This window comes from Oncorhynchus keta, chromosome 35 (genome assembly GCF_023373465.1).
Source record: "Oncorhynchus keta strain PuntledgeMale-10-30-2019 chromosome 35, Oket_V2, whole genome shotgun sequence".
Classification (NCBI taxonomy): Eukaryota; Metazoa; Chordata; class Actinopteri; order Salmoniformes; family Salmonidae; genus Oncorhynchus; species Oncorhynchus keta.
In genome coordinates, this window is record NC_068455.1 from 69,311,981 (window position 1) to 69,454,485 (window position 142,505).

The following is a 142,505-nucleotide window of genomic DNA, read 5'->3' on the forward strand; positions in this document are numbered from 1 at the left end:
CAGAATCTCAGTTATTTGAACAATATTTTTCCCATATTTGAGCCGAATTTGTAGAATGCTTGTGCGCTTCTTTCAGCACCTCCATGTCTTTAACTTCTTAAGTCCTCTAGCTCCGCTTTACAGGGAGAATCAGGACCGCCTGTCAACCATATCAATAGTTATTATTCCCAAACCTCTCCAATCGGTGTCTACTGTGTTTACATTTCTTCACTCCTGTCTCTAATAAAACCTTCTATTAACTGTTTATGATGAGTATTTTGTTGAATGTGGCTATGCAAAATCACTTGATGTTTTTGGAACTAGTGAATCTAACGCGCCAATGTAAACTCTGATTTTTTTAACATAAATATTAACTTTATCAAACAAAACATGCATGTATTGTGTAACATGAAGTCCTATGAGTGTCATCTGGTGAATATAATTCAAGGTTAGTGATTCATTTTTATCTTTATTCCTGTTTTTTGTGAAGGCTATATTTTGATGGAAAATGGCTGTGCTTATTGTGGTTTGGTGGAGACCTAACAATCATTTGTAGTGCTTTTGCTGAAAAGCCTATTTGAAGTCAGACACTTTGATGGGATTAACAACAAAAATAGATTTAAAATGATATAAGACGTATGTTTTAGGAATTGAATTATGAGATTTCTGTGGTTTGAATTTTGGCGCCCTCTATTTTCACTGGTAGTTGTCATATCGATCCTGGTATCGGGATTGCAGCCATAACAGGTTAATCATGTAACTGTAATTAACTAGGAAGTCGGGGCACCAAGGAAAATATTTAGATTACAAAGTTAGAATTTCCCAATATACCCTTTCAGATATTTTCATATCTGATCAATAGTCTTCTGATTAATTAATTATTTACTTTACCTCACATTAGTCTCATTCCAAACGTCGTAAATTGTTGGTTATCTGCACGAACCCAATCTTCACTATGAGTCATCCATACATCAATTGTCTTAAATAATTTATATTTACTAAGTAATTCACAGAAATGCATAAACAAACAAAGTAAATATGGTTACAAGAAATGATAGGAGAATGTGCCCTAGTGGGCTAAACCGGCATGGTGGCTTGTTAGACAAAAGGGAAGTGGGGGTCGACTAAGAAGTCACTACAGAGTTAATAATTATAACAGTTGAAATGCTAATCCTTTACACATGAACGCTCACTCATTCGGAAACAATTGCAATCAATATATATATATTTACGCTCAGTGTGTCATCTTGATTGCTGTTGAAAAGTTTGTTTCTTTTGTAGAATTGTCTGTCTCTCTCTCTCTCTGTCGTGGTTATAGTGGATAGTTCAGAGCGACATTCATTCATGTTGTTGTAGAATGGATGTTTTCAGCGGTTGTCGTTCTTCGCGTTCAATGATACCGAATTCCTAGCTGCAGACTAGTAATTAATATTAAAGACTTGTTCTTATTCTGTCGGTATCGATAGTCTAAGAGTTTAACCACGTATGGTTAAAAGATTCAGTAATGGTCTGCAACCTTTGTCCTCCCGTGATTGAGAAAAACATGGTCTACTGAGAATTTCGCAAAGTTGGGTTTTATTCGGAATTGCAGAAAAGGGGCTGTCTCGGGATGCCTGACCCTAACTGGGCTCATGGGTGGTCCTCTGATTTCGTTCAACTCAAAGGGAATTGGAGTTTCCTTCATTAAACAGTCCAAAATCACATTACACAATTTTACAAACAGTATCATCCTCACTCATTCATCTTATACAACAATTAGATATAAACCTCATATGAGGCTATTATATAAACAGCGTTAAGGTAATGTGGCCGCACCATCTCCCATGAGCTTCCCCAAGTTGTAACAAACGGACCAGTTCGTAGCTGGATTCTTCACCGATCTTTTATACCTTCTCCGGAACATAAATGTTGTTCGGACCTCAAGTTCTGTGAGGTGGAAGACATTCCTTTGTTCTCTATAAAACTTCACTATCTCTATACTGTGTGGCCATGAGGCAGGGTCTTCCCTAGGAATTTACGACCTCACTCTGACCACAGCAGTCTGGTTGTAGAAGCAGAGAGCGGGGGATGGTGCTCGCTGTACCCAAAGAGGGCAACGTCATGACATACCCCCCCTGGTGGTTTGGATCTTGTTTGTCCTGCAAGTTACAAATCAACATAAAATCATGAACACGTGATGTCATGTTTGTAGATCATCTTTGCAGTCCCCTCTGGTGGTTGAACTTGGTAGGCTTCTCTGAAAGCGGAGCAGTCCACCACAAGGATGGCAGTTGATGTCTGGTTGGTGATCGCCGTTGCGGTCCCCTCTAGAGATGTACCTTGGTAGGTTCCCTGGAATCTGCAAAGTACCCCAAGGAGGGCCAGGGGATGTCCTGGTTGGTGATCGCTGTTGCGCCCCCCATCTGGTGGTTTACCTTGGTAAGCTCTCTGACAGCGGAGCACCCCGCCACAAGGATGGTCCGTGGGTGTCCGGATTTGGGGTCGCTGTTCCGGATCCGTCGTCTGGTCGTCGTCCAGACTGGAAGATCTGGGCAGTAACTTAGGCAGATGTTAACAACGCACACACACTCATGAAATATATATAATTACATTCATTACCCAATGAGCGGCATTGTGGCACTAAGTGATGGTTGTACGGGGACTTTGTTTATGGCTCTATCACTTCCTAAGTGTCAAAGGAACTGAACCAAAAAGGAATGAAAGCATAAACAAAAGATATACAAAATATAGTTCTCACACAAATCTAATTTGACTGTATTCTATGTACGTCCAATGTTCTGGCAAAATGACTATCATGGCATTGTCTCTAATGCCATATCTAGGGTTTTCCTACTTGGTGTGTTGCTTAGGCACTATCCTAAGTTGATAACTATATGATAAGTTTACAGCTGTAAGGCACTAGTTTTGGGCAGTCTACAGGGATGACCTATGGACTTTTGGGAAGAAAACTGGTGAGTGCTGTAGAGTCAAAGGTCTAGAAGTAAATGTTCAACTTTACTAAGGCTGGTATTTTGCTTGGACCCTTAAGTGATCCGAGCATAAATCCTAGTTGGATGTTCCGTTGTGCATGTGAGTTTATGTTTCCACAAGCGTGCATGTCAAGGGAAGAAAACCAGATTACAACTTGATTACAACTTGTTCAGAATGAGTCTGACGTACATGTCTGACACATCTCATTGCTTGGTGTTACCTATTTTACATTGGCAGCATTTTGGGGTGTCCTGTACTTTTATATTCTTTAACCGGTTTGTGTAAAATGCCAGACAGGGTTAGACACAACAGTTTACTTTTTGTTGTTCAAACAGAAGAGTTGTACCTCCGATTTGCTTTGTTTAAATACTTCAGGCCACAAGCTTACCAGTCTTCAAAATGCCACCTGAAACCAATCAAAGAAATATCCACCCGCACAGTAGGTGGTGAAATGCACATTAATTTGTTGTTTGGCTTGTGCCTGCTGTAGCTAATGTAAGCTAACTAGCAAGCTGCGGTAATGTTGTTGCAAAGAGAGCTAGAATTGGTTTGTAAGCCCTTGTTGATACTAACCAGATGGCCACAACTAGATAACTAGCAATATTATAATTAAATCACAATGTATTAACTCAAATGAAGTAGCCACCTGTTAGCAGTCAAGAGAAAGAGTAGTAACGTAAACTCACCCCATTCCGTACAAATGTGCGCAACCACAACATTTAAACGAGCATACAAAGAAAGCTAATGGGACTGTAGCGACTGTGTTGACTTCAAACTCGGGGGTGGATACCTAGTCATTTTTTTGCGTCATTGCATGCGATCATCATTATCAAAGCCACTGTTTACTTCTAAGATCATTTTAGCACCGCCTATTTAACGTAGGTACATAACATAATAAGATTGGAGTCTGTTTGAGTGTGTGGACAGGTGTCTTTTATACAGGTAACAAATTCAAACAGGTGCAGTTAATACAGGTAATGAGTGGATAACAGGAGGACTTCTTAAAGAAAAACTAACAGGTCTGTGAGAGCTGGAATTCTTACTGGTTGGTAGGTGATCAAATACTTATGTCATGCAATAAAATGCTAATTAATTACTTAAATCATACAGTGTGATTTTCTGGATTTTTGTTTTAGATTCCGTCTCTCACAGTTGAAGTGTACCTATGATAAAAATTACAGACCTCTACATGCTTTGTAAGTAGGAAAACCTGCAAAATCAGTGTATCAAATCAGCAGTGTATCAAATACTTGTTCTCCCCACTGTATATATTTACCAAAACAATATGGGGGATTGGAAATAATGCAGACAGTTACATTGATGGAAGAAACATTCTTTCCGCAATATTAAACTGATCCACTCCTTAAAAAAAGAAAATATATATATATATTTTTTTTTAAATAGTGGGATTTGCGGTTTGCCTTCAAAATAAAAGTATGTAAGACAGTGATGCAAATGAATACAAATAGTAGAATGCCATACTTTTATTTTGAAAGCTAACCGCAAAGTCCACTATTGTGGCTAACCCTTCACATAGATGTGAGATAAGAACGGTCTAATAAATGAGGGTTATTCTAGATGACACCTAGCTATAGAGTTAGAAACAGATTATGTTGTATTATTTGACACGTCAGACAGTGTTATTTGAGATGTATCTTTTTTGACACGCAAAGTCCCAAACGGCATTCCATAGAAATACTGGTTGAGAATGAAACGACTGAACAACGAAACAGCACAGCAAATAAGTGAAATAAATAGGTTTTGATTATGTTTTACTGGTATTGGGGACATACGTAAATGCCAACAAAATAACTTTTTGGTCAGTGTGGTGTGTGTGTGTGTGTGTAACCTTTATTTAATTAGGCAAGTCAGTTAAGAACAAATTCTTATTTACAATGACGGCCCAGAACGCACTGGGCCAATTGTGCGCCACCATATGGGACTCCCAATCACAGCCGGATGTGATAGACTGGATTCGAACCAGGGACTGTAGTGACGCCTCTTGCACTGAGACACAGTGCCTTAGACCGCTGTGTCCGTGTTTGTGTGTGTGTGTGTGTGTAACTGTGCTAGAATGCATAAAATACCTCTACAATTCTAAATATCAGTTATCGGAATCAGTGTCGTTTTTTTTTTGGCAAGGGAAATATCGGGTATATCGGGTATCGGCCAACATTGTCATATCTGTTCATCACTAGTAATATCCAAAATTACATTTGAATTCTGTCAAAAAAATACATGTTTTTCCTTTTACCATGTTTTTCCTTTTACCAAAAGCTATCGAAGGATCGTTCCATAAGGTTGTGTTTTAGAGAGTGATATTGGTTCTTTTAGAATATAATTAATTTTCTTCCATATTGTTATAGTGTTCTTAACTATGAAATTGTTCATATTCTTAGCTTTATTCTTTTAAAAATAGACACATACAAATATTCTGGAGATGAGCATGCGCATCTTCAATATATACCCATTGTTCCTCTTTAGTGCATGTAACCATATGTCCAAAGTAAATGCCTTGGGTAGCGAGTTGATACAATTCCAAGTCTGGAAGGTTAAAACAACCCTCAGCCTTAGGAAGATGTAACACTTTCCTTTTTATTCTATTAATTTTATTTGCCCATTGTTGGTTCCACTCAAAATGTGCACTTGTAAATAATAACAATTTTAATCAAAATAAAGCTGTAGACAGAAGTCTAAGATCAAACAATAGACATACAACTGATGTCTCTCCTGTGTTCTCCTGTGTTCTGCCCCGAACAAAAGAAACACAGGATCTTATATACCCGAGACCTTATGGTGTGATCTCCTATGTCAAAACCTGCATGTGCAGCTAAAAGTTATTCTTAACACAAGGTTTCTGAGAACCTGTCTCAGTGGCATGCAAATCTGCCTTTGTTTCAGAGAAAACAGACACCGTGTCTTGCTATCACCCTCAGTCCCTTTTCTCACAGATGCGGGGCTGCAGGTTTTGGCAGAGAGCTAGACACAGACAGAGGCCTCAATATTCAGCTATACAGTGAGCATAAGTGCAATGGCACGTAAGCAAACTAATAACAATCAATGGTGGGGGTCAATTTTAATCCTTCACCATATACAGTGCATTCAGAAAGAATTCAGACACCTTCCCTTTTTCCACATTTTGTTATGTTAGTCTTATTCTAAAATGTATGAAATATTTGATTTTCCCATCAATCTGCACACAATACCCCATACTGACTAAGCACATTTAGCAAATGTATAAAAAAACAGAAAAACCTTATTTACATAAGTATTCAAACCTTTTGCTATGCTATTCGAAATTGAGCTCAGATGCATCCTTTTTCCATTGATCATTCTTGAGATGTTTTTAGAGCTTGGTTGGATTCTCTGGTCTGATGAAACAAAGATTGAACTCTTTGGCCTGAATGTCAAATGTCACGTCTGGAGGAAACCTTGCACCATCCCTACGGTGAAGCATGGTGGAGGCAGCATCATGCTGTGGGGATGTTTTTCAGCAGCAAGGTCTGGGAGACTAGTCAGGATCAAGGGAAAGATGAATGGCGTAAAGCACAGAGAGATCCTTGATGAAAACCTGCTCTAGAGTGCTCAGGACTCCAGACTGGGGCAAAGTTTCACCTTCCAACAGGGCAATGACCTTAAGCACACAGCCAAGGCAATGCAGGAGTGGCTTCGGGACAAATGTCCTTGAGCGGCCCAGCCAGAACCCAGACTTGATCCCGATCTAACAACTGGAGAGACCTGAAAATGGCTGTGTAGCAACACTCCCTATCCAACCTGACAGAGCTTGAGAGGATCTGCAGAGAAGAATGGGAGAATATCCCCAAATACAGGTGTGCCAGGCTTGTAGCTTCATACCCAAGAAGACTCAAGGCAGTAATCGCTGCCAAAGGTACTTCAACAAAGTACTGCATAAACAGTCTGAATACATATGTAAATGTGATTTTAAAATGTTTATATAGTGAATGAATTTGCAAAAATGACTAAACCTGTTATTGCTTTGTCATTATGTGGCCTTGTGTGTAGATGGATTAAATTCTTGTTTTTCTCATCAATTTTAGAAGAAGCCTGTCATTTAACAAAATGTGGAAAAAGTCCAGGGGTCTGAATACTTTCGAATGCACTGTATATCAGGAGATCTGCAAATACATTTAGTTGATATTCATGCTTACCAATACTGATACCTGTTACATTTGGGTCCTGTGTAATTCTTTCTGCAAGTGGTTAAATTGCCAGTAACGGCTGTTGGAAGGAGAGGACCAAGGTGCAGCGTGGTACATGTCAATATTTATTAAATGAACACGAGAATAACAAAGAGAACAACCAAAACAGTTCTGGCTGGTGCAGACACGCAGCAGAAAACAATCACCCACAACTCAAAATGGGAAAAACCTAAGTATGGTTCTCAATCAGAGACAACGATCGACAGCTGCCTCTGATTGGGAACCATACCAGGCCAAACACAGAAATGCAAACATAGAAATCAAAACATAGAATGCCCACCCCAACTCACACCCTGACCAAACTAAAACAGAGACATAAAAAAGGAACTAAGGTCAGGACGTGACAGTTTAATAATGTATTAGTTGTGTATCAGTGGAGGCTGGTGGAAGGTGCTATAGGTGTACGGGGTCATTGTAATGGCTGGAATGGAATTCATGGAACGGAGTCAAATGTGCTTTCCATATGTTTGATTACAATGAGCCCATCCTCCTATCGCTCCTCCCACCAGCCTCCACTGTTGTGTATATTTTTTCTCGAGGACAGTTATACAATATTTGTATTACATGTTTATCATTTCAGCTGGAAAATTGAAAGCTTCTAAAGTTTTGAATAGGAATGGCCTTCCAAGATGGCCGGAAACCTTTTCGGCTTCAACAACCATGATTGATAAATCAATATCTTGTTTATTGGTTTATCGTATTAATCTGAACCATGTTCTTGTATTTGTTTGTGAGGGTCTATTTTGATAAACCCTGTTTGATTGATATGTATAAATACTGTTAAGACTTTGCCATTCTATTGCTTTTAAACTTTGTTATTATATTATTCGCACAATTTAATAAACTTATGGGTCTATAATAAGCAGGGGACACTCCAGATTATCCTGTTTTTATTATCACTTAAATAACTGTTTGATACATGGAACTAGGAAGTACTAAATTTAGTTACATGTGTGTTGTGATTTGTATAAATGGGGGGTTACTTTGTCCCTAAAAGTTTAACAGAATTCTATCTGTTCCTGGTGCTTTCCTCCATGCGAATGTTTTAACAGTTTCTTCTTGCGTGATCTATGTTTTTATTGATCATTTTTTGTCTGCTGTTATTGGGTCTTAGAAGGCTATAGGATCCGTCCTACTGCTGTTTAATTCTGATTCAAATGTTTTCATAGAAGCTATTAAATGTGTAATTAATTGCATTGTTGTTTCTAACTACCGCTTTTGTATCTTTAACCTTTAAAATGATAACTGGTTTAGCATGTATGCGTTTTGTGATAGCTGCAAGATATTTACTAGGTTGATTTGCCGTTAAGTAGAATGTTTTATTTGTTTCTCTTCAAAAGCAAAATAGCGTATTTCTGCTTAAGTTCAGATATTTTATTTTATTCTTCACCTTGTGAAGATTTTAAAAGGTGCTTTTTCAAAGATAGTAATTTATTGTTGTTTAATTTTAATTTCTAAATCAGATGTAACTTTTGCCGAGTATGAGATTAACATTCCCCTGATGTACGCCTTAATGGCATCCCAAATTCTATCCAGGGTTGGCTTTTCTCTGTCTTCTAAGAGTAACGTTTTTAATTTTTAATTTACTTATTTTATAAATATCAGAAGATGCGCTCTGTTCATTCTCCAAATTCTGTTTCTAAGTATATTTTCTATTCATGCATGATACCGGAGAATGATATGATATCACTATATTATGAATATTTTTAATCTAGTAAATTGTTGAGTGAATTTTTGCATGTAGTCAATTCTTGAATACCTTTATTTAGTTTGAGGGAAAAAAGGAATAGTCCTTTGTAGTCGAGAATAGTAAACTCCAGGTGTCCTGTAAATTATTTGTAGAGATGAACATTTCCAAGCCTCTTTGGAGTCTCCCTAAATGTGATCTTATCAAACGTATGATTTAGGTCACCTGCTAAAATAATAGTTCCTTTCTAGATTTGATCTAATAAAGCTTGAATTATATCTAAAAACACCAGATTTACCCCCTGGTGGGATATACAATGAAATCAATGTGTATTTTTCACCATGTAAGATACAATTCCACATTTAAAAATGGCTTTCATGGTCCACGTGCTGGGATATAAATTGTGTATTCTTTTTTATCAGGATGCCTACACCTCTGCTGTTACTACACTAGGTGACAGCATAGGCCTCTCCAACCAAGATCCTTTTAAAATGTTTCTCTTGCAAGAAAACCTGCTGACAATCTCTTTAGGTGTTTGAGAACCATACGCGTTTTCCCCCCATCATGGAGCCCATGCATATTCCATGTGATAAGTCGGATTTGGTTGGTCTTTATTTAGAATCAAAGGTAACCTCATCTATTCCGTCTATCACCCCATTCATTTCATATGACGTGTGTTACTGCCTGGCTCAGTTAGCAAGCTAATGCTAGCTAGTTAACTAATGAACAGGTGCACATGATCACTCAACCTAACAAAAAATCCCTCGAGCACAAAACTCCTTATCTAGATGTAAATATGTAAATACTTGTTTGTGAAAAAACATGTATTTTTCAGCTTTATTGTTTAATTAGAACAATTCTGATTAAAAGGGGGTGGATTACACTGGTAAAAGGGTCATCTTTTTCTTGTCTCTTCTGTATGCTCCCCCACATAGAGGTTCTCAGCCACTAACCAGCATTGCGATTCTACAAGTAGAAACGGTTTGTCGGTACGAGCTCAGTACACAGCAGGAATGTATTTTGTTCTAGCAAGAGATGGAACGGCCTCCTACTGTGCTAAGTACCTATCTGCAGTGATATTTCTCGGTGTGTCTGTACCTTAAGGAAGAGACCATCTGATATGGTCATAAAATCCTCATGCCAAAGTGGCAGTCTGTTTCTGCGATCATGCTAACTCATTGTCATGTTTGGCTTGACAATGACAGAAATGGAGTTGGCAAGAGTACAAACTGATCTGGGAACAGGCTAAGAATCCTAGGGTATTGAATAATTTTCTTACCAAATGTATTGACGTTTTAAAATTATTTTTTTTACCTTTATTTAACTAGGCAAGTCAGTTAAGAACAAATTCTTATTTTCAATGACGGCCTAGGAACAGTGGGTTAACTGCCTGTTCAGGGGCAGAATGACAGATTTGTACCTTGTCAGCTCGGGGATTTGAACTTGCAACCTTCCGGGTATTATGGCCCAACGCTCTAACCACTAGGCTACCCTGCCGCCCCAATCGACTCCAATTGTTCTCTGGGCTTTGATTACCTTGCAAGAGATGTGGGTTTTGGGTCAAGATTCAAATGACATTGACCAACACACTATTCTATTTTCAGATATGGCTTCCTCTAGAAGTAGTCTGCTTGAGAGACAGAGCAATTGAACTGCCTGTCTAGATTTATTCATGAACCCAGTCACCACTCCCTGTGGCCACAACTTCTGAAAGAATTGTATCGAAAGTTACTGGGATTCCAGTGATATACCCCAGTGCCCTATGTGTAAAGAGGAGTTCTTCAAAAGCTCCGGGTCAACACGTCATACAGAGAAGTAGTTGGTCATTTTAAGTCTTGAGTGTTAAGGATATGAAGCGCCCTGTCTTCGCTGGTCCTGGCGATATGGCCTGTGACCTCTGCTCTGGGAGGAAGCTCAAGTCCCTGAATTCCTGCCTGGTGTGGCTGACCTCTTTCTGTGAGATTCACCTGGAGCCTCACCATAGTGGCAACCTTGAAGAGACACACGCTAGTGGACCCTGTGAAGAACCTGGAGGACAGGATGTGCAAGAAGCACAAGAGGCTCCGAGACATATTCTGTCAGAACGACCAGACGTGTCTGTGACAGATGTGTGCTGAGAAGGACCACAAAAATCACTTAATTTTAACTGTGGAAAAAGAGTCAGAAGTGAAGATGATCTTGTGGTAAAAACGTACCCACAGCACTTTTCTAAAATCAAAAATTATATTTAAAAAAAACTGTACATAGCATACAAAAATGAATGAGCAAATATGGGGCATGAATAAGGTTAGAAAATTCCAGTAACTTTACCCCAAAATGCATAGGTTATCCAGATATCCAAGTTGCAGGACTCCCGGATTTCCTCCTGATTCCAGGAGTCATCCAATCGGGATTTCTAGAAAACCTCGGAATTTGTCAACCATTGATTAGTAACAATTTTGTTTACGGTTGTTTCCCCAGGCCCAGGTCAAGCACACTTGAGGTAAATGTTCAGCAGATGCTCCAGGGCAGAGAGAAGAAGGTGAAGGAGATCAAACAATCAGTGGATCTCAGCAGAGTGCGTTCTCACATAAGCATCCTGACTTGTATCGTTCTCCTCTATGTGGGATCCACTTTAATATATTCTTATCCTGCTGATACATTATTCATGAGGTGTCATTTCTTGCCCCTATATAATCAAAGTATATTTACCTATTTTTTCTTTAACTTATTTTTGATCTGTCATTTGTGTTGTATTTTTCTTACCAGACGAGTGCTAATAAAAAGTTAATGGACAGTACCCAGATATCCAGTGATTTAATAAAGTCAATTTCCAAGATCCATATTGAGCTCTATGATGTGATTGAGGAGAAGCAGAAAGCAGCAGAGACACAGGCTGAAGGGCTCGTCAAAGAGCTGGAGGAGGAAATCACTGATCTACAGAAGAGAAGCGGTGCTCTGGAGAAGCTGTCACACACCGAGGACCACGTCTACCTCATACAGGTATAAAACCATAAGCCTCTTTGTTCTAAGCATAGTTTTGGATATGTATTTCTCACCGGTCTTAGAAGTTGTTTGTGAGTCTGTGAAAACATATGTTTTTACAATATGTATTGTACACATCAAGCATATCATGAAAAAAACAGTATCTGGGCTTGGTGGAAAGGGGAATATATGCGATATATCTCATGAAGGAAGTGAGAGAGTATTTGCTGAAAGTAAGCTTTTATAATAATTTATAAAGGCTTATTTATGAAAAACTATTTTAAAGTCTTACCAAGTATTTTAATGTATTGGTTGGCAGTCTTTAAATTCTATTTGTGAAATTGGATAAGAATCAACGTTTTCTTCCTCAGAGCTGAAAGAGATGCAACAATATGCAGGTGGGTGTGAATCATTGTGACTATTCACATTTTTGGCTCTAAACTTCTGACCCACTGGAATTGTGATACAGTGAAGTATAAGTGTAATAATCTGTCTGTAAACAATTGTTGGAAACATTACTTGTGTCATGCACACATTTAATGTCCTAACTTACTTGCCAAAACTATAGTTTGTTAAAACTTCTTTGTGATAGGGGGAAGTATTTTCACTTTTGGATGAATTCTGTGCCCATAGTGAACTGCCTCCTTGTTAGGGATTTTATGAATAATGACTAAACAATGTGTAGATTTAAATAAACTATAACTAATTAAAATCTAGCCTGTTTTACAACATCTGATTAAAACCTGTTAGGGATAGTGAACGGCATCCTACTCTGTCCTAGATGCTAATATTTGCATAGTATTATTACTATTGGATAGGAAACACTGAAGTTTCTAAAACTGTTTGAATTATGTCTGTGAGTATAACAGAACTCATATGGCAGGCAAAAACCTGAGAAAAAAATCCAAACAGGAAGTGAGAATTCTGAGACTGGTCGATGTTCAACTCATCGCCTATTCAATTCCCTTTAAGATATGGATCTGCCCATCCTACGCCTTCCACTAGATGTCAACAGTCTGTAGAATGTGGAATGAAGCCTCTACTGTGATGCTGAGCCGGATGGGAGGTGGTCCAGTCATTGGTCTGGCAGAATGCCAGTTCCTGGTCACGCGCGTTCCTAATGATTTCGTCTTGCTTTTCATAACTTCTAGAGACACAAAGGAATTCTCCGGTTGGAACGTTATTGGATAGTTATGATAACATCCTGAAGATTGATTCTCTATTTAGTTAGACCAGTTTATTCGACCTGTTATATAACTTTTTGAAGTTTGTCTGAGTTCGCCTGCATCTGTGCGAGCGTTTGGACATGTGCACTAAACATGCTAGCAAAGGTAGCTACTTAGACATAAGTAATAGACATTATCGAACAAAACAACGATTTATTGTGAAACTATGATTCCTGTGAGTGCATTCTGATGAAGATCATCAAAGGTAAGGGAATATTTATGATGTCATTTCGTATTTCTGTTGACTCCAACATGGCAGAGAAATGTTATATCTGATTGCCATCTCAGATTATTGCATGGTGTGCTTTTTCCTCAATTTTTTTTTAAGATCTGACACAGTGGTTGCATTAAGAACAAGTATATCTTTAATTCTATGTTAAACATGTATCTTTCATCAACGTTTATGATGAGTATTTCTGTTATTTGACGTGGCTCTCTGCACTTTCTCCAGATATTTGAGGCATTTCTGAACATGGCGCCAATGTAAACCGAGATTTGTGGATATAAATATGCACATTATCGAACAAAACATAAATGTATTGTGTAACATGAAGTCCTATGAGTGTCATCTGACGAAGATCATCAAAGGTTAGTGATTAATTTTATCTCCATTTCTGCTTTTTGTGACTCCTCTCTTTGGCTGGGAAAATTGTGTTTTTCTGTGGCTATGTACTGAGCTAACATAAGCATTTGATGTGCTTTCGCTGTAAATCCTTTTTGAAATCAGACTTGTTGGCTGGATTCACAACATGTGTAGCTTTAATTGTGTCTTTCATGTGTGATTTCATGAAAGATTGATTTTTATAGTAATATATTGGAATTTGGCGTGGTACATTTTTTCTGGCTTTTGGCCAAGTGGGACGCTACCGTCCCACATATCCCAGAGAAGTTTAACATAAAATTTGTGGAGTGGTTGAAAAACGAGTTTTAATGATTCCAACCTAAGTGCATGTAAACTTCTGACTTCAACTGTATATAGTGTACCGTAAAAGTCTGTTTTATCATGTCCAGTGTCAATAATGGCTTCCATTGTTTCTAAGTAATCATCTGGGCCGGACTTGGACCCCCGCGGCTGGTGGCTGCCTTGCTCAATGGCACATAGACAGAATTTTCACCTAGTCATATCGTAGATTTGAACCAACAACCTTTTGATGACTAGTCCAACATTCGTAAATGCTAGGCTACCTGCCACCCCCGGAGGAATCATAGAATTCCATCCAGATCAGCAGGATGGATCAGCCAACACATTATACCAGAAGAGAAAGCAAAACACATGTTTCCCCCCAAAAAATCGAATTGGGCGGGGCCACTCAGGTCTACTTATTTTCCCCGTTGAGGCGAGCAGGGAGGGGACACTAAGTAGCCCAGAGTCAACTGTTCTCTCTCTCTCATGAGCATGCTAGATATTATGGAGGACCAGTGAGCTCGCTCGGGAAAAGCATGCTCACGCAAGAGATGGAATGCCCCCTTACAGACAGGAACCTTGAAAAGGTTTTTCAATGGAAAACGGACTGAGTATCTTATTTATCCACCATCTTTGATTATATTTGTAAGCAAATATCCCAGCTCTGTTTAGGTGCTTGGCTTTATGCCTGTTTAAACTATACACAATCCTACACAGTAGGTGGCAGTATGCACCAATAAGTTTGTTGAAGAAAAAATGTACTAATTTAATATGGAGCTTGCCCTCAATGGTACTGCCCATACTCTCACAAAAAAAATAACGGATAATACAGGGGGTTGTGCTCTTGTTCAACTCTAGGAGGACATACATTTTGAAAGAGGAGTATTTCATATTTTATCCGGATGCAAAGTGAAAGCAGATAAGAGACAACACATTCAAAGGTAAGAACATTACTTGAAATAGAAATGCATACCATCAACAGGACAATCCAGAAATAACATACCATTTTAGAAGTCTATTAGGGTATTCTGATACTCATACAGAATGAGTTATTTCCTGAAACATTAATAAAATGTCTTCCTTTGCACATGTGGGGAAAAGTAGCTTAAATTCCAGCCATTATAAGAAATGTCAGATGTTTTTGTTCTGTGTTATATCTTCCTATCATGGAATATGAGGTTGTTTTGTTTTTTTACAATCCATCAAATTGCAAAGTTCATTGGTACAGTGCACCTCTTATTGTTGTATGTGGATGGATATAATTGCTTTGAAGCGAATTTGTTTGTGGCTGAGCAGTTCTAAACAGCATATTGATAGATTTGTATGGTAATTATATTCTAAATGTTTACAGGCATTTACCAGGAGAGATATTTCCTCATGTTTATCAAAGATGGTGTCATTTCTGAGAAACAGTATGTTGCTTAAACTGACCTAGAGATAATCTGATATGGTCTTAGAAACTAAGGGCATTAAAGGATACAGCCTGTACCTCACAAATGTTTAGATAAATATTCACTATCTTAAACTGTCACTTCTATTTCTCTCAGTACTCTATTACTAAATCCAACACTACAATGCACTCTGTTCAAAGTGAAAGGTAGCACATATTTATGTGTCTTTATCACCATCTAGAATGGTTGTGAAAGCACAACGCCTCTTATCTTGTCGCCTGATGTAATTTCTAGGCACAAGGGGTTTGGCCACTTTGAGCAAAGCACTTCATAATTGTGACTTCTGGGAAAGTTAAACAGAGACTGATGAAATCTACAGGATGAGCCAGTGTTTCCAACAGAGAAGACACAACGATATATGGTCATAAATAAATGAACTGCAATGATTCTCAAATGAGCGGCCGTTCATTTGCAAAGGCTTATCATTTCAAAGAATAGAATTATAGACTGTGTAGTGAATCACTTCTGTCTTTCCAGCTCTTTCTCAGTCCTCACCCCTTTACTTTGCCGACCAAACCGTCACATCTGCTTAGCCCACTAGGGACTTTCTATCATTGTTACTAACCAATATCTACTGTTTGTTTGTGATGTATTTCTGGGATTTTTAGTTAGTCAGTAAATGAATAATTAAGCCAATTTTGTATATTACTGATTCGTTATGAAAACTAGGGTTCGTGCAGATTACCAAGAATTGTACGACGTTTGGAAGGAAACTAATCAGGTAACAATTGAAATAATTTATAGAAGACTGATAAGATACGAAAATATCTGAAGAGTCGATTCGGGAAATATACTTTTTTTTTTTATCGTGGTGCCCCGACTTCCTAGTTAATTAATGTTTACATGATTAGTTTAATCACATAATAATAATTACACTGATAATTGATTTTATAAAATAACAGTCTTTACATTTAATGATAGTCACAGACACGACACTCTTAACCGCTAGGTTACCTGCCACCCCCAGGAGGAATCACAAAATTCCATCCAGGTCAGCAGGAGAGATGAGCCAATGTATTATATCAGACACAGAAGAGAAAGCAAAACATTCGGCTCCCTAAAATCTTCTGATCGGGCAGGGCCACTCTGGTCTACTTAAAGCCCCTCTGGCGAGCTAAATAGCCCAGAGTCAACTGTTCCCTCTCTCGCGTGAGCATGCCAGAGATTATTGAGGAACTGTGAGGTCGCACGAGAGAGGGAACACCCCTTATACAGACATTATCCTTGACACCATCGCTGATTGTATTTCTGAACAAATATTCCAGCACTGTTTAGGGACTTGGCTTTATTGCTGTTTAAAAACGATAACGGAAAATTTACGGGGTGTGTCCTCTTGTCCAAATTTAGGATGACAGAACATTTAAAGAGGAGTATTTAATGTTTTTTTCCAGATGTAAAGTAAAAGGTAAATAGAAGAGACAACACATTCATTGGTAAGAACTTTCCTTGTAATAAAAAGTAATATTATAAACAGGTAATTTAATACTGAAACGACATACCCTTTTAGAAGTATATCATGGTATTCTAATACTCATTCATGCACAATATGACTACATTTCCATATTTATTTTAAGTAGCTTAAATTCCAGCTATTATAAGAAATGTCAGAAGTTTTTGATCTGTGTTATATCTTCCTATCATGGAATATGCAGTTGTTGTAAAAGTGAAGTGCACCTCTTATTGTTTTATGTGAATGGATATAATTGCTTTCAAGCAAATTTGTTTGTGGCTAAGCAGTTCTAAACAGCCTTTTTGATAGATTTGTATGGTAATTATATTCTAAATGTTTACAGGCATTTACCAGGAGAGATATTGCCTCATGTTTATCAAAGATGGTGTCATTTCTGAGAAACAGTATGTTGCTTAAACTAACCTAGAGATAATCTGATATGGTCTTAGAAACTAAGGGCATTAAAGGATACAGCCTGTACCTCACAAATGTTTAGAAAAATATTCACTATCTTAAACTGTCACTTCTATTTCTCTCAGTACTCTATTACTAAATTCAACACTACTATGCACTCTGTTCAAAGTGAAAGGTAGCACATATTTATCTGTTTTTATCATCGTCTAGAATGGTTGTGAAAGCACAATGCCTGTTTTATCTTGACGCCTGATGTAATCTCTAGGCTCACGGGGGTGTGGCCACTTTGAGCAAAACACTTCATAATTGTGACTTCTGGGAAAGTTAAACAGAGACTGATGAAATCTACAGGACGAGCCAGTGTTTCCAACAGAGAAGACACAACAATATATGGTCATAAATAAATGAACTGCAATGATTCTCAAATGAGCGGCCGTTCATGTGCGAAGGCTTATCATTTCAAAGAATAGAATTATAGACTGTGTAGTGAATCACTTCTGTCTTTCCAGCTCTTTCTCAGTCCTCACCCCTTTACTTTGCCGACCAAACCGTCACATCTGCTTAGCCCACTAGGGACTTTCTATCATTGTTACTAACCAATATCTACTGTTTGTTTGTGATGTATTTCTGGGATTTTTAGTTAGTCAGTAAATGAATAATTAAGCCAATTTTGTATATTACTGATTCGTTATGAAAACTAGGTTCGTGCAGATTACCAAGAATTGTACGACGTTTGGAAGGAAACTAATCAGGTAACAATTGAAATAATTTATAGAAGACTGATAAGATACGAAAATATCTGAAGAGTCGATTCGGGAAATATACTTTTTTTTTTTTTTATCGTGGTGCCCCGACTTCCTAGTTAATTAATGTTTACATGATTAGTTTAATCACATAATAATAATTACACTGATAATTGATTTTATAAAATAACAGTCTTTACATTTAATGATAGTCACAGACACGACACTCTTAACCGCTAGGTTACCTGCCACCCCCAGGAGGAATCACAAAATTCCATCCAGGTCAGCAGGAGAGATGAGCCAATGTATTATATCAGACACAGAAGAGAAAGCAAAACATTCGGCTCCCTAAAATCTTCTGATCGGGCAGAGCCACTCTGGTCTACTTAAAGCCCCTCTGGCGAGCTAAATAGCCCAGAGTCAACTGTTCCCTCTCTCGCGTGAGCTTGCCAGAGATTATTGAGGAACTGTGAGGTCGCACGAGAGAGGGAACACCCCCTTATACAGACAGTATCCTTGACACCATCGCTGATTGTATTTCTGAACAAATATTCCAGCACTGTTTAGGGACTTGGCTTTATTGCTGTTTAAAAACGATAACGGAAAATTTACGGGGTGTGTCCTCTTGTCCAAATTTAGGATGACAGAACATTTAAAGAGGAGTATTTAATGTTTTTTTTCCAGATGTAAAGTAAAAGGTAAATAGAAGAGACAACACATTCATTGGTAAGAACTTTCCTTGTAATAAACAGTAATATTATAAACAGGTAATTTAATACTGAAACGACATACCCTTTTAGAAGTATATCATGGTATTCTAATACTCATTCATGCACAATATGACTACATTGCCATATTTATTTTAAGTAGCTTAAATTCCAGCTATTATAAGAAATGTCAGAAGTTTTTGATCTGTGTTATATCTTCCTATCATGGAATATGCAGTTGTTGTAAAAGTGAAGTGCACCTCTTATTGTTGTATGTGAATGGATATAATTGCTTTCAAGCAAATTTGTTTGTGGCTAAGCAGTTCTAAACAGCCTTTTTGATTAATTTAATTACCATACAAATCTAACTTGTTTACAGGCCTTTACCAGGAGTGATATTTCACGATGTTTGTCAAAGATGGTGTCCTTTCTGAGAAACAGTATGTTGTTAAACCTGTTCTAGAGATCATCAGATATGGTCTTAGAAAACAAGGGCATTAAAGGATCATTTCCCCATAGCTCTACCAATGTTTATATTCACTACTATATTAACAACATTATGTCTTGTCATAAACCACAAGTCTCAGCACAAGCTAGAACAAGTGTATTTTAATTTAATTGCAAGAATCAGGAGGATTCCACTTTCTGTGCATTTGTCTTTTTATAGTGGACCACACGGTTGGACATTCGTAGCAAGTGTAGGATGGGGACAGAGCAGGAAGCACCACCAAACATGATATCATTGATTTTGCATATTCAGTGCTGTGAAAAACTATTTGCCTCCTTTCCAATTTCCTCTACTTTAGCATATTTTGATACCAAATGTAACATTAGATAAAGGGAACCTGAGTGAACAAATTACACAATTACATACATATAATCTATTTCATAAACAAACTGTCCAATACCCCTGTGTAAAAAAATGAATTGCCACCTTTTAGCTGCAATGACTCCAACTAAACGCTTCTTGTAGTTGTTGATCATTCTCTCTAGTCGCTGTAGAGGAATTTTGGCCAACTCTTCCATGCATAACTGCTTTAACTCTGCGACATTTGTGGGTTTTCAAGCATGAACTCCTCGTTTCAAGTCCTTTCTCAACATCTCAATTGAGATTAGGTCTAGAACTTTAAATGTGTAGGTTTTTAGCCATTTTCACACACTTGAGTGTGTGTTTTGGATCATTGTCTTGCTACATAACACAGCTGCGCTTCAGCTTCAGCTCACAGACGGATGGTCTGACATTTTTCTGTAGAATTCTCTGATACAGAGCAGAATTCATGTTTCCTTCCGTTACAGCAAGTTGTCCAGGTCCTGAGGTGGCAAAGCATCCCCAAACTGTCACACTAACACCACGTTTGACCGTTTCTATGAGGTTTTTACTGTGGAATGCAGACAAATGACAAAATAATTGTTGAGCTTCTTATTCATCAACTTCTAATTTATAATTTGAATTATTGTACTGAACACACATATTTCAAATTTTAATTATTTACCAAGGACACCATACTGTATTCTAGCTAAATCCAAAGATGGGGAATACACAGAGTGTCCTTGAGAAGAAAGGATACACTATCCTGAGGAAGGTAGAGAATGGTGTCATTGCTACTGACAAAAATGGGGACCAGTTTGTCATTAAAGAGATCAAACGGAATGAGGTAAGTGGGCACCATTTGGTTTTCTTTGAGAGTAACGCTTTTAAATCAGGTATGTTTTTTTATGTGACTATAGATCATTTATAAGGAATTTGGCACTTGTCTGCTTTTGCTCTGTAAATTCCAACATACTGTAGGCCACCACATGTGAGTCTCTTTTTGTACTTAATTTACTTGTTTCATTCAATTGTTTTACTGTAAAGTGTGTTGCAATTTGAAATCAACGTTAAATCTTAAAAGACTAAGCTTATCAAGTTGTATAAATGATTGGCGACAAGCGCAGGAATACGTAATAGGGGTTTTTAAGACTCCGCCCAAAATACAAAATGCCATGAAAAGGCACGGGGACGAAGCACAAACAAAAGAGCGAGGGTAAACCTCTGAGTACACGGGACGAGACCCATAACACACACGGGACAAGACATGTAAACAGGAGCACAATACACACAGGACAGAAGCCGCAACAACAAAGCAGGACCAACGGACATGGGAACAATAACCAACAAGACAATGGTGAACAGAGGACACAAACTAAGCAAAAAAATAAACGTCCCAAAACATTGCCATGTCCGTACTGTGAGAGTTTCAGCACTACAGGGAGACAGGATGGACAGCTGATCGTCCTCACAGTGGCAGGCCACGTGTAACAACATCTGCACAGGATCGGTACATGCAAACATCACACCTGCGGGACAGGTACGGGATGGCAACAACAGCTGCCCGAGTTACACCAGGAATGCACAATCCCTCCATCAGTGCTCAGACTGTCCACAATAGGCAGAGAGAGGCTGGAGTGAGGGCTTGTAGCCTGTTGTAAGGCAGGTCCTCACCAGACATCACAGGAACAACATCGCCTATGGGCACAAACCCACCGTCGCTGGACCAGACAGGACTGGCAAAAAGTGCTCTTCCCTGACGAGTTGCGGTTTTGTCTCACCAGGGGTGATGGTCGGATTTGCGTTTATCGTCGAAGGAATGAACGTTAAACCGAGGCCTGTACTCTGGAGCGGGATCGATTTGGAGGTGGAGGGTCAATCAAGGTCTGGTGCGGTGTGTCACAGCATCATCGGACTGAGCTTGTTGTCATAGCAGGCAATCTCAACGCTGTGAGGTACAGGGAAGACATCCTACTCCCTCATGTGGTACCCTTCCTGCAGGCTCATCCTGACATGACCCTCCAACCTGACAATGCCACCAGCCGTACTGCTCATTCTGTGTGTGATTTCCTGCAAGACAGGAATGTCAGTGTTCTGCCATGGCCAGCGAAGAGCCCGAATCTCAATCCATTGAGCATGTCTGGGACCTGTTGGATCGGAGGGTGAGGGCTAGGGCCATCCCCCCCAGATATGTCTGGGAAATTGCAGGTGCCTTGGTGGAAGAGAGGAATAACATCTAACAGCAAGAACTGGCAAATCTGGTGCAGTCCACGAGGAGGATGCACTGCAGTACTTAATGCAGCTGGTGGCCACCCCAGATGCTAACTGTTACTTTATGGTTTAAGATGGTACTATATATGGTCTAAGATTGGATCATTTAACTATTTGATTTTAGGACACATTTAGGTATAAAAAATGTTTTAAAAATGATAAAATATTGAATTGGGCCTTTACTACAATAGCCCATAGAAACGCATTGAGTAACACATTCATAAATGGCAAAAAAAACGAGTCAACAAATGTATTAGGAATAAGGTTTAGAAGTGCCTGTCCTATATGTAGGAGATATAAGTAGCTCAGGAAATATATATACAGATAGATAACATTATTTGAATTTTTTTTTACATATACAATATTTAACTCCTTTTTCTGGGTAGGGTCAAACCTAACTCCATACTTCCATTCATGTGAGACCCCGGTCATGTTATTGAGAGTCTCGTCTTTTCGTAGAGTGGCAATATTAGTTTTGTAGGCCAAACTGTTCAGACGCTACCAACGTTTTCGTGAGAAGACCAGTTTTCGGGATGTCTCATGGTCTGACAAACACCGTTGTAGCTCGGGCACCAGATGCGGAAGGCCACCTTATGCAGATGTGGTGGATTGAGACGCAGATATCTCTAGTTTAAACTGACAGATTTTGATGAGGATTTTTTTCATTATGTTACTTAGATTGACGCACCGGTGTGTCAATAGACTCTAGAGCAGGGGTGTCAAACATACGGCCCGCGGGCCGGAACCGGCCCCCAAGGAGGTTCGATCAGGCCCGCAGGATAATTTGAAAGTGGAAAAAAATGCATAAAAGACATGGAATTAATTTTTTTTTTTTTTTAAGACAAGCCGCATCACTGAGACAGACTGAAAACAGCAGACGGTATCAATGCGCCATCTGCTGCTTGTTACGACGTTGTTAAGATTGTTAATGTCTCTACCTCTCCACTACACCCTCATTAGCCAAAATGTCGTTATCCAAACGGAGAAAAGTAGATAAGGAGTGTAGAATTTTCAAAGAAAATGGACCACGTCCTATTTATTTACAGAGATGCACGGAAAACCTTTGTGCTTGGTGTGTTTGCAACAAGTTTCGGTATTGAAGGAATATAATATTCGACGCCACTACGAGACTCATCACAGCGAAAAATATGACGGCTTGCAAGGACAACTGAGAAGAGATAAGATTAACGAATTGCTGGCGGGTCTGAGGAAACAGCAGTCAACTTTCATCCAGAGCCGAGAAGTCAGTGAAGCAGCGGTAAAGCCAGCTACCTAATTGCTAGCGAAATAGCATTAGCATCGAAGCCGTATTCCGACGGTGACTTTGTTAAACGATGCATGATGAAGGCGGCTGAACTTGTATGTCCCGAGAAGCGACAAGCTTTTGCCAATATTAGCCTGACGAGGAATACTATAGCAGAGAGGATTTCGGAACTATCGGCAGATTTAGACAGTCAATTGAAACAGAGAGTCAAGTCATTTATTGCATTTTCCGTGGCAATTGACGAGAGCACTGACATCACAGACGTGGCCCAACTGGCCATATTTATTCGAGGAGTTGATGAGACATTGACTGTTACTGAAGAGTTTCTTGAGTTGGTGCCAATGATGGACACCACAACAGCCGAGACATTTTCGGCTCTGTCCTTGCTGCATTGGACAGAGTTGGAGTGGACTGGTCCCGCGCTGTCAGCCTGGCTACAGACGGCGCGCCATCCATGGTCGGAAAGAAAGCAGGTGTCGCGACAAAGTTCAAAGACAAAGTACAAGCCCTTAATGGAGGAGATCGTTTCTGGACATTTCACTGTATTTTGCACCAGGAGGCATTGTGTTGCAAGTCGCTGAAAATGGACCACGTCATGGAGGTGGTTGTTCGCACTGTAAATTTCATCCGGTCCAGAGGTCTGAACCATCGTCAGTTTGACAAACTTCTCAGCGACAGCAACATTACCCACAGCCTGCCATACCACACTGAAGTGAGATGGTTAAGCCGAGGCGCTGTGCTGAGGCATTTCTTTGATCTACGAGAGGAAATCGGACAGTTCATGGAGAAAAAGGAAAACCGGTGTTGGAATTACAATCTCAGGAATGGCTACGGGACCTTGCATTCTTGGTTGATATTACTGAACACTTGAACAATCTGAACAAAATGTTGCAAGGCCGCAAAAAGTTGTCACACAGTTTTCTGACAACATACATGCATTTAAGTTGAAGCTGACTTTGTGGGAGATGCAACTGGCAAATGGCAACCCTGCTCATTTCCCTGTCTGAGAGATGTGTGTGTGACCAGACCTGATGCGGACATGAAACGGTACAAAGACAAAATTGCAGGACTACTGCGGGAGTTTGAGAAACGTTTTCAGGTATTTGGTGAACTTGAGACAGAATTTTCAGTTTTTCGCTCACCTTTCACAGTTAAAGCTTCTGATCTGCCGGTCGAAATTCAGCTAGAGATAATTGATTTGCAGTGTGATGCAGATTTGAAGGGCAAATTTGCCTCTGTAGGTCTGGACAGATTTTATCAGTATCTACTACCAGGGTACCCCAAATTAACAGCCCTGGCTGCTAAAATTTTGTGCATGTTTGGGACAACCTACCTTTGTGAACAAATTTTCTCAGTGATGAATATCAATAAAACAAAAATGCGTTCAAGGCTCACAAACAAGCACTTAAATGACATTCTGAAAGTGACAGCTAGTCAGGACATGACACCTGGTGTTGATGCACTTGTACAGGCCAAAAGATGCCAAGTTTCAGGTACAAATACAAGTCCAGACTAGACTAACACCTTTAAAATGCTGCCTTAGATACTGTTTGCATTGAAAGAATACAGCTCTGTGAAGATGAATCCTTACTGTGGTGATTTAAAAAATGTGCACTTTAATGTTAGTCAGCAGCTTCAAAACAAAAGTTGTGTGATGGAATTCTACTGTTCATACAACTCCATAAATTTTCAGTATGTATTGTATGTGTATGTATGTTTCATGTATGAAGTTTACAGATTTACAGGACAGGCGAACACTTTCTTCATTACACATTTAAAATCACTCTCCTTAGTTTGTAAGGTGTACGCAGGGATTACATTTAGATTTTATATGCGTATGTGTAAGTGGTTTAAAAATTCCTTTCTTTAAAAGTCTCATTTAATCTTAAAGTGCATTACTATATTTTTCAGTACCAATTAAAGTTTTGTGCCTTTGTACAATCAGTGGGATCAGTTGCAATGCATATTTGTGAATGATAAAAGTAAATTGCACATTTGTCTAAGGAAATATGAGGTGTTTCATGAAATGTTTTGTAAAAGGATAGTTCATTAAATTTCAATATTTTCCTAATGTTCTTGTGCTTCTTTACACCAAAACAAAGGAAAGACATGATATTTTGGTTATTTATAGCAGAGTATGGTATAATTTTAATGGTCCGGCCCACTTGACATCTCCCTAGGCCGTATGTGGCCCACGATGCGAAATGAGTTTGACACCCCTGCTCTAGAGGCTTAAATACAGTTTGATTTGAAGGAAGACACAGCTATGCTTAATTTAGAAACCTTTATAAAGTAAAGTGTTTGGTTTTGATTTAGTACTGTGTTTTTTTGCTTTAATAGAACTCAGTCATGAACTCCAGTGCTGGAGACATAATCGATGAGGTTGAAACTCTCCTGCAGATAAATCACCCCCATATTTCAAGCCACAAGAACTCTTTCCAAGGTGACTTGTGTTTCCTTTTCAGTTTAGAGAGACAATGTTAGGGGTGGTTTCTCTGACACAGAGTAATCATAATCCTGGACTAAATGTTTTTTTTAATTAATGCATTTTAGTCCAGGACTAGGCTTAATGTCTGTCTGGGAAACCACTCCAATATGTTTGCAAGTAAGCTAGCATGGAATTACAATATGTCCCACAATAATACATTCACACAAACTCTGCATTTTCACAGATGATGAAAGTTACTTTGTAGTGATGGACCATTGTGACGGTGGAAATCTTGCACAGAAGATCAAAGAGGGGAACCCATTTTCAGAAGAACAGGTTTCTGATGGAATAACATATTGGTTGTGTTCCAGACTGACTACATTGCAGATGTCGCATTGCCTCAACCAATGGTTGCATGCCAAGTCATCAACTCTGCAGTTGGGCATCAGATTACTATATCATATATTAGCTGATATATTCACCTATCAAGTTGTTGTGAGATCTGTCAGGCTTCTGCAATGTAGTCAGCCTGGAACAAAGCCATTTCTATTTTTTACATTATATTAAAAAAAAAATGTTTTAGGCTAAACAAATTATGGACTGCTTTACTTCTCAGATCATGGACTGGTTTGTCAAGATCTGCATGGCCCTGAAGCATGTCCATGGCCTGGGCCTTCTTCACAGAGACCTCAGACCACAGGTACACACGGGTCTGCTAGGTGGTTCTCAACCCTCTCCTCAGGGACCCCAGATGTTCAATGCTTATGATTTACTCCAAAGATAGCAAACCTAAATTATTTAGTCATCAAATCATCAAGCTGTTGATTAGATTAATCAGGTGTGCTAGTTCAGGGTTACAACAACATTTAAAATTACTCTCCGAGGGGAGGTTTGAGAACCACCATTAAACACCAAAGTCATCAAGGCAAGGTTGGCTACTTTGAAGAATCTCAAATATGAACTATATTTTTTGGTTATTACATGATTCCATGTGTGTTACTTCATAGTTTTGATGTCTTCACTATTATTTTAGAATTTTGAAAATAGTACAAATTAAGTAAAACCCTTGAATGATTAGGTGTGTCCAAACTTTTGACTGGTACTGTATATTTTTAGAATATATTTTTTACACATATTTAACCCTTTTTGGGGGGTAGGCAGAAAATTACCTCCATACATCCTTTCATTTGTTAAAACCGGTACCGGTTACCTTCAGACGAGTCCCATAAAACTAAGTTTGTTTTACTCACTGCTTTAGCACACTCCGTCAACCCTGATGTCCTTGCCGTGTCTGAATCTTGGTTTAGGAAGGCCCCCAAAAATTCTGAGATTTCCAAACCCAACTACAACATTTTCCATCAAGAAAGAACTGCCAAAGGGAGAGGAGTTGCAATCTATTACAGATATAGCCTGAAAAGTTCTGTCATACTTTCCAGGTCTATACCCAAACAGTTCGAACTTCTAATTTTAAAAATTAATCTCTCTGAAAATAAGTCTCTCACTGTTACCGCCTGCTATCGACCCCCTCCGCTCCCAGCTGTGCCCTGGATACCATTTGTGAATTGATCGCTCCCCATCTAGCCTCAGAGTTTGTTCTTTTGGGATAACTAAACTGGGATATGCTTAACACCCTGGCAGTCCTACAATCTTAGCTAGATGCCCTCAATCTCACACAAATCATCAAGGAACCCACCAGGTACAACCCTAAATCTGTGAACATGGGCACCCTCATAGACATTATCTTGACCAACTTGCACTCCAAATACACCTCTGCTGTTTTCAATCAGGATCTCAGCGATCACTGCCTCATTGCCTGTATCCGCTATGGGTCCGCGGTCAAACGACCACCCCTCATCACTGTCAAACACTACCTAAAACACTTCTGCGAGCAGGCCTTTCTAATCGACCTGGCCCGGGTATCCTGGAAGGATATTGACCTCATCCAGTCAGTCGGGGATGCCTGGTCATTCTTTAAAAGTAATTTCCTCACCATAGATAAGCATGCCCCGTTCAAAGAATGCAGAACTAAGAACAGATATAGCCCTTGGTTAACTCCAGACCTGAATGCCCATGACCAGCACAAAAACATTGAATAGTCCCCGCGATATGCAACTGTTCATGGAATTCAGGAACCAATACACGCAGTCAGTCGGGAAAGCAAAGGCTAGCTATTTCAAGCAGAAATTTGCATCCTGTAACTCTAACTCCAAAACATTTTGGGACACTAAAGTCCATGGAGAACAAGAGCACCTCCTCCCAGTTGCCCACTGCACTGAGGCTAGGTAATATGGTCACCACCGATAAATCCATGATAATCGAAAATTTCAATAAGCATTTCTCAACGGCTGGCCATGCCTTCCTCCTGGCTACTCCAACCCCGGCCAACAGCTCTGCCCCCCTCCCCCCGCAGCTACTCGCCCAAGCCTCCCCAGCTTCTCCTTCACCCAAATCCAGATAGCAGATGTTCTGAAAGAGCTGCAAAACCTGGTCCCGTGCAAATCAGCTGCTCTGGACAATCTGGACCCTCTCTTTCTAAAACTATCTGCCGCCATTGTTGCAACCCCTATTACCAGCCTGTTCAACCTCTCTTTCCTATCGTCCGAGATCCCTAAAGATTGGAAAGCTGCCGCGGTCATCCCCATCTTCAAAGGGGATGACACCCTAGACCCAAACCGTTACAGACCTATTTCCATTCTGCCCTGCCTATCTGAAGTCTTCAAAAGCCAAGTTAATAAACAGATCGCTGACCATTTCGAATCCCACCGTACCTTCTCCCCTGTGCAATCCGGTTTCCGAGCCAGTCATGGGTGCACCTCAGCCACGCTCAAGGTACTAAAAGATATGATAACCGCCATCGATAAAAGACAGTACTGTGCAACAGTCTTCATCGACCTGGCCAAGGCTTTCGACTCTGTCAATCACTGTATTCTTATCGGCAGACTCCTCAATAGCCTTGGTTTTCTAATGACTGCCTCACCTTGTTCACCAACTACTTGCATACAGAGTTCAGTGTGTCAAAACAGAGGGCATGTTGTCCGGACCTCTGGCAGTTTCTATGGGTGTACCACAGGGTTCAATTCTTGGGCCGACTCTTTTCTCTGTATATATCAATGATGTCGCTCTTGCTGCGGGCGATTCCCTGATCCACCTCTATGCAGACGACACCATTCTGTATACTTATGGCCCTTCCTTGGACACTGTGCTAACTAACCTCAAACGAGCTTCAATGCCATACAACACTCCTTCCATGGCCTCCAACTGCTCTTAAACGCTAGTAAAACCAAATGCATGTTTTTCAACCGTTCACTGCCCGCACCCGCCTACCCGACTAGCTTCATCACCCTGGACGGTTCCGACCTAGAACATGTGGACAACTATAAATACCTAGGTGTCTGGTTGGACTGTAAACTCTCCTTCCAGACTCATATTAAACATTTCAATCCAAAATCAAATATAGAATCGCCTTTCTATTTCACAACAAAGCCTCCTTCACTCACGGCGCCAAAATTACTCTCGTAAATCTAACTCTCCTACCGATCCTCGACTTTGGCGATGTCATCTACAAAATAGCTTCCAAAACTGGATGCAGTCTATCACAGTGCCATCCGTTTGGTTACCAAATAACCTTATACCACCCACCACTGTGACCTGTATGCTCTAGTCGGCTGGCCCTCGCTACATATTCGTCGCCTGACCCACTGGCTCCAGGTCATCTATAAGTGTATGCTAGGTAAAGCTCTGCCTTATCTCAGATCATTGGTCACGATAACAACACCCACCCGTAGCACACGTTCCAGCAGGTATATCTCACTGATCATCCCCAAAGCCAACACCTCATTTGGCCGCCTTTCCTTCCAGTTCTCTGCTGCCAGTGACTGGAACGAATTGCAAAAATCGCTGAAGATGGAGACTTATTTCTCTCACCGACTTTAAACATCAGCTATCTGAGCAGCTAACCGAAGGCTGCAGCTGTACATAGTCCATCTGTAAATTGCCCACCCAATTTACCTACCTCATCCCCATACTGTTTTTATTTTATTTACTTTTCTGCTCTTTTGCACACCAGTATCTCTACTTGCACATCATCATATGCTCATTTATCACTCCCGTGTTAATCTGCTAAATTGTAATTATTCGCTCCTATGGCCTATTTATTGCCTACCTCCTCATGCCTTTTGCACAGACTGTATACAGACTTTCTTTTTTTTATTCTGTGTTATTGGCTTGTTTATTGTTTATTACATGTGTAACTCTGTTGTTGTCTGTGTCACATTGCTTTGCTTTATCTTGGCCAGGTCGCAGTTGTAAACGAGAACTTGTTCTCAACTAGCATACCTGGTTAAATAAAGGTGAAATAAAACATTTAAAAAAATTATAAACGAAGAGCACCATCGTGTTTGTGAGAATCTCCCCTTTTCACAGTGGGGTCATATTAGTTTGTAGCCCGAATGGTTCTGGTTCAAACAGAAGTTGGCACATCAACGGTTCCGACTTCAGATGAGTCCCTTGGGTTTAAATATGTATTTACATGTTTTTGTCATTTTTGAGTTAGTGGCTTCCATGCACCCCAGGGGCCAAATCTGTGGTGGAGCCATATCTATATCTTTCAAAATGTTTTGCTTAGCCGCCCACACAACACTAGTATACAAAATATATATATCATTTTTCTTTCTTCCATATAAAACACAGAAATGATGATAAATTGTGTTTTGTGGTCGGAAGCTAGTTACTTGACAATGTCCTAATGTTTCTTAACGATCAAAACAAGGGTTTACGAATCAAGACTTTTTGACCCCTGTTGGTGATTTTAGGGTTATTCTGTACATATTCATCATCTTTTTGAAAAGACTAGAGTTGTCCTGAATATAGCCTTTATGTGGGACAATTAACCGTATATGTTATTTGATGTGATATAAATGGTTAATTAGCTGTTTTGCTTTCACTCAACTAAATATATATATTTTTCTTCACTAGAATATATTCCTCACAAAATTTGGGACACTTTGTTTGGGAGATTTCGGAAGAGTCAATGAAAAGTATGTTACCGTTTTTTTATAATAATAAACTGGTGAAAATGGATTTGAATACATATATGTCAAATCCTGTTAAATGATTGTCTGCTAATGAGTACCTCTCCTACCAGTGCTTCCCCATCTGGATCTTCAGACGATGGAATGGTGGGTTATTTAGGCCCAGAGATTCTGACTGGTGGAATTTATGACACTAAAAGGTAAATCCTAAATAAAAACAAAGACACATTTATCAAAGGGGACCTGCAACCCTGTGATGTCATATGTTTGGCAAAAACAAAGATAATATTTATATAATGAACATTTGCCTCCCATGAGAAATCCCCATGGAGAGTGAAATATCAATGCATTTTCCCTCCTTTGCAGTGATATTTGGTCCTTGGGATGTGTGCTGTATGAGTTGTGTACGCTTCAGAGTGCAGTAAGTAATGCCTCCATCTCCTCATTTGCCTCTTGCTAAAGCAACATGCAGTGTGATAGTAACAGTTCTTTCATAACAGTTCACTGCAGCAAGCACAATCAAGCTCATTCCCAAAATACTGGGGGGTCCTTACCCATCTCTCCCAGAGAGTTTCCACCTGAGCTCCATCGACTACTGTGTGACATCTTCCAACAAGAACCGACCAGTAGACCTTCAGCTGGTGAAATCCTGGCAAAACCCTTCATTATTAGTTTCCTCACAAAAAAGGTTTGCAATACATGATGATATGATACAATTGTTTGTTCATTCACTCATTCATCCATAAATTCCGTCCATATTTCCATCCTTCAATCAAATTATCTGTTTGTCTGTCCACCCATTCATCCATCTGTCTAAATTCATTTTCTTACAGAATGAAAAAACTGTGAAGGAGCTCCAGACAAACTTGAACATTCTGAGAACTCTGGCAGACGGCTTGGAGTGTGTGCACCAGGGCACCACCATAGGCAGTCTGACTGGAGGTGTTATTGGGGCAGCTGGAGGAATCACTTCCATAGTAGGCCTCATCCTGGCTCCCTTCACTCTGGGCGCCTCCCTGATCGTTACAGGAGTGGGTGTTGGGGTGGCTGTCGCTGGTGGAGCCACAGCCGGAGTATCCAACATTACCAACATGGTCAATCAGTCTACCGACCGCAAAGCCATCAACAACATCATCAAGGAGTTCCAGGAGAAGATGAACTCTGTGGTGACATCTCTACAAAACATCGCTGAGGGTTTGGAGACACCGCAGATGAGTGGCTCCTTTACCACAGAAAGAGGCATTTTAAATGCAGAGAAGCTAGCAAATGCTGGGGCGAGGGTTGGGAGGGGCCTAGGGAGCATCCCAGAGCTTGTCCGATTGGTCCATGTGGCCTCCATTGGCAAGGTGGCAGCTCAAACTGCTAGGGCAGTGCGTGTTCTAGAGATGGCAACAGGAATATTCTCTGCTTTCTTTGTAGCAGTTGATATCTTCTTCATCGCCATGGATGCAAAAGAGATCCACAACATACGACAGGCGAAGGCTGAGAAACAGTCTAGTGATAGCAGTAAGTTACACTTGATGGACACAGACTCCATGACTAAGCTGAACCCTGAATGTGAAGAACCAAAGGCTGAGGTCAAGTCAGAGGCCATGAAGTTCACCCAGACGATCAGACAGACAGCTGATCAGCTACAGCAGAGCCTGGACGAGCTAAGTGACGTCATCTCATTCATTCCTAAGATAGAGGGCTGACACTTAGACAATTTAAACTATACTCAGTTGTAGTGATTGTAAAAGAATCAGAAACAAGAAATAGAGCAGATTGAATCAGTCCTTGATACACAATTTAACTGTAAAACACAGGTGTGGGAGGTGCGACTTTGACACCCAGATAAGCCTTTAGGTTTTAATTGTGAGCAAAATCCCTTTTCTGTTCTTCAATTCTTGCAAAAATCAGCTATGATAATAAGTAGGTTGTAGAAACATAAGTATACAGTATATCTCAGCTTTAGTACTGAAGCACTTTCCTTTCAGGTTATTACAGTTGACATGATTTGATCTGTACATTTTTTTCTCACGTAAAATGATATCAGGTGTATTACACAACTACAAAAGTGTCAGTTGTTTCAATCTAATAATAGCCTACATGAAATGGTGATGGTGATTGTATAAAAGTGTAATTGTTGCAAAGAAAGATTTATACATTTTTATGAAATTATCCTGGGTAAACAACATATATAATACAATCATAATCTATAAATGTCTGCTTACAAAAATAAAAAGGATGTTTTAAACTCAATATACCTTCTGTCTTAATTGAACATATTTAACAGATCATATAGAAAAAATAAAAATTAACAAACATCTTTTTTGTCCAACTTCTGCTGTGTGTCACGCCTTGGTCAATATGTTTTGTGTTTTCGTTATATATTTTGGTCAGGCCAGGGTGTGACATGGGTTATGTGTTGTGTTCGTATTGGGGTTTTATTGCATTGGGATTGTGAATGATTAGGGGTGTGTCTAGTTAGGCTTGGCTGCCTGAGGCGGTTCTAAATCAGAGTCAGGTGATTCTCGTTGTCTCGGAATGGGAACCGTATTTAGGTAGCCTGGTTTCGCTGTGTATTTTGTGGGTGATTGTTCCTGTCTCTGTGTAGTTTCACCAGATAGGCTGTAATAGGTTTCACGTTCCGTTTGTTGTTTTTGTATTGAGTTATTTCATGTATCGTTTCGTTTTCATTCATTAAAGATCATGAGTAACAAACACGCTGCATTTCGGTCCGACTCTCTTCCTTCAACAGACGAACGCCGTTACACTGTGTCCATGATTGAAACATTTATTATTTATAAAACAGGAAATCAGTTAAACAGAAAATAAAGTTGAAAATATGACCTTGGAAATTCAATATCACCTAAAAAGTCCTCTAAAAAGTTTGAAAACAATGTTAAATGGATGAAAGTATATATTTATTATATAGAGTGAACTCCAATAGTATTGGGAGGGGCAACATTTGTTGTCTTTTGGCTTTGTACTCCAGCCCTTTGGACTTTAAATTATACAATGATTATCAGGATAAAGTGCAGACTGACAGCTGCTTTCATTTGAGGGCATTTTAATTCATATCAGGAAAAACGTTTCAAAATTACAGCGCTTTGTGTACATACTCCTCCCATTTCACCTACTGTATACAGTGCATTCGGAAAGTATTGACACCCCTTGACTTTTTCCACATTTTGAAACCTTACAGCCTTATTCTAAAATGGATTAAAATAGTTGTTTTCCCCCACCAAACAAATATATTTTTTTTTACTATTTAAAAACTGAAATACCATACATAAGTATTTACACCCTTTACTCACTACTTTGTTGAAGCACCATTGGCAGCGATTACAGACTCAAGTCTTCTTGGGTATGATTGGCACACCTGTATTTGGGAGTTTCTCCCATTCTTCTCTGTAGATCTTCTGAAGATCTGTCAGGTTGGAAAGGGAGTGTCGCTGCACAGTTATTTTCAGGTGTCTCCAGAGATGTTCGATCGGGATCAAGTCCAGGCTCTGGCTGGGCACTCAAAGAAATTCCGAGACTTGTCCCAAAGCCACTCCTGCGTTGTCTTGGCTGTGTGCTTAGGGTCGTTGTCCTGTTGGAAGGTGAACCTTTGCCCCAGTCTGGAGTCCTGAGCACTCTAGAGCAGGTTTTCATCAAGGATCTTTCGTGCTTTGCGCCGTTCATATTTTCCTTGATCCTGACTAGTCTCCCAGTCCCTGCCGATGAAAAACATCCCTACAGCATGCTGCTGCCAACACCATGCTTCACCGTAGGGATAGTGCCAGATTTCCTCCAGACGTGAAGCTTGGCATTCAGGCCAAAGAGTTCAGTCTTGGTTTCATCAGACCAGAGAATATTGTTTCTCATGGTCTGAGAATCTTTAGGTGCCTTTTGGCTAAGTCCTTCTCCCCCGATTGCTCAGTTTGGCCTTGGCGGACAGCTCTAGGAAGAGTCTTGGTGGTTACAAACTTATTCCATTTAAGAATGATAGAGGCCACGGTGTTCTTCGGGACTTTTAATGATGCAGACATTTTTTAGTACCATTCCCTCGATCTGCAAAATCCTCTCTCAGAGCTTTATGGACAATTCCGTCAACCTCGTGGCTTGGTTTTGCTCTGACATGCATTGTCAACTGTGGGACCTTATATAGACAGGTATGTGCCTTTTTCCAAATCATGTCCAATTAATTGAATTTACCACAGGTGGACTCCAATCAAGTCATCTCAGCAATGATGAAACAGGATGCCCCTGAGCTTAATTCCCAGTCTCATAGCAAAGGGACTGAATACTTAAGTAAATAATGTATGGTTGATTTTATTAACTACAAATAATTTCTAAAAAACTGTTTTCACTTGATCATTATTGGGTATTGTGTGTAGATTGACGAGACAATTTCTTCATTTAATCCATTTTAGAATAAGACTGTAGCAAAATGTGGAAAAAGTCTAGGGGTCTGAATACTTTCCGAATGCACTGTACATTCCGTTCTCAGCGTCAACAAAACTGGGATCTGTTTGAATAGACAAAAATGAACAGCGTTCTATGAGTCAAAAACACATGGCATGCTAGGTCCATCCTGGAGGCATAGTGGGCTAATTCCATGGATAGAGAACAGAAGATCATAGATTTGAATCTCACTAAATCGATGCCACAATAAAAAATACATGTGTTTGCATGATTAATATCAATGAAAATGCTTATCCATGTGTCATATCTGTTTTTGGAGTTCAAAACAGTCAACCCAAACTAAGCTAGCAGTGTTTATCAAACTATTTTTGGAAACATATTGTTAGAATGTAATTGAACTAACTACCAATAACCTGTCATGTCCATTCTCAGAGGTTAATTAAACCTCCCAGGAAAACTTTCAGGGACCATTGTAAACGTTCTCAGAATCTCCATACAATCTAAAAATGTATGTTTCCAGATTAGGCAACATATTCACGTTCAGTTTTAACATTCCGGAATCTAATGGCTTCTTTCCCAGATCCAATGGGAAACAAAAAACTTAAATGTGTTAGCTGGGCAATTACCTATTGATAATATGATATTATATAACAAGGAAAGCATTTAGGAAGACATTGAGAGTACAGTGTATTCAGTGTCAATCTTACCATCTTGTTGACAAAGAGGACCACAATGGAAATACACCTTTGGGCTTTGTGTTTAATCGTTTATTTTTACATTTTATTTAACCTTTATTTAACTAGGCAAGTCAGTTATGAACAAATTCCGTCATTCTACAATGACGGCCTACCCCAGGCCAAACCCGGATGACGCTGGGCCAATTGCGGACCGCCCTATGTGACTACAAATCACAGCCGGATGTGACACAGCCTGAATTGGAACCAGGGACTGTAGGGACACCTCTTGCACTGAGATGCAGTGCCTTAGAACACTTCGCCACTTGGGAGCCCTTGATTTAAAGGGGCAATTAGCAGTTGAAACATTAACAAAATGGTAAAAAGCTGAGGGATGGGGCTGGAGAAATGTAGTCACTCTCAAACTCATAGACAGAGTTATGGATGCAAGGACCGACTATCCACGATATGAAATGTATAGTTTTAACCATGTTTTAAGGCTATGCAGTGTTTGTTTACAAACATCGGACTAAAGCAAGCTTATGTTCTGAGTTCTGATCAGGTACTGTACGACTGTTGAACTAAGCTCATGACGCATTCAAAAGTTATATTCTTCAAGAATCAACGGGTAAATACTGTATCATTCATTTATTAATTTAAGTTAAAAAATGAATATAGCAACTGCAGATTCCCTTTTAATGTATGTGATGTTTTCTCCCCCCATTTTAAATGATCAATTCAAACCTTTTTTTGTTGAATTAATCAGTCCTTACCTGTGATTGTATTTCTCTTCATTGTAATTTTACCTCTGAGCAGGAGGTGGGTTCAGTTCGCATGAACGTTTGTTACGTTGTGGAACTGCACTACCGGTCAGTAGCCACCCTTTGCTTTCATGACAGCTTTGCACACTCTTAGCATTTTCTCAACAAGCTTCATGAGGTAGTGTCGTGGAAATTTCCTCTATTTACCAAATCATGAGAGCAAACCACACACACAAGTCAGAGTTAGTTATCACAAAGTCAATTTTTTATTATATGAGCTCTATCACAACCCTGTGACTCTCAGATCAATTCAGTGTCGATTAATGAATTCTCTGAGAGCCCCTCACATATTGTTACTGAGATCCTTTATAGCAAAGACACACATATACAGACAGCATAGGCATAATTTATCGTTCAGCTTTGTCTCCTAAACTATGCTCTCTTCTCAAACTCAGAACCATAAACAAATCCTCCATATCAACAGGCATATATCAAATCCATCCTATCTTGACAAGATCACAGAGACACACTGACTGACATTGTTGAGCCAAGAGATACACGCTTGACCTCTCCCCTCTCTCCAGCCCAAGCAACTTAGTCTTGACATAGAACAGATACTGCAACCCCGCCACAGTATTATACAAAAATAACATTCTGATGAGAAGTAACTTACAAACATATGATGAATATAAAACATCTTACCTATGTTACCAACCAATTCTGATTATTCCCCAACAGTAGTCACCTGGAATGCCTTTTAATTAACAGGTGTGGCTTCTTAAAAGTTCATTTGTGGAATTTCTTTCCTCAATGTGTTTCAGCCAGTCAGTTGTGTTGTGACAAGGTAGGGTGGTATACAGAAGATGGGAGGAACAGCTCAAATTATCAAAGAGAAATGACAGTCCATCATTACATTAAGACATGAAGGTCAATAAATTCAGAAAATGTCAAGAACTTTTAAAGTTTCTTCAAGTGCAGTGGCAAAAACCATCAAGCGCTATGATGAAACTGGTTCTCATGAGGACTGCCACAGGAATGGAAGACTCAGAGTTATATCTGTTGCAGAGGATACAGTTGAAGTCGGAAGTTTACATACACCTTAGCCAAATACATTTAAACTCAGTTTTTCACAATTCCTGACATTTAATCCTCATAAAATTCCCTGTCTTCGGTCTGCACTTTATTTTAAGAATGTGAAATGTCAGAAAAATATTAGAGAGAATGATTTATTTCAGCTTTTATTTATTTCATCACATTCCCAGTGGGTCAGAAGTTTCCATGCACTCAATTAGTATTTGGTAGCATTGCCTTTAAATGGTTTAATTTGGGTCAAATGTTTCAGGTACCCTTCCACAAGCTTCCCACAATACATTGGGTGAATTTTGGCTATGCTTTTTCTGTTCTGCCCACAAATTTTCTATAGGATTGATGTCAGGGCTTTGTGGTGGCCACTCCAAATCCTTGACTTTGTTGTCCTTGAGCCATTTTGCCACAACTTTGAAAGTATGCTTGGGGTCATTGTCATTTGGAAGACCCATTAGCAACCAAGCTTTAAGTTCCTCACTGATGTCTTGAGATTTTGCTTCAATATATCCACATAATTTTCCTACCTCATGATGCCATCTATTTTGTGAAGTGCAGCAGGCCCTCCTGCAGCACAGCACCCTCGCAACATGATGCTGCCACCCCCGTGCTTCACCGTTGGGATGGTGTTCTTCGGCTTGGAAGCCTCCCCCTTTTTCCTCCAAACATAACGATGGTCAATTATGGCCAAACAGTTATATTTTTGATTCATCAGACCAGAGGACATTTTGCCAAAAAGTAAGATCTTTGTCCCCATGTGCAGTTGCAAACTGTAGTCTGGCTTGTTATGGTGGTTTTGGAGCAGTTGCTTCTTCCTTTCTGAGCTGCCTTTCGGGTTATGTCGATATAGGACTTGTTTTACTGTGGATATAGATACTTTTGTACCTGTTTCCTCCATCATCTTCACAATGTCCTTTGATGTGGTTCTGTTATTGATTTGCACTTTTTGCACCAAAGTACACTAATCTCTAGGAGACATAACGCGTCTCCTTCCTGAGCGATATGACGGCTGCGTGGTCCCATGGTGTCCCATGGTGACCATGCCTCAAGACTACCTGGCCTGATGAATCCTGATGACTCCTTGCTGTTCCCAGTCCACCTGGCCGTGCTGCTGCTCCAGTTTCAACTGTTCTGCCTGCGGCTATGGAACCCTGACCTGTTCACCGGACGGGCTACCTGTCCCAGACCTTTTGTTATCAACTCTCTTGAGACAGCAGGAGCGGTAGAGATACTCTGAATGATCAGCTATGAAAAGCCAATTGACATTTACTCCTGATGTGCTGACCTGCTGCACCCTCGACAACCAATGTGATTATTATAATGTTTTTTTTTAAACCCCTTTTTCTCCCCAATTTCGTTGTATCCAATTGTTTTTTAGTAGCTACTATCTTGTCTCATCGCTACAACTCCCGTACGGGCTCGGGAGAGACGAAGGTTGAAAGTCATGCGTCCTCCGATACACAACCCAACCAAGCCGCACGGCTTCTTAACACAGCGTGCCATTTTTTAAATTTATTTTAAAGAACATAAAAGGGGACCGAAAGGGAGACTTAATCCCTCACCATGGGCCAGAGGGTGGAGGGGTGCTGACACAAGGAATATTATTGGTTCCTATACTCACCCCATCCCTGGGTTCATATTAGATACACCTTCACATATAAAAACAATGCTCCCCTCTGACCTCCTATTGCCATGTTCTGTTTCAGCTACTCTCCACAGCAATATGTGATGAACAAGCCTGACTTCTCTCCTCAAGTGACTGAGGTCAAAAAGACTGAGTGGTGTCTGAGGAGGATGTGAAAGCAAACACTTCCACACTGCCTAAACACAGGCCCATATGAGGGAGGAAATACAGCCACCAACAACAGTCTGAAGGGAGACATATCAACAGTAATTAAAACATGTAAGAATATTCTGCAAATGAGACACCTTAATTATTTCAATGTTACTTAGATAATTCTGATTTCCCTCCTCTCTCAAAGGGACTATGTTCTTTCTTGAGAAAATAAGAATAGTAACATGGCAACTTACATGGTACAGGTTATAAAAATCAATCAAATTAATGAATTAAAAAACCTATATTTCCATGTAAACGACCTCCGTTGGGAACAAAGTTTACAACCGTTATTCCTCAGGACATTATCACAATTTGAAAAAATAGAAATGAGAATGAGAAAATACAGATTGCTAGATACACACCTCATCAGATCAAATGGTACAGTCATGTCTCTGGCATCTGGCACAGTCCAATGGGTCTGCATGATATAAGTGCTGATCTCCTTTTGTCCAGCCTTTCCGTTCAGTTCACCGTATGGCACCTCTTCGGTCACCACCGTCCATATAGCAACTGTAATGAGAGAGATAAGAACAAGGGCAAACACCATGATGCTCAGAGTCTCAGCTTGGCTCTCCCCTGGCCATCTAGTCCCTCGACGACTACCCTACGCCATCATGAAGTCCATCATCCACCTGGTGGTATGGCACCATCCTGCAGTGGCTAGCATGGATCCACATGGACCTCTATAGCTACTCAGACAGCGGTGGGGGTTGTCAGCAACACCTGGAACGGTCCAGTAAAACCATCTGCAAAACAGGAGAATCAGCAGCACACAGCTGCTGCGTTTCCAGCCAGATAAGCCACTGCATTGCCTTTGGATACAGGATCAGAAGAGTTAATATGTGCCAGACACTTACACACTGCTATTTCAGAGGGGAGAAGAATTGCTTTCAAGAGGTTATCAACCAGTTTCGATAGGCAATTGTTTTATACCAGAGGACGTGAGGAACCCACACCGTTTCCACAGAGTACCGAAATCATGCATGACCCTAAATGCATACCTGCTGTCAGTATAGACTGGCCTTTAGCCAGGATACAAGCGCTTAAGAGTGCATACAGTTCTGCAGCCTGAGCTGAGAGATGTGATGCCAATTTAGCACATTCAAGTGTGGTTAAAGCAGATGTTATAGCATAGGCAATAAAGTGGTTCTCCTTTCTCAGACCTCTGAGCTGAATCATCCACAAATAGTTTCAAATCAGCATTTTGGTTTTGATACAAGCTCTTTTCAGGGTCACATGAGACATATTAAGAAGCACATACTGATAGAGGAGCAGCCCTGCTGGAGTCAGATGAGCAGTCTTTGCCTGTAAGATGAGAGCATGAACAGTGTGAAGCACATTCACAGTTAGTTGACTCATAGCAACAATGTCAGCACAAACCAGTACAGATTCAAAAGCTGCAGCTACCGCTCTCAAACAGCACACCAGGCCTTTGGCAACACTATCTAATTGCTCAGAATGGTAACCCACGGGTCTCTGATTCCCCCCATGGTCCTGTGTCAACACAGACGACATAAAACCCTTTTTTTCCACACACAAGCAGGTGAAATGGTTTAGAATGGTCAGGGAGACCCAGACATGGGGAAGTAGTCATGAGTTGTTTCAGTTTCATCAGAGCAGTTTGTCCTTCAGAGGTCCATTTTATTTTTTCATTCATAGCCATCTTGTCACCATCAATGAGATCTGAGAGAGGCTGGACAACCTCGGCATAGTCAGGCAGCCACACCTTACTGGCGATGTCACTGCCATACCAGTCAGTGACATCATGTGGTGTCTGGTAACAGGCTGGGGGACAGGCAGAATAGTTTGCACTCTCTCTGGACCCCCAAATACTTTACAGTTTGGGAGACAAGTTGCAACATAGTTTTTGAAACTTTTTGGTGGTTCTCTGCCAGAAAGGTCAAAAGAGTTTGAGTATCAGATTCACACGCCTCAAGAGTTTCAGAGCACAATAACAAGTCATCAACGTACTTTATTAGAGTGCTCCCCGTCAGGATAATGAAGCGCTTCAAATGTTGTGCTAATGTAGCTAAGGATATTGCCAGAGACTCAGTGTAACTCTTTCCGAAGAACGTGAAAGCAAACCGGAACTGTGACTCTGGTGCAACGGGAATGCATAGAAACACATTAGCCAGATCAATAACAGGAAACCACTTAGCAGTGGCTGGAACTGCAGATAACAACCTAGTTGGATTGGGAACCACAGGGGTCAGGGCCAAAGACAGCTTCATTAACCTGTTAGTCCTATAGGGGCAGTATTTCATTTTTGGATAAAAAGACGTGCCCGTTTTAAGCGCAATATTTTGTCACGAAAAGATGCTCGACTATGCTTGGAATTTATAGTTTTGGAAAGAAGACACTCTTACGTTTCCAGAACTGCAAAGATTTTCACTGTGAGTGCCCTAGAACAAATGCTTCAGGCAAAACCAAGATGTTTGACCGACCAGGAAATGAACAGGATTTCTGAGGCTACGTTTTCCATGATCGCCTTATATGGCTGTGAATGCGACAGGAATGAACGGACACTTTCTCTTGTTTCCCCAAGGTGTCTGCAGCATTGTGATGTATTTGTAGGCATATCATTGGAAGATTGACCATAAGAGACTACAATTGCCAAGTGTCCCGCACGGTGTCTGCGTGGAAATTGGTGCGCAAAAGTCAGCTACCAGTATTTTTCCATCCGAATCAGAGAAGAATGCAGGCTTCCAGGGATGGCATTTCAATGAAGAGATATATGACAAAACACCTTGAGGATTGATTCAAACAACGTTTTCCATGTTTCAGTCGATATTATGGAGTTAATTCGGAAAAAAGTTCGACGTGTAGGTGACTGAATTTTCGGTTAGTTTCGGTAGCCAAATGCATAGTAACAAAACGGAACATTGTGTCCTACACAAGAATCTTTCAGGAAAAACTGGACATCTGCTATGTAACTGAGAGTCTCCTCATTGAAACATCTGAAGTTCTTCAAAGGTAAATTATTTTATTTGATCCCTTTGCTGGTTTTTGTGAATATGTTGCGTGCTAAATGCTAACGCTAAATGCTAAGCTAGCTATCACCACTCTTACACAAATTATTGATTTTCTCTGGTTCTAATTGGAAATGCAATGTAAGCCTGTCTCAGGCATGAAACTGCCCTTGTGGCCCCAATGGGTTTTGGCCATTGAGAAAAGACGAGCAATATTGGGCACCTCATTGTTAATGTTCTACGCATAATACCAGTCACAGAACTCAGACATCAACATCAATTGATCCCCCTCCTCCTCATGTAGAACTGTCAGCCCAGTCGGCCCACACGTTATGTTAATACCCAACTTACATAGGATGTCTCTGCCCATTAGATTGAAAGGGCAGTGATCAGAGAAGAGGAATTGATGCTGCCATTTCTCCTCACAAAAGGAGACTGGCAAGGGCATAGTTACATGTTCCCTGAAAGGGGAGACCCGATGCCGTCAAGGGGTCTGGCAAGCCATGTCCTCTGCTCCCATGTGCTCCCATGGCTCCTGCTCCTTCACTCACACACTCACAGAAACACAGAACACATACACAGAGTGAAAGAACAAACAGAATAAACTGGTTACCACTTTTCTGATTTTATATTTTATCCATATGAACAGTGAATTTCATATATCCATTAAAATATTGCCTACTTAGTGGCCCCAGAATGGGGTGTTATTTCCATACGGGAATATCACCTACTGCAATTACTGTGGTATAGATTCTCTAATGTCTATCCAAATGTGCAAAACTACAAACAGAGCACCTGTGTCTCCTATCTAACTGTGTAACACGGTCCCAAAAATCCAATACAACATCAACACCAGGAATAACAAAACACTAAAAATAGCATATAACAATTGTAACCAAGGGCATTCCTGTTTACCCCATTTATCAAAACATTACACATTATCATTTGAACTTTGCCAAGCCAGGTGCCCTCGTAAGGCGTCACACCTGCGCTCTAGTCCCTCATTCTATGGACATTTGACTGCCCGCAACTGGCTAGTTAACAATTATGTACAAGGATACCTCACTTAATATGGGTTCCTGGAACGGTAGCATCCCACCTGGCCAACATCCGGATTTGATTTGATTTGATCCGGTGAAATTGCAGAGCGCCAAATTCAAATTAAATTACTATAAATATTTAACATTCATGAAATCACAAGTGTAATACATCAAAATAAAGCTTAACGTGTTGTTAATCCAGCCGCCATGTCAGATTTCAAAAAGGATTAATGGCGAAAGCAAACTATGTGATTTTCTGAGGACAGCACACAAAACATTACACACAGTTACCATCCAAGTAGATTAGTTGCGAAAGTCAGAAATAGCAATAAAATTGATCACTTACCTTTGATCTTCGTATGGTTGCACTCACAAGACTCCCAGTTACAAAATAAATGTTCATTTTGTTCGATAAAGTCCCTGTTTATATCCAAAATCCTCAATTTGTTGGCACGTTTTTTTTTCAGTAATCCAATGGCTCAAAGGCAGTCACTACGGGCAGACAAAAATTCCAAATAGTATCAGTAAAGTTCGTAGAAACATGTCAAACAATGTTTATAATCAATCCTCAGGTTGTTTTTAGACTAAATAATTGATAATATTAAAATGGACAATAGCGTCATCAATACAAAAGAAAAACAAGAAATGCGCACTCTTGGTTGTGCGCAGCAAACAGCTCTGGAGGCATCCCACTATCCCACTCACTCAAAGTTGTTATTCTCCCTAATTTTTCAGAATAAAATCCTGAAACAATCTCTAAAGACTTCACAACTAGTGGAAGCCATAGGGAACGGAATCTGGGTCCTATCCCTTTAAATGGTGGATAGGCTTTCATTGGAAAAACAGCCATTTCAAAATAATGGAACTCCCTGGATGGATTCTCCTCAGCTTTTCGCCTGCCATATCAGTTATGTTATACTCACAGACATAATTGTAACAGTTCTGGAAACTTTAGAGTGTTATCTTTCCAAATCTACCAATTATACGCGTAGCAGGCAGTTTACTCTGGGCACGCTTTTCATCCGGAGGAAAATAGTGCCCCCTACCCTGGTTAATCTTTTCATACGTGAGTTCCAAATATCTCTAACGGTCCCCCCAGCGTGAGTTTTTTAGCCGTGTGATGTCAGAATGTGCTCACTGTTCCAAAATGTGATTGTTACGCAACAGGACAGTAAATCCGCGCTGCCCTCAAACCTGTTTCAACCTGTCAATTTCAAATGATTTTCTATTCTATTTTTATTTTCAAACAACACTTTGAATTGCGGTGTGTTCCGCCTACTCATTAATTCCCCCCAAAAAGGAGGCCATTTCACTTTTGCGGACAATGAACTTTTTAGGTATTACTGACCTGGACAAACTTCCCCAAACACTTCCCAATTGTTTCGGTAGAGATTTGTGCAGCTCCAGTCAGAACAGGGGCTGTTCGCAAGTGCCTGCATTGCATTCATTGTTGTTTTCATTACTGATAAAAACTGCAAAAGTGTGCATTTCTATCAAAGTAAGTGCCTTATTACATTATAGTTTCTGTATGTCTTATGTTGTTTCTACTGTAGCTCACTGTATGTTTTAGAGCATAATCTTTATGTACATTCCTTATAACCATGGACGCGCGAGATAACGTGACTAATTTCATAACCTTTATGGTGTTATATTCAAATCGGCTTATGTAGCTAGCTACATTATTCTATTATCTATGTAAAACACTGTTAATTGTGTCAGAAGTATTAACATGTGTTGTCTTTTGAAGCTACCCTGGCCTTATGACCATGTTTTGTTTTCATTTGGCCTGTATAGCTCTGTTCTGCCCTGCCCTACCCTTCCCCCTTATGGGGCTCAACAATTACTGTTTCTTACTGTTATATAACTCATATTTGTGATTTTGTCAATGCATTATATTATTTTTATATCAGGGTTATTGTTACTTCTTTGTAATATTGTTTTATTGCTATACCCTGATATTGTATTCTAACTACTAATAAAACAAACAAGATATGGATCTGTTCGCACTTCCTACGCCTTCCACTAGATGTCAACAGTCAGTAGAACGTGGAATGAAGCCTCTAGTGTGATGTTGGACCGGATGGGAGGGGAATGAGTCAGTGGTCTGTCAGAATGCCAGTTCCTGGTTGCGCACATTACTGTTGATATCGCCTGCGTTCCATTACTCTGTAGACAAAAACGAATGCTCCGGTTGGAACGTTATTGGATATATATGAAAATAACATCCTGAAGATTGATTCTCTACTTAGTTTGACCAGTTTATTCGACCTGGAATATAACTTTTTGAAGTTTTTGTCCGAGTTCGCTTGGACCAGCGCCAGCTTTTGGACATGTGAACTAACCGTGCTAGCAAAAGTAGCTACTTAGACATAAGTAATAGACATTATCGAACAAAACAACGATTTATTGTGAAACTAGGACTCCTGTGAGTGCATTCTGATTAAGATCATCAAAGGTAAAGGAATATTTATGATGTCATTTTGTATTTCTGTTGACTCCAACATGGCGGAGAAATGTTGTTATATCTGATTGCCGTCTCAGATTATTGCATGGTGTGCTTTTTCCGTAATTTTTTTTTTTTTTTTTTTTTTAGATCTGGCACAGCAGTTGCATTAAGAACAAGTGTATCTTTAATTCTATGTTAAACATGTGTCTTTCATCAACGTTTATGATGAGTATTTCTGTTATTTGACATGGCTCTCTGTAATTTCTCCGGATATTTTGGAGGCATTTCTGAACAAGGTGCCAATGTAAACTGAGATTTGTGGATGTAAATATGCACATTATCGAACAAAACATAAATGTGTTGTGTAACAAAGTCCTATGAGTGTCATCTGATGAAGATCATCAAAGGTTAGTGATTAATTTTATCTTCATTTCTGCTTTTTGTGACTACTATCTTTGGCTGGGAAAATGGCTGTGTTTTTCTGTGGCTATGTACTGAGCTAACATAAGCATTTGATGTGCTTTCGCTGTAAATCCTCTTTGAAATCAGACATATTGGCTGGATTCACAACATGTGTAGCTTTCATTTAGTGTCTTTCATGTGTGATTTCATGAAAGATTGATTTTTATAGTAATATATTTGAATTTGGCTCGGTACATTTTTTTCTGGCTTTTGGCCAAGTGGGACGCTACCGTCCCACATATCCCAGAGAAGTTTAACATAAAATTTGTGGAGTGGTTGAAAAACTAGTTTTTATGATTCCAACCTAAGTGCATATAAACTTCTGACTTCAACTGTATATAGTGTACAGTAAAAGTCTGTTTTATCATGTCCAGTGTCAATAATGGCTTCCATTGTTTCTAAGTAGTCATCTGGGCCGGACTTGGACCCCCGCGGCTGGTGGCTGACTTGCTCAAGGGCACATTGACAGATTTTTCACCTAGTCATATCGGAGATTTGAACCAACAACCTTTTGATGACTAGTCCAACATTCTTAAATGCTAGGCTACCTGCCACCCCCGGAGGAATCATAGAATTCCATCCAGATCAGCCAACGCATTATACCAGAAGAGAAAGCAAAACACATGTTTCCCTAATTTTTTTCTAATTGGGTGGGGCCACTCAGGTCTACTTATTTTCCCCGTTGAGGCGAGCAGGGAGGGGACACTAAGTAGCCCAGAGTCAACTGTTCTCTCTCTCTCATGAGCATGCTAGATATTATGGAGGACCAGTGAGCTCGCTCGGGAAAAGCATGCTCACGCAAGAGATGGAATGCCCCCTTACAGACAGGAACCTTGAAAAGGTTTTTCAATGGAAAACGGACTGAGTATCTTATTTATCCACCATCTTTGATTATATTTGTAAGCAAATATCCCAGCTCTGTTTAGGTGCTTGGCTTTATGCCTGTTTAAACTATACACAATCCTGCACAGTAGGTGGCAGTACGCACCAATAAGTTCGTTGAAGAAAAAATGTACTAATTTAATATGAAGCTTGCTCTCAATGGTACTATCCATACCCTCACAAAAGAAATTACGGAAAATACAGGGTTGTGCTCTTGTTCAACTCTAGGAGGACTTCCTAGTTAATTAATGTTTACATGATTAGTTTAATCACATAATAATAATTACACAGATAATTGATTTGATAAAATAACAGTCTTTACATTTAATGATAGTCATAGACACGACACTCTTAACCGCTAGGTTACCTGCCACCCCCAGGAGGAATTACAAAATTCCATCCATGTCAGCAGGAGAGATGAGCCAATGTATTATATCAGATACAGAAGAGAAAGCAAAACATTATACACCCACTTATACAGACAGTAACTAAAATATAGGGGGTGTGTTCTCTTGTCCAAATTTAGGATGACAGAACATTTAAAGAGGAGTATTTAATGTTTTTTTTCCAGATGTAAAGTAAAAGGTAAATAGAAGAGACAACACATTCATTGGTAAGAACTTTCCTTGTAATAAAAAGTAATATTATAAACAGGTAATTTAATACTGAAACGACATACCCTTTTAGAAGTATATCATGGTATTCTAATACTCATTCATGCACAATATGACTACATTTCCATATTTATTTTAAGTAGCTTAAATTCCAGCTATTATAAGAAATGTCAGAAGTTTTTGATCTGTGTTATATCTTCCTATCATGGAATATGCAGTTGTTGTAAAAGTGAAGTGCACCTCTTATTGTTTTATGTGAATGGATATAATTGCTTTCAAGCTAATTTGTTTTGTGGCTAAGCAGTTCTAAACAGCCTTTTGATAGATTTGTATGGTAATTATATTCTAAATGTTTACAGGCATTTACCAGGAGAGATATTGCCTCATGTTTATCAAAGATGGTGTCATTTCTGAGAAACAGTATGTTGCTTAAACTAACCTAGAGATAATCTGATATGGTCTTAGAAACTAAGGGCATTAAAGGATACAGCCTGTACCTCACAAATGTTTAGAAAAATATTCACTATCTTAAACTGTCACTTCTATTTCTCTCAGTACTCTATTACTAAATTCAACACTACTATGCACTCTGTTCAAAGTGAAAGGTAGCACATATTTATCTGTTTTTATCATCGTCTAGAATGGTTGTGAAAGCACAATGCCTGTTTTATCTTGACGCCTGATGTAATCTCTAGGCTCACGGGGTGTGGCCACTTTGAGCAAAACACTTCATAATTGTGACTTCTGGGAAAGTTAAACAGAGACTGATGAAATCTACAGGACGAGCCAGTGTTTCCAACAGAGAAGACACAACGATATATGGTCATAAATAAATGAACTGCAATGATTCTCAAATGAGCGGCCATTCATGTGCGAAGGCTTATCATTTCAAAGAATAGAATTATAGACTGTGTAGTGAATCACTTCTGTCTTTCCAGCTCTTTCTCAGTCCTCACCCCTTTACTTTGCCGACCAAACCGTCACATCTGCTTAGCCCACTAGGGACTTTCTATCATTGTTACTAACCAATATCTACTGTTTGTTTGTGATGTATTTCTGGGATTTTTAGTTAGTCAGTAAATGAATAATTAAGCCAATTTTGTATATTACTGATTCGTTATGAAAACTAGGGTTCGTGCAGATTACCAAGAATTGTACGACGTTTGGAAGGAAACTAATCAGGTAACAATTGAAATAATTTATAGAAGACTGATAAGATACGAAAATATCTGAAGAGTCGATTCGGGAAATATACTTTTTTTTTTTATCGTGGTGCCCCGACTTCCTAGTTAATTAATGTTTACATGATTAGTTTAATCACATAATAATAATTACACAGATAATTGATTTTATAAAATAACAGTCTTTACATTTAATGATAGTCACAGACACGACACTCTTAACCGCTAGGTTACCTGCCACCCCCAGGAGGAATCACAAAATTCCATCCAGGTCAGCAGGAGAGATGAGCCAATGTATTATATCAGACACAGAAGAGAAAGCAAAACATTCGGCTCCCTAAAATTTTCTGATCGGGCAGGGCCACTCTGGTCTACTTAAAGCCCCTCTGGCGAGCTAAATAGCCCAGAGTCAACTGTTCCCCTCTCTCGCGTGAGCATGCCAGAGATTATTGAGGAACTGTGAGGTCGCACGAGAGAGGGAACACCCACTTATACAGACAGTATCCTTGACACCATCGCTGATTGTATTTCTGAACAAATATTCCAGCACTGTTTAGGGACTTGGCTTTATTGCTGTTTAAAAACGATAACGGAAAATTTACGGGGTGTGTCCTCTTGTCCAAATTTAGGATGACAGAACATTTAAAGAGGAGTATTTAATGTTTTTTTTCCAGATGTAAAGTAAAAGGTAAATAGAAGAGACAACACATTCATTGGTAAGAACTTTCCTTGTAATAAAAAGTAATATTATAAACAGGTAATTTAATACTGAAACGACATACCCTTTTAGAAGTATATAATGGTATTCTAATACTCATTCATGCACAATATGACTACATTGCCATATTTATTTTAAGTAGCTTAAATTCCAGCTATTATAAGAAATGTCAGAAGTTTTTGATCTGTGTTATATCTTCCTATCATGGAATATGCAGTTGTTGTAAAAGTGAAGTGCACCTCTTATTGTTGTATGTGAATGGATATAATTGCTTTCAAGCAAATTTGTTTGTGGCTGAGCAGTTCTAAACAGCCTTTTTGATTAATTTAATTACCATACAAATCTAACTTGTTTACAGGCCTTTACCAGGAGTGATATTTCACGATGTTTGTCAAAGATGGTGTCCTTTCTGAGAAACAGTATGTTGTTAAACCTGTTCTAGAGATCATCAGATATGGTCTTAGAAAACAAGGGCATTAAAGGATCATTTCCCCATAGCTCTACCAATGTTTATATTCACTACTATATTAACAACATTATGTCTTGTCATAAACCACAAGTCTCAGCACAAGCTAGAACAAGTGTATTTTAATTTAATTGCAAGAATCAGGAGGATTCCACTTTCTGTGCATTTGTCTTTTTATAGTGGACCACACGGTTGGACATTCGTAGCAAGTGTAGGATGGGGACAGAGCAGGAAGCACCACCAAACATGATATCATTGATTTTGCATATTCAGTGCTGTGAAAAACTATTTGCCTCCTTTCCAATTTCCTCTACTTTAGCATATTTTGATACCAAATGTAACATTAGATAAAGGGAACCTGAGTGAACAAATTACACAATTACATACATATAATCTATTTCATAAACAAACTGTCCAATACCCCTGTGTAAAAAAATGAATTGCCACCTTTTAGCTGCAATGACTCCAACTAAACGCTTCTTGTAGTTGTTGATCATTCTCTCTAGTCGCTGTAGAGGAATTTTGGCCAACTCTTCCATGCATAACTGCTTTAACTCTGCGACATTTGTGGGTTTTCAAGCATGAACTCCTCGTTTCAAGTCCTTTCTCAACATCTCAATTGAGATTAGGTCTAGAACTTTAAATGTGTAGGTTTTTAGCCATTTTCACACACTTGAGTGTGTGTTTTGGATCATTGTCTTGCTACATAACACAGCTGCGCTTCAGCTTCAGCTCACAGACGGATGGTCTGACATTTTTCTGTAGAATTCTCTGATACAGAGCAGAATTCATGTTTCCTTCCATTACAGCAAGTTGTCCAGGTCCTGAGGTGGCAAAGCATCCCCAAACTGTCACACTAACACCACGTTTGACCGTTTCTATGAGGTTTTTACTGTGGAATGCAGACAAATGACAAAATAATTGTTGAGCTTCTTATTCATCAACTTCTAATTTATAATTTGAATTATTGTACTGAACACACATATTTCAAATTTTAATTATTTACCAAGGACACCATACTGTATTCTAGCTAAATCCAAAGATGGGGAATACACAGAGTGTCCTTGAGAAGAAAGGATACACTATCCTGAGGAAGGTAGAGAATGGTGTCATTGCTACTGACAAAATGGGGACCAGTTTGTCATTAAAGAGATCAAACGGAATGAGGTAAGTGGGCACCATTTGGTTTTCTTTGAGAGTAACGCTTTTAAATCAGGTATGTTTTTTTATGTGACTATAGATCATTTATAAGGAATTTGGCACTTGTCTGCTTTTGCTCTGTAAATTCCAACATACTGTAGGCCACATGTGAGTCTCTTTTTGTACTTAATTTACTTGTTTCATTCAATTGTTTTACTGTAAAGTGTGTTGCAATTTGAAATCAACGTTAAATCTTAAAAGACTAAGCTTATCAAGTTGTATAAATGATTGGCGAAAAGCGCAGGAATACGTAATAGGGGTTTTAAGACTCCGCCCAAAATACAAAATGCCATGAAAAGGCACGGGGACGAAGCACAAACAAAAGAGCGAGGGTAAACCTCTGAGTACACGGGACGAGACCCATAACACACACGGGACAAGACATGTAAACAGGAGCACAATACACACAGGACAGAAGCCGCAACAACAAAGCAGGACCAACGGACATGGGAACAATAACCAACAAGACAATGGTGAACAGAGGACACAAACTAAGCAAAAAAATAAACGTCCCAAAACATTGCCATGTCCGTACTGTGAGAGTTTCAGCACTACAGGGAGACAGGATGGACAGCTGATCGTCCTCACAGTGGCAGGCCACGTGTAACAACATCTGCACAGGATCGGTACATGCAAACATCACACCTGCGGGACAGGTACGGGATGGCAACAACAGCTGCCCGAGTTACACCAGGAATGCACAATCCCTCCATCAGTGCTCAGACTGTCCACAATAGGCAGAGAGAGGCTGGAGTGAGGGCTTGTAGCCTGTTGTAAGGCAGGTCCTCACCAGACATCACAGGAACAACATCGCCTATGGGCACAAACCCACCGTCGCTGGACCAGACAGGACTGGCAAAAAGTGCTCTTCCCTGACGAGTTGCGGTTTTGTCTCACCAGGGGTGATGGTCGGATTTGCGTTTATCGTCGAAGGAATGAACGTTAAACCGAGGCCTGTACTCTGGAGCGGGATCGATTTGGAGGTGGAGGGTCAATCAAGGTCTGGTGCGGTGTGTCACAGCATCATCGGACTGAGCTTGTTGTCATAGCAGGCAATCTCAACGCTGTGAGGTACAGGGAAGACATCCTACTCCCTCATGTGGTACCCTTCCTGCAGGCTCATCCTGACATGACCCTCCAACCTGACAATGCCACCAGCCGTACTGCTCATTCTGTGTGTGATTTCCTGCAAGACAGGAATGTCAGTGTTCTGCCATGGCCAGCGAAGAGCCCGAATCTCAATCCATTGAGCATGTCTGGGACCTGTTGGATCGGAGGGTGAGGGCTAGGGCCATCCCCCCCAGATATGTCTGGGAAATTGCAGGTGCCTTGGTGGAAGAGAGGAATAACATCTAACAGCAAGAACTGGCAAATCTGGTGCAGTCCACGAGGAGGGGATGCACTGCAGTACTTAATGCAGCTGGTGGCCACCCCAGATGCTAACTGTTACTTTATGGTTTAAGATGGTACTATATATGGTCTAAGATTGGATCATTTAACTATTTGATTTTAGGACACATTTAGGTATAAAAAAAATGTTTAAAAAAATGATAAAATATTGAATTGGGCCTTTACTACAATAGCCCATAGAAACGCATTGAGTAACACATTCATAAATGGCAAAAAAACGAGTCAACAAATGTATTAGGAATAAGGTTTAGAAGTGCCTGTCCTATATGTAGGAGATATAAGTAGCTCAGGAAATATATATACAGATAGATAACATTATTTGAATTTTTTTTTACATATACAATATTTAACTCCTTTTTCTGGGTAGGGTCAAACCTAACTCCATACTTCAATTCATGTGAGACCCCGGTCATGTTATTGAGAGTCTCGTCTTTTCGTAGAGTGGCAATATTAGTTTTGTAGGCCAAACTGTTCAGACGCTACCAACGTTTTCGTGAGAAGACCAGTTTTCGGGATGTCTCATGGTCTGACAAACACCGTTGTAGCTCAGGCACCAGATGCGGAAGGCCACCTTATGCAGATGTGGTGGATTGAGACGCAGATATCTCTAGTTTAAACTGACAGATTTTGATGAGGATTTTTTTCATTATGTTACTTAGATTGACGCACCGGTGTGTCAATAGACTCTAGAGGCTTAAATACAGTTTGATTTGAAGGAAGACACAGCTATGCTTAATTTAGAAACCTTTATAAAGTAAAGTGTTTGGTTTTGATTTAGTACTGTGTTTTTTTGCTTTAATAGAACTCAGTCATGAACTCCAGTGCTGGAGACATAATCGATGAGGTTGAAACTCTCCTGCAGATAAATCACCCCCATATTTCAAGCCACAAGAACTCTTTCCAAGGTGACTCGTGTTTCCTTTTCAGTTTAGAGAGACAATGTTAGGGGTGGTTTCTCTGACACAGAGTAATCATAATCCTGGACTAAATGTTTTTTTTAATTAATGCATTTTAGTCCAGGACTAGGCTTAATGTCTGTCTGGGAAACCACTCCAATATGTTTGCAAGTAAGCTAGCATGCTATTACAATATGTCCCACAATAATACATTCACACAAACTCTGCATTTTCACAGATGATGAAAGTTACTTTGTAGTGATGGACCATTGTGACGGTGGAAATCTTGCACAGAAGATCAAAGAGGGGAACCCATTTTCAGAAGAACAGGTTTCTGATGGAATAACATATTGGTTGTGTTCCAGACTGACTACATTGCAGATGTCGCATTGCCTCAACCAATGGTTGCATGCCAAGTCATCAACTCTGCAGTTGGGCATCAGATTACTATATCATATATTAGCTGATATATTCACCTATCAAGTTGTTGTGAGATCTGTCAGGCTTCTGCAATGTAGTCAGCCTGGAACAAAGCCATTTCTATTTTTTACATTATATTAAAAAAAAATGTTTTAGGCTAAACAAATTATGGACTGCTTTACTTCTCAGATCATGGACTGGTTTGTCAAGATCTGCATGGCCCTGAAGCATGTCCATGGCCTGGGCCTTCTTCACAGAGACCTCAGACCACAGGTACACACGGGTCTGCTAGGTGGTTCTCAACCCTCTCCTCAGGGACCCCCAGATGTTCAATGCTTATGATTTACTCCAAAGATAGCAAACCTAAATTATTTAGTCATCAAATCATCAAGCTGTTGATTAGATTAATCAGGTGTGCTAGTTCAGGGTTACAACAACATTTAAAATTACTCTCCGAGGGGAGGTTTGAGAACCACCATTAAACACCAAAGTCATCAAGGCAAGGTTGGCTACTTTGAAGAATCTCAAATATGAACTATATTTTTTGGTTATTACATGATTCCATGTGTGTTACTTCATAGTTTTGATGTCTTCACTATTATTTTAGAATTTTGAAAATAGTACAAATTAAGTAAAACCCTTGAATGATTAGGTGTGTCCAAACTTTTGACTGGTACTGTATATTTTTAGAATATATTTTTTACACATATTTAACCCTTTTTGGGGGGTAGGCAGAAAATTACCTCCATACATCCTTTCATTTGTCCCATAAAACTAAGTTTGTTTTACTCACTGCTTTAGCACACTAACCCTGATGTCCTTCCAAACCCCAAAAATTCTAGATTTCAAACCCAACTTTTTCCATCAAGAAAGAACTGCCAAAGGGAGAGGAGTTGCAATCTATTGCAGATATAGCCTGAAAAGTTCTGTCATACTTTCCAGGTCTATACCCAAACAGTTCGAACTTCTAATTTTAAAAATTAATCTCTCTGAAAATAAGTCTCTCACTGTTACCGCCTGCTATCGACCCCCTCCGCTCCCAGCTGTGCCCTGGATACCATTTGTGAATTGATCGCTCCCCATCTAGCCTCAGAGTTTGTTCTTTTAGGATACCTAAACTGGGATATGCTTAACACCCTGGCAGTCCTACAATCTTAGCTAGATGCCCTCAATCTCACACAAATCATCAAGGAACCCACCAGGTACAACCCTAAATCTGTGAACATGGGCACCCTCATAGACATTATCTTGACCAACTTGCACTCCAAATACACCTCTGCTGTTTTCAATCAGGATCTCAGCGATCACTGCCTCATTGCCTGTATCCGCTATGGGTCCGCGGTCAAACGACCACCCTCATCACTGTCAAACACTCCTAAAACACTTCTGCGAGCAGGCCTTTCTAATCGACCTGGCCCGGGTATCCTGGAAGGATATTGACCTCATCCAGTCAGTCGGGGATGCCTGGTCATTCTTTAAAAGTAATTTCCTCACCATAGATAAGCATGCCCCGTTCAAAGAATGCAGAACTAAGAACAGATATAGCCCTTGGTTAACTCCAGACCTGAATGCCCATGACCAGCACAAAAACATTGAATAGTCCCCGCGATATGCAACTGTTCATGGAATTCAGGAACCAATACACGCAGTCAGTCGGGAAAGCAAAGGCTAGCTATTTCAAGCAGAAATTTGCATCCTGTAACTCTAACTCCAAAACATTTTGGGACACTAAAGTCCATGGAGAACAAGAGCACCTCCTCCCAGTTGCCCACTGCACTGAGGCTAGGTAATATGGTCACCACCGATAAATCCATGATAATCGAAAATTTCAATAAGCATTTCTCAACGGCTGGCCATGCCTTCCTCCTGGCTACTCCAACCCCGGCCAACAGCTCTGCCCCCTCCCCCGCAGCTACTCGCCCAAGCCTCCCCAGCTTCTCCTTCACCCAAATCCAGATAGCAGATGTTCTGAAAGAGCTGCAAAACCTGGTCCCGTGCAAATCAGCTGCTCTAGACAATCTGGACCCTCTCTTTCTAAAACTATCTGCCGCCATTGTTGCAACCCCTATTACCAGCCTGTTCAACCTCTCTTTCCTATCGTCCGAGATCCCTAAAGATTGAAAGCTGCCGCGGTCATCCCCATCTTCAAAGGGGATGACACCCTAGACCCAAACCGTTACAGACCTATTTCCATTCTGCCCTGCCTATCTGAAGTCTTCAAAAGCCAAGTTAATAAACAGATCGCTGACCATTTCGAATCCCACCGTACCTTCTCCCCTGTGCAATCCGGTTTCCGAGCCAGTCATGGGTGCACCTCAGCCACGCTCAAGGTACTAAAAGATATGATAACCGCCATCGATAAAAGACAGTACTGTGCAACAGTCTTCATCGACCTGGCCAAGGCTTTCGACTCTGTCAATCACTGTATTCTTATCGGCAGACTCCTCAATAGCCTTGGTTTTTCTAATGACTGCCTCACCTTGTTCACCAACTACTTGCATACAGAGTTCAGTGTGTCAAAACAGAGGGCATGTTGTCCGGACCTCTGGCAGTTTCTATGGGTGTACCACAGGGTTCAATTCTTGGGCCGACTCTTTTCTCTGTATATATCAATGATGTCGCTCTTGCTGCGGGCGATTCCCTGATCCACCTCTATGCAGACGACACCATTCTGTATACTTATGGCCCTTCCTTGGACACTGTGCTAACTAACCTCCAAACGAGCTTCAATGCCATACAACACTCCTTCCATGGCCTCCAACTGCTCTTAAACGCTAGTAAAACCAAATGCATGTTTTTCAACCGTTCACTGCCCGCACCCGCCTACCCGACTAGCTTCATCACCCTGGACGGTTCCGACCTAGAACATGTGGACAACTATAAATACCTAGGTGTCTGGTTGGACTGTAAACTCTCCTTCCAGACTCATATTAAACATTTCCAATCCAAAATCAAATATAGAATCGCCTTTCTATTTCACAACAAAGCCTCCTTCACTCACGGCGCCAAAATTACTCTCGTAAAACTAACTCTCCTACCGATCCTCGACTTTGGCGATGTCATCTACAAAATAGCTTCCAATACTCAGCAAACTGGATGCAGTCTATCACAGTGCCATCCATTTTGTTACATCCGTTTGGTTACCAAATAACCTTATACCACCTGTATGCTCTAGTCGGCTGGCCCTCGCTACATATTCGTCGCCTGACCCACTGGCTCCAGGTCATCTATAAGTGTATGCTAGGTAAAGCTCTGCCTTATCTCAGATCACTGGTCACGATAACAACACCCACCCGTAGCACACGTTCCAGCAGGTATATCTCACTGATCATCCCTAAAGCCACCATCTCATTTGGCCGCCTTTCCTTCCAGTTCTCTGCTGCCAGTGACTGGAACGAATTGCAAAAATCGCTGAAGATGGAGACTTATTTCTCTCACCGACTTTAAACATCAGCTATCTGAGCAGCTAACCGAAGGCTGCAGCTGTACATAGTCCATCTGTAAATTGCCCACCCAATTTACCTACCTCATCCCCATACTGTTTTTATTTTATTTACTTTTCTGCTCTTTTGCACACCAGTATCTCTACTTGCACATCATCATATGCTCATTTATCACTCCCGTGTTAATCTGCTAAATTGTAATTATTCGCTCCTATGGCCTATTTATTGCCTACCTCCTCATGCCTTTTGCACAGACTGTATACAGACTTTCTTTTTTTATTCTGTGTTATTGGCTTGTTTATTGTTTATTACATGTGTAACTCTGTTGTTGTCTGTGTCACATTTGCTTTGCTTTATCTTGGCCAGGTCGCAGTTGTAAACGAGAACTTGTTCTCAACTAGCCTACCTGGTTAAATAAAGGTGAAATAAAACATTTAAAAAAATTATAAACGAAGAGCACCATCGTGTTTGTGAGAATCTCCCCTTTTCACAGTGGGGTCATATTAGTTTGTAGCCCGAATGGTTCTGGTTCAAACAGAAGTTGGCACATCAACGGTTCCGACTTCAGATGAGTCCCTTGGGTTTAAATATGTATTTACATGTTTTTGTCATTTTTGAGTTAGTGGCTTCCATGCACCCCAGGGGCCAAATCTGTGGTGGAGCCATATCTATATCTTTCAAAATGTTTTGCTTAGCCGCCCACACAACACTAGTATACAAAATATATATATCATTTTTCTTTCTTCCATATAAAACACAGAAATGATGATAAATTGTGTTTTGTGGTCGGAAGCTAGTTACTTGACAATGTCCTAATGTTTCTTAACGATCAAAACAAGGGTTTACGAATCAAGACTTTTTGACCCCTGTTGGTGATTTTAGGGTTATTCTGTACATATTCATCATCTTTTTGAAAAGACTAGAGTTGTCCTGAATATAGCCTTTATGTGGGACAATTAACCGTATATGTTATTTGATGTGATATAAATGGTTAATTAGCTGTTTTGCTTTCACTCAACTAAATATATATATTTTTCTTCACTAGAATATATTCCTCACAAAATTTGGGACACTTTGTTTGGGAGATTTCGGAAGAGTCAATGAAAAGTATGTTACCGTTTTTATAATAATAAACTGGTGAAAATGGATTTGAATACATATATGTCAAATCCTGTTAAATGATTGTCTGCTAATGAGTACCTCTCCTACCAGTGCTTCCCCATCTGGATCTTCAGACGATGGAATGGTGGGTTATTTAGGCCCAGAGATTCTGACTGGTGGAATTTATGACACTAAAAGGTAAATCCTAAATAAAAACAAAGACACATTTATCAAAGGGGACCTGCAACCCTGTGATGTCATATGTTTGGCAAAAACAAAGATAATATTTATATAATGAACATTTGCCTCCCATGAGAAATCCCCATGGAGAGTGAAATATCAATGCATTTTCCCTCCTTTGCAGTGATATTTGGTCCTTGGGATGTGTGCTGTATGAGTTGTGTACGCTTCAGAGTGCAGTAAGTAATGCCTCCATCTCCTCATTTGCCTCTTGCTAAAGCAACATGCAGTGTGATAGTAACAGTTCTTTCATAACAGTTCACTGCAGCAAGCACAATCAAGCTCATTCCCAAAATACTGGGGGGTCCTTACCCATCTCTCCCAGAGAGTTTCTCACCTGAGCTCCATCGACTACTGTGTGACATCTTCCAACAAGAACCGACCAGTAGACCTTCAGCTGGTGAAATCCTGGCAAAACCCTTCATTATTAGTTTCCTCACAAAAAAGGTTTGCAATACATGATGATATGATACAATTGTTTGTTCATTCACTCATTCATCCATAAATTCCGTCCATATTTCCATCCTTCAATCAAATTATCTGTTTGTCTGTCCACCCATTCATCCATCTGTCTAAATTCATTTTCTTACAGAATGAAAAAACTGTGAAGGAGCTCCAGACAAACTTGAACATTCTGAGAACTCTGGCAGACGGCTTGGAGTGTGTGCACCAGGGCACCACCATAGGCAGTCTGACTGGAGGTGTTATTGGGGCAGCTGGAGGAATCACTTCCATAGTAGGCCTCATCCTGGCTCCCTTCACTCTGGGCGCCTCCCTGATCGTTACAGGAGTGGGTGTTGGGGTGGCTGTCGCTGGTGGAGCCACAGCCGGAGTATCCAACATTACCAACATGGTCAATCAGTCTACCGACCGCAAAGCCATCAACAACATCATCAAGGAGTTCCAGGAGAAGATGAACTCTGTGGTGACATCTCTACAAAACATCGCTGAGGGTTTGGAGACACCGCAGATGAGTGGCTCCTTTACCACAGAAAGAGGCATTTTAAATGCAGAGAAGCTAGCAAATGCTGGGGCGAGGGTTGGGAGGGGCCTAGGGAGCATCCCAGAGCTTGTCCGATTGGTCCATGTGGCCTCCATTGGCAAGGTGGCAGCTCAAACTGCTAGGGCAGTGCGTGTTCTAGAGATGGCAACAGGAATATTCTCTGCTTTCTTTGTAGCAGTTGATATCTTCTTCATCGCCATGGATGCAAAGAGATCCACAACATACGACAGGCGAAGGCTGAGAAACAGTCTAGTGATAGCAGTAAGTTACACTTGATGGACACAGACTCCATGACTAAGCTGAACCCTGAATGTGAAGAACCAAAGGCTGAGGTCAAGTCAGAGGCCATGAAGTTCACCCAGACGATCAGACAGACAGCTGATCAGCTACAGCAGAGCCTGGACGAGCTAAGTGACGTCATCTCATTCATTCCTAAGATAGAGGGCTGACACTTAGACAATTTAAACTATACTCAGTTGTAGTGATTGTAAAAGAATCAGAAACAAGAAATAGAGCAGATTGAATCAGTCCTTGATACACAATTTAACTGTAAAACACAGGTGTGGGAGGTGCGACTTTGACACCCAGATAAGCCTTTAGGTTTTAATTGTGAGCAAAATCCCTTTTCTGTTCTTCAATTCTTGCAAAAATCAGCTATGATAATAAGTAGGTTGTAGAAACATAAGTATACAGTATATCTCAGCTTTAGTACTGAAGCACTTTCCTTTCAGGTTATTACAGTTGACATGATTTGATCTGTACATTTTTTTCTCACGTAAAATGATATCAGGTGTATTACACAACTACAAAAGTGTCAGTTGTTTCAATCTAATAATAGCCTACATGAAATGGGTGATGGTGATTGTATAAAAGTGTAATTGTTGCAAAGAAAGATTTATACATTTTTATGAAATTATCCTGGGTAAACAACATATATAATACAATCATAATCTATAAATGTCTGCTTACAAAAATAAAAAGGATGTTTTAAACTCAATATACCTTCTGTCTTAATTGAACATATTTAACAGATCATATAGAAAAAATAAAAATTAACAAACATCTTTTTGTCCAACTTCTGCTGTGTGTCACGCCTTGGTCAATATGTTTTGTGTTTTCGTTATATATTTTGGTCAGGCCAGGGTGTGACATGGGTTATGTGTTGTGTTCGTATTGGGGTTTTATTGCATTGGGATTGTGAATGATTAGGGGTGTGTCTAGTTAGGCTTGGCTGCCTGAGGCGGTTCTAAATCAGAGTCAGGTGATTCTCGTTGTCTCGGAATGGGAACCGTATTTAGGTAGCCTGGTTTCGCTGTGTATTTTGTGGGTGATTGTTCCTGTCTCTGTGTAGTTTCACCAGATAGGCTGTAATAGGTTTCACGTTCCGTTTGTTGTTTTTGTATTGAGTTATTTCATGTATCGTTTCGTTTTCATTCATTAAAGATCATGAGTAACAAACACGCTGCATTTCGGTCCGACTCTCTTCCTTCAACAGACGAACGCCGTTACACTGTGTCCATGATTGAAACATTTATTATTTATAAAACAGGAAATCAGTTAAACAGAAAATAAAGTTGAAAATATGACCTTGGAAATTCAATATCACCTAAAAAGTCCTCTAAAAAGCTTGAAAACAATGTTAAATGGATGAAAGTATATATTTATTATATAGAGTGAACTCCAATAGTATTGGGAGGGGCAACATTTGTTGTCTTTTGGCTTTGTACTCCAGCCCTTTGGACTTTAAATTATACAATGATTATCAGGATAAAGTGCAGACTGACAGCTGCTTTCATTTGAGGGCATTTTAATTCATATCAGGAAAAACGTTTCAAAATTACAGCGCTTTGTGTACATACTCCTCCCATTTCACCTACTGTATACAGTGCATTCGGAAAGTATTGACACCCCTTGACTTTTTCCACATTTTGAAACCTTACAGCCTTATTCTAAAATGGATTAAAATAGTTGTTTTCCCCCCACCAAACAAATATATTTTTTCTATTTAAAAAACTGAAATACCATACATAAGTATTTACACCCTTTACTCACTACTTTGTTGAAGCACCATTGGCAGCGATTACAGACTCAAGTCTTCTTGGGTATGATTGGCACACCTGTATTTGGGGAGTTTCTCCCATTCTTCTCTGTAGATCTTCTGAAGATCTGTCAGGTTGGAAAGGGAGTGTCGCTGCACAGTTATTTTCAGGTGTCTCCAGAGATGTTCGATCGGGATCAAGTCCAGGCTCTGGCTGGGCACTCAAAGAAATTCCGAGACTTGTCCCAAAGCCACTCCTGCGTTGTCTTGGCTGTGTGCTTAGGGTCGTTGTCCTGTTGGAAGGTGAACCTTTGCCCCAGTCTGGAGTCCTGAGCACTCTAGAGCAGGTTTTCATCAAGGATCTCTCGTGCTTTGCGCCGTTCATATTTTCCTTGATCCTGACTAGTCTCCCAGTCCCTGCCGATGAAAAACATCCCTACAGCATGCTGCTGCCAACACCATGCTTCACCGTAGGGATAGTGCCAGATTTCCTCCAGACGTGAAGCTTGGCATTCAGGCCAAAGAGTTCAGTCTTGGTTTCATCAGACCAGAGAATATTGTTTCTCATGGTCTGAGAATCTTTAGGTGCCTTTTGGCTAAGTCCTTCTCCCCCGATTGCTCAGTTTGGCCTTGGCGGACAGCTCTAGGAAGAGTCTTGGTGGTTACAAACTTATTCCATTTAAGAATGATAGAGGCCACGGTGTTCTTCGGGACTTTTAATGATGCAGACATTTTTTAGTACCATTCCCTCGATCTGCAAAATCCTCTCTCAGAGCTTTATGGACAATTCCGTCAACCTCGTGGCTTGGTTTTTGCTCTGACATGCATTGTCAACTGTGGGACCTTATATAGACAGGTATGTGCCTTTTTCCAAATCATGTCCAATTAATTGAATTTACCACAGGTGGACTCCAATCAAGTCATCTCAGCAATGATGAAACAGGATGCCCCTGAGCTTAATTCCCAGTCTCATAGCAAAGGGACTGAATACTTAAGTAAATAATGTATGGTTGATTTTATTATCTACAAATAATTTCTAAAAAACTGTTTTCACTTGATCATTATTGGGTATTGTGTGTAGATTGACGAGACAATTTCTTCATTTAATCCATTTTAGAATAAGACTGTAGCAAAATGTGGAAAAAGTCAAGGGGTCTGAATACTTTCCGAATGCACTGTACATTCCGTTCTCAGCGTCAACAAAACTGGGATCTGTTTGAATAGACAAAAATGAACAGCGTTCTATGAGTCAAAAACACATGGCATGCTAGGTCCATCCTGGAGGCATAGTGGGCTAATTCCATGGATAGAGAACAGAAGATCATAGATTTGAATCTCACTAAATCGATGCCACAATAAAAAATACATGTGTTTGCATGATTAATATCAATGAAAATGCTTATCCATGTGTCATATCTGTTTTTGGAGTTCAAAACAGTCAACCCAAACTAAGCTAACAGTGTTTATCAAACTATTTTTGGAAACATATTGTTAGAATGTAATTGAACTAACTACCAATAACTTGTCATGTCCATTCTCAGAGGTTAATTAAACCTCCCAGGAAAACTTTCAGGGACCATTGTAAACGTTCTCAGAATCTCCATACAATCTAAAAATGTATGTTTCCAGAATAGGCAACATATTCACGTTCAGTTTTAACATTCCGGAATCTAATGGCTTCTTTCCCAGATCCAATGGGAAACAAAAAACTTAAATGTGTTAGCTGGGCAATTACCTATTGATAATATGATATTATATAACAAGGAAAGCATTTAGGAAGACATTGAGAGTACAGTGTATTCAGTGTCAATCTTACCATCTTGTTGACAAAGAGGACCACAATGGAAATACACCTTTGGGCTTTGTGTTTAATCGTTTATTTTTACATTAATTTAACCTTTATTTAACTAGGCAAGTCAGTTAAGAACAAAGTCCATCATTCTACAATGACGGCCTACCCCAGCCAAACCCAGATGACGCTGGGCCAATTGCGGACCGCCCTATGTGACTACAAATCACAGCCGGATGTGACACAGCCTGAATTGGAACCAGGGACTGTAGGGACGCCTCTTGCACTAAGATGAAGTGCCTTAGAACGCTTTGCCACTTGGTAGCCCTTGATTTAAAGGGGCAATTAGCAGTTGAAACATTAACAAAATGGTAAAAAGCTGAGTGATGGGGCTGGAGAAATGTAGTCACTCTCAAACTAATAGACAGTGTTATGGATGCAAGGTACGACTATCCACGATATAAAATGTATAGTTTTAACCATGTTTTGATTGAACCCTGTGGCACCCCCATAGAGACTTCCAGAGGACCGGACAGCATGCCCTCCGATTTGACACACTGAACTCTGTCTGCAAAGTAATTGGTGAACCAGGCAAGGCAGTCGTCCGAAAAACCGAGGCTACTGAGTCTGCCGATATAGGACTTGTTTTACTGTGGATATAGATACTTTTGTACCTGTTTCCTCCAGCATCTTCACAATGTCCTTTGATGTGGTTCTGTTATTGATTTGCACTTTTTGCACCAAAGTACACTAATCTCTAGGAGACTGAACGCGTCTCCTTCCTGAGCGATATAACGGCTGCGTGGTCCCACGGTGTTTACTATAGCCCTAGGACCATGCCTCAGGACTACCTGGCCTGATGACTCCTTGCTGTTCCCAGTCCACCTGGCATAATGAATTTATGAGCGCTCAATACCCGTTGAATATGGCCATGTCAGTAAACTCGGGGGGAAAAAGCGTAAGTAAATTGTTTCCAGCAGCACATTTACGCTCTGGTTAAAACACAACATATATTTATGTTAGATCACCACCAAATTAAAAAAAAACACACAGCCATTTTTCCCAGCCAAAGATAGTCACAAAAGCAGAATTAGAGATAAAATGAATCACTAACCTTTGATAATCTTCATCAGATGACACTCAAATGACATCATGTTACACAAAACATTTATGTTTTGTTCGATAATATTCATATTTATATCCACAAATCTACATTGGTGCCATTTTCAGAAATGCCTCCAAAATATCCAGAGTAATTACAAAGAGCCACGTCATATAACAGAAATATTCATCATAAACTTTGACGAAGATACATGTTTTACATATAATTAAAGATAAACTGGTTGTTAATTGATGCACCTGTACAGACCTCGTCTTCTGGATGGTAGCAGGGTGACCAGGCAGTGGATCAGGTGGTTATTGCCCTTGATGATCTTGATGATATATAACATACTATACAGTCAATTTAACATTATTTAGTTCATTAATGTCAAATGCAGAATTATGTACAGTAACAAAGTTATTTTGTATCCACACAGGAATAACTGGAAACATTTCAGACACTATATGCTCCTTTCCCAAGTCAACGTGATATTCATTTGATTATACCTCATATAGTTTGTTCCTGAGAGAAGACCAATTATGTAAAACATGAATGACCTCTTTCTATATAGTTTGGACCTTCTTATGGCTGCAATCCCGTTAACGGAATTGATATGACAACAGTCAGTGAAAGTGCAGGGCGCCAAATTCAAACAACAGAAATCTCATAATTAAAATTCCTCAAACATACATGTATCTTATACCATTTTAAAGGTCATCTTGATGTTAATCCCACCAAAGTGTCTGATTTCAAATGGGCTTTTCAGCGAAAGTACCACAAACAATTATGTTAGGTCACCGCAAAATCACAGTACCATCATCTTTGAAATGCAAGAGAAAGACCATAATGTATTATTCCAGCCAACTCAGCTGCAATTTAGATTTAAAAGTTTTAGACTGATCTAGTGAACCATTGTATTTCTGTTCATTTTGTATCAAGACTGCCCAAATGTGCTTCATGTGTTTATTAATAAAGTTTCATGTTGTACACTCTCCTCAAACAATACATGGTATTCTTTAACTGTAATATCTACTGCAAATGGGACAGTGCAGTTAGATTAACACGAATTTAAGCTTTCTGCCAATATCAGGTATGTCCTGGGAAATGTTCTTGTTACTTACTACCTCATGCTAATGGCATTAGCCTACATTAGCTCAACCGTCCCATGGATGGGACACCGATCCCGAAGAAGTTTTAACCTCATAGTCATGGTTTGATTTCAAATCTAACCTTTTGGAGTACAGGGCCAAAAGACACAAATGCTTCACCGTCCCAATAATTATGGAGGACATTGTATACGTACGTATATATATTTTAAAGTAAAGTCAGTTATTTCAATCAAATAATAGCGTACATGAAGGGATGGTGATTGTGTCAAATTGTAATTGTTGCAAAAAAACATTTAGAAGAATGTTGCTGGAAAGTGTTTACAATACGTTTGGTCTAAAAATAAACATGGTTAAGGAGTTTTAAACCCAAGTCTACCTTATGTGTCCTAGTCGGGAGGATCTACTCATGGTAATCATGGGTACTGATCGGTTAAAACCTCATTCCAGGTGATGTCTATTCAACAAGTTACCACCGAAGCTTAAGCTATGACGTTGAAATGCATATTTACTCTGTTCCATCTCACTGCACAATCTAGTCTTATACATTGCCTGGTTGGGCTGATAAACTTGATCTACACTATGCAAAGCATCTTGACATTATCTCCTATTTCTTTTAGACTAGCATTTGGTTTTCAAAAGCGGAGATTTGTATGAACCTTCCTGTTTGTCCCGTCGACATTTGCAACATTGTTTCAATATTGCAAGTCGATCTCCAGCTGTCCCCCATAGCAATGAACGTGTCGGGAAGACAGATGAGACAGACAGGCAGACAACTGGCAGACAACTGGCATCATTTGTATTGATCTACACAGAGAAATGTAAATAAATAAAAAAACAGGTTAAACGAAATGAAATGCAGCTACAGGTTTGCTGTCTTTCCAGCTTCAGTTTGAAGTGATTGTGTTAGCTGTGATGTTGCCTAGCTCATCTGAACAACAGTGTCCTGACAAGAGAGCACATGTTCTATGCGAGTCGAAATCACCCATCATTAGCTCATTGTTATGGACGTATCCAAATAAATGTCACTAGAAAACAACTTCAACAAACGCAAATGCAGTTACTTTGCTGTTATTCTGGCTGCACTGTTTGAAGTAACTGTAAGTTTGTCGTAGTTTACTAGCAAGCAAACAAGGGATAAGAACATTGCCAGCCAGTATGGAAATGGAACATTTAGAACAAACGAACAAAAGACTTAAGGACTTGATAGTGTCTCTGGCAACTAAACCGATAGAACGAACGCTTGTTTTTCAAGTTTTTCATGAAGATATGTCAATCATTATTTGAATATGTTGGTAACCGGTTGTATAAAAGTCATAAAGTTCTCAAGTCCGGTTTTTGGAGGATATATTGGTACGGTTTGCCAGCCCTCGACTTCATCTCAGGCCTAACAACACCCGTGCCAATATATCCTCCAAACACCGGCTTCTCAGGCATTATCACTTCAACAATAAACAGTCATAGGAATACAGTTGTAATAAAAGAGAACAAAAACCACACTTTCTTTATACACATAGCAAGTTAACAAACATACACGGAACAGAATACATGGAAAACGGTATCAAACACATCAACTTGATGGGTTAAGCAGAATTCCATCCAGGTCAGCGGGAGTGATAAGCCAATGCATTATACTTCTGAGCAAATATTCCAGCACCGTACAGGTGCTTTGCTTTATGCCTGTTGAAACTATACAACATACATCACAATAGTAGGCATTATGCACCTTTTCAGTTTAACAAACCACCAATAATCTCCTAGAAGTAGAATAACATTGTACTACTTTAAAATGGAGAGAGCACTCAATGGCTCTGGTCATACTGTCACATACACGGAAATGGCAAAGATAGGGATGTGTCCTCTTTACAGCTTTAGGGTGACAGAACTTCTGAAGGAGTATGTATGCTTTGTCCCCTGATGTAAAGTGAAAGTAAATAGGAGACAACAAATTCACAGGTAGGAATGTTCCTTGTAATAGAATTCCGTACTATAAACAGGTAACTGAATACTAAAACAATATACCCTTTTAGAAGTCTATGATGGTATTCTAATGTTCCTAAAGAATGAGTACATGACTCCAAAAAACAAATATATGCTTTCCTTTGTACTTGAGGGGAAAAGAAGCCTAAATCTCAGCCTGCATTAAATACTGCAGTGCATCTCCTCCTCATGGACTGCACCAGATGTGCCAGTTCTTGCTGTGAGATTTTACTCCCACCAAGGTACCTCCATGTTCTTGATATTTCTTGGGGGAATGGCCCTAGCCCTCACCCTCCGGTCCAACAGGTCCCAGATGTGCTCAATGGAACTGAGATCCGGGCTCTTCGCTGGCCATAGAAGAACACTGACATTCCTGTCTTGCAGGAAACCACGCACAGAACGAGCAGTATGGTTGGTGGCATTGTCATGCTAGAGAGTCATGTCAGGAGGAGCCTGCAGGAAGGGTACCACATGAGGGAGGAGGATGTCTTCCCTGAAACACACAACGTTGAGATTGCCTGCATAACTGAACAATAAAAATGCACAAATAAATAGGTAGTAAACCCAAAATGGCTTTGTAAATAAAAGTATACCAGTGACTGAGCCTACGAGTGACTAGAGAAGGCCAGCCAACCCTGGTATACAAAGTGCAGTGGTACCGTAAGGGTTTTGCAGTTTAAAATAAATCTCAAAGTGCCATGGTAAAAAGAGTGTCAATTGATCTCAAACACTGAGCGGAAGCATTCATATATAAAATATCCCCATGGTCTAGTAAAGGCATACATGTAGCTGATACTAGCCTTGCTTCAAAAGAAAAACAGGCCTTATTCCTAAAACAAACATGTATGTGTACATTTATTTTGCAACGCGAGCAGTGTGGTCACCATGTTAGCCCCACCCATGTCTTTAAGGAGTGACAGGGGTATACAATCGAACACACAGCCATGCCATATCCATAGACAAACACTGGCAGTAAAATGGCCTTACTAAAGAGCTCAGTTACTTTCAAAGTGGCACCGTCATAGGATGCCACCTTTCCAATAAGACATCAATTTTTGCACTGCTCGAGCTGCCCTGGTCAACTGTAAGTGCTGTTATTGTTAAGTGGAAAAGTCTAGGAATAATAATGGCTCAGCCGCAAAGTGGTAGGCCACACAAGCTCACAGAAGACCGAAGAGACCACCGAGTGCTAAAGCATGTAAAAATCGTCTTTCCTCGGTTGCAACCCTCATTACTGAGTTCCAAACTGCCTCTGCAAGCAACTTTAGCACAATAACTGTTTGTTGGAAGCTTCATGAAATGAGTATCCATAGAAGAGCACCATGTGCAATGCCAAATGTCGGCTGGAGTGGTGTATAGCTTGACGCAATTGGATTCTGGAACAGTGGGAATGCATTCTCTGGAGAGGTAAATCATCAGTACGAAACCAATTTCGATAAAAAATTCGTCAAAGTAACCCATAATGGATCTCCACTGAAAGTGACGTGCAGCATATGCCGAGCTTCTTGAAACAGGTCAAATATGTTGTTAGCTTATACTTAAAATACCTATCCAGGCATTGTAAGGTATGAGGAGGAATGTGCCCCTGATCTGAATAGTCAAAATACCAATTAGGCTGTGTTTACACAAGGAAACCAATTCTGATATTGTTTTTCACTAACTGGTCATTTGAAAAAGATTTGATGTGATTGGTCAAAATACCAAATAGTGAAAGAGTCAGACCAAAAGCCAGAGTCAGATTATACATTCAGAGGGGAACTGCTGGATTTACTGTAGATCAGCACTCCTCCTGACAACATATGAATACAGGCCCAGAACATTTAGCAGTTGTATGTTTTTCTAATCAGTTTAACTCTTCTGTTTATCCCTCAGTGCTTGTCATGGTTAAATAATTCACATGTCAGCAAAGGTGTAGTCCCGAGTATGCTTCCCCTGTAGTTTTACATTTTGGGATTTGTGCCTTGTACCTTGTTCATAGACTGCTTACGGGGTAAGGAAACCAATACGTAATTTTGCAATTTGAGTGAACTATCAATAAAAAGAAATAAAAAATTAAACTTTTGCTAAATAATTTTAGTTTCTATGACTTCATATAAAGAAATGTATACCTGTACCTCACAAATGTTTAGATAAAAATGTATAATATCTTAAACTGTCACTTCTATTTCTTTCAGTACTCGATTACTAAATCCAACACTACTATGCACTCTGTTCAAATGGAAAGGTAGCATTTACAGTTGAAGTTGACATACACCTTAGCCAAATACATTTAATATGTGATTTTGCAATTTGATTGAACTGTCCTTTTATGTTCAAATGATTTCTATTTTTGCTAGAGAATTTTAGTTTCTATGACTTCATATAAAGAAATGTACACCTGTACCTCAAATGTTTAGATAAAATGAATAATATGTAAAACTGTGACTTCTATTTCTCTCAGTACTCCATTACTAAATCCAACACCACTATGCACTCTGTTCAACAGGAAAGGTAGCATTTACTTATCTTTGGATAGCACAGTCTAGAATGCTTCTGAAAGCACAAAGCCAGTTTTATCATGGCCAGTGCCAATTATGGCTTCCACCATTTCAAAGTAGTCAACAGGGTTCTACTTCAGACACAGGCAGCTGGTGGCTGCCTTATTTGGGGAGGAAGCGTTCATAGTAATAACTGAAACAGAATGGTATTGGACACATTATTTCCATGTGTCAATTCACTCCATTCCAGCCATTGAGTCATCCTCCCCTCACCAGCCTCCTGTTGGTGTAACATTTTTACACTTTATTCATTTAGCAGACCCTCTCATCCAGAGCAACTAGGGTTGCTCAAAGGCATATCAGATTTTTCACCTAGTCATATCAGGGATTCTAACCAACAACTTTTTGGTTACTGGTCACACGCTCTTAACCGCTAGGCTACCCCAGGAGGAATCATAGAATTCCTTCTCGGTCAGCAGGAGGGATCAGCCAATGCATTATACCAGAGACAGAAGAGAAAGCAAAACACTCCCAAATACTCCCAAATGTTTTCTATTTGGGTGGGGCCACTCTGGTGACACTAAGTAGCCTAGAGTCAACTATTCCCTCTCTCTTGTTAGCATGCCAGAGATTGAGGAATCATGAACTTACAGATAGGAACCTGGACAATTTATTTCAATGGGAAACAAACGGAGTATCTTATTTATCCACCATCTTTGATTATATTTCTGAGCAAATTTTCCAGCACTGTTTAGCTGCTTGGCTTTATACCTGTTTAAACTATACACAATCCTGCACAGTAGGTGGCGGCATGTACCAATAAATTCACGGAAGTAGAAATGGACTACTTTAAAATGGAGGGGGGGGCGTCAAACTTTAGGCAGACAGATCTTTTGAAGGAGGAGTATTTAATGCTTTGTCCCTGATGTAAAGTGAAAGTAAATAGGAAAGACAACACATTCACAGGTAGGAACGTTCCGTGTAATGGAATTTCATATTATCAACATAAATTAATACTAAAACAGCATACTTTTTTAGAACTTTATCATGGTATTCTAATAGTTATGCAGTAAATGAGTACATTTCCAAAAAATATATATAAAAAAAAAATGCCTTCCTCTTGTACTTAGGGGGAAAGTTGCCTTAATCCCAACCATTATAATAAATGTCAGATGTTTTTTTGTTCGGTGTTATATCTTGTAGTAGTTTTCCTGTCATGGAATATGCAGTTTGGGTTTTCTACTAAATTCATTGTCGCAATGCACCGCTTATTGTTGTATGTGGATGAATAGAATTGCTTTCAAGAGAATTTGTTTGGGGCTGAACAGTTTAAGTGTATAGATGTATTTATATAAAAAATGTTTACAAGCATTTACCAAGAATGATATTTCCTCATGTTTATAAAAGATGGTGTTATTTCTCAGGAACCTAATTGCTTAATGTTGGTTTGTTCCCATTCTTGATGTGTCACCCTGTACTTTTACAGTATGTTGTTAAACCTGTTCTAGAGATCATCTGATATAGTCTTAGAAACCAAGGACATTAAAGGGACATTTCACCTTAGCTCTGCCATTCTACAGTATATATTCATTACTTTCATAACAACAGTTTGTTTTGTCATAAACCACAAATCCTCAACAAGAGTTGAACAAAATTATATCATTGATAAGCATCCGTCTGGAAAGCATTTGCATATACACTACCGGTCAAAGGTTTTAGAACACCTACTCATTCAAGGGATTGAATGGATATTTTTACTATTTTCTAGATTGTAGAATTTTTGTGAAGGCATCGAAACTATGAAATAACCCATATGGAATCATGTAGTAAGGAGAAAAGTGTTAAACAAATATTTGAGATTTGAGATTCTTCAAAATGGCACCATTTACCTTGATGACAGCTTTGCACACTTGGCATTCTCTCAACCAGCTTCACCTGGAATGCTTTTCCAACAGTCTTGAAGGAGTTCCTACATATGCTGAGCACTTGTTGGCTGCTTTTCCTTCACTCTGCGGTCCGACTCAGCCCAAACCTTCTCAATTTGGTTGAGGTCGGGGGACTGTTGAGGCCAGGTCATCTGATGCAGCACTCCATCACTCTCCTTCTTGATCAAATAGCCCTTACACAGCCTGGAGGTGTGTTGGGTCATTGTCCTGTTGAAAAAAAAATGATACTCCCACTAAGCCCAAACCAGATGGGATGGCGTATTGCTGCAGAATGCTGTGGAAGCCATGCTGGTTAAGTGTGCCTTGAATTCTAAATAAATCACAGACAGTCTCACCAGTAAAGCACCTCCACACCATCACACCTCCTCATCCATGCTTTACGGTGGGAAATACACATGCAGAGATCATCCGTTCAAAACAAATGTATTTATAAAGCCCTTCTTACATCAGCTGATATATCAAAGTGCTGTACAGAAACCCAGCCTAAAACCCCAAACAGCAAGCAATACAGGTGTAGAAGCACGGTGGCTAGGAAAAACTCCCTAGAAAGGCCAAAACCTAGGAAGAAACCTAGAGAGGAACCAGGCTATGAGGGGTGGCCAGTCCTCTTCTGGCTGTGCCGGGTGGAGATTATAACAGAACATGGCCAAGATGTTCAAATGTTCATAAATGACCAGCATGGTCAAATAATAATAATCACAGTAGTTGTCGAAGGTGAAACAAGTCAGAACCTCAGTAGTAAATGTCAGTTGGCTTTTCATAGCCGATCATTGTTCACCCACACTGCGTCTCACAAAGACTCAGCAGTTGGAACCAAAAATCTCCCATTTGAACTCCAGACCAAAGGACAAATTTCCACCGATCTAATGTCCATTGCTTGTGTTTCTTGGCCCTAGAAAGTCTCTTATTATTATTGGTGTCCTTTAGTATTGGTTTCTTTGCAGCAATTTGACCATGAAGGCCTGATTCACGCAGTCTCCTCTGAACAGTTGATGTTGAGATGTGTCTGTTACTTGAACTCTAAAGAATTTATTTGGGCTGCAATTTCTGAGGCTGGTAAATCTAATGAATGTATCCTCCGCAGCAGAGGTAACTCTGGATTTTCCATTCCTGTGGCAGTCCTTGTGAGAACCAGTTTCATCATTGTGCTTGGTGGTTTTTGCAACTGCACTTCAAGACACTTTTAAAGTTGTTGAAATATTCTGGATTGACTGACCTTCATGTCTTAAAGTAATGATGTACTGTCGTTTCTCTTTGCTTATTTGAGCTGTTCTTGCCATAATATGGACTTGGTATTTTACCAAATGGGGCTATCTTCTGTATACCACCCCTACCTTGTCACAACACAACTGATTGGCTCAAACGCATTAAGAAGGAAAGAAATTCCATAAATTAAACTTTAACAAGGCATACCTGTTAATTGCCTCATGAAGCTGGTTGAGAGAATGCCAAGAGTGTGCAAAGCTGTCATCACGTCAAAGGGTTGCTATTTGAAGAATCTCAAACGTAAAATGTATTTGTTTAACACTTTTTTGGTTACTACATGATTCCATATGTGTTATTTCATAGTTTTGATGGCTTCACTGTTACTTTATAATGTAGAAAATAGTCTAAACAAAGAAAAGCCCTTGAACGAGTAGGTGTTTTTGACCGGTAGTGTACTGTATGTGTCAAATATCTTGAGTTCAAACATTGCATTCAAGACAAAGCGTCTGATGATAAAGCTTCAAATCGGTAAAATAGTGAGAGACTCAACCTGACATACAGACATACAGACCCTCTCAGACAGCCAGGCAGACATCTCGTGAAGATTATATATTTTTTGCAAAAGTATACCAGACTGATGCTTTTCAGGTGATACCACACTGGTCACTTTCGACATCTAGCAATGAATCAGGAACAATGGCTCTATTGAACGCGGACAACCATATCTACAATACACACAAACGCATCGTGTGATCGGTATAATAGAGGCCTTGCAGAACAGGACTGCTTTTACCTTGTAAATGTTGTCCACGCAGTCAATATACCAGAGGTGGTCATTCGGTGCGTCCTGTGTGAAACATATCTGTGACCTGGAAGTGCCTCAGACACACATGTTAAGTTGAAATTTCCCTTTAAAGACATTTTTCATCTCACTCATTGACAAACTGATACATTTTTTTGTGAACACAAGCACAAGCGTTTTGATAATTTTGTAAAGGATGGGATATTTGGGGTTTGTGTCAAGATTCACATGGCCTGACAAACAAATGTATCTATTTTCAGATATGGCTTCCTCCCTGAATGAAAGCCAATTCCAGTGCTCCATCTGTCTAGAGTTGTTCACTGACCCAGTTTCCACTCCGTGTGGCCACAACTTCTGTAAGAATTGTATCGGGGGGTATTGGGATATCAGTGACCTGTGCCAGTGTCCTTTGTGTAAGGAGACATTTTACAGAAGGCCTGAGCTTCGAATCAACACGTCGTTCAGAGAAGTTGTTGATCATTTTAGGAATATGAGAGTTCATGAAGGGTGCATTGCTGCAACTGGAGAAGTGGCCTGTGACATCTGCTCTGGGAGGAAGCTCAAGGCCCTGAAGTCCTGCCTGGTGTGTCTGACCTCTTACTGTGAGATTCACCTGGAGCCTCATCAGAGAGTGGTGAATCTGATGAGACACAAGCTGATTGACCCTGTGGAGAACCTGGAGGACAGGATGTGCAAGAAGCATGATAGGCTGCTGGAGCTGTTCTGTAGGAGCGACCAGACATGTGTGTGTCAGTTTTGTGCTGAGACAGACCACAAACATCACCACACTGTGCCACTACAAACAGAATCACAACTAAAGATGGTACCTTTTCCTAACGACGTTAACATTTTCCTTTTTGCACTAAATATACAAACCTCTTTTTTTCTAACCTTTATTTAACTAGGCAAGTCAGTTAAGAACATATTCTTATTTTCAATGACGGCCTAGGAACAGTGGGTTAACTGCCTGTTCAGGGGCAGAACGACACTTGCCAGCCCGAGAGTTTTGAACTGGCAACCTTCCGGTTGCTAGTCCACCACTCTAACCCACTAGGCTTAGGGTGTAGATCAGCTTTATTATTGCAGATTGTGGGTTCTATCAATGTTAATGTCTGCATCATATCCAATCGCCCATATAGTTCTCATTTTTTAAATATAATTTTCCATCTTCATTACTTTCCCATAACCCAATCACCCCTCCCCTAATTGGAGTAAACTAACGGACAACAATGCTACACTGAACAAAAATATGAACGCAACATCAAAAGTGTTGGTCCCATGCATCATGAGCTGAAATAAAAATAAATAAATAAAATCGCAGAATTGTTCCATACGCACAAAAAGCTTATTTCTCTTAAGTTTTGTGCACAAATTTGTTTGCATCCCTGTTAGACATAATTTCTCCATTGCCAAAATAATCCATCCACGTGACAGGTTTGCCATATCAAGAATATTAAACAGCATGATTGTTACACAGGTGCACCTTGTGCTGGGGACAAAAGACCACTTTAAAATGTGCAGTTTTGTCACAAAACACAATGCCACAGTTGTCTGAAGTTGAGGGAGCCTTCAATTGGCAACACGCCAGCCAAGGACCCACATGTCCAGCTTATTCACCTGCAGGACTGTCTGGTTGGGGGCGGGTACTGAGGAGTGTTTCTGTCTGAAATAAAAACTATTTTCATGGGGAAAAACTCATTATGATTGGTTGGGCCTGGCTCCTAAGTGGGTGGGCCCTCCAAGGCCCTGCTGCTCCCCTGCTCGCCTAATGAATTAATTTAAATTGACTGATTTCCATATATGAACTGTAACTACAGTTGAAGTCGGAAGTTTACATACATATAGGTTGGAGTCATTAAAACAAACTTTTCAACCACTCCACAAATTTCTTGCTAAACCTCTTAAGCCTCGGGACAATTAAAATATTATGGATTTTAAACATTTAGGTGCATATAAGTGTCTTATATCGGCTGAAAACTTAAATTCTTGTTAATCTAACTGCTCTCTGCGATTTACAGTAGCTATTACAGTGAAAACATGCCATGTGATTGTTTGAGGACGGCGCCCCACATCAAAATATTTTTTACACCAGCACAGGTTTTATACATTCACATATAAAGATTAAATATCCACTTACTTTTTGAAAATCTTGTCATCCAAACAGGTCCTAGCTATAACATGTGGTGACGTTTTGTTAGATAAGGATTTGATTTATATCCCAAAAAGTCTGTTTAGTTGGAGACAGCAATTAGAGTAATCCACTCGTTCAACTTGCAGAAAAAGGATTCCAAAAATCTACCCTTAAACTTTGTTTCAACAAGTCAAAATATGATTCTATTTACTCCTCAGATAACCTAAAATGTAATCAAACTATAATATTTATTTTGGAAAGAAGCATGTTTTTAGCAGGTGTGTAATTTCTTCATGGAGTGCGCAAACACGGATTTCCAAGACTGTGTCCTTCTACTAAAAAAACGGTTATTTCTTATTCGTTTTTGATGTTACAAGCTTGAAACCTTGAATTTAGACTGCTGACACCCTATGGGAGCCATAGGAATTGCATCCAGGGAGATAATTTACAATATTACCTTTCTCGTGCATTTCTAAGAGGATGGTCACTCCAAAAGAAAATATACAGTTGGTTTTTCTTTGGATTTTCTCCTACCATATCTATTGTGTTATATCCTCCTACATTATTTTAACAAGTGTTTTCTTTCCATTGGTACCAATTTTTGCATACCCTGACTTCAGGGCCTGAGCTACAGGCAGTTTACTTTGGGCACGTCATTCAGGCAGAAATGGAGAACGAAGGGGCCTAGCCCTTAACAAACTATAGTTTTGGCAAGTCGGTTAGGACATCTACTTTGTGCATGACAAGGAATTTTTCCAACAATTGTTTACAGACAGATTACTTCACTATCACAATTCCAGTGGGTCAGAAGTTTACAAACTAACTAAACAGCTTGGATAAATCCAGAAGATGATGTCATGACTTTAGAAGCTTCTGATAGGCTAATTCACATCATTTGAGTCAATCGAAGGTATACTTGTGGATGTATTTCAAGGCCTACCTTCAAACTCAGTGCATCTTTGCTTGACATCATGGGAAAATCAAAATAAATCAGCCAAGACCACAGAAAAATAATTGTAGACCTCCACAAGTCTAGTTCATCATTGGGAGCAATTTCCAAATGCCTGAAAATACCACGTTCATCTGTACAAACAATAGTATGCAAGCATAAACACCATGGGACCACACAGCCGTCATACTGCTCAGGAAGGTAATGTGTTGTCTCTTAGAGATGAATGTACTTTGGTGCAAAAAGTGCAAATCCATCACAGAGCAACAGAGAAAGGACCTTGTGAAGATGGAGGAAACAGCTACAAAAGTATCTTTATCCACAGTAAAACGATTCCTATATCAACATAACCTGAAAGGCCGGTCAGCAAGGAAAATGCCACTGCTCCACAACTGCTACAAAAAAGACAGACTACGATTTGCAACTGCACATGGGGACAAAGATCGTACTTTTTGGAGAAATGTCCTCTGGTCTGATGAAAGAATAATAGAACTGTTTGGCCATATATTTGGAGGAAAAAGGGGGAGGTTTGCAAGCCAAAGAACACCATCCCAACCATGAAGCACAGGGGTGGCAGCATCATGTTGTGGGGGTGCTTTGCTGCACGACGGCCTGGTGCACTTCACAAAAGAGATGGCATCATGAGGTGGGAAGATTATATGGATATATTGAAGCAACATTTCAAGACATTACTCAGGAAGTTAAAGCTAGGTTGTAAATGTTTCTTCCAAATGAACAATGACTTCCATACTTCCAAAATTGTTGCAAAATTTCTTAAGGACAACAAAGTGAAGGTATTGGAGTGGCCATCACAAAGCCCTGACCTCAATCACATACAACATTTGTGGGCAGAACTGAAAAAGCATGTGCAAGACATTTCACATTCTTAAAATAAAGTGGTGATCCTAACATACCTAAAACGGAATTTTTACTAGGATTAAATGTCAGGAATTGTGAAAAACTGAGTTTAAATGTATTTGGCTAAGGTGTATGTCAACTTCCAACTTCAACTGTAAATGCTACCTTTCCATTTGAACAGAGTGCATAGTAGTGTTGGATTTAGTAATCGAGTACTGAAAGAAATAGAAGTGACAGTTTAAGATATTATACATTTTTATCTAAACATTTGTGAGGTACAGGTATACATTTCTTTATATGAAGTCATAGAAACTAAAATGATTTAGCAAAAGTTTAATTTTTTATTTATTTTTATTGATAGTTCACTCAAATTGCTAAATTATGTATTGGTTTCCTTACCCCGTAAGCAGTCTGTGTGTACGTAAACTTCCGACTTAATCTGTCAGTAAAAATTTTGAAATTGTTTCATGTTGCAATTGCATTTTTGTTCAGTGTAATATATACACTGTACATTTTACAATAGTTATCTGTTTCAGTTACCTTCAACCCCTCCCATCCATCTCTGAAAACCATCCAGTTAGAACTTCTACTTGCCATATATTTTTAAATTGTGCTGAACATTTCTATTCACTATTCACCCAGCAGTGCTATTTGCAGAGTTGGCTCTATATCAAATGCCATTTTTCAGCCATTTCTTAACCTGCGACCCAAAACAACCTACATAGCACTTATAGTTTGGTCAACTAATCCAGCATGTCTGTCTGTTGTTTGGTTACCACGGCGACTGCTGTAGCTATCTAGTAGCATTAGTAACTACTTTAGTGTATGTTGAACACATTTCTAGTGGAAAATGTGTTCAATTATAGCCATGGTATAAAAGTGATATTCAATTAGATATCTATGAGATATCTAGAAAATAATGCAACTTCGTGTTATGTCAGTTCCACTCCGCTAGCATGTCGTGGAACACACCTTCCATGTATTTCATTACTTTCCATGGAACGTATAGCCCCTTGTTGATTATCCCTTACATAAGGTTATCTTATCCCAAGAAACTGCCCTACACCAGCTACATTTTGGGAATAAATGAAAGAGTGAAGCCCAGGGGTACTCAACTCTTACCCTACGACGTCCAGATCCTGCTGGTTTTCTATTCTACCTGATAATTATTGCATACACCTGGTGTCCCAGCTCTAAAATCAGTCCCTGATTAGAGTGGAACAATGGGGAAAAAAATGCAGTGGAACTGGGTTTGAGGTCCAGCGTTGAGTTTGAAGGATGTAGCCTCGTGTTGTCCACAGGCTCTTATTCGGAGGTCAAAGGCGGATGTGCAGCAGATGATCCAAGACCGGCAGCTGAAGGTGGAGGAGATCAACGCTTCAGGGAAGTTAAGTAGAGTGAGTCCTTAGATTAACAGTCCCCCCAGGATTCCGCTGGGATTTTTTGTGATGCTGGAATTTGCTGCAGCTATTCTGACATTTTGCATGACAATATGCCAAAATGTTTTCCAATTTGACACGAATGCACTGATGAGGAAAAGGTGTGTTGACATGGGGCATGATTGAACCATATGTCGTACATGTGCAGTGATTGGTTGAAATTGCGAGCCATCTGTTTGTACTGTGGTAATAGGTCAGTTTTATGCTACAATATTGCGATGATTTAAAATGTTTGTTGTGGAAATAGCCTTAACATATGCCGGGGATAGTTTTGTCAAAATGCATATCGCAGAATCCAGGAGGGACTGATTCAAGAATTCAGCATGTCAAGGTATTCAGCATTATGTTGCAGCGCTGATGCGTTTCCAATCATGAATGTAATTATTTCAAGATGTATTATGCTGGACAATTTATCTACATGTATAACTAAACCACATTGGGTATTAGTCTAAATCTGTCGATGTCTATGATGTAATCAATGTCAATTCCTATCAGGACAATGCAGAGAGTGAAATAGCGGACAGTGTTGAAGTCTTCACTGCACTGATGCGATCTATTGAGTCAAGCCAGGCTGAACTCATAGAGGTGATTGAGGAGAAGCAGAAATCAGCAGAAAGGCAGGCAGAAGGGCTCATCGATGACCTGGAGCAGGAAATCACTGAGTTACAGAGGAGAAGTACTGAGCTGGAGCAGCTCTCACACACTGAGGACCATCTCAACCTTCTACAGGTCAGTGGAAGTACTTAAAAAAAATGTAAACTCATCTTGTTCATTCCTTATGCTGGAAACTTGAAAGGAAAAGCTATGTATTTCAGGCCTGTGAGATGTTTTGACAGTAACATTTTACCTTCCTTTTAACAGCGCTTTTACAAGCAAACTACCCTTCCAAAATATAAAAGCTGTACTAATGTTGCTGTTTATCAAGTCAACTTCTTGGGCTGTGTTCGAAATACAGTGCTTCAAGTGAAAGACTCCACCGAAGACCAAATAAGAAAGCTGTCAGCTATTGGTACGTTTGAATCACAGGGTATTTAAATGTTACAGGGTTTTTAAATGTTTTGCCTTAAAACACAGGTGTCAAACTAATTACACAGAGGGCAGAGTGTCTGCGGGTTTTCACTCCTCCGTTGTAGTTGATAGAAGTAAGGTCACTGATTTAGTAAGGAACTCTCCTCACCTGGTTTCGAGGTCTTAATTGAAAGGAAAAAACTAAAACCGTCAGACACGAGGCCGTCCATGGATTGCGTTGGACACCCCTTGCTTAAAATACACTTTTTTCTGTATTTTGTTCATTAGTCCACTGTTAATACAATCCAACAAATGGTGCCTGTCAGCAGTCAAGTTTAAGTGTTCATAACATGCCAGTCATAAATCTGTGATATTTGTTGTTAAACCAAGAGAACATTTATAAGGACAGTCAGGACATTAAAACTTCCCTCTCATTGTAACAGTTAACTGCTAATTTGGCTTGTTTTTCCACAGAACTGAAAGAGATGCAGAAATATGCAGGTACAGAACATAATTTAAGAAATGTAATTTCAGTGCAGAGAATAGCATGTGATGTTTCACTTTTCTACATTAATGTAGTGGACGTGACGATGGACCCCAACACTGCAGGCCCATGGCTTATCCTCTCTAATGATGGAAAACAAGTGAGAAAATCGCCAAGGAAATTGAAGGTCCCAGGTAATCCTGAGAGATTCACTGAGGATGTCTGTATCCTGGCCAAACAAGGGTACAACTATGGGAAACATTATTGGGAAGTTGGGTTACAGGAGAAATCAAACTGGGTTATAGGAGTAGCTTGCGAGACAGTGCCTAGGAAGGAATTAATTTCAGCTGAGCCTGAGAAAGGGTTATGGACTCTGTGTCACAGGGATGGCAAGGAATATCTGGCGTTCACAAAAATTCCACGCCTTATTTTACCTTTTCCCCGACCCCAGAAAGTCGGTGTCTTCCTGGATTATAAGGAAGGGCAAGTGTCATTCTTTGATGTTGATGCAAAGTCTCACCTATTCACTTACACAGGGTGCAAATTCTCAAAGAAAATCTTTCCCATATTTGATCCTTGTCTTACTGCAGAAAGAAATGAAGACCTTCCTCTCATGATTACTATGGTGCAGGTAAATTAGTGACAGTACACTCCATGCATAGTGTAGCTCCAGCTACAATGTACTGTATATGCTTCAACCGTAGATAAATTAGATGGGCACGGTGAAATGTTCCCATCTTTCACTCTCATTTGGAATAGAGGCATCTACGCAATGGGGGACATAGGACGTGGACTCATTTCAACTATAGTTTACTTTGGGGGTCTGAAACTTTTATATTTACCTTCCTTATTGTGACAAAATGAAATGTAATCCTAATTATTCTAATATCCATTTTTGAAATGTACGGTTTATCAAATGTAAATGAAAACTTTATTTGCCACATGCACCGAATACAAAAGATGTAGACTTTACCATGAAATTCTGACTTACAAGCCCTTAACCAACAGTGCAGTTCAAGAAGAAGAAACTTTTTATTTTAGCCTACTTGGTAAATATTAACACAAAAAGAATAACGATTTTTATTTGTATCGGTGTGCATAGTATCTACTGTTGAAATCGGAAGTTTACATACACTTAGGTCGGAGTCATTAAAACTCGTTTTTCAACCACTTCACACAAATGTCTTGCTAACAAACTATAGTTTTGGCAAGTTGGTTAGGACTTCTACTTTGTGTATGACAAGTAATTTTTCCATCAATTTTTTACAGACCGATTATTTCACTGTATCACAATTCCAGTGGGTCAGACGTTTACACATACTAAGTTGACAGTTTGGAAAATTCCAGAAAATTATGTCATGGCTTTAGAAGCTTCTGATAGGCTAATTGACATCATTTGAGTTAATTGGAGCTGTACCTGTGGATGCATTTCAAGGCCTACCTTCAAACTCAGTGCCTCTTTGCTTGACATCATGGGAAAATCCAAAGAAATCAGCCACGACCTCAGGAAAAATAATTGTAGACCCCCGCAATTCTGGTTCATCCTTGGGAGCAATTTCCAAATGCCTGAAGGTACCACGTTCATCTGTACAAAGAATAGTACGCAAGTATAAACACCATGGGACCACGCAGCTGTCATACCGCTCAGGAAGGAGACGCGTTCTGTCTCCTAGAGATGAACGTACTTTGGTGCGAAAAGTGCAAATCAATCCCAGAAAAACAGCAAAGGATCTTGTGAAGATGCTGGAGGAAACAGGTACAAAAATTCTATATCCACATTAAAACGAGTCCTGAAAGGCCGGTCAGCAAGGAAGAAACAACTGCTCCAAAAAAGCCAGACTGTTTTGCAACTGCACATGGGGACAAAGATAGTATTTTTTTGGATACATTTTCTCTCGTCTGATGAAACAAAAATAGAACTGTTTGGCAATGATGAAAATTTGTGGGCAGATCTGAAAAAGCGTGTGCGAGCAAGGAGGCCTACAAACCTGACTCAGTTACACCAGCTCTGTTAGGAGGCATGGGCCAAAATTCACCCAATTTATTGTGGGAAGCTTGTGGAAGGCTACCCGAAACGTTTGACCCAAGTTAAACAATTTAAAGGCAATGCTACCAAATACTAATTGAGTGTATGTAAACTTCTGACCCACTGGGAATGCGATGAAAGACATAAAAGCTATAATAAATCATTTTCTACTATTATTCTGACATTTCACATTCTTAAAATTAAGTGGTGATCCTAACTGACATAAGACAGGAAACGTTTACTAGGATTAAAGGTCAGGAATTGTATAAAACGTAAAATGAGTTTAAATCCGTTAACTTTAAACTAGTTTAAATGTGTTTGGCTAAGGTGTATGTTAACTTCCGACTTCAACTGTATGTGTTATTTTTTTTTTATACATTTGCAACAATGTCTAAACCTGTTTTCACATTGTCATAATGCGGTGTTTTGTGTAGGTTGAGGATTTGTATTTTATTCCATCCATTTTTAAAATAAGTCTAATGTAACAAAATGTGGAAAAAGTCAAAGGGTCTGAATATTTTCTTAGTTAATCCGCAAATGCAAGCATGGATAGAACTCAAGTATTTACAAATATTTGCAATAGGCTTATTCTAATAATTCTCATGTGCCAACGTATCTATACATCCATGCTTTGGTGAAACTTTAACTCCTGTAGATCTGAAATTCTTGAAAGTCAGGACAATTATTTTCCTGCAAAGAAACATTTTTACTAGTTAATAAATTACGTGCCCCGCAGACGTTAATTATTTGGCAATCATAATTTATTCGAAAAGCACAAATTACCATCATAAATTTGTTGCAATAAATAACGTTTGACAACAAATCCACCAATCACGTTTCAGGCGATCTTTAGAACGTTTTTCTTATAAATGCTGTTTCCATTATACCTGTCGCAAGGACTTTTTTTCCGACTTTGCTTTTGTCAAATAAACCTGGGTAACCTGCCTAGTGACATTGCCACTTTGTCAGCTAAGATGGATAAGTGTGTTTTTCCAACAAAGTAAAAAGGTACCCTAGTGAAATTCTTGTAAATTATATGGTATGAATGCATCTATATTTCAATATTAAGCCACTTTTGTCCATAGCTACGGGAAGTAGTGGTGCAGAGAGCATCCCCTGATGAATCAAAATTAATACAAAAAATATACAAAAATAAAAAATCCACCATAATAGTGCATTCGGTCTTTATTAGAAAAATATACATATTTGTCAGAGAGAAATACCCCCCTCACCCCAAAACATCTTCCCGTGGCCATACTGTTGCCAATCTCTCAGCTTAGATGGATATGTGTGTTTATCTAACACAAAGTAAATATATGCACTAGTGTGTGACATTAGCTCAAATTTACTGGAAGATAAATCCTCTACAGGATCGGTGGGTCCCACGTGGGATGGTTGAACTAACGTAGGCTAATGCGATTAGCATGAGGTTGTAAGTAACAAGAACATTTTCCCAGTACATAGACATATGATATTGGAAGAAAATCTTATTCTTGTTAATTCTTGTTAATCTAATTTGCTAATCTAACCGCACTGTTCAATTTACAGTACCTATTACAGTGAAATAATACCATGCTATTGTTTGAGGAGAGTGCACAGTTATAAACTTAGTTATTAACCTTTTGTGACTAGGGGGCAGTATTTTCATTTTTGGGAAAAAAAAACGTTCCCGTAGTAAACAGGATATTTTGTCAGGACAAGATGCTAGAATATGCATATAATTGACAGCTTAGGATAGAAAACACTAACGTTTCCAAAACTGTAAAAATATTGTCTGTGAGTATAACAGAACTGATGTTGCAGGCGAAAGCCTGAGAAAAATCCAATCCGGAAGTGCCTCATGTTTTGAAAGCGCTGCGTTCCAATGCATCCCTATTGAGCAGTGAATGGGCTATCAACCAGATTACTCTTTCTCCGTATTCCCGAAGGTGTCTACAGCATTGTGACGTAGTTTTACGCATTTTTGTTGAAGAATACCCGTAGGCGGCTACATTGCGCAAGTGGTCACCTGATGGCTCCCAGGGTGACTCTCGCGTAAAATACAGAGGTAGCCATTACTCCAATCGGTCCTACTGAAAAACGAATTGTCCCAATGGATATATTATCGAATAGATATTTGAAAAACACCTTGAGGATTGATTATAAACAACGTTTGCCATGTTTCTGTCGATACTATGGAGCTAATTTGGAATATTTTCCGCCGTTTTCGTGACTGCAATTTCCGGGCGATTTCTCAGCCAAACGTGAAGAACAAACGGAGCCATTTCGCCTACAAAAATAATATTTTTGGAAAAAAGGAACATTTGCTATCTAACTGGGAGTCTCGTGAGTGAAAACATCCAAAGCTCATCAAAGGTAAACTATTTAATTTGATTGCTTTTCTGATTTCCGTGACCAAGTTACCTGCTGCTAGCTGGACAATATGCTATGCTAGACTATCGATAAACTTACACAAATGCTTGTCTAGCTTTGGCTGTAAAGCATATTTTGAAAATCTGAGATGACAGGGTGATCAACAAAAGGCTAAGCTGTGTCTCAATATATCTGTTACTTTCATGAATAGGAATATTTTCCAGGAATATTTATGTCGGTTGCGTTATGCTAATTAGTGTCAGATGATGACAACGATCCCGTTCATGGGATGGGGTGTCACTAGAGGTTAATAAGCCAATTAGGCACATTTGGGCAGTCTTAAATCAACATTTTGAACTGAAATGCAATGGTTCATTGGATCAGTCTAAAAGGTTGCACATACACTGCCATCTAGTGTCAAATCTAAATTGCGCCTGGGCTTGAATAATACATTATGGCCTTTATTTTTTACAAAGTCGATACAAAAAAAGCACATGTTTTTTTCTTTGTATAATCTTTTACCAGATCTAATGTGTTATATTCTCCTACATTCATTTCATATTTCCAAAAACTTCAAAGTGTTTCCTTTCAAATTATATCAATTTGCATATCCTTGCTTCAGGTCCAGAGCTACAGGCAGTTTGATTTGAGTATGTCATTTTAGGCGAAAATTGGGGGGGGAAAGGGGCGGATCCTGGGTAACCTTATGCAAATTTAGTCCAGGCCTCCCAAAGTGGCGCAGCGGTATACGGCACTGCATCCAGTACTAGCTGCGTCACTACAGATCCTGGTTCGATACCGGGCTGTGTTGCTGCCAGCCGCGACCCGGAGACCCATGAGGTGGCACAAAATTGGTCCAGAGCCTCCTGTGGCGGGCAATAGGAGCACATGCACACTGACACGTTCGCTAGGTGTACGGTGTTTCCTCCGACACATTGGTGCTGCTGGCTTCCGGGTTAAGCAAGCATTGTGTCAAGAAGCAGTGCGGCTTGGCGGGGTCGTGTTTCGGAGGACACACGGCTCTTGACCTTTTCCTCTCCCGAGTCCGAATGGGAGTCGCAGCGATGGGAAAAGACTAACTATCAATTGGATATCACAAAATTGGGGAGAAAGAGGTAAAAAAAAAAAAAAAAAATCATTACCCAGCCATTTTAACTGAGAAAACATTTAGCAATTCAAGAGAATACGCCATTTAATTAGGAGTGGGATGTAATAAATTGTCAGACTCAGAACGTGACATCAAAACCAGTCCAATAATGTTATTAAACAGTAACACATACCAGTGTTTTAAAGTAGAAATAAACAACAATCATTAGGAATCCTTAAATCCCCAATTACCATGTGAAGTTTCACAACCTTGAAAAGTTTTTTTTTTTAAAGGTGTAAGTATTTAACCAGTTCAATAAAATGTATGAATGTCAGAATTAACATAGTGAACAGTAACTCATTAACCTTTTATTTTATTGTGTGTGTGTGTGTGAAAGCTGGGGGTGTTTCTTCAGTTTGATAAGTTTATTGAAGTTTCATGACTGTCCTGATCAGGTCAGGTTACAGGAGACCACAACCCTACAAATTAACTCACCCCCAACAGAGGAGGAGTAATTAGGGGTCTGAAGATGTGGGGGGTTTATGACCCCTCACGCCCATGGTAAATCTTCGGCCACAGACAACATTCCTTTGTCCTCTCACTATGGAGAACCAGCCTCAGAACATTAAACATGCAATAAAGGGACGTTGGAACAATTGTTTCTGTCAGCCACAATGGTGGTCATGACGATAGATGGAATATGGAAATGTATGCCATTTTTGTTTTGTTATTAAAAGGTTAATAGATTATGTTATTACGAAAACATTGTAACTGTAAGAGCGTTTTCCTAAGATATTCTTGATGTTTATATATATAAATCAAAGAGAATGTTTTGGTATAGATGAAGTGTGAAGTTAGTTGTCTAAAATTGGATTTGAGTACAATCTAGACCTTGCCTCTTAACTTGGTACGCCCAGAGAATTGCCCGAAAGGTGGTTACGCCCACTTCTGACCCGAGGGTATAAGACCTGTGAGTTAGAATGAACAGATCAGACTAAGAGACCAGAGCTGCAGCCGAGGTCAAAAAAGTCAACGAACCCAAAAATACAAAAATCTTTTTCTACCCATGCTACTGATGAGTAGCTGTTTCTAAGCGGTTGAATTCAAGCCGGACCACCTAGCCTCCACTCTCCATCGAATTGTGGTATCTACAGGGTTTCATTCCTACGCTGTGAGCTTCAGAGCTGTCTGTCCTCAGTAGACCCCTATCAGAGCAAGGGCGAGGAATCAGACCAAAAGGACACTGACATCATGAGGACAACCAGACAGTTGCGCAGGAGAAGTGCGTCATTGAGAAGCCTAAACGACCCACGCGGAGCTTCACATCTGAGACCTCCAACACATAATTACATCATTATATTCTGACCCATAAGAGCGGCAGTTTGGGGCAAGGCTAGGGTTAAAATAAGCATAGCTGACAAATGCACTCAAATGTATATTTCTCTCGTGTACTTTCTCTTTCTCTCTCTCAAATCCCCATTTTGGGTGACACGCACCATAGTGCACCAAAGTTCTGATCAATAGCCTAGACTGTGTTTTTGTATATATTTTAACATAATTTTAGCTTTCTAGTTAATAAATTATCATCTAAGATTGGTGTGGTACGAACTCATTGGTGGGACCCAGGTCCGTGCAGATTCCCTGATTATTGTCACGCCCTGGCCATAGAGGCTTTTATTCTCCATTTTGGTTAGAACAGGGTGTGACTAGGGTGGGCATTCTGTTCTTTTTTCTATGTTTTTGTATTTCTTCCCTCAGGGTTTTTGTGGGTAGTTGTTTTCTGTTTTGTGTCTGCACCAGACAGAACTGTTTCGTTCATTCTCTTTGTTCTTCAGTGTCCAGTTCTAAATAAAAAGTATGAACACGTACCACGCTGCGCTTTGGTCTTCTTCCACCAACAGCCGTTATATTTATGCGATGTTCAGAATGAGATTGTAGAGGAAACTGATTAATTAGCAACTGTTGTAAAATCGATATTCTGATAGAGTTAATTTGGAAAATAGAAACTCAATAAAACAAATTTTCCCATGGTGCCCCAGGTTAATGAGTTAATTGCTTGATTAATTTAATCACGCAATTAGAAACCTTTAATCATTCGATGAACAACAGTCGTCACATTAACTAATACAACGTCACGAAAGAAGTCTGGTGTGATGGTTGACAGGGAAACTCAGAGATCATGCTGGGTTTCCAGTATGTTTCTGCTTTTACTTTCAGCAAGACCAAAGCAGAGAAGTCACCATCATGCCGAAAGGTAGCATGATTCTGATTTTATGACATGCGAGAGCAGGATACTCTCCCACTGCACCAGAACTATGGCAGTGTCATTTCCGGGAAGTGCATGTTCAGTCCAGTATCAAAAGATAGCTCCACCAGCTGATCCGCTTCATTGTTTGGCAACGTGATGCTTCACATCTCCACTCGAAAGGGGTCCCGTATCCAGTTGTCTTGTCTCCTGTTCTACTCCGGGAAGTAGTCAACTTTCCCTGCAGCTTGACAAGATGCTGTTTAATTATTTTTTTTCCCTGTGTGTTGCAGTGCGCTTTGTTGATCAGATTCTGAATGTCAAAATCAGCATTGGGAAACATGTCAATCCTCCTGTTAGAAACATGATTTGCCCAAACAGCAAGTGTCATCTTGAAGGCATCCACTTTGTCCCTCTGTTCAAATATACTGCTCAAAAAAATAAAGGGAACACTTAAATAACAATGTAACTCCAAGTCAATCACACTTCTGTGAAATCAAACTGTCCACTTAGGAAGCAACACTGATTGACAAATTTCACATGCTGTTGTGCAAATGGAATAGACAACAAGTGGAAATTATAGGCAATTCGCAAGACACCCCCAATAAAGGAGTGGTTCTGCAGGTGGTGACCAGAGACCACTTCTCAGTTCCTATGCTACCTGGCTGATGTTTTGGCCACTTTTGAATGCTGGCGGTGCTTTCACTCTAGTGGTAGCATGAGATGAGTCCACAACCCACACAAGTGGCTCAGGTAGTGCAGCTCATCCAGGATGGCACATCAATGCGAGCTGTGGCAAGAAGGTTTGCTGTGTCTGTCAGCGTAGTGTCCAGAGCATGGAGGTGCTACCAAGAGACAGGCCAGTACATCAGGAGACGTGGAGGAGGCCGTAGGAGGGCAACAACCCAGCAGCAGGACCGCTACCTCCGCCTTTGTGCAAGGAGGAGCAGGAGGAGCACTGCCAGAGCTCTGCAAAATTACCTCTAGCGGGCCACAAATGTGCATGTGTCTGCTCAAACGGTCAGAAACAGACTCTATGAGGGTGGTATGAGGGCCCGACGTCCACAGGTGGGGGTTGTGCTTACAGCCCAACACCGTGCAGGACGTTTGGCATTTGCCAGAGAACACCAAGATTGGAAAATTCGCCACTGGCACCCTGTACTCTTCACAGATGAAAGCAGGTTCACACTGAGCACATGTGACAGACGTGCCAGTCTGGAAACGCCGTGGAGAACGTTCCGTTGACTGCAACATCCTCCAGCATGACCGGTTTGGCAGTGGGTCAGTCATGGTGTGGGGTGGCATTTCTTTCGGGAGCCGCACAGCCCTCCATGTGCTCGCCAGAGGTAGCCTGACTGCCATTAGGTACCGAGATGAGATCCCCAGACCCCTTGTGAGACCATATGCTGGTGCGGTTGGCCCTGGGTTTCTCCTAATGCAAGACGATGCTAGACCTCATGTGGCTGGAGTGTGTCAGCAGTTCCTGCAAGAGGAAGGCAGTGATGCTATGAACTGGCCCGCCCGTTCCCCAGACCTGAATCCAATTGAGCACATCTTTGACATCATGTCTCATTCCATCCACCAACGCCACGTTGCACCACAGACTGTCCAGGAGTTGGCGGATGCTTTAGTTCAGGTGTGGGAGGAGATCCCTCAGGAGACCATCCGCCACCTCGTCAGAAGCATGCCCAGGCGTTGTAGGGAGGTCATACAGGCACATGGAGGCCACACACACTACTGACCCTCATTTTGACTTGTTTTAAGGACATTACATCAAAGTTGGATCAGCCTGTAGTGTGGTTTTCCACTTTAATTTTGAGTGTGACTCCAAATCCAGACCTCCATGGGTTGATAAATTTGATTTCCATTGATAATTTGTGTGATTTTGTTGTCAGCACATTCAACTATGTAAAGAAAAAAGTATTTAATAAGAATATTTCATTCATTCAGATCTAGGATGTGTTATTTTAGTGTTCCCATTATTTTTTTGAGCAGTGTAGATTGTGCCCCTCCCTTGCATTGACACATTGAGTGAATTCAGATTCTCAAAAATAACCGCCAGCTCGGCAACCTGTGCGAACCATTCCTAACTATCTAAATGTTCGGCCAGAGAGGTGACTCGTTTTCTGAAAGAAATGCAGCAATCTCCGTTCAAAGCTCATAAAAGCGATCCAACAAGCCAGCGGACCTCTGCATAATAAAGCACCTGCTGGTGCTCCCTCCCCATATCCCTGCAGAAGGCCTGGAGACACCTGCTGGTGCTCCCTCCCCATATCCCTGCAGAAGGCATGGAAACACCTGCTGGTGCTCCCTCCCCATATCCCTGCAGAAGGCCTGGAGACACCTGCTGGTGCTCCCTCCCCATATCCCTGCAGAAGGCCTGGAGACACCTGCTGGTGCTCCCTCCCCATATCCCTGCAGAAGGCCTGGAGACACCTGCTGGTGCTCCCTCCCCACATCCCTGCAGAAGGCCTGAAGACACCTGCTGGTGCTCCCTCCCCATATCCCTGCAGAAGGCCTGGAGACACCTGCTGGTGCTCCCTCCCCATATCCCTGCAGAAGGCCTGTAGACACCTGCTGGTGCTCCCTCCCCATATCCCTGCAGAAGGCCTGTAGACACCTGCTGGTTCTCCCTCCCCATATCCCTGCAGAAGGCCTGGAGACACCTGCTGGTGCTCTCTCCCCATATCCCTGCAGAAGGCCTGGAAACACCTGCTGGTGCTCCCTCCCCATGTCCCTGCAGAAGGCCTGGAGACACCTGCTGGTGCTCCTTCCCCATATCCCTGCAGAAGGCCTGGAGACACCTGCTGGTGCTCCCTCCCCATATCCCTGCAGAAGGCCTGGAGACACCTGCTGGTGCTCCCTCCCCATATCCCTGCAGAAGGCATGGAAACACCTGATTTTCGTGGAACTCTTTTTGCTAAAGTTGACACATTTGATCACATCCTGGAGAGTGGCGTGGAACTCACACCATGTCCTTCGCTGCCAGTGACTCCATGTGTAGGAAGCAGTGGTTCCATGTCGCACTCTCTCCAGGATCTGCTTTACTACCCTAGAGTGCTTTCCCGTCATGGTAGCTGCCCCATCAGTGGTCACACCCATCCCAGGTACATATCCATTGTGTTAAAGACAGCCTCTGCATTGTTGGTGGTGGGGAAATCACCACGAAAAAGGAACTGCTCCGCAAAGTTATTATCCCAGACGTGTCTGACATAGACCATTAGAATTGCATGGTTCGCCACATCTGGGGATTCATCAAGCTGCAGTGGGTAATGGCCATTTGCACTAACGCACTCTGATGTCTGGCGTGTTGTGTCCTCAGACATGTCCTGTATTCTCCTCCTCACGGTGTCATTTGGATAGGGGTATGGTTTTAAGTTTGTTGGCGGCTGACTCTCCCAAGATTTCACTGCACATATCAACCACAGCAGGGATTGTGAGATCCTCTGTGCTGGTGTGTTTTTTGTTGGTGTTGTACTTATCTTGTGGCCCATCGCATTGCTATGATGAGCGAAGTGCCTTTTCTTGTACCATCGATACGTTCTTCAATTGATCTTGTGAGGTCTCCAGATATTGACAGTTTTTTTTAAAGTCAGTGGTGTTATTTTTGTGGCATGGACGCTTGTTGTTCAGATGCCTTTCATGCTCTCATTAGCTAAAAGCTTTTTGCATAGGACGTATTTTACGAAGTCGGGGTGGTATTTCTCTTCTTTACAGGGACCGGGCTGTTGTTCTTAACATTGGAAGCAGCAGTAGACGAAGAGGGGGCTGCACATTTAAGAACGTGTCCATGATTTTACTCTGACAGCTAGCCTACATGATTTAAATGACAGCTAACTATCCAGGTCTACAATGCCTTCAGAACACATTTGCATAGTTAGCTGTCAACCAAGCTAGCTGTCAGAAGAAGATCTGTATTATCTGATTGGATGTGGCACATTTAATACTGAACAATGTTGCAGAATGTCATTTCATTGGATCAGTGTGTGTGTGTGGTGAAGGGGAGGTGTTATTGTATTGGTCAGTGAGCGTGTGTAGCGCAAAAACCTTCTGAGACTGAACATAGCCAGCCATTTCACCACTGCGGATGCACTGCCAGCAACAATATGAGGTATGACAGCTGTTACCTTTCAAAATAATGTTGTTTTAAATTAAAATATGTTCTTGCACAAGTCCTGTGACCCCTTAAAATCCTCCTAGTTGAGAATCACTGGTCTAATTGACAAAACAACAACAACAACCAAAGATACATACGTTTAGCTTTCTTAATAAACCAGAAAAGCTATACATATTTCTGGTTGTTCATTTAAGTGAATTGGCTAACTAATTGATCCTACCTCTGCATTTAATGAACAATTTATTGTAGGCTGCATTTCATAACAATACAGTTTAATATTGGTAAAATTATTAAAAATGACAAAATAATTGTTGAGCTTGTTATCCAAATCAAATGTTATTGGACACATACACATATTGGTTGCATTCCAAACTGACTACATTGCAGATGTCGCATTGCATCAACCAATTGTTGCATGCCAAGTCATCTACTGTGCAATCGGTTGTCAGATTGATATATAATAGCTTAGCTGATATTTTCACCTATCAAATTGTTGTGAGATCTGGCAGGCTTCTGTAATGTAGTCAGCCTGGAACACAGCCATTTCTATTTATGACACTACATCTAAACTATTTTGTTTTAGGCTAAACCTAAATTACTGACTGGATTTCATCCCAGATCATGGACTGGTTTGCCAAAATCTGCATGGCCCTGAAGCATGTCCATGACCTACCTGGGCCTTCTTCACAGAAGAAGACAATACCTAGGTTTACCTCCACTGTATTCACATCCTACCATACCTTTGTCTGTACATTATACCTTGATGCTATTTTATCACCCCCAGAAACCTCCTTTTACTCTCTGTTCCAGACGTTCTAGATGACCAATTCTTATTGCTTTTAGCCATACCCTTATTCTTCTCCTCCTATGTTCCTCTGGCGATGTAGAGGTGAATCCAGGCCCTGCAGTGCCTAGCTCCACTCCAATTCCCCAGGCGCTCTCTTTTGACGATTTCTGTAACCGTAATAGCCTTGGTTTCATGCATGTTAACATTAGAAGCCTCCTCCCTAAGTTTGTTCTATTCACTTTGTAGTGTAACAAAAAAGGATCTCCCCTCTGACCCACCTTTCATCCCGACTCAACAAATACCCATGAAAGAACTGACAGTACCGGATGAGCTACCCGCCTGGACTATGTCACCCCCTGAAGAACCCAGCTTCCAAACAGCAGAACCTGACTGGTATCAACTGGCTCCGCCCACGGTAGAAGGAGAATCTGCTGGCTGGGAAAATCTATTAGAATCATTATTGCTTGAATAGGCTGGACTCTATAAGAGGAAGGTAGCGCTTTAAGCTATGTAGGAAGTACATCCTTATATGGGTATGAACAGATGTATGTACTAGCCAACCACACAGGAAATAATATTGGGAGGAAGTAGTAGGTAATAACAGGATGAATTATTCTGTGGAGGACATCTAGGGGATTTTGGACGGTGAAAAAAGGTATATTTAGAGAAACTGCCGATACTTCGGCACTGACTTCTTGAATTCTGAATTCATAGAGACAACCATTTGAACCAGGTATTGGTGCCTGGCTCATCTCTAGATTCTAACTCTATTGAATTTGGACTAGATTCTTGTGCGGAGACTCCTCGTGTTCCCATCTATTCCAACCCATTACTACTGGCAGTGTGTGGTTCTTGAGGCTTTGTCCACTATATGACAGTCCCTGCTTTGTGATCGCCTGACCAAGGTCTAATCACCGGCATTACTGGAAATAGTTTGGCATCCCGAGACAGGACTTAAACACTGAACCCAGGGGTTTTCGTTGGAGGATAGTGAAACATCAGTTGACCAAGAACGACTCTAGTTTCGTCATTCAATATAACTTGAATCCAATTTAGTTAAAATAACGACTCCAATTCAACCTCTCGGCAGTTAGAGGGGAGTCGCTACACTAAACTACATTTCTCAAATTCTGACCGATTGAAACTCTGCTTCTGATCTCGTGGGTCTCCTCGTTATCTCTCAAAGGTAATTAAATAACTATTATAAGCATTTAATATAGAGATAAGTGTTATCATTGTACCAGGCATTTTATAGAGCATTAAGGCATTTGCATGTTTTTGATTAACGCTGTGTGTGACCGAGTAACAAATTGTGTATTTTGAAGTGTGCTTGATTGTTTTCAAAAATAAACAGTAGTCTTATTTTGTCTCGAGTAAAAGGTTCTCTCAAAGACAGTTAACGGCACGGGAGATAACAACTCTGACACTCCCCGCTACCGGGACACTGGAAACGGGGATCAATGCTCTATGACAGAATGAGTTACCATTAAAAGACAAGGAGGAAGGTGTGTCCAGTAGTGATTCATTTAATTGTCTTCACAATAGAATCCACAATATGCCATTTAGCAGACGCTTTTATCCAAAGCGACTTACAGTCATGTGTGCATACATTCTACGTATTGGTGGTCCCGGGGATCGAACCCACTACCCTGGCGTTACAAGCGCCATGCTCTACCAACTGAGCTACAGAAGGACCACGGTCTTATCGATCTAAGTTTTATTTTCCAAGCGATACATAGCCGACGGGCAGAGTAGTGAGACTAAGTTGACTAAAGGTCTTCACACTTTAAACTAGATACATCACAGAGGGGAAATACTCAACCACAGGGAAAGCATATAGAGACTGGTAGGACGAGTGCTTAATAATAACTCAAGGACCAATTAGTGGTGAAACAAAGAGTCTAGAGGATAAAGGTGGGGTTCACACATCCCAGCTAGAGCTAGACCGTTGAGAGTGACAAGGCAAAAGACCTCTCTAAGCGGACAACGCTTCGATATAGAAAGAGAGGCAGGGCTACGCGAGCGGCCCTGGTTATACCGAGAACCTGAAGTATCTATAGTGCCCTGTCCAATCCAGGGAACGGGACGTTAACCACCCCTAGCACCCCGCTGCCGGCCAAGGGGCGGGGCTGAAGGTTTCGTATCGCGACACTTGGCGCCCAACGTGGGGCCCCACACCTCTATTTAAAACTCTACTACTACCTGAGTTAACGGCCCCTACCAGCGCTCTATTTCCAAACAACTTACTAAAGTAGGCATCTTTAAAGAGTTAGAGATATGGCTATGGCAGTACCAACCTACCCAGACGCAGGAAGAGCATTGGCTCTCCATGCGGACGAGGAGGAATTACAAAGGACTAGGCGAGCTAGTGCCTTACCTTACAAACCATAAGGATGTTTTGTCGTACCGGGTTTACCATGGGGTAAACTGAGAACAGTAGACCAGACAGCCATAAAACATCCTCTGGGAATAGAAGGAAGGCAAACTTTCTGGGATGATAAAAAAATTATAGAAAAAAAAACCCTAAATGGCAACTACCATAGATATTACGGCAGCTCATGAGGAGCAAAGTAGAGTAGAAAATAATGGTACAGAACAGGAAATGATACGCAGGCAAACGGCAGGTCTACCCAGCACTAGGCTCGCAATGTGTGTACCAGGAATACCCTGGGGCCGCTGACCAAGAGGGAACAGACGGCCCCTCCAATTACAGGATTAGGCAAATAGCCCTGAATCCTAAGAATTTCCTGTGAAGACTGATCAACTTCACTAGAAATTGTTGGAACAGGTGGAAATTAATTATAAAATGATTAAGGAACACCAGTCTCTATTCAAAGTGTATAACAAATAATTGTATTAATTCCTTGGGAAAGTAAAGCTAACATAGTGCGTAAGTGTCACTATGGGCGTTGTATGAGGGAAAATCCCCGAGAAATAAGAAAGTACTATAGAGTTTATAACTAAATAGGAAATCTAAATACAATCTCAAGGTAAAAGAGCAATGGCGGGTTAGAGTCTACTCTTTGAGGGAAAATCCCTGAGAAATAAGAAAGTACTATAGAGTTTATAACTAAATAGGAAATCTAAATTAAATCTTGAGGTAAAGAGCAATGGCGGGTTAGAGTCTACTCTTTGAGAAAAAAATCCCTGAGGAAACTAGAAAATATTAGAGAGTTTACAACTAAATAGGAAATTTATACAAACCTCAAGGTGAAGATATGTTAACAAGAGTGAATTATTTTCAGCGCCGTTAAGGCAGGCAGACCTCGTAGTAATACGAAATTGGGTTCTAATTAAAGGTCATTCCAGAAAAAGAAGGGGGGCCAGAGGATGTAAGTGTGTATTGTGGCAAAGTGGCCTTCTATGCACAGCCCTGGTACCCCATGGCAATGGCCCTGCTAAAAGACGGGACTCCAACAAATCTAGGAGACACTAGTGTAATGTTGAGAGCCATGCAGGAAGATTTATGTTAAATATTTAGGGTATATTTTAAGCCAACAGGGCAGAAAAAAAGATGAAGGTAGAAAAAGAGTGATTTTATAAGCATTCAATTTAATTATGAAAATAAATATGTTGCAGTTCTTAGGGATAATAAAGTACTGTAGGTAATGGATAACATACTACGCAACATATATACAATTATTGATGAGACCGAGTTAAGATTAACCCAGGTTATTGTTAGATAAAATACAGTGGACTCCCGAAAGAGAGATTTCATTAGTACAGAAAACATATGCTATGTTTAGCAGCATTTTGGCCTTATCTAATTATTTGAAGGTTTGTCTTCAAATAGTAGAAAGATGACAAGAATATATGGCATCTGTTGTGACCCAGGGTCATTGAGAGTATCGGGTTAATTAAGTTGAACTATATAATTATCTACATAGAAATGTTGAGTTCTATAAAATGCATTAGTGTAAACAGGGAGACAGTGAGACAGTCAGTCAATATTTGGAGACAGAAACCATATCTGGTACTGTCAGTATTAGCTGCGGCAACAGGAAGCAGATGCGGAAGCGAAAAAGGCCGATTTTAAACCACAGCCATTAAAAGCAGCAGTTAAGAGGAAGTTAAACATAGACATAACTACATTGAAAGAGCTGAGACAGATAGTGACCCATGTGCAAATGTATTAGATCAGTTAGACACTGACACAGGATTAGGGGAATGGGACTTTACATGGAAGTAAATATTGCAAAGAGTGGACGCCTCAGGGTAAAATTTCAGGATGGACTTTAAAAAAAGGATATGAAAATAATAAACCACATATGCTACAAGGAGAAGAAAATCTCCTCCGCTTATCGGACGGAAAAAAATGATAAGTAAGGGGAGTCATAAAAAATTAACAATTTTTTGTTCCAGACCAAATAGAGAGAGTCAGAACACACAGAGGCAGTAATAGCAGCCCTAGACAGACTCAACAGAGCAGGCATGAAACTGAACTTGACAAAGAGCCAAATAGGTCGAGAGGAAGTGAACTTTCTCGATTTCACTATAGGCACTGGAATCACCGCAAGCCAACATTTTTTTGAAAAAGTAGCAGAGCTCAGCAAGCCACAAACAGTGAATGAGATGCAGAAATGCCTAGGTAAACGAGTGTATATTAGAAACCACATACCGGGCTATAGCAGAGTAGCTAAGCATTGTTATAGAGGCATAACTAGAGAAGATCACCAAAGAGACATGTCACACAAAGAATATGGTAGACAAACCATAACATGGGACAAGAAAAGGGAAGAATCTGAATTTGAAATTAATGGCCATAGAAGCCCAAGAAAATGAGCCCAGAGACCCCAACGTACCCCTCTGGCTGTGTCTGAAACTTGAAGGGTCAGAGGTGGTGAGGGATGGGCCCTTTCAGCTGTTTGTTCCAGCAAACAGCTGAAAGGGCCCACAATGAAGTACTCCAGTACAGGGGCTAAAATGGCCCTGCTAGAGCTATACTGGAACAAAATAGTGTCCCTTGCCCAAGGACAGGCCATAATCATAAAAGGCACAGAACTAAACGAACTATGGGCCACTAACCATACAAAAAAATGGTAGGTATTAAAACCACCACTTGGGATAAGTGGAGGAACGTACATGCCACCAAAGGAGTTATGTTCATCAGTGACCAAGGATGGGACACTGACGAGCCAGGACCAGGACCTACAACAGTCAAGGGGAAACCAAAGGAGGATAAACCTAGGGACATAGTAGTGCTCACGGATGGAAGTGAGAAAACAGGAAGTAACCAGGTGGGGTTTTATTGTAAAAAAACAAAGCCACTGGCGAAACACTCATAAAAAGGAAACAAGAAATAGCAGGCACTGCCCAGAAAGCAGAAGTCATGGCCATAATGGAAGCACTGCTACACTGTTCTACACCCAATCTAAAGAGAATAGAACTGGTTACAGACAGTTACTACAGTGCCCAGGCCATGACTTCTGACAAAAGATATGGCAGAACAATGTTTGCAGAAGTGCTAAAAACAAAACAATTCAGCACGAAGGAGAGTGGAGAAAGATCCATGAGTTAATGGATAGAATGGATATTGTTGTCAGTCACCAAAAAGCCCACACAGTAGATGGGGGTGGAAAGGAAGCTGACTTCAATCAACAAGGCAACAGGGAAGTAGATGAACTAGTCCAGATGGGCAGAATAATTCTCTACAAAACTGAAGCAGACTAACTCAAGGCGTTACACATAGATTGGGGACATCTAGGTCCCAAAATCTTTCTGAAGCGTCTTAGACAGGACCAGATTGAATTTGACCCAGTAGAGGCCAAACTGGTGTGCCAGCAGTGCATTACCTGTCAAGAGCAAAAGCCTAATAATCTAGGAAGAGTGTCTGATCAACACATCAAAACATGCACGCCCTGGAGTCAAATAGCATTAGAGAATATGGGTCCCATGAAAAGTGCTACGGTACTGGGACATAGGTATGCTATAGTAGTGGTGTGCATGGCAACAGGCTACACAATGGTACACACAGCGAAAACATGCAATGCTCTGCCTGTGTTGACAATGCTTAACCTTTTGACTTTGACCCTAGGACGGTTTCAATCGATCAGGACTGACGAAGGACGTCAGTATAAAAACAAAAAAAGGTAGAGGAATGGTGCACCCAGAGGGGAGTAAAGCACACTTTCTCACCTCCCTACACACCTCAAGCAAATGGGTGTGCAGAGAGGACCATTGGCAAACTCAAAACAACTTTGGGGTTGTGGAGAGCGGACAAAGATTGGGGACCAAAGCTAGTACAAGCATGCATAGAGTTAAGTAGCACCCCAACTAGTTCAGGGCCTAGTCCAAGAGAGTTAATGGGATTACCAGGACAAAATAGTACGGTGGATGTTCCTAATCCCCAGTCTACCCCTCTACCTTGTGTTTTAAAGGTAGGAGACTGGATCAGGATTAGACAAAATCCAGCGGCAGACAAAAGTAGTGCCCAAGAAATACGGTAAAAAACGTATTATTGAGGAAATAATAAGCACTAATACTGTAAGGACAGCTTGTGGAAGAACAGTTGACATAGCACAACTTAGGAAAGTAGGTCCTCCATAATCGTACCAGACTGGAAATACCTCCTAGAGTGCAGAGCAGGTCTCCAAGTCAGGAGGAGTCCAAACACCATTTTAGGGCCTCAAAGGAGGGAGCACAGGAAGAGTAGTCCGGGAACGAAGCGTTCCGACAGGTCTACCTGGCTCAAGCAGACTGAAGTGTGTCCTTTATGACGTATGCAATGAGCCCACTGGTGATATGCAATACGAAGGGCCTGCTGAGCATCAGGCAACTAGACGTGTGCTCTGATGGAGCCTCAGGAGAGTATAGGTGCAGGTATGGAAGAGTTCAGATGTGTGGCAGGTGCAACTGCAACACCATGACCAACTGTGCACTAGACATAAGGACCATTAATGGTTCCTGGGACCTCAGAGGGTGTCAGTGTGCCTGGGATAGATATGGAAACATCTCAGACAAAGATTGCCTGGAATGTCAAACTAACCAGAAGTGCCCTCTTAACCCCAGTTAGAATAGAAGCACCACTCTGGCCAATTCCCACTGGAACTGCAGGCCCAGACCCAGCTCTAACAGGTCAAAGGTTCCAATTTAACTCCAGCTATGAGTATCTGAGAGATAGGGACCTTGGAGAGGGACCTAGTGATGGATATGGGATAGACAGAGTCAACACACAGGCCTGGATGGAAACAGGACAAGGTGAATGGATCCTAGTAGACCCTAGTGTAGCCTGTGATGGAGTGCTTCTGGAGTCCACTGGTTGGGACCAGGTGGACAAATATCCCCTAGACAACAACCAACAAACATCCTGGATGGATGAGAAGGTGTTGGTGGGAAGGCATGGAGAAAGTCGGGATACCGAACCTTGACCCTTAACCCCCGGAGGGTGGCTGGGGACATAGGAAATGGTACGCTGACCGGGCAGTGGGACGAGGCTCTGGTAGTTAAAGGCCTGGAAGCCCATTGGTCTCAGGAAGACCTCACCATGCTAAACCATAGCCCCTGGTTCATGTACGGAGTGCTAGATCACTACTGAGTTGCAAAATCTTCCCACCAAAATGGGAAAGACTCAGCTGTGACCAGTGGAACCTAAACAATTATGTGGCCGTAAAGGACCACTGGTTCCCTAGCGCAGATGATAAAATAGCCATTAGAAAGGCTAGGGGGGAGCCAATGTCCAAAGTAATTGGGTGTACTGAGACAGGGGAAAGTAAAACTCTGGCTGACTTCAGTAGGAAGCACAGAAGAGGAACCCAAAGAGGCCTTAGGAGGCAAAATGGGTTCAGGCTTAGGGAGCCAGGGAATAATAGACATTCCTACGGGCACACTTGTATTACCTCCGTGCCGCCCAGACCCCAGCAAAAAGGGCCTCTCAGACCCCAGCAAAGAGGGCCTGTAAGGTATGGTCCGGACACAAAGTTAGAGCTAAGATATAGGGAGAACCTTGCAGTCTTAGGCCATAGACTGGCCGACTTGACCCTGGCCTCAGAAAGAGCTGTAGGAGCTCTGACCCAGAATGACCCCCAGGGTAACGATGGGCCTCAAAGTCGCAGGGACAAAAAGAGAACCAGGAAGGGGCAAGGTAGACAATAGGAGAATAACCTTTCTTTCTCCAGGGCCCCATGGAAGAGTCCGGGAAGAAGATTGGGAAGAAGAAGATAATAGGCCAATAGGGCACAGAGTAATGACCCGATGGCAAGAATTAGAAAGTAAGGGTATGCCAGAGTTTCCAGATACTAGGAATTATCGTGTAGGGTGGATAGCACCGGTAATAATAATTCCTCACCCAGACGCTTTTAAAACCGGTGGCTCATGTGATAGAAATACTGAAGGGGTACTCAGCAGGAGATTAATGTTAAGAGGACGGATGTTAGACAGCGTATGTATTTTGTGTCTAGCCCAGAGAGATAAGTGGCCTAAACTTAAACTGGTAGTGAACGGGGGAAAAATGTGGGCTCATGTAGAAGAGCCTGAGGAGTTGAACCTTATGATGGTGTACAAAGGACAGGAAGTAGATTGGGATAGACGTACTGGCCCTGTTGAATTACATGGAATGGCTTACGAGACCTATTCAACAGGTTGGACGAGAAGAACAACTGAGACTGGTTCCAAGATGCTCAGGCTGTAATCTAGGGACTAGAGGGGAGTATACATGTCCAACCCATTTGGGAGGATATGTAACAACGAGACCATTGTGTAAAAAGTGCTTATGTTTTCAAGTATGCTATAGGGAGAAGAAACAGTTGTACAGGGAAAATGAGTCAGAACCCTGGCCCATGGAAGGACGTTTCTCAGACTTATTTACATGGGGCAGAATAATTAGCAGGTGCAAACATAATGATGAGTATTATTTAAGGTTAAGAATAGCAAAGAAAGGAACCAAAGGACAGCCCGAGGTTTGGGGAGGGGTGTGTAGGTCAGATGGTAAATGTCTGGCCATAGCAAAGGAACTAGGTGACACTGGGCTAGGGGGAGTAAGGAGAAAAAGGAAAGGGTTAGATCCTGGAGAGGGTGTAGTGGAACACAAAAAGGATCTCCCCTCTGACCCGCCTTTCATCCCGACTCAACAAATACCCATGAAAGAACTGACAGTACCGGATGAGCTACCCGCCTGGACTATGTCACCCCCTGAAGAACCCAGCTTCCTTCCCAACAGCAGAACCTGACTGGTATCAACTGGCTCCGCCCACGGTAGAAGGAGAATCTGCTGGCTGGGAAAATCTACTAGAATCATTATTGCTTGAATAGGCTGGACTCTATAAGAGGAAGGTAGCGCTTTAAGCTATGTAGGAAGTACATCCTTATATGGGTATGAACAGATGTATGTACTAGCCAACCACACAGGAAATAATATTGGGAGGAAGTAGTAAGTAATAACAGGATGAATTATTCTGTGGAGGACACCTAGGGGATTTTGGACGGTGAAAAAAGGTATATATAGAGAAACTGCCAATACTTCGGCGCTGACTTCTTGAATTCTGAATTCATAGAGAACCATTTGAACCAGGTATTGGTGCCTGTCTCATCTCTAGATTCTAACTCTATTGAATTTGGACTAGATTCTTGTGCTGAGACTCCTCGTGTTCCCATCTATTCCAACCCATTACTACTGGCAGTGTGTGGTTCTTGAGGCTTTGTCCACTATATGACAGTCCCTGCGTTGTGATCGCCTGACCAAGGTCTAATCACCGGCATTACTGGAAATAGTTTGGCATCCCGAGACAGGACTTAAACACTGAACCCAGGGGGTTTTCATTGGAGGATAGTGAAACATCAGTAGACGATCAGTTGACCAAGAATGACTCTAGTTTCCTCATTCAATATAACTTGAATCCAATTTAGTTAAAATAACGACTCCAATTCAACCTCTCGGCAGTTAGAGGGGAGTCGCTACACTAAACTACATTTCTCAAATTCTGACCGATTGAAACTCTGCTCCTGATCTCGTGGGTCTCCTCGTCATCTCTCAAAGGTAATTAAATAACTATTATAAGCATTTAATATAGAGATAAGTGTTATCATTGTACCAGGCATTTTATAGAGCGTTAAGGCATTTGCATGTTTTTGATTAACGCTGTGTGTGACCGAGTAACAAATTGTGTATTTTGAAGTGTGTTTGATTGTAAAAAGACAAGTGTGTTTTGAAAAATAAACTGTAGTCTTATTTTGTCTCGAGTAAAAGGTTCTCTCAAAGACAGTTAACGGCACGGGAGATAACAACTCTGACACTCCCCGCTACCGGGACACTGGAAACGGGGATCAATGCTCTGTGACAGAATGAGTTACCATTAAAAGACAAGGAGGAAGGTGTGTCCAGTAGTGATTCATTCATTTGTCTTATCGATCTATCTAAGTTTTATTTTCCAAGCGATACATAGCCGACGGGCAGAGTAGTGAGACTAAGTTGACTAAAGGTCTTCACACTTCACACCAATTAGTGGTGAAACAAAGAGTCTAGAGGATAAAGGTGGGGTTCACACATCCCAGCTAGAGCTAGACCGTTGAGAGTGACAAGGCAAAAGACCTCTCTAAGCGGACAACGCTTCGATATAGAAAGAGAGGCAGGGCTATGCGAGCGGCCCTGGTTATACCGAGATAACCTGAAGTATCTATAGTGCCCTGTCCAATCCAGGGAACGGGACGCTAACCACCTCTAGCACCCCGCTGCCGGCCAAGGGGCGGGGCTGAAGGTTTCGTATCGCTACAACTGCTTTAGCACACTCTGCCAACCCGGATGTTCTAGCTGTGTCTGAATCCTGGCTTAGGAAGACCACCAAAAATTCAGAAATTTTAATTCCAAACTACAACATTTTCAGACAAGATAGAACTGCCAAAGGGGGCGGTGTTGCAATCTACTGCAAAGATGCAGAGTTCTGTCCTACTACCCAGGTCTGTACCCAAACTATTTGAACTTCTACTTTTAAAAATCCACCTCTCTAAAAACAAGTCTCTCACCGTTGCCGCCTGCTATAGACCACCTTCTGCCCCCAGCTGTGCTCTGGACACCATATGTGAACTGATTGCCCCCCATCTATCTTCAGAGCTCGGCTGCTAGGCGACCTAATCTGGAACATGCTTAACACCCCAGCCATCCTACAATCTAAACTTGATGCCCTCAATCTCACACAAATTATCAATGAACCTACCAGGTACCTCCCCAAAGCCTTAAACACAGGCACCCTCATAGATATCATCCTAACCAACTTCCCCTCTAAATATACCTCTGCTGTCTTCAACCAAGATCTCAGCGATCACTGCCTCATTGCCTGCATCCGTAATGGGTCAGCGGTCAAACGACCCCCACTCATCACTGTAAAACGCTCCCTGAAACACTTCAGCGAGCAGGCCTTTCTAATCGACCAAGCCGGGGTATCCTGGAAGGATATTGATCTCATCCCGTCAGTAGAGGATGCCTGGATATTTTTTTTAAATGCCTTCCTAACCATCTTAAATAACCATGCCCCATTCAAGAAATTTAGAACCAGGAACAGATATAGCCCTTGGTTCTCCCCAGACCTGACTGCCCTTAACCAACACAAAAACATCCTATTGCGTTCTGCATTAGCATCGAACAGCCCCCATGATATGCAGCTGTTCAGGGAAGCTAGAAACCATTATACACAGGCAGTTAGAAAAGCCAAGGCTCGCTTTTTCAAGCTGAAATTTGCTTCCTGCAACACTAACTCAAAAAAGTTCTGGGACACTGTAAAGTCCATGGAGAATAAGAACACTCCCTCCCAGCTGCCCACTGCACTGAAGATAGGAAACACTGTCACCACTGATAAATCCACCATAATTGAGAATTTCAATAAGCATTTTTCTACAGCTGGCCATGCTTTCCACCTGGCTACTCCTACCCGGGTCAAAAGCACTGCACCCCCAACAGCAACTCGCCCAAGCCTTCCCCATTTCTCCTTCTCCCGAATCCATTCAGCTGATGTTCTGAAAGAGCTGCAAAATCTGGACCCCTACAAATCAGCCGGGCTAGACAATCTGGACCCTTTCTTTCTAAAATGATCTGCCGAAATTGTTGCCACCCCTATTACTAGCCTGTTCAACCTCTCTTTCGTGTCGTCTGAGATTCCCAAAGATTGGAAAGCAGCTCTTCAAAGGGGGGACACTCTTGACCCAAACTGCTACAGACCTATATCTATCCTACCATGCCTTTCTAAGGTCTTCGAAAACCAAGTCAACAAACAGATTACCGACCATTTCGAATCTCACCATACCTTCTCTGCTATGCAATCTGGTTTCAGAGCTGGTCATGGGTGCACCTCAGCCACGCTCAAGGTCCTAAACGATATCTTAACCGCCATCGATAAGAAACATTACTGTGCAGCCGTATTCATTGATCTGGCCAAGGCTTTCGACTCTGTCAATCACCACATCCTCATCGGCAGACTCGACAGCCTTGGTTTCTCAAATGATTGCCTCGCCTGGTTCACCAACTACTTCTCTGATAGAGTTCAGTGCGTCAAATCGGAGGGTCTGCTGTCCGGACCTGTGGCAGTCTCTATGGGGGTGCCACAGGGTTCAATTCTTTGACCGACTCTCTTCTCTGTATTCATCAATGAGGTCGCTCTTTCTGCTGGTGAGTCTCTGATCCACCTCTACGCAGACGGCACCATTCTGTATACTTCCGGCCCTTCTTTGGACACTGTGTTAACAACCCTCCAGGAAAGCTTCAATGCCATATAACTCTCCTTCCGTGGCCTCCAATTGCTCTTAAATACAATTAAAACTAAATGCATGCTCTTCAACCGATCGCTACCTGCACCTACCTGCCTGTCCAACATCACTACTCTGGATGGCTCTGACTTAGAATACGTGGACAACTACAAATACTTAGGTGTCTGGTTAGACTATAAACTCTCCTTCCAGACCCATATCAAACATCTCCAATCCAAAGTTAAATCTAGAATTGGCTTCCTATTTCGCAACAAAGCATCCTTCACTCGTGCTGCCAAACATACCCTTGTAAAACTGACCATCCTACCAATCCTCGACTTTGGCGATGTCATTTACAAAATAGCCTCCAATACCCTACTCAACAAATTGGATGCAGTCTATCACAGTGCAATCCGTTTTGTCACCAAAGCCCCATATACTACCCACCATTGCGACCTGTACGCTCTCGTTGGCTGGCCCTCGCTTCATACTCGTCGCCAAACCCACTGGCTCCATGTCATCTACAAGACCCTGCTAGGTAAAGTCCCCCCTTATCTCAGCTCGCTGGTCACCATAGCATCTCCCACCTGTAGCACACGCTCCAGCAGGTATATCTCTCTAGTCACCCCCAAAACCAATTCTTTCTTTGGCCGCCTCTCCTTCCAGTTCTCTGCTGCCAATGACTGGAACGAACTACAAAAATCTCTGAAACTGGAAACACTTGTCTCCCTCACTAGCTTTAAGCACCAACTGTCAGAGCAGCTCACAGATTACTGCACATAGCCCATCTATAATTTAGCCCAAACAACTACCTCTTTCCCTACTGTATTTAATTAATGTATTTATTTTGCTCCTTTGCACCCCATTATTTTTATTTCTACTTTGCACATTCTTCCATTGCAAAACTACCATTCCAGTGTTTTACTTGCTATATTGTATTTACTTTGCCACCATGGCCTTTTTTGCCTTTACCTCCCTTCTCACCTCATTTGCTCACATTGTATATAGACTTGTTTATACTGTATTATTGACTGTATATTTGTTTTACTCCATGTGTAACTCTGTGTCGTTGTATCTGTCGAACTGCTTTGCTTTATCTTGGCCAGGTCGCAATTGTAAATGAGAACTTGTTCTCAACTTGCCTACCTGGTTAAGTAAAGGTGAGAAAAAATCAAAAAAAAAAACAGAGACCTGAGACCACAGGTACACACTGGTCTGCTAGGTGGTTCTCAACCCTCTCCTCAGGAACCCCCAGATGTTCAATGTTTATGATCTACTCCAAAGATAGGAAACCTAAATGATTTAGTCATCAAATCATCAAGCTGTTTATTAGATGAATCAGGTGTGCTAGTTCAGGGTTACAACAACATTTTAAATGACTCTCCGAGGAGAGCTTTGAGAACCACTAATGAACTGATGAATTGATTTAACCCTGAAAGTGGCAACATACAGTATTTTTAGCATAAAAGTACCAACTGGTGTAATTTTTTAATGTAATTACCCATTGGTAATGATTGCAAAAAGACAATGTTTTTCAAGCATTGAAGTGTTGAGTGGTTCAGGACTGTTTGACTCACATTTTGGTGTACAGTACAAAGCACTCTGAACGTCTTAGGGTCCCGTGCCTTATAGTTTCAGCAAGCCCCGTCTGTCTGCTCTCCGCTCCCACTCTCTAAGCAGAGCTGACTTGAAGTGTCAGGATTCATATCCTACATTTGCATAGGGAGTGACAAGTCACATTTTATGGCCTATCCAAAAAAAACAATAGATTTGCTCTTCCTCTGAGCGACTGTAAGATGGCATGAAAAGTAACAGTCCAGCAAATCCAACAGTTGTGGTTTGATCTCGCTGTTTTATCCTTGATAAGGTTTAAAGGGGCAGTTAGTGGTTGAAACAGTAACACGACATACTCCCCACCACTATTTCGGTAAAAAGCTGAGGGATTGTGCTGGAGAAATGTAATCACTCTCAAACTGATAGACAGAGTTATGGATGAAAGGACTGACTATCCATGATATCAAAATTGTATGGTTTTAACCATGTTTTAAGGGTATACAGTGTTTGTTTACAATGTACGTTGTTGACAAACATTGGACCAAAACAAGCTTGTATTTTGGATTCTGATCAGGTAGGTGGGTTCTGTTGAACTAAGTTCATGAGTCATAAGTTAAGTCCAAAAAAGGATATAGCAACTGCATTTTGCTCTTTTAATGTATGTGATGTTGTCTCCTTTTCGTTTAAAATTAGAGTCCTTACCTGTGGTTGTATGCCTCTTCAGTGTGGTTGTATGCCTCTTCAGTGTGGTTGTATGCCTCTTCAGTGTGGTTGTATGCCTCTTCAGTGTGGTTGTATGCCTCTTCAGTGTGGTTGTATGCCTCTTCAGTGTGGTTGTATGCCTCTTCAGTGTGGTGTTGCCTCTGAACACGAGGTGCGTTCAGTTCGCTTAAACATTTGCTACGTTGAGGAACTATTTGTACTGAATAACACACCCCCCTGTACGGTGAGACCAATGGTTGTTGAGCACATAACCATACTAAAAACTTCCAGTGATGTGTTTTTTTCATGAAAGAGGGAGGAGTTTACCAGTCTTCAAAATGCCACCTGAACTCAATCAAGGAAATTCCTCAGATTGTGTTTTCCCCCCAGAAGTGGAAGGTAATTGTTTCCTTGTGAGCTGTGTTCTACGTACATAGATAGACAGGTGAGTTACAATTGAATACTTTTGTCAAATGTGATCTATGCCGCACCATCCCCACATGGCATTCACAAGACCCTTAATTTCCTCTCAACTGAGTCAAACACAAAAGGAACTCTTGACAACTTTTAAGCACTTGCGTCCATGTACAGCCTATACTTTGTTAGATTACAACATAAGGATTACAACATACATACAACATAAGGACTTCACAAAAAAAAATGGTAACATTGTAACCATTTATTGCAACAATCGTTTGTCCACCTGTGTTTGTGGTCACAGTTTAGCGCTGTTCTAGAGGGTGCGAGCGCACGTCACTATCTATGTCGGTGACTGGTAAAATCAGAGATTGTCATATTTTGACAAAATGGTCGAGTGAATGCAAATGCATGTTCTCAAATATGGAAGGCAGGAGAACGTGCGAAAAGGTGGGGCCATTCTTGCCAATGGGGCAGAAGCATGTGACCAATGGGTCTTAGAGGACTCATCTTTGTATCTGTGCCATTAAAGGGTTTGTGACAATGGGCAGTGCTAATGACGCTGTCTCCACTTTAAAATTGTCAATTTCTTTCTTAATTGGTTGATTTGTTCCCAACTTGTATGAATCCCCCATCCGGTGCTAATTTAAAATGGTGGAAGCCCTTTTTGCTCCTGAGTGGCACAGTGGTCTAAGGCAGTGCTAGTAGGTGTCACGGCAGATCTGGGTTTGATCCTGGGCTGTATCACATCTGGCTAAGATCTTTAGTCCCATAGGGCAGTGCACAATAGGCCCAGAGTCGTCCGGGTTAGGGGAGGATTTGACACTGGAGGCGACTTTACAAGTAGGCCGTCACTGTCAATAAGAATTTGTTCTTAAGTGACTTTTATATGGGTTACATATTATTGCCATTTAAAAAAAAATACGTCCATGAGTCTCTATGACAGCGGAAACTCCGATTTTTAAATCCACAAGCATCCACTTATCAGTGCATATGTAACAACCCGAGCCATTGTGAAACTTTGATTCTGTCAAACAAGTCTTGCGTAGCAAATTAGCAAAAAAATGTTTTGTTTTTCCAAATTCGACACACTTATTGACCTCCATACAAAAAGGATTTACTTATTGGGCTTATTTTCGTGGACAGATTTTCCTCTCGCTTTGCCACTTCCTCTGGTAAAATGCATTGGTTTATTCAGTTTCAGATTATTGTTATTTGTTCATGCTTAAGTTATTTATGTGGTTTTACATGTTTAACGGTGTCTATTTTAATTTTGTCATGCGAGTCTCGACTGGTCTCTGTCTAGCCTAAAACCTAGGCATACCTGTTGATGAGAATGGTTTAGCCTGTTTTGGGAGTGTAAATTCAGGCTATACTATCAACTTCTATTTATGACAACCTGTACTTGGAAGCTCTTGTTATGAGCGTTTGTCAAATGTGAACTATGCTGCACCATCCCCAAGAGGAATTCATAAGGCCTTTTAGTCTAACGCTGTGTTTGTAACGATATGGGTGGGAATATACCATTTTGTGAAGTCTCAACTACTAGTTGGCTGCATTCACGTTCTTTGAACTTGTTGAGAAACAGACTGGCTGGCTAATGGCCACCAAGCTACGTAAACCATAAGCTAAAAGTACAACTATCCTGTAGAGGTCGACCGATTATTCAGAATGGCTGATTAATTTGGGCCGATTTCAATTTTTCATAACAACTGGAAATCTGTATTTTTGGACACCGATTTGGCTGTTTTTCTTAAACCGTTTTATTGAATCTTTATTTAACTAGACAAGTCAGTTAACACATTCTTATTTTCAATAATGGCCTAGGAAAGGTGGGTTAACTGCCTCGTTCAGGGGCAGAATGACAGATTTTTACCATGTCAGCTCGTGGGATTCAATCTTGCAACCTTATAGTCAACTAGTCCAACGTGCTAACCACCTGCCTCTCATTGCACTCCATGAGGAGACTGCCTGTTAAGCGAATGCAGTAAGCCAAGGCAAGTTGCTAGCTAGCATTAAACTTATCTTAGAAGAAAACAATCAATGAATCATAATCACTAGTTAACTCCACATGGTTGATATTACTAGTTTATCTAGCGTGTCCTGCTTTGCATATAATCGATGCGGTCATGTATTGTTGCTCCAATGTGTACGTAACCATAAACATCATTGCCTTTCTTAAAATCAATACACAGAAGTAATATTTTTAAACATACATATTTAGCTAAAAGAAATCCAGGTTAGCAGGCAATATTAACCAGGTGAAATTGTGTCACTTCTCTCATTGCACGTGGAGTCGGTGTATTTGCAACAGTTTGAGCCGCCTAATTTGCCAGAATTTTACGTAATTATGACTTAACATTGAAGGTTGTGCAATGTAACAGGAATATTTAGACTTATGGATGCCACCCTTTAAATAAAATAGGGAACAGTTACGTATTTCACTGAAAGAATAAATGTCTTGTTTTCAAGATGATAGTTTCCGGATTCTACCATATTAATGACTTAAGGCTCGTATTTCTGTGTGTTAATATGATTTGATAGAACAGTCCAGGCTCGCAAGCATTCATTCAAGCAGCACTTTTGTGCGTTTGCCAGCAGCTGTTTATGACTTCAAGCCTATCAACTCCAGAGATTAGGCTTGTGTAACCGATGTGAAATGGTTGGTTAGTTAGCGGGGTGCGCGCTAATAGCGTTTCAAACGTCACTCGCTCTGAGACTTGGAGTGGTTGTTCCCCTTCCTCTGCAAGGGCCGCAGCTCTTGTGGAGCGATGGTTATCGCTGCTTCGAAGGAGGCTATTGTATTTGTGTTCCTGGTTTGAGCCCAGGTAGGAGCAGCAAGGAGAGGGACGGAAGCTATACTGTTACACTGGCAATACTAAAGTGACAATAAGAACATCCAATAGTCAAATCTTAATGAAATACAAATGGTATAGAGAGAAATAGTCCTATAATAACTACAACCTAAAACTTCTTACCTGGGAATATTGAAGACTCATGTTAAAAGGAACCACCAGCTTTCATATGTTCTCATGTTCTGAGAAAGGAACTTAAATGTTAGCTTTCTTACATGGCAAATATTGCACTTATTTTCTTCTCCAACACTGTTTTTGCATTATTTAAACCAAATTGAGCATGTTTCATTATTTATTTGATGCTAAATTGATTTTATTGATGTATTATATTAAGATTAAATGTGTTCATTCAGTATTGTTGTAATTGTCATTATTACAAATACATTTTAAAACACTGGCCGATTAATCGGTACCGGCTTTTTTGCTGGTCCTCCAATAATCGGTATCGGCGTTGAAAAATCATAATCAGTCGACCTCTACTATCATGCTTGTAAACAAGTTGGCATATAAAAAATATTAATATATTGCTTTTTAACACGTTGCATTTACCTACTGAGAATGCAGCTAGTTTCCCACTAGTAATATCCAGTTGGAGGGCCGTTCAAGTGTATTTACATTTTGTAAACGTGTGTTGTGAACTCCCACTTGGTTATGAAAGCAGAATTATTCCCTTGCCACTGTCAGACATATAAATTTAACTCTTGACAGTCTGAAGTTTGTAGCACTTTTTTTATTTTTTTTATTTCACCTTTATTTAACCAGGTAGGCAAGTTGAGAACACGTTCTCATTTACAATTGCGACCTGGCCAAGATAAAGCAAAGCATTTCGACACATGGAGTAAAACAAACATACAGTAGAAAAATAAGTCTACATATGAGGTGAGATAAGGGAAGTAAAGGCAAAAAAGGCAATGGTGGCAAAGTAAATACAATATAGCAAGTAAAACACTGGAATGGTAGATTTGCAGTGGAAAAATGTGCAATAATGAGGTGCAAAATAAATAGTCGGGGAGGAGGTAGTTGTTTGGGCTGAATTATAGATGGGCAATGTACAGGTTCAGTAATCTGTGAGCTGCTCTGACAGCTAGTGCTTAAAGCTAGTGAGGGAGATTTTTGTAGTTCGTTCCAAACATTGGCAGCAGAGAACAGGAAGGAGATGCGGCCAAAGGAGGAATGGATTTTGGGGGTGACCAGAGATACCTGTTGGAGCCTGTGCGGCTATGGTGACCAGCGAGCTGAGATAAGGGGGGACTTTACCTAGCAGGGTCTTGTAGATGACATGGAGACAGTGGGTTTGGCGACGAGTATGAAGCGAGGGCCAGCCAACGAGAGCATACAGGTCGCAGTGGTGGGTAGTATATGGGGCTTTGGTGACAAAACGGATGGCACTGTGATGGACTGCATCCAATTTACTGAGTAGGGTATTGGAGGCTATTTTCTAAATGACATCGCCGAGGATCGGCAGGATGGTCAGCCTGAGTGAAGGATGCTTTGTTGCGAAATAGGATGCCAATTGTAGATTTGACTTTGATTGGAGATATGCTATGCACGCATAGCCTATAGTTTGTGTCTGAGGTAGATTACAACATAAGGACTGCACAATCAAAACATTTAGAAAAACAGTCTTTACTCCAATTGGATTAGTGGAAAATATATTAACAAATGTGTGTGCGTGTAACATATATGCCGTGAGTCAGGAAGCAGGTGCAGAATGTGAGTTTAATAATGCAACAATACAAAATAACAAACGTAAAGCATACTGAACGTGAGATGAAACCACAATGACCCCCCTTTTATTTATCCCTCAGTTGTTATTAGTCATTAGGTGGTAATAAGAGAGAGAATGATGATTAGGTGTGTGTAATATAAATGCCAGGTCCGGTGATTAGTAGACTGGTGACGTCGAGCACCAGAGGGAGGGAGCGTGTGGATTAGAAATTATGCAGACAATTCCATTGATGGAGGCCAAAACATATCTGCAATATTAAAGCTGATCTAGCCCCTATAAAAAAAACTAATATTGCAACAATTGTTTATCAATCGTTTACAAAGTTACATTTCATTTCCGACCTGTGTGTGTACACACACACACATATATACACACACATACACACACGCATATATATGCACACACATATACATATATATGCACACATATACATACATATACATACATATACACACACACGTATACATATACACACACGTATACATACACACACACACACACACACACACACACACACACACACACACACACACACACATATATACACACACATACACACACGCATATATATGCACACACATATACATATATATGCACACATATACATACATATACATACATACACACACACATATATACATATACACACACATATACATATATACATATACATACACACACACATATATACACAAGATGACTGTTGGGGGCGCTGTGTTTAAGCCACTACACTATTGGTATTCACCCACCACTATAAATACACTTTGGAAGGTATAGAAAAGCATTTGTTAATGTCTACATTCATTTTTGCCTCATTAATTCTTAGACACTGCAATAAATACTTTAAAAATTAACAAATGGGTAAAATTGGACACTAATGTTACTGTCCCCATGATGATAAAAACATTTAATTTTGTCCTTCACCTTTCATTGAAATGCGTTAGAATTTTAATTCATTCCTATGGAGAACTGCTCCTATCAGGGAGTGCCAATATGGCTGAACTGTGGCTTCAACCTCAATAGCCAATACATGGCATCAGCAAGCCAGCATGTACATACATTATTGTTGCCAACCTGTGTTTGTGTTCCCGTCTCATGTTTTGAGGGCGCAAGCATCACCTGTCTGGGTAAAATGCATTGGTTTATGCAGTTACTGAAAAATTGTTAAATTCTATGTATTCACTCATGCTTAAATCAGTGACTGCCGCAATCATTATTAATGTGGTCTTCAATGTGTAACGAACAGTGCTTGACTTGAACTGATATAGGTGCCTTACTCATTTTGGGTGCTGGTACTGTTTATATTTAGGTGCAGGAGTTCCACTATCTACAAAAGTGTAACCTATAAGAGCAACACATGTCCAAGCAAAACAATTGAGGTGCTGGTACTCAGTTCTGGTGAGCTCCTGCCCATGCCGAGCATTGGTAACAGTGCCTTGTCTTTTGTATCGCCCATAGGCCTGGGTTTTTGGGAGTATCTGTTCAAGCTCAGGCTACACATGCAGACTTCCATTCACGTGTGTTGAAGCTCTTGTTATATGCTCAGCTGAGTGAGTTAGGTCTGATTTTTAGGTTATCCAAATCTTTTTGTGTCCAAGGTGGACTACTTCTACTGTTTTGTATTTTTCGACATTGTCATTTTGCATTCATATATTTGTTACATTCTCTCTTGCACTGTTATCACTGGGCTTGCACTGTTATCACTGGGCTTGCACTGTTATCACTGGGCTTGCACTGTTATCACTGGGCTTGCACTGTTATCACTGGGCTTGCACTGTTATCACTGGGCTTGCACTGTTATCACTGGGCTTGCACTGTTATCACTGGGCTTGCACTGTTATCACTGGGCTTGCACTGTTATCACTGGGCTTGCACTGTTATCACTGGGCTTGCACTGTTATCACTGGGCTTGCACTGTAAATAAAACTTGTATTTTTCACCATATTTGTTCTGTTAGTTCAAGCCCTCCTAACTAGATCCTATTCACTTAAACTGCCCAGTGTTTACAGATTTCAATTAAATATGACCTGTACCTACTTATTGAAATAGTTCTCCTTCCAATAATATATTTTTAAAGGTTGGTATGGTTAAAAAGCAGATTCTTTGTTTGAATAGTTTTATATTTAACCTTTTAACTAGGCAAGTCAGTTAAGAACAAATTCTTATTTACAATAAGGCCAAACCCGGACGACACTGGGCCAATTGTGCACCGGCCTATGGGACTCCCAATTACAGCCGGATGCAATGCAGGCTGGATTCGAACCAGGGACTGCAGTGATGCCTCTTGCACTGAGATGCAGTGCCTTAGACCACTGCGCCACTCAGGAGCAATATTGGAGGCTGTGGAGGGAAGGATGGCTCCTAACAATGGTTAGAATGGCATTTGATACCACTCCAGTCAAGCTATCAACATGAGCCCGTCCTCTCCAATTAAGATGCCACCTGTGGTGTGTGCGTACCCCTAACAATAGAATGGTGTGGGCATATATCGTCATAAAAAATATTAATGCAAGTAGACTGCCGATTGACCAGCTCATCCTCCTCTGTGCTGCTGATTGGCCAATTCATTCTCCTTAGGGAGATGACATCATGTTCTGAGGAAATGGCGAAACCAATTTACTGTCTTTGAGATACAAGTTTGAGGTGTTCTTTTTATTTCAATTTATGCTTTGTCAATGCAAGTTTACATTTATTTGCATATGAGAACAGACTATAAACTTTAGAAAGTGCACTTTTCTCTGGGCAGTTACTTTAAGTCACTCAACTTTTGCTACCTCACCATGATTTTGGGACAAATGTGAATGCAAGCAATAGGCTGAACAACGTACCAGTTTTTGGTTGTCTCCAACCTTATCATTTTCAGTACTCACATTAATTTTTGTCAATGCAATATTCACAGGCTGTTTGTGTTTAGACAGGCAGCCCAAATCTGATATGTTTTCATGAATTGATATTTAGACCGATTTGTATTAGCTGTGAAAAAGATCTGATGTGATTGTTCAAAAGATCCAATTAGGGGAGGGGGTGTTTATCGGAATTGGACTGCCTCAGACTAATTCATCTAATTCAACTTAAATTTATTTCAATGTTTTCTAACCGGTTGTCCCCAGCTTGAAGAGATGGCGTCTTACAGCGCCATGTCAGAGGACCAGTTCCTGTGCTCCATCTGTCTTGGTGTTTTCACCAACCCGGCCACAATCCCGTGTGGACACACCTTTTGCAAGTCTTGTCTCGAGGGTGACTGGAACAGCAGTGGAGACTATGCAGTCTGTGCTGTGTGCAATATGAGGTTCACACCTACCCCCACCATCCTGGTCAACATAGTCCTGAGAGACCTTGTGGAAAGTTTCAAGGGGGCGAGTAGATGTGGCGGCTCGGCCGTAGACATTCCCACTGTGGCTCCGGGAGAGGTCTCCTGTGACGCGTGCTTAGGATACGGGATGACCAAGGCTGTCAAGACCTGCCTGGTGTGTGTGTCGTCGTACTGCCTGGAGCATGAAGTGGTTCACAATGCCCGGTTCTCCAGGCATCAGCTGGTCAGGCCCCTGGCTAACCTGGAGAAGAGGATGTGTTCGAACCATGAGAGGCTCCTGGAGCGTTACTGCCGCACTGACAAGACCATGCTGTGTGTGGGGTGTGATACTCACCCGGAGCCAGCCCACCAGGTTGTGTCGATGCAGGTAGAGTTCTTGGCTCAAAAGGTAAGAATGAGTTTTAGAGCCATGGTTCCTCAATCCAAGGTCTGATTCACTAGGCAACAAACGGAAGCAAACTGACTGAAACCGAGAGGGACTAGCTGAACTTGTCAAATAAATGCTTGTTTCTGATGTGAAATGATTTCCTTCGATCCTGGTCCTTATTTGTATTCATTAAGGCACACTATATCAAAACATTTTGGAACAGAACATTGTTCAAGTAGGTCCTCACGTTTTTATTATTTAGTTTGGTGCCTAATGAATATGCCCATGGGGACCGTGTGTGTTTTGTTGTTGTTCTATCCCAGCACTAATGCTAACACGTATGGTCTTCACTTCAGGCTCAGCTGACTAAAGCCCAAGCAAAGGCAAAGGAGAAGCTGAAGGCCACTCGGAAAGAAGCAGAGCAATTCAACTCTTCATTCCATCACTGCAAGGTGAGGTTTTTATTTTATTTATTTGAATTGTCTATAGTCACGGCCGTTGTAATTGTGCAGTCTTTTGTCATAGCATTCAATTGTAAAACATTCCAAGAAACCTCACATGGGGTTACAAAGACTGGGACAGTTTTCCCTATGCACTTGGGTTAGTCGCTGCTTCGGGGCATTTGCTTACATTGTTGTGCCTACTGAGAATATATTTTGCCTTAGGATGTGTTCAGGATGGTGTAATGCTTTGGAACATTCAGATAAATGTGTTGTGTAGAACATGCTGATTGAGATTAAATGATTGTCCATCTAATCTATTTCTATCTGGAACTTTCAGAAGTTATCACATCAATGAAAACACCTCCTAGATCTGTTTTGTGTACTTGCCCCTTGCAGGATGTAGCGACGAGCCAGATCCGGTTTGTGAATGGGTTCCGACTAGACCTGGTCAGCAAGGTGGGGCAGATTTGTGAACGCTACAACATTGAGGCCCGTAGGAGGGTGGATGAGATGAAGAGCACAGCCTCCCGTCGGAGACGTGTGCTTGAAGATAACATAACAGCTCTGACGAGCAGAGATGCCGAGCTGGAGCGGCTGATTGGCTCCTCAGACTCCTTTGCGTTTCTTAATGTGAGTCCTTGCAGCCGACTTGAGTCCAGAGTGACTTTTCTGCAAATCCCCTTGCATCCATAAGTGTCACAATTGACTAATTATGCATCATGGTTTTGATGCTCTTGTACATGGCCATTGGCTGCACTCTGAATTGCTTCCACTTCTCCCAAAGTGTTTTTTTGAATTACACTCCAAGTCAGATGTAGCTATGGTGGAAACTTCCTACAGCCAATGCTTACAAAAATCGAACGCTTTTAAATCCAAGAAGGGTACAAGTGTGGAGAATCTAAAAAACGGCATTGTTGCAGGTCAACTGGCTTGTATGTTCAACCCCATTCATTCCATATCTATTTGTTCCTTCTCCTTTTAGATTCTTCCCTCTCTCCCTTCTGCTCTTCCAGATGGGGTCGGAGAACAATGTAGCATCAACATCCCCCCGGACCTACTGGGAAACCTTCTGTATACCTTTATGAAAGACATGAACAAACTAGCCAAGATGGGCAACTTGTCTACAAATGGCTATGCTGCCCCAGGTCTTTTTTTTCTCTGTCTGATGTACAACATTTTGCGGTTATGTTTTCTTTTTTTTGTAACCTTTCTGTGTTTATCCCACAGAGATTGCCGTGGTTAAAAAGTTCACAGGTGAGCGAAGGTGTACTCCTGAGTCTGCGTTCCATGTTTTATATTTCGTATCCACCCAGCAGATTGAATGATTCTGGAAGGTGGATTGCTAACCTCATCACAGGAGACCGGTGAGGGAGGACTGCTCATAATAGAATGGAGTAAATGGAATGGTATCAACCAGATGGAGACAGCGTGTTTTATACCATTCCGTTCCACCGATTTACTATGAGCCTGTCCTCCCCAAATGAAGGTGCTGCCTGTAAACCTCATGTATTCTAAACTTTGACCTTAACCCTTACTGAACTTGTTTATGTACCAGGGACAAATATACACTTGTCTATAATGGCAAAGGTACATAAAATGTAGGAATTAATCTATGAAGTCATTGTTTTAGCACTACCCACAGAGTTTAACGATGGTGTTTGACATGATTCAATATAACAGTAAATTGACACAATCTACTTTCTTCGTTAATAATTTGTTTTATTTGGAGCTGGAATTGGGTCATGCTGTGCTAATGATTTATATATTTTTTAATAACAGAGCAGTGTACACTATGGCAAAACTAAGGAATTTGTGTCTGCTATTCGATTGAAATGAATCTAACCACTGATCATAAAGTTGTCCTCGAGCCATACCCCCTCCCAAAATGAACCCTTACGTAACCTTTGGATCTGCTGGCCAAATACCTATAATAGGGAACAATTGATTGTTGCGTTCCTCTAGCCCAACCTTTCTCTTCTCCTCCTCTCAGTTGAGGTGACTCCTGACCCCAGCACAGCCCACCCGTCGCTCCTGTTCAAACGGGCATCACGTGAGATCCGAGTGGACCAGAGCACGAGGGGAAACGTCTGGCCCATGTCTGCTCAGCGCTTCACCCAGGTGCTGTGCGTCCTCTCCCCCCAGGGGTTTAGCAGCCACCGAGCATACTGGGAGGTGGAGGTGGAGAACTGGACTTTGATGGGATCTGGTGTGTGGTGTGTGGGTGTGGCAACTAAATCCTCCATGACATCACGAGGGGTGGATCTCACCCCTGAGAAGGGGTTCTGGGTCCTGGTACACCGCGGGGGAAAGCTTTGGCCCTCCACCAACACAACCCCTGTGGCTGTCGGAACACAAAGGAGAATGGTATGTTAATGACATAGTTGGACAGAGGGCACTTGGCCCAAAGTGTTCTCGAGTCTAATACACCTCTATGATTATATAAATAAATACAACTATACTTTAAATGTTCCTCACCAGGAGAGGGCACAATCACACTGGAATATTTGAACTGGGGAAAAGGTTCTCATTTTGATTCATGCATGTCTTTTGGAGCTAGCCTTTAAAGTGTCATGATGAATATTTGAAGATACAAGTTGAATATTTATAATGTTTGATCACTCAATATGTGGCATAGATATGAGTCAAACATTTTATTCTAGTCTCAAAAAAAAGTAAATAGAATAAGTTTGGTCATAAAGTCCAAAACTGAGATTTGCTAAATGGAAAAAATGTATATCACAGAATGGAGGGGTACTGTGAAAGTCCATGGGTTTATTTCAATCCTGCCCACAGCTGGCATCACTCAAGTTGACTGCAGCAGAACACGACCCGATCGTAATGCCCTTGGTCAATTTTGTTTGACAGTGGATATCCCTATGGGGCGAGTTGGAGACCATCCGTAAGTTACACTATGTACATGGAACAATATTTTAAAAGGTCAATAGCTATTTTTATTTTATTGACCTCAAACCAACTATACATTGTAGAAATGTGTATATACATATTGAAACCATTTAATGAGACAACGAAAAGTTGTGTAACATGAAGATATTGTTCCACTTACATTGTGTAAGTTATTGATGGTCGCTAACTAGCCCCATAGATTGGCTATCAAACCAATTTTACAACTGTAGCATACCAGCTGTCGGAAAGCTTAATGGCAAAGTTGGCTGGCTAGCTAGTCTAGTTCCAGACATGACCTGGTTAGACGCTCTCAAATTTTCTAGAAGGGTGATTTGACTGTGGGTTTTGGCAGGGAAGTACAAACGCTTCCCTCGTTTGAACACACACAAACGTGGGCGCACTCGAGATGCCCACATCAAAACATGCCTCCTAAATCCTGCTCTGTCGCATTTCATAATGAGAGGAGTTGAAATGTTGGCTAAATCCAGAATCATATCTACACCTTTTTAAATTCAAGTCAAATGTATTTATTCCGGAGGGGCAGTTTTATTCAAATACAATTTGTTTACTTTAAGTAACTATTAATAAACTTATTTTATACTTTACAGGCACATGTGGGTGTGTACTTTGATGGGCGGGAGCGGCGCGTGTCTTTCTACGATGTGAATCTCGGTCATCACCTCTACACATACCACCACGTGCCAACCAATAAAAGACTCTTTCCTGTCTTCAGCCCTGATTTCTTCAGTCCTGGAGACAACCCCGCCAACCACGTCATGATTGTTAGACCCTTCGCTGCTACAAAACACCAATGTGGATGATGCTCAGAGCCAGTCCAAGCCTTTTGGGGGAGAATTCTGGTCAAGATCACTTTACTTTTTTTTGTTTTTCTTGTCAATTATTTTTATCCAATTAATGTTTTTAAATATGTCTTAATAAAAGTAAAACACTTAACTCAATCTCCTTATTGTTGCATGTAGAAAACTGATCTCTCCCTTCCCGTCTAACAGGATCGTATAATGCCATTGCCACTAGCTGAATTTGAAAATATTTTTTTTTTTACCTTTGCTTCCTCTGTCCTTGTTTTCTCAATGAATCTTATTGAAGGAGGTCTGAAAGAGTCATCTTCCCCTCTAATGGATTTCAGGAGACCCAGGGGAAGATCTCAATTGCATACTCCTCGTGTCCTCTCTAGTCTCATTCTCAAAACCCACTGAATGAGTAAGCCAGGGGTCCCTCTGAACTCTTCCTCCAATCGGTTTTGAGGAGGAGGCTACGCGAGGTGTATGAAATTGTGCTCTTTTCCAGGATGGGGGATGCAAGGGTTGAATGCTAGTAATGTTTTCAGACAGCCAAGGTTTAGGCTGATGTAGTGCTAGACTTGGGCAGGAGCTCACAGTAACTGGGTACTTGCAAAGGTGACGGTCACAGTAAATCAAATCAAATGTATTTATATAGCCCTTATACATCAGCTGATATCTGAAAGTGCTGTACAGAAACCCAGCCTAAAACCCCAAACGGCAAGCAATGCAGGTGTAGAAGCACGGTGGCTAGGAAAAACTCCCTAGAAAGGCCAAAACCTGGGAAGAAACCTAGATGAACCAGGCTGTGGTGGCCAGTCCTCTTCTGGCTGTGCCGGGTGGAGATTATAACAGAACATGGCCAAGATGTTCAAATGTTCATAAATGACCAGCATGGTCGTATAATAAGGCAGAACAGTTGAAACTGGAGCAGCAGCACGGCCAGGTGGACTGGGGACAGCAAGGAGTCATGTCAGGTCGTCCTAATAAAGTAGACTGTCTATTCCCAAACCACTCCAAATTGATTGGGGTGATCTGTTCAGAATGCTGCAGATGGTAAGAGGGCAATGTTTTTTTTTTCTTTTTTATCTGGGCTGCATTCCACTTCTACACATTTCACAAAGTGTTCTTGACCATTCATGTATTTGAAAGCATTGGATTGGTGTAAGCTTCCACCACTGTTAAATCTGTAACTGGGAGTGTACACTTCAGGAGGAAGGAGATATTGTTGGCACTCAATCATGACTGGGAGTATGCGAGTGTAAGCGACAGAGTTGGGAATCGGGATGCTGCCTAGGTAATTTCTAAATCACCTCAACTTTCCTCCATTTTACACTCAATGTTGAATTTAAATATACAGTGTATATGACTGGACAAATCATTGACCAATACAATTCTTACAGAAGTTAAGGCCATGAGTAGTGACTGGATTAGTGAACAATTCCAGACTGAGCAATTGAACTGTCTTTCAAGCAGACTGTTTTCTAGAGGAAGCTATATCTGATAATAGAATAGTGTGTTGGTCAATGTCATGTGAATCTTGAACCAAAACCCGTATCTCTTGTGACTTCAACTATTTCCAATCTGTGTTTAGCTCTAACTGATGGCAATGGAGTGAAACAACAGACTCGTGCTTAGGCTACTTCAGTGTGCATTGTCACAGGTATATCTTGACTTAATCTGGTTAGTTTTTGTAATGTTTTCATGGAAAGGAACAAAATTACAATCCATTATAGCCTAGGCCTAATTGTGACAATTCTGGCTTCTGGAGTGATTGTGATGTCGTGGTATTGGGGTTGAGTAGGGCGTGCGTAAAGGTGGCGACTAGAGAAGCACTAATTTCCTACCATGTCCTGTGTTCGTAAAGCATTTGACTAGGATTGCTGATCAAGGATCAGTTTTGCATTTTGACCGTAATATGATTATATGGACTTGGATAAGGGGCCTGATCCTAGATCTGCACTCCTAGCGAATACAGGCTCAGGTGAAGTTTGGACACACCCACAGTGCTCACTGCTCAGATCAAAGTGAGAGAGGGAGGGAGATACTGCAGGGTGTGATGTTGAGCTGGAGTGGAGAGACACTAGTGAGTTTCACAGGGCCTAAACCTGTTGTGTATTTCCATAGACTGCCAAGTTCAATACAGTGGAGTAGGGAGAACGCTCTGGAGTCCTGTACAGAGACACGGGACTGTGTGGACACATGACAAACAGGATACCGTAATCAGCATGCAGAGTAAGTCAACCTTTTTATATTTCTAAATTTTTTTATCCCTTTTATTGTAATATGTCATCAAGTTGGTTACCAAGAATGATTGTAAACTTGTTTGGACAGCTTTTTTTCACAGCATGTGAGGAGTGTTTTCATAAGTGCATTTAAAGAAATGTTGATCTAGTATATAGAACAATTTACAAAAGTATGACTCAATGGTATGGGTGGAGAAATTATTTTTAAAGTCAACATGAAAGAATAGTGTCAGTGTTTTTGTTTTAGCATGAATTTGATAATAGTTCTGTGGAAATTGACATTGGTTATTTTGCCATATGGTCTCCCTGTAACTTCAAACTTCCTGTATTTGTGAAGCTGTTTGGTTAATAGTATTGTTATTTGAAGTTGAAAAGGTATTTATCGAAACAAGGCATGTCATTTCTGTTCAAGTAGGTGGTGTCCCAAAGAGCACCATATCCTCTATCCGTGTACTACATTTGACCAGAGTGCACTGTACAGGGAATACAGTGCTATTAGAGACACGGACAGTACGCATCCATGCAGATTCTTTTAAAACCTAGTGCAGGTACAAGGTAGACGTACAGCCTGCATTTCTACATTCCAGGGGTGGTTTACAGCTGAAGCGTTTGGAACAAGCTCTTTCATGACCTGTTTGCTGATGGGAGTGAGCATTGTGTTGATGTTTAAAAAGTTAGGGCTGTGGTGCTCATTTCCAACATACTGGCTTTTTTGTCTCTCCCTCTTACGCACGTTCTCGCACACTCGCTCACTCGCTCTCCTCCCCCATCAGGTGTGAGATCCCCAGGGAGGGGGGGCACCTTATCAGAGGAGTCGTTCCAATGTTCTATCTGTCTGGAGGTCTTCGTAGAGCCTGTCTCGACCCCCTGCGGACACAGCTTCTGCAAGGCCTGTCTTCAGGTATCACTATTTTATAAAGCCTTTTTTACATCAGCAGTTGTCACAAAATGCTTTACAGTTACGTGGCCTAGACCCTAAAAAGCAAAGAAAACATTCTAGAAGGTATTAAGGAACCTAGGAAGAATACTAGACTAGGTGCTTCCAACCCCTCGTGTGTTTCCATTGACTACACATTTTCTTTAGTCCTTCTCCTCTTTCTCCTCCTCCCTCCCTTTCGTCCTCCTTGTTCTGTAGGGCTACTGGGATCACAGCAAGAAGTTCCAGTGCCCCATGTGTAAGAAGAGCTACACCCAGAGGCCGGAGCTCAGCATAAACCGTGTCCTCGCCGAGATCTCTTCCCAGTTCCAGGGGCTCGATGTGGGGGTGACTTCACCGAACACGAAGGCGGGTGCGGTGGCTGGGTCTCTGGCGGTGGGACATGGGTTTCACGGAGAGTCACCTGCGGCGGAGGGTGGAGAGTTCGCCCGGGCGGGCGAGGTGCCATGTGATGCATGCATTGGGAGGAAGATGAGGGCATTGAAGTCTTGTCTTAACTGTCCCGGGTCATACTGCGACGCACATCTCCGACATCACAAGTGAGAAATAAAGAATATAAATATTTTTCCGCCTTCTCCCTATGATTGAAATGTAATTGACCCCCACCCTGACACATAAGCTAAACTTGACCTAAACACAGGAAGGTGAAGTCTCTGACATCCCACCGCCTGGTTGAGCCCATGCACCGCCTGGAAGAGAAGATCTGTAAGAAGCACGAGCGCCTGCTGGAGGTCTACTGTCGTAACGACCATGGCTGCGTCTGCATCTCCTGCGCAGAAGCCTCACACAAGACCCACGAGATCGTCTCCGTCGAACGTGAGTGGAAGAAGAAGATGGTGAGTCCAGACAGATACAGCAAAAAGATAGGCTTGGCAGCCAGGCTTTAGCTCAGCGCGCTAACAGTCTTGTAGTGCACAGGATAACCTGGTTGACTATAATTACAGAAATTGTGTAGCGCTACAGTGCATTAGCTCAGCAGGCAGACAGACAGATGGGCAAGCTGAGATGTGTAACACTATATAACTTGTGGATACATTATTGTTGGGTACAGCCAGCCATTGGGGTAAGGGAGGTGATTTGGCATTCATCACACCGAGCATCTGCATCACATCTAGCCAGTAATTGCAACAAAAGCATCCCCTCTTGTGTATGTTTGGAATTGTACTGTACTATACATCAGACTTGGATATTTTCTGCCCTCACACAGAGTCATCTGGGCAAGTGGAGGTCGGAGCTTAAACACCTAATCAAGGAGCGGGCCAAGAAGTTGGAGGAGATCAACCAGTCCATACGGGTCATAAAAGTGAGTTCTTTGTATAAATGGTGATTTCATCAAAATGCACCACCTTTGACTTTGGTTGTGTTTCGTTGAGTGAGTGTAAACTGGATTGTATTCATTAGGGCAAACCGTAGCAAATCAACAATAGTGCATTGTACAGTTTAGTTGATTGGCATACTGCCTCTTGATCAGACACTTTTCCCTATTATTTCTGTAACATAAACATCTATCTTGACATATGATGAATAAAGTTATATGATGTATAAATGAAATGGAATACATTTGCATAGTGTCCCCGGCCCTTACGCTAGGTCTTACAGTTGACTACCATAGAAAGTGTTTTTGCTCCCATGTTTGTAATGGCTCTGGTCCATCCCCTAGGCCTAGGTAGACTAACCGGCGTGGCCAGTGTAAACATTTACCTGAGTGCCCACACCCTGTTTTAATCCTATACTCCTTAGCTGGAAACTCCCTTTGTGCACCAAAGAGGTTAATAAGGTAGAATTCCTGTAGGTTTTAAAGGGGAAATCCGGTATTCGAATAACAGCAAAACGACCACCCCTGCCACTTGTTTAGGTAAACAGCTGAGGCATGAGACTAGGGAAAATGTAGCCACTCTCAAATGCATAGACAGGCAGTAGCCAAGGTTGTGGCGTCATTTCCTGCAGGGATTACATACTGTAGACACAGCCAATTGAGACTAGGCTAAATGGTAGTAAACAACTCCAGTTCTCTCTGTAGCAGTACTTTCCACTCACTAAAGCTTCCTAAGTTCACTGCTGCACTGGGTGACCAGTCTCCTGGTCAGATATTGACTGTAAATAGAGCACATTGCAACTGCAGTTCACTTGAGCCATGTTTACAAATGCAATAAGGATGAGTTTACAGAGAGAGGGAATATATTGGTGGGTTACTTTCTGACTGGAGGGAGGGAGGGGGGAAAGGATGGGGGGGCATGATAACCAATTATGTTAATAGGTTCTGATTTTCAATGTTTTTGTATTATACACTTTTCCTGTGTAATCATGAACATGTGAAATGGAAAGGAAGTATAACAAAACACACACTGTTTCCTCCAACTCAAACCGGTAGATATTTGAATGTGGTCTGAGGGAGATAAGGCAGCCAGACCTGTTTGGCGAGTTGTACTGTTGGCAAACCGGGGTGGGTGTGTCCACAGCTTTAGTCACTTTGCAGCATTCAAACACCTACCTCAGCCGTGTGTGTTTTCACACCACAACCTCTCCTGTATCACCCCATCACGTCTTTATAGCAGTGCTCAGATGGAGAGAAATCTTTCACTCTCCTCCATCTCCAGAATGTCTGTATACAGTGCATTCAAAGTATTCAGAACCCTTTACTTTTTCCACATGTTGTTACGTTACAACCTTTTTCTTATTCTAATAGTTTTCCTCAATCTACACACACTACCCCATAATGACAATGTGAAAACATTTTTTTTTTAAATATATTTGCAAATGTATTTATTTAAATGTTTTTTCCATGTAACTGTTTGTCACTTTGCTTTATCTTGGCCAGGTCGCAGTTGTAAATGACAACTTGTTATCATCTGGCCTACCTGGTTAAATTAAGGTGAAATAAAACATTTAGAAAATAGAACAATGTCTCAATGTCTGTATGTCTATCACCTGTTTTTATAGAGCACTGCCCAGAGGGAGTTGGAGGACAGCTGGCAGGTGTATGCAGAGCTGCAGCGTCTAGTGGAGCAGAGCCAGGCTGAGCTGGTGGAGCTGATCGCTACGAGACAGCGTGAGGCGGAGAGGCATGCCCAGGATCTGGCCAGAGGTCTGGAGGACGAACTGAGCCAGCTCCGGAAGAGGAGCGGAGAGCTGGATGCCCTGGCACAGAACCAGGATAAAGTCATCTTCCTCCAGGTAGGCTAAGACATGACGAGGGGATACACAGACCCACACACACACAAACACGCATATATACACACACACCCGCAGTTAAACCTCTCCTCGTCCTCCCCTGCAGAGCCTGCCCACCCTGGCGCCCCTCCCAGAGCCCAGTAATTGGTCAGGCGTGAATGTGAACACAGACCTCTACCTAGGAACCATCCAATCATCCGTAAGCACCCTTGTCGACAGGTTCCAGGAAGAACTGAAGAGTCTGTATGGAAAAGGTGGGAAAATCAACCATTATTATATAGAACAAATGATACCTTGTTTTTCAGGGTAAACTAGTGCTGCACTACCCACAGCAGGGGTAGGCTACAGGTACTGCAGGATTTTGTTGCCACTGGGCACCACTCCTGACCAACTCAACTAATTGATCAGTCCAGTCAGTGCCTAAATTCAACACACCTGGTGTTCCACATCGGTTAAATCAAAAACATGAAGTTCTACGGCACTCCAATACCAGGGTTGCCTACCCCTGATCTACAGTATAAGGCTTTAGTCAAATGTGTAAAACTGACAATCGAGAGACAACCATTTTCACTTGCTTACTGTGACCTCACTTTCTGTTTCCAAATCCCATTTTTCACCAGATAGAAAATACCTGTAGGCACCAATCTAGGATCAGTTAGTTTCACTCAATCCTTACCTCAAACTGCAGGGAAGAAAAAACCCACCAAACTGACCATACATCAGTGTTTATCACGGCTCATAATAATGGCCAGAAAGGAGCAAATGGAATGGCATCAATGGAATGGCATTGGGTTGATGTATTTGATACTATTCCACTCCAGCCATTACTATGAGCCTGTCCTCCCAAATGAAGGTGCCACTAACCTCCTGTGGTGTCTATGTAGATGTAGGTCATTGGACTAGCACCTCTAAATATAAAGTGAGTAATCAGCTGGAAGTAGATGCCAAAGGTCAGCCATCTGTTAGTCACCTGTTTCCATCTCATTACTGACAGGGCCACATGAAGGTGGGATTAGCACTGCTTGTTTACCTCCATTGTTGACTTTGACTCTGACTGTCACTCGCCCGGCCGCGCTGACTGTCACTTTTCTTGGTACCATCTTTGAAATGCAAGAGAAAGGCCATAATGTATTTTTCTAGCCCAGCTGAAATTTAGATTTTGGCCACTAGATGACAGCAGTGATTGTGCAAAGTTTCAGACTGATCTAATTAACCATTGCATTTCTGTTCAGAATTTTGTATCAAGACTGCACAAATGTGCCTAATTTGTTTATTAATAACTTTTCATGTTCAAAACTGTACACTCTCCTCAAACAATAGCATGGTATTCTTTCACTGTAATAACTACTGTAAATTGGACAGTGCAGTTAGATGAACAAGAATTTAAGCTTTTTGCCAATATTACATATATCTATGACCTGGGAAATGTTTGTTATTTACAACCTCATGCTAATCGCATTAGCCTACGTTGGCTCAACCGTCCCGCAGGGGACCCACCAATCCTGAAGAAGTTTTAAAGTACAAAATGGAAAATAAATAAACATAAATATGGATGGTTTTTGTTCTTCACTGGTTGCCCTTTTCTTGTTGCAACAGGTCACAAATCTTGCTGCTGTGATGGCACACTGTGGCATTTCACCTAATAGATATGGGAGATATCAACATATGATTTGTTTTCAAATTCTTTGTGGGTCTGTGTAATCTGAGGGAAATATGTGTCTCTTAGTTCACACGTTTGGCAGGAAGTTAGAAATTGCAGCTCAGTTTCCAACCTTACTTTGTTGGCAGTGGGCACATCCTGTAGACTGTCTTCTCTTTAGAGCCAGGTCTGCCTACGGCTGCAGCTCTCAATAGCAGGGATATTCTCACTGAGTCTGTACATAGTCAAAGCTTTCCTTAATTTTGTGTCAGTCACAGTGGTCAGGTATTATGCCACCATGTTCTCTCTGTTTATGGTCAAATAGCATTTTAGTTTGCTGTCTTTTGGTTCATTCTTTCCAATTTCAAGTAACTATTTTTGTTCTCGCTCTGTCTTTTGCAGAGCTCAGGCAGCTGCAGAACTATGCAAGTGAGTACAGTTACCTGTATTTTGTTTTTTAGATTGGTGCGAATTTTGCTAAACATACTCTTTGAAACAACTTTGTTTTATCGTTAATGATAGAATCCTGTGGACTTCTAAAATGTTGGTTGATATTAGAGGAAAATTACAAGGCCTTGTTTGAACCTCCGTAATTCAGCTTTGTCTATACTTCACTGTCAGTACTTGTTCATGATAACAGTTAGGTTTGATACAAACCTGCAGTGGAGGTTGGTGGCACCATAATTGGGAAGGACGGCACGGAAAGGGCTGAGCAGAGTAAGTGGAAAGGTATCAACAACATCACACATGGTTTCAATGTGTTTGATGCCATTCCATTCGCGTCGTTCCAGACATTTATTATGAGCCGTCCTTCCCTCAGCAGCCTCCACCGGTTGTTTACTCCAGGAATATGTCCACTCCTCCATTTTGTTTGGTGAACTACAGTACATACATTGTTTTAAATGGAACTTGGACTGGTCACAATATAACCCACCCTCTTCCAAATATAACTTACACTCTTCTCATAAGAACACTCTTCTCATAAGAATCAATGCTGTTCTAAATAGAATCAGCACTGTTCTCAACATGGCTGTCTCTCTGCTCCTCCAGCTGAAGTGTACCTGGACCCGGGCACTGCCCAGAGGAACCTGGTCCTGTCAGAGGACGGTCGCCAGGTGATATACGAGGAACGGAAGCACAACCAGTCGGAAGGCACTCGTCGCTTCAGCCCTGCACTCTTTGTGCTCGCTCGCGAGGGCCTCTCCTTTGGACGCCATTACTGGGAGGTTGAGGTGGGCCGCAAGACTGCCTGGACTGTGGGTGTGATGCGGGCATCGGCCCGCCGGAAAGGAGAGATAAAGCTGAGCCCTGACGGAGGGTAATGCTGACTTTCTATTTAATTGTTTTAATTTTTCAATTAAAATGTCATTCATATTAAGGATTAAAGTTCAAATGTAATACAAAAAGCAACACATCCTTCCACAAATTTGAACACAAAATATCACAAATTGCCCAAGTGGTGCAGTGGTCTAATGCACTGCATTACAATGCTAGAGGCGCCATTACAGACCCGGTTTCAGTCCCAGGCTTTATCACAACTGGCCGTGATTGAGAGTCCCATAGGGCAGTTTACATTTGGCCCAGCGTCGCCCGGGTTAGGGGGGACTTTACTTGGCTCATTGTGCACTAGCGACTCCTTGTGGTGGGCCCGGGCGCCTGCAAGCTGACCTCTTGTCAATTGAACGGTGTTTACTCTGACACAATCGAAAGGCTGGCTTCCGGGTTAAGCGGGAGGGTGTTAATAAGTGCGGTTTGGCTGGTCATGTTTCTTAGGACGCATGTCTCGACCTTTGTTTGCCTCCCAAGCCCGTTGGGAAGTTGCAGCGATGAGACAAGATTGAAGTTGGGGAGAAAAAGGGGGTAAACAAATGTATACAAAATGTATAATAACAATAACATATTCAAAAAGCTTCAGAGTCTAGATAGATTTCATGACCTTATTGTTACAAAGCATATTATTCAGTGTAGCAAAGTCATTTTTTTATCCTACCTTTTTCAAATATTGTTTTATTTAAATTTTATTGCTAACACTTGCCGATAAGGGTACATGAATAGACATGAACAAATAGCTAGTTAACATGAGTTAATACATTTACAGATAATATATGGATGTGATATTTAGCAAGAATAATAATCTAATGTCAATTAATCACAAAGGTACTGGTGCCTGTGGCTGAAGAGTGGGGAGGTCAAGGCTCTGGCATCCACTCGACAGCCCCTCCAGCTGACCTCTCACCCCCAGAAGATTGGCATCTTCCTTGACTATGAAGGTGGCCAGTTGTTGTTCTACGATGTCAAGGCGCGCACGCACCTCTTCACGTTCGTGGATACTTTCAGTGAGAGTTTGTATCCGATATTCAGTCCCTGTCTCAACCAGGATGGAAAGAACATGGCCCCGCTCATCATCAGTGCTGTGAAACATAGCTGAGACATAACATGGCATGGGTTGTGTCCCAAATGGCACCCTATTCCCTATACAGTGCACTAAGTTTGACTGCACCCCTATGGGCCCTGGTCAAACGTAGTGCAGGGAATAGAGTGCCATTTGGATGCAACTTGACGACAACTCATTCTGCTCAGAGATTGACCAATCACAGTTTAGCCACTTGATTAGGGGCCTGAGTTCTTCCTCACTGTGTGATCTTACCAGGAAAAACTGTGGTACCCAAGTGATAGCCAATATACTATATAACTAAGGTCCAGAGTTTTCCTCAGGTTAGGTAACATGGTGAGGAAAGCTAATGTTTGATTGACCTTACTGTCCAGATTCTTACTTGCTTTAATACACAGAAGTCTAATGCTTTACATTTGAACTATTTTGATAGCTGGATTAATCAAAATTGACATTTAGTTGGGTATTGCCATACTTTAATTTGATTATTGCTTTACTAAACAACTAAACATGTTAAGTATTTGTTAAAGGGATCGATCTTTGGATTAAAATATATCTTCTAAAAATCCTTACTGTGGAACAGTTGACCTTTTTTATGTGTCTAGAAGTAAATTGAAAGCTATAAACATAACTACGGTACAGCAACTTCGTGTGTGTACGAATGGAGTCCTGACTCCGACATTGCTTATGCTAAAACTTCTATTCCATTGTTTTACTTTTTGATTGGTGTGTATTCTTAGATATTACTGCACAGTTGGCGCAAGGAACACAAGTGTTTCACTACATACACAATAACCTCTTAAATATGTAAATACAGTACAGCAAATTCAGAGAAGTTTTTTACTTTTGTACTTCAATCTGCAGCTTCTAAATAAAGATGTTCTATCAAGTAAATGGCCCCTGATATTATATTCAACCCAAGTCCTAGGAAAGAAAACCACTATAGCAAAGTTGTGAAATTCACAGTGGACTTGGAGTTATATGAATGTGTCTGGACTATCATTAAATGTAAAGACTGTATATTATCAAATCAATTGTCTAGGTTTAATTATTATGTGACTAAAATAATCATGTAAACATTAACTAGGAAGTCAGGGCACCACGGAAAAATGTTTCTAATTTCCTGAATATAACTTGAGATATCTGATCAATTACTCATAGATTTAATGAATTATTACTTTTGTCATCAGTTCTCATTACTGAACGTCGCAAACCCTTGAATATCTGCACGAACCCTAGTTTCCGTAATGAATCAGCAATATACAATTTGGCTTAATTCTTTATTTACTAACTAACTAATCACAGAAATGCATAACAAACAGAATTTGGTTACCAACACTGATTGAAAGTCCCTAGTGGGTTAAGCCAAAATGACTGCTTGGTAGACAAAGGGGTGTGAATAATTATAATCATTGAAATCCTTTGCAATGAATGGCCGCTCATTCAATGTATATATTTATGCCTGTATGTCGGTCTTCTCTGTTGGAATACTCAATCGTCCTGCAGAGTTCATCAGTCTCTAGTTAACGTTCCCAGAAGTCACATTGTCTTTTGTGGTTGTAGGTGGTTAGAATGTATACTTCAGAGTAACGTTTGGAAATGTTCTCATAGAGTAGATGCTTCGACGGTTGTCGGTATTCTTGTCCTACATATTTTCACAAATAGCTTCATATTTAATCACACGTTTCACATATTTTGATTTCCCAGCAGGGAAATGTACACAATAAGAGACGGTGTTGTGTGTTTCCTGTCCTCCATGAAACACACTCGACATGACTTTCCCTTAAGTGTCCACAGACCATTCTCAAAAATAGAATATTTAGTTCTCCATTTTGGGAATTAGGAGACTCTTTGTTCTGGTAGACTCTCTCCCTCAATACTGCATGGCAGTATTAGTGGTTCCTTGTGAGCTTACACCGTTGGGGACTTAGAGGTAACCAGCATCACGGCTTTATTGCTCCAGACCACCACAAGGGGGAGTTAGAGCACTCATGCATTTGGGTCCCAATGTTTATATGACCAATCATATCAAGTGGTTCCATTGAGTTTGAAGTCAGCCACCTGTCCCTGGTCACTTTCTTCAGCAAAGATGGCTGACAAAACATTAAGGTGGAAGCAAATTTAAGTAATTATAATGTCACGAGTCAAGCAAAAATATAGAACTGAGAGAAATGTTAGTTAATGTAGAGACAAACGATTGTGCATATTATTATTTTTTTGTCAAAGTTCATTTGCAAAAATTGCTATTTATCAAGATGGCTAGCTGGCTAAATGTTAGCTGGTGTTATTTAATGTTTTAGGAACTCCTGAGAACTAGCAAACCAGGCTTGTCATCTTGGGAAACAGTGAATGTAAAGAATCTAGCTTGCTAAAGCATTTACAGCTAAATGAATGGCCTTGCCGTGCAATGCAGCGGAAGTAACATTGCTAAATATTTACTTGCAAATTGTGTAGTGGAGGATAAAAATAACTATGCCTATGGATGTGTAGCTAGCTACAGTATGCAGCCGATCTGTTTATGGGCCCTAAAACCTTAGGTTCTGAACTAATATTCATACCATTCTATGAACCTCGGCTATCATAGTTGCTGTATCAGGCTTCAAGTCTGAATGGCATTAATGAAGCCTATTGATAGACTAACTTTATTGTGCCAAGGATGCAAGTCCTATAGACATGTACTGAAATCATTACCACGCATGAGATCCCCACATTGTAGCCTGTACATTGATTATATGCACTGATCATGTACTCCTCATTGGTAAACAAAAGTGGTTCAGGTATTAATCGGAGACATAATTTTTCAGTCATCCAATACCAGGTGTATCAATCTCCGTTCTTTGAATGATGCCGTGTCGGCATGTATGTATTACAATTATACACTTCAACAATGTTTACCGCTCCTGGGACATCAATGGTTACATATTGTAACTATGCGGTAGACTTGAAACGTGATTTAAGGCTGATTTGTAATTCATATGCATATCTAACTCCATCTGCATTAATCTGAGGACGCAGGATAGTATTCGAATGAGATGCTTAACTTCAACCAGTGGAGAATGTGAAATGCTTTATTGAAAGAAGTTCATTATCCAGGTGTTATAAATAATACATGCATTATAATTGATAATTGTAATATATTACAAGTTCAATCTGTACTTCAATGCACGGTAAGAACAGAGGTAAGAACAGAAGATGACAACTTATGATTAACGACTTATGATTACAGTGCTACCCTAATATTCTCTGTTCATCACAATTACAATGTCTCTAGTAGTGTTTCCTAACCTTTGGGCCAACTGGGGGTCTTAAGATCGGGTGAGGTGGCGATGACAGGACTGGCTTCCTCTCTCACATCAAAACATTCCATCCATCTGTCTCTCGTCTGCTGGTGAGAGAGAACATGATTAAGCCTTTTTTTAAATTCTAACACGGTCAGTCATAATTATCAGGAGGTGAAATGCAAAACTGACCTTGAATCATTAACTCTGGGACTACTATATCTCTATCTGTATTTCAACGTAAAGCATCTCTTTAATAATACTTCCTGTTGACCCGAACAAGTGACCTCTCACCTATGATCATGCTGTGCCCTCTGTGTCAGCCAGTTCAGACGCGGGAGGGGTTCACCAACACTGCTGATATAACCTAGAGGATTTAGGGAGAAGGGGGATAAGGGTGAAGGAGAGAGAGATTGTGTGTGGTGTCTCACCTGGTGTCCACAGAGTACTTTATGCTGAAAAACAGACACGTGTCATTATTAGACATAAATACCACTTGAAGCTTGATGACTTGATCATTTGAATCAGCTGTATAGTGCTAAGGCAAAAACAAATGTGCACAGGTGTTTGGAGCATTCTGATATGCCACAGCTGGAGAGGTGTGAGGTTCGCCACTATACTTAAAGGGTGATTATTCCAACTCTCTGTGAAATGCTGCAGATCTGCCCGCAGATGAGGTAGGAACACATATCCCACACAGAAAACGTGGAAAGAATTTGACAGGTAAAGGTATCCTTCTTCCTCCAAACTGCATGTGAGACAGGTTCCATGTACAAGACGGGCAGAGAGAAAAATAAGTTTAATTACCTCTGGTTATGGACAATTTTGCCAGCAACAAAGCTTCCACGGCCTGTTTCTGCGACAGTGAACATCTGGCATTATCTACATTTTGGACCCCTTGATCAGCTCACACTCTGAAAGTAAGCTATTTTATTTTTTTGTAGATATGAAAAAAGTAACTGAGATGACCGTTTAATCTAAAGCAGCAGATGTCATATTCAGGATACGTCAACACAGCACAGAAAGCTGAACACCAGACTGGTATTGTGGTTGTTCATTAGGTGATGGGAAATATGCTGTATGTATACAAACTAATGTACTTACAACTGGTATCTTGAAAAGAAGCATTGGAAATAAAAGTGAAATGTTTAACCTATTAACCTGCTTCATTATTTATGTATTACCAGTTGAGGAACTTCTCCAATTTCATACATCATTGAACATTTGTCTATGAATAAAAAAGTTAACTTAGTTTTTTTTAGAAAACATACATGTTAGTACCTTATCAATTTATGATTTGTATCAATGTGGATGAGAGACGGGAGCAGGAACAGAGTATTTTTGACGAGCAATGCAACGAAACTGGCAATGATAGCTGCACCATCTACACTCTGCAAAGACTCTTAGCCATTGTACACGATGGCCCATTGCTCAGACTTATTTGACCATTATAAAGCCCACATGGGGCATCCTTGCCTTACTAGCTCTGAATTTCTGGTCTAAATCTTCATCTGACATATCAGAATAGCGTTCCCTGACAGACGCAGTGATCTTTCATCCTTCTGTAAACAAAGCTAACCGTTACACTGTCATGAAATATGACTACATATCGACTATGAAACAAATAGGACATGGCCTGCTTATGAGTTGCTATAAAAGAAAGTTTGGTTAATTCAATTGAAAAATGGCGAGAACAGGTATTCATAGCTAAATGCTTTTGGTTAGCTTGAGAATAATAATTGCTCCTATGATTTATCATTCTACTGTGTATTTAATATAGGAGAATGTTATGAACCTACACTGAATCTTAGGAGCTATGTAAATGTTGGACGGAAGAACGCCCAGTGCTGCTTACCTGAGATGTCATCACACAGTCCTTCTTCGTAGGTTTCCGCTATGACTTAATAAATGTCGGAAAAAAGTTGCTTTCAGAACAATTTTTTTTAAAATTGAAAATAAAAATGTTTTTTCTCGACAAAAAAACACATATGTACCTCCATAGCGTATTACAATTTGACGTTCACATTTTAGTAACTTAGCAGATGCTCTTACCCAACAATTAGAGTTAAGTAACTTGCTCAAGGGCACATTGACAGATGGTTCACCAAGTCGGCTCGGGGATTCAAACCAGCTTTCGGATACTAGCCCAACCCTCTTACCTGCTACGCTACCCGCCACTCCGGTATGTCTATTCTATGTGTTACTAATTTTTGTGTTGAGTGTATGAATCTTCTAAATGTTAATCAATGAAAAAGTGACCTAGGACTGTGGGCAAAGAATGGTAAAAGACATGGCCTAATAAAGGGTTAATCTTGTTCCCCTTTCTGCACAGTGGTCGTGGAAGCATAAATTGATGAAGAGGCGGCGGGAGAGGGGTATATTTTGGGGAGTGGGGCTGTTGGGGGCATTAGTGTAGTGTGTCAGTGTTGATCAGAGCAGTCACTGTCTACAGTGGTTCTCTACAGCAGCTGCCTTCTGGTGAGTGTTCCCATATCTCTATTTTTCTCTGTCTGTCTCTGTCTTTCTCTGCACATTTTCTCTATACCTTAACAGCTTCAGCAAGAATACACTAAAGGTATAGGGAATTCTATAATGTATTTTTGATTGTGTTTGTATTCCATCAGGACCGATGGGAAAGAGTTTAATATCGTTGATAATGTTAAGCTTGATCTCAGCTTTTTGCTTTTGTACTAAGCTGTTGAAATATCTTGATTGTGTACTACAGGCGGATTGGAGGATGCATATGAAAACAAACCATTTGTAATTATCTGATAATTAAATGGCTTGACAAGATCCAGAAAGTCTCTTTGTGGTTATTATTATAACAATCTATTTTTCCTCCAAAAGTTAACACTCATTCACTTATACTTTACTTTGATATACCGGTACCAGTCATCTTTCAAATCCATGAAGAGAAGTGCACACGTCTGGAAAAAGAAGAGCTTATACGGATGCACCCAAGTTGTTTATGACAGAGCAGATGTATGAATAGCCAACCTTCTATCCATGGTGTGCATTCCAAATGGAACCATATTCCCTTTATAGTGCACTACTTTTGACCAGAGCCATGTGGGCACTGGTCAAAAGTAGTGCACTGCATAGGGTATTATGGTTCCATTTGGAACGTAGGCCATGTGTTCATAAATGCTTGTTGCCCAAATTCCAAAGCGGGTGGGCCAGAGCGGGTGGGTTTTAACATGCTGACAACCTGCTTTCCAAATCAAACAACTCTTGCCTATGTCAATTTAACATTGGGGATAATCCAAGTAATGAATGCCCACACGCTTATCAACAGATCTCGCTTGGTTCGTCATCAGAAGTGGCGAGGACCACATTTGTTGTTAGTGTTATAATTGTAATTCTTCAAGAAACACTAGAAATTAATATCCAATATCCTGGTTTGAGAAATAGATTTTGGAGACGATATTAACATCCACCCATTCTTCATGGAGACCTTTTTGTTTTAAAATACACCTGATGTTACTGCCCGCTTTATGGCCTGCATCTCACAGGTCAGATATCACAGGTTGGACAACGTTCCCAATGTCAATCAAGTGTCACAGAACACTGCAATGTAAAGTGTGACAGTGCATGGTGTTCTTTGCCAGCAATGGCTTACCTAGCAGGAAATAATGGAAATCTGGTGGAGGAGCAGGTCCATTGTTCCATCTGTCTGGACGTGTTCACCAACCCTGTCTCCATCCCCTGTGGACATAACTTCTGCCGCTACTGCATCCTAGACTACTAAAAATGGAAAGATAATAACACAGGGAATTAATACACAATGATCATTTACTCATTGTAACACTGCTCTAAAATGTTTTTTATCATGTTATGAAGTCTAAATATTGTGAAGTATGATCCAGTACCCAGAGGGAATATCATAATATAAACAACTAGTATGCACACTTGTGCAGTCACAACTGGGGTTGCAAAATTCCCGAAACTTTCAATAAATTCCCTGGTTTTTCCCGAAATCCTGGTTGGAGATGTCCTGATTATTCCCTTCTGATTCCAGGAATCCTCCAACCAAGAAAACCAGGGAATTTATAGAAAGTTAAAGGAATTTTGCGACCCTTGTCTCAACTATGCAATAATAAATATGTAAATATCATGTAACAATGTATAATAACATAGTAATTACAATGGTATAAATGGGACCCCAGAATGCAATACTGCTTCACCTTAAGTAATGGTACTCCCAGCTATAGTCCAGCGCCCAGAGGGAGATCGAGGACAGCAAGCAGATGTTCCAGGAGCTGATTCGCTCCATCCAGAGGACCCAGACTGAACTGGTGCTGGCCATCAAGGAGAAGCAGAGCGAGACAGAGAGGTGTGTATGGGAGGTACTACAGTACCCATAATGCTCTGTGTCGTGTATCCGGTGTTATCTTACTAAAGACGTTCCTGATGGAGAAAATGGCGCTGACAGATGGCAGCTCTGCTTCTAGCGCCGAAGCAACTTTTCAGTATTTCGTTTTTTTTGTCTGTTATTTCTTACATTATTAGCCCAGAAAGCTTTTTGTGTTATTACATACAGCTGGGAAATAACATTTGCATATCAGATCGGGGGTAACTCACCAGCATTACGACTATGAATATGACTTTCCCGAATTGGATCCTTTGTTCATACCCCACAGGGCAATTGAACTTATCCCAAAGGCTGCTCCAAGACACCACCGGCAAAGAAGAGGTATTCGGAGTGGACTTCTAGCCAACTAAGGAGGCGTATACACCATCCACCACTTCAGAGTATTTTACTAGCTAATGTTCAGTCCTTGACCTATAAAGTAGACAAGCCCGGGGTGGAACTCCTTCCAGAGAGACATCAGGGACTGTAAAAAAATCTTTCACGGAATCATGGCTCTCTCCAGAAATATTGTCCCTGTCCATATAGCCAGCTGGGTTCTCAGTATATTGCACACACAGGAATAAAGAACTCTATGAGAAGAAGAAAGGAAGTAGTGTTTATTTCATGATTGACTACTCATGGTGTGATTGTGATAACGTACAGGAACGCAAGTCATTTTGTTCACCCAACCTAGAATATCTCACAATTAAATGTCTACCGTATTACCTCCCAAGATAATTTTATTTTGTTATAGTCACAGCGTGTATATTCCCCTTCAAGCTGATACCATGACGGCCCTCAAGGAATTACACTGGACCTTGTGCTGGAAACCACATATCCTGAGGCCGCATTTATTGTAGCTGGGATTTTAACAAAGCAAATTTGAGGAAAACGCTACCAAAGTTCTATCACACTTTTAAAAAAAAAATGGTTTTACCTTTATTTAACTAGGCAAGTCAGTTAAGAACAAATTCAATGACGGCCTAGGAACAGTGGGTTAACTGCCTGTTCAGGGGCAGAAAGACAGATTTGTACCTTGTCAGCTCGGGGGTTTGAACTTGCAACCTTCCGGTTACTAGTCCAATGCTCTAACCACCCTGCCGCCCCACTAGGCTACCCGCGCTACGAAAATTATTGACCATTGTTACTCTCCTTTCTGGGATGACTGCAAGGCCCTCCCCCACCCTTCCTTCAGCAAATTAGATCCCGACTCCATTCTGCTCCACCCTTCATATAGGCATAAACTCACACAGGAAGTACCCGTGCTAAGGTCTTTTCAACGCTGACCAATCAGAATCCATGCTTCAAGATTATTTTCAGGTGGACTGGGATATGTTCCGGGTTGCCTCTGAGAATAACATTGACGTATTCACGACAGGGTAACTGAGTACATCAAGAAGTGTGTGGGAATGTTGTTCCCACTGTGACTATTAAAACCTACCTTAACCAAAAACCGTGGATAGATGGCAGCATTCTCACAAAACATAAAGTGCGAACCACCGCATTTAACCACTGCAAGATGACTGGAAATATGGTCCAATACAAACAGTGTAATTACTTCCTCCGTAAGGCAATGAAACAGGCAACATCAGTACAGAGACTAAGTGGAATTGCAATTCTATGGCTCAGACACGAGATGTAGTATGTGACAGGTTCTACATACAATCACGGATTACAAAGGGAAAACCAGCCATGTTACGGACAACGACGTCTTGCTCCCGGACAAGCTATAAACACCTTCTTCGCCCGCATTGAGGATACCACAGTGCCACCGACACAGTCCACTCCCAAGGACTGTGGGCTCTCGTTCTCCATGGCCGACGTGAGTAAGACATTTTAATCGTGTTAACCCTTGCAAGGTTGCCAGTCCAGACAGTATCCCTAGTCTCGTCCTCAGCCGGCTGGAATATTTACGGACATATTCAATCTCTACCTATCCGTGTCCACTTGCGTCAATATGTCCACCATTGTCCCTATTGACACAAGAAAGCAAAGGTATCTGAACTAAATGACTATCCCCCTGTAGCACTCACTTCTGACTAAATGAAATGCTTTGAGAGGCTAGTTAAGGATCATATCACCTTCACCTTACCTGACACCCTAGAACCACTTCAATTTGCATACCGCCCCAATAGATCCACACATTATGCAATTTCCATTGCACTGCACACTGCCCTATTCCATCTGGACAAGAGGATTACATGTGTAAGAATGCTGTTTATTGAATATAGCTCAGCCTTCAACACCATAGTACCCTCCAAGCTCATCATTAAGCTTGGGGCCCTGGGTCCCATCCCCGCCCTGTGCAACTGGGTCCTGAACTTCGACGGGCCACCCCCGGTGGGGAAGGTAGGAAACAACACCTCAAATACGCTGATCCTCAAACCAGGGTCCCCACAAGGTTGCGTGGTCAGCCCCCTCCTGTATTCCCTGTTCACCCAAGACTGCTTGGCCACGCACATCTCAAACTCAATCATCAAGTTGGCAGACAACACAACAGTAGTAGGCCTGATTAACAACCATGATAAAACAGCCTACAGGGAGGAAGTGAGGGCCCTGGCAGAGTAGTGCCAGGAAAAAACCTCAACGTCAACAAAACGAAGGAGCTGATCATGGACAACAGAGAGAGCACGCCCGTATTCACATTGACGGGACCGCAGTGGAAAAGGTGGAAAGCTTCAAGTTCCTCGGCGTACACATCACTGACAATCTGAAATGGTCCACCCACACAGCCAGTGTGGTGAAGAAGGCGCAACAGCGCCTCTTCAACCTCAGGAGGCTGAAGAAATATGGGTTGCCCCTAAGACCCTCACAAACATTTACAGATGTACATTTGAGAGCATCCTGTCGAGCTGTATCACAGCCTGGTACGGCAACTTCGCCGCCCGCAACCACAGGTCTCTCCAGAGGGTGTTGTAGTCTACCCAATGCATCACCGGGGGCACACTGCCTGCCCTCTAAGATACCTGCGGCACCCGATGTACAGGAAGTCCAAAAAGATTATCAAGGACGTCAACCACTCGTGCCACGGCCACTCACCCCGCTATCATCCAGAAGG

The 142,505-nt window shown here is 41.0% G+C and overlaps 5 protein-coding genes and 1 long non-coding RNA gene across 7 annotated transcripts; 5 read left to right on the forward strand and 1 right to left on the reverse strand.

The window, feature by feature from the left end:
- Positions 1-15,845: 15,845 nt before the first annotated feature.
- Positions 15,846-33,221, forward strand: LOC118383473 (probable serine/threonine-protein kinase DDB_G0284251). Its single transcript, XM_052497483.1, is given in 12 exon segments — positions 15,846-16,584; positions 18,483-18,734; positions 20,233-20,370; positions 25,399-25,501; positions 25,731-25,822; positions 26,103-26,186; positions 30,461-30,522; positions 30,630-30,716; positions 30,883-30,937; positions 31,017-31,089; positions 31,092-31,204; positions 31,350-33,221. Coding segments are annotated over 10 exon segments (1,656 nt in total). The 5' UTR covers positions 15,846-16,584; positions 18,483-18,734; positions 20,233-20,244; the 3' UTR covers positions 32,211-33,221.
- A 14,346-nt stretch (positions 33,222-47,567) lies between these two features.
- LOC118368949 (serine/threonine-protein kinase PLK4-like) lies at positions 47,568-61,214 on the forward strand. Its single transcript, XM_052497484.1, is given in 11 exon segments — positions 47,568-47,675; positions 51,072-51,208; positions 53,454-53,556; positions 53,786-53,877; positions 54,157-54,240; positions 58,456-58,517; positions 58,623-58,709; positions 58,876-58,930; positions 59,010-59,198; positions 59,344-59,956; positions 59,959-61,214. Coding segments are annotated over 9 exon segments (1,521 nt in total). The 5' UTR covers positions 47,568-47,675; positions 51,072-51,208; positions 53,454-53,462; the 3' UTR covers positions 60,204-61,214.
- A 5,993-nt stretch (positions 61,215-67,207) lies between these two features.
- Positions 67,208-108,793, reverse strand: LOC127916146 (uncharacterized). The gene is made up of 3 exons (XR_008093618.1): positions 108,606-108,793; positions 107,927-108,058; positions 67,208-68,262 (listed from the first exon to the last, which is right to left on the reverse strand). It is a non-coding gene; the product is annotated as an uncharacterized LOC127916146 (long non-coding RNA).
- Positions 71,102-95,187, forward strand: LOC118368928 (E3 ubiquitin-protein ligase TRIM39-like). Of its 2 annotated transcripts, XM_052497485.1 has the most exons (8): positions 71,102-71,212; positions 74,461-75,023; positions 79,440-79,535; positions 80,073-80,306; positions 80,439-80,586; positions 81,060-81,086; positions 81,165-81,263; positions 93,930-95,187. In XM_052497485.1, the coding sequence occupies exons 2-8, from the start codon at positions 74,463-74,465 to the stop codon at positions 93,932-93,934; spliced, it is 1,170 nt and encodes a 389-aa protein (XP_052353445.1). In that variant the 5' UTR covers positions 71,102-71,212; positions 74,461-74,462; the 3' UTR covers positions 93,935-95,187. The 2 variants fall into 2 exon arrangements, with proteins under 2 accessions (XP_052353445.1, XP_035609316.1); XM_035753423.2 differs by lacking the exon at positions 93,930-95,187 and having other exon boundaries at positions 71,103-71,212; positions 81,165-88,402.
- A 126-nt stretch (positions 108,794-108,919) lies between the features above and the next one.
- Positions 108,920-121,587, forward strand: LOC118368924 (E3 ubiquitin-protein ligase TRIM7-like). Its single transcript, XM_035753415.1, has 8 exons — positions 108,920-109,050; positions 116,717-117,307; positions 117,643-117,738; positions 118,126-118,359; positions 118,712-118,874; positions 118,957-118,983; positions 119,720-120,093; positions 121,242-121,587. The coding sequence occupies exons 2-8, from the start codon at positions 116,726-116,728 to the stop codon at positions 121,452-121,454; spliced, it is 1,689 nt and encodes a 562-aa protein (XP_035609308.1). The 5' UTR covers positions 108,920-109,050; positions 116,717-116,725; the 3' UTR covers positions 121,455-121,587.
- Positions 121,588-123,480: 1,893 nt separating this feature from the next.
- LOC118368922 (nuclear factor 7, ovary-like) lies at positions 123,481-132,712 on the forward strand. The gene is made up of 10 exons (XM_035753411.2): positions 123,481-123,668; positions 124,453-124,580; positions 124,815-125,155; positions 125,257-125,452; positions 125,824-125,919; positions 127,557-127,790; positions 127,894-128,041; positions 129,829-129,855; positions 130,477-130,744; positions 131,584-132,712. Exons 1-10 carry the CDS (start codon positions 123,662-123,664, stop codon positions 131,852-131,854), a joined length of 1,716 nt encoding a protein of 571 aa, XP_035609304.1. The 5' UTR covers positions 123,481-123,661; the 3' UTR covers positions 131,855-132,712.
- The last annotated feature ends 9,793 nt before the right edge of the window (positions 132,713-142,505 follow it).

What these genes read in the sequence shown, in the direction of transcription:
- LOC118368928 (XM_035753423.2), top strand. Translation starts at nt 74,463, where the DNA reads ATGGCTTCCTCCCTGAATGAAAGCCAATTCCAGTGCTCCATCTGTCTA. An exon ending in CAGAATCACAACTAAAGATG is followed by an intron (nt 75,024 to 79,439) that starts GTACCTTTTCCT and finishes TGTTGTCCACAG; the next exon opens with GCTCTTATTCGGAGGTCAAA. An exon ending in ACCATCTCAACCTTCTACAG is followed by an intron (nt 80,307 to 80,438) that starts GTCAGTGGAAGT and finishes TCCTTTTAACAG; the next exon opens with CGCTTTTACAAGCAAACTAC.
- LOC118368924 (XM_035753415.1), top strand. Translation starts at nt 116,726, where the DNA reads ATGGCGTCTTACAGCGCCATGTCAGAGGACCAGTTCCTGTGCTCCATC. An exon ending in ACTCCTTTGCGTTTCTTAAT is followed by an intron (nt 118,360 to 118,711) that starts GTGAGTCCTTGC and finishes TTCTCCTTTTAG; the next exon opens with ATTCTTCCCTCTCTCCCTTC. An exon ending in CGTGGTTAAAAAGTTCACAG is followed by an intron (nt 118,984 to 119,719) that starts GTGAGCGAAGGT and finishes TCCTCCTCTCAG; the next exon opens with TTGAGGTGACTCCTGACCCC.
- LOC118368922 (XM_035753411.2), top strand. An exon ending in GCACATCTCCGACATCACAA is followed by an intron (nt 125,156 to 125,256) that starts GTGAGAAATAAA and finishes ACCTAAACACAG; the next exon opens with GAAGGTGAAGTCTCTGACAT. An exon ending in GAAGAGTCTGTATGGAAAAG is followed by an intron (nt 128,042 to 129,828) that starts GTGGGAAAATCA and finishes TGTCTTTTGCAG; the next exon opens with AGCTCAGGCAGCTGCAGAAC.